At 38.9% G+C, this 144,179-nt stretch overlaps 5 protein-coding genes across 6 annotated transcripts in view; 4 read left to right on the top strand and 1 right to left on the bottom strand.

The window, feature by feature from the left end:
- The window catches only part of LOC109036686 (protein obstructor-E), a 26,004-nt gene extending 11,186 nt beyond the window's left edge, over positions 1–14,818 (top strand). Inside the window, exons 3-5 of the mRNA XM_019051046.2 lie at positions 7,621–7,821; positions 12,813–13,008; positions 13,604–14,818. Of these exons, the coding sequence (XP_018906591.2) occupies positions 7,621–7,821; positions 12,813–13,008; positions 13,604–13,805 (599 nt within the window). The 3' untranslated portion in view covers positions 13,806–14,818. The remainder of the gene's footprint in view (positions 1–7,620; positions 7,822–12,812; positions 13,009–13,603) is intronic.
- Positions 14,819–24,791: 9,973 nt separating this feature from the next.
- LOC109036645 (protein obstructor-E) lies at positions 24,792–42,007 on the top strand. The gene is made up of 5 exons (XM_019050993.2): positions 24,792–24,980; positions 32,514–32,711; positions 38,450–38,656; positions 39,984–40,194; positions 41,835–42,007. The coding sequence occupies exons 1-5, from the start codon at positions 24,923–24,925 to the stop codon at positions 41,902–41,904; spliced, it is 744 nt and encodes a 247-aa protein (XP_018906538.2). The 5' UTR covers positions 24,792–24,922; the 3' UTR covers positions 41,905–42,007.
- An 8,981-nt stretch (positions 42,008–50,988) lies between these two features.
- LOC109036644 (protein obstructor-E) lies at positions 50,989–68,502 on the top strand. Its single transcript, XM_019050992.2, has 5 exons — positions 50,989–51,217; positions 56,451–56,669; positions 58,502–58,714; positions 60,077–60,290; positions 66,672–68,502. Exons 1-5 carry the CDS (start codon positions 51,166–51,168, stop codon positions 66,727–66,729), a joined length of 756 nt encoding a protein of 251 aa, XP_018906537.2. The 5' UTR covers positions 50,989–51,165; the 3' UTR covers positions 66,730–68,502.
- Positions 68,503–81,523: 13,021 nt separating this feature from the next.
- Positions 81,524–101,178, top strand: Peritrophin-A (Peritrophin A). The gene is made up of 5 exons (XM_019050994.2): positions 81,524–81,738; positions 92,120–92,326; positions 94,005–94,199; positions 99,381–99,594; positions 100,638–101,178. Exons 1-5 carry the CDS (start codon positions 81,693–81,695, stop codon positions 100,651–100,653), a joined length of 678 nt encoding a protein of 225 aa, XP_018906539.1. The 5' UTR covers positions 81,524–81,692; the 3' UTR covers positions 100,654–101,178.
- A 1,311-nt stretch (positions 101,179–102,489) lies between these two features.
- Positions 102,490–135,520, bottom strand: LOC109036643 (protein obstructor-E). 2 transcript variants are annotated; one of them, XM_019050989.2, is made up of 4 exons: positions 135,384–135,520; positions 108,400–108,630; positions 106,127–106,315; positions 102,490–104,851 (listed from the first exon to the last, which is right to left on the bottom strand). In XM_019050989.2, exons 1-4 carry the CDS (start codon positions 135,430–135,432, stop codon positions 104,331–104,333), a joined length of 990 nt encoding a protein of 329 aa, XP_018906534.1. In that variant the 5' UTR covers positions 135,433–135,520; the 3' UTR covers positions 102,490–104,330. The 2 variants fall into 2 exon arrangements, with proteins under 2 accessions (XP_018906534.1, XP_018906536.1); XM_019050991.2 differs by lacking the exon at positions 135,384–135,520 and adding an exon at positions 115,008–115,160.
- Between the last annotated feature and the right edge of the window lie 8,659 nt (positions 135,521–144,179).

Below are 144,179 nucleotides of genomic sequence, written 5' to 3'. Positions count from 1 at the left end.
TTGCTGTGTTTTTAATTTTACAGTCCCCAAATAAAGTGGCAGCCCTGTCAATGTATTTGCTCCCTTTGATGTAGACGTGGACTCTCAGGATAGCGTGGGATATCCCCTCCATTTTGGCCTCAACTTGAGAGCTTTTTTTGAGCTTGGAGTTGATTTCAGAGAAAACCAGTGGCACCATCGTGTTTCTCGCAAACTTTTACGTAAGAATCAACGGTCAAATCGCAAATTCCTCACACATGCAACATCTCCATTGTCGTTTTCAAATTCTGTAGGGGATTAATTAAATTAATGAACAATAAGAATGCTAGTATCTTAGCTAGAAGTTGATTTCAGAAGTTTTCGTCGGCAAATCGTGTTCTGCGTGAAATTCTGGTGAAGAATCATGTATCGGGGTGATTAAGAGCGTACCTTGTCTATTGGTCCATTCAATCTAAAAAAGCGAACACAGAACTTGCCTAACTTTTTTCAGAAAACATATTTTATTGGGAGAAACGAGGCAACGCTGGAATGCTCATACGGCGTCGAAACACAACATGGGCCTTTTAAACCCCAATGTTCGATGCCGCGATTATCCTAACGCGAGTTCGAATAATCGCGCTAATTTTAACACGGTGCGGTCGGCAACAAACTCATATCAGCGCCTGCAAGACTGCTGGAATACTTCATGCATTGCGCCAAATAGTACGATCGGCGCCAGGCGCATGTTAGCGCCTACAAGACTGCATGGATACTTCTCGCATTGCACCAAACGCAATTATTTGCGATCGACTATGGGTATAGGCACATTGCCGCTTATTGGATTGAGGACGCATCACACTATGAAGATGGTCATTAATTCATGAGCCCTGTCCACAACGCTCTCGTGCCATGCCCGCGGCTCCTACATCCTGCATTCAGTTGACACATAGTTCTGTTTGCTGACTTTAAAATCCCGCTTTTCCAATTCTTCAAAAGGAATCACGCCCACTTTTACATTGTTTCTTATTCAGCTTTCCAGAGCACACCCCATATTTTTCACCTGGACATAGTTCTGTTTGATAGAAATACATCCAATTAACCGAGATATCGATCGCTCTTTGAAAGATTCAATTGCTGTATTCATCCACCGCGGTAGTGACAAACTTGGTTCCTTCCACCTTGCTTTCATCAATAAATGATACACACATTTGCACTGGTTACGCAATACGCAACGTGAATCTCGGATGAAAGGTTGGTGGAAGAAGCCAAGGGTGTCACCACCGCGGTGGATGTCGTCAAACCCCCAACTTTTCAAAGGGCGATATCTCGGTTATTACAGTTGAAATCTTATCATTACAGTTATATTTAAAATTTCATTACGGTCGGTAGAGGATCCATATAATTCCTGAACTCAAAAGCCTCATTTCTTCGAAGTAGGTCATCGTGGGTTGGTTCCAGTCAGTTGAATTCAATCCAATTAAGAATTCAATCCTACATCCTCGGAGCTTTTGAAACACTTCTGAGGAAGAAAATATTTTCTATGAAAAGGTGGATGGAAGTGAAGTGAGGAAGGAAAGAAAAGAGGAAAGTCGGTGAAAAGGGAAGAGGAAAACGTCTAAAAAGTATATGGGGAGTGAAAAAAGCATTCAAGTTTTAAGAGTTACAGTGAACTGACGTCGTAATTTTAGACTTGGAATTCTAACCAGTTCGCTACATTTTATTACTTCCCATGGCTCAGTGAGTGGGTGGGGGAGGGCAGTCTCTAATGCTGTGCCTCTTATTATGGAATGATTGATGAGCTGTGCATAAAGCAAAAAAGAGGCTGGCGGCATGCTGTCTGTGCAGGAGGCCTTTCTGGTCAATCATATCAAGAAGCTCGTTTTTATTATCTCGATACTTATTTCCCTAATTGTACCATTCAAAATTCGTTATTGAGGTCATACTTGAGAAGATTACCTATACAGAGGAAAATGTATTTGTACCGAATTTAGTTTTGCGGAAACAAGTCTGCCATGCTGGGGAAGAACGTCGTATGAGTCTTCAGACGTTGCAAAATCTCCTTTCAAAAATCACGAATTTTCGGGAAAATGTGTGGATAGTTTTCTTCCAATTTTTCAGAAAATTTTGTTCCCAATTTGATCTACAGTGTCTGAAAATTTCAAAGAAAAATTTCATAACTATCTTCAAAAATGAATTTTCTGAGAGAAAATTTGGCAACATTAGAATGTTTACACGGCTGTTTTCCTTAGCACAGCAGAAGTCACATCAAGATCGAACCGAGCGAAAAAGTTAAAGTTTTAGTTCATTACAAGACTCAACGTTGAGATAAAGTTCAACGCCCATTTTAAGATTCAAAACATTTTTATACACACATTGACAGAAGGAAATTGCAATAAATTTCGCTGAAAAATATTTCCAGCTCATTTTCCCTTCAAAATATAACTTGGCTCTTCGTGTGTTTTTTTTGTCTGCTTGTGGTTCTTTTTGCATAGATAATGAAACGATCAAGCTGTACATGAAAACTGTAATTACGGCCATACGTAGTTAAATAAAGGCCACGTAGGGAGCGTTTGTTCTTGCCACTACATATTTTTCAAACGTGGTGTCAGGTTTTGGACTTCAATTTTACTTTTTCGTGCAGAAATTGGAAAATTTACTGAAAAATCTATTCAGGTACTATCTACATTCATTGACGTGGGTAACTTTTCATTTCAAAAAAATGCATCCCATTGGATTGACGAAAGCCTGCGGGTTGTTGATATAACCGATAATGCATCTCACATAAAATTCCAGTGCGTCTGATGGTGGGAATATTCCATTCGAAATTTTCACCGTCAGACGGCCACGTAAGAGGCTCAACTTTGAGGTCATTAATTCCATGGTAGAAGTCCGGAGGTCATTTTCGGAGGAAGTCTGTTTCTCTGCGCGCCATTCTTGTTTGTATTTTTACCGGGTTTTGTTTGACCGTAAGCGTGAGGCGATGAATGATGTATTTGCGTGCTCATCCCTCGTTGAAGTGGGGTCGGAGCGAGATTGACCACCGCTGAAACAGACGGCCCCCGGCCCGCGCTAGGACGCTCGAATTCGTGGCATGACCTTAGCTAGGTGAAAAATGTGCTCGAAACTAGTAACCCGACATGCCACGTTTACTCGCAAAGTTGCCAAGCTTTAAATTCCCGAGTTTCAACCTTTGGCCTCACCACAAAGCTGATCGAATGGGCCTGTTGCAAACTTTTGCTAGAGCAAAAATAAGAGTTGTTTCTTATAGATAATGCCTCAAAAATCACGATGAGCGCATCGGCAAAGTCTGAAATGCACTCATAACTTCACAATCTGCGTAAGAAATTTGCGTTTTTTTAAGCTTCCCGCTTCAAAAACGATACTACGGCATAGGTGAACATTTTGTTAGAGGAGTCGCTCCATCGTCGGCGATATTCATCATGGCCGACGCTTGCACGCAGTTCCGCGCGTAATTCAAGGAGAGTTCAAGGTCAATCAATTCGGGCGTGGAAAATATGAACGTTAACACACCGATTGTTATCTGGTCTAATCCAGTTCAGGTGTTATCTCGTCCCATCAAACGTGTTTTGGCGGATTGGCGTCGGCTATGATGATTATTGCCGACAATGGAACGACTCCTCTTACAAAATGTTCACCTGTGCCGTAGTATCGTTTTTGAAGCGGGAAGCTCAAAATACCGCAAATTTCTTACGCAGTTTGTGAAGTTATGAGTGCATTTCAGAGTTTGCCGATGCGCTCATCGTGATTTTTGAGGCATTATCTATAAGAAACAACTCTTAGTTTTGCTCTAGCAAAAGTTTGCAACAGGCCCATTCAAAAGAAATGAACCGTACATATAGACTGATTTGGTAGTTGCGTCATTCTTGCGATATTCGACTCATCGATCTGTGATGGCTCCGATTTATGATTTATTGATTTGCGATGGTTCAAATCAGAATAATGAAGCATCAGGTGGGGTAGAACATGCATTCATATTAATACCCACCAGACTAGACTTGAACCCTATAGCGCATTCCCATCACAGGACCTCATAAGGCAAGCTCAGGCCCCCTCCCCCTCTTAAAAGATATTCGTAATACTTAAAAGGCCTCCAAATTGACGCTATATCAATGGTAAAACTATCAAATTACGTTTCTCGATTTGAGATGTTGCATAGGTTTCCTGATATACTTTCTTTTTATTACAATTATTGAAAAAACCGTGTTAGTTTTCTATGTGCGAAGAAAATTCGGTGCAATCTTAAATGAATGATATCGGTTCGTTCTCCTCCAAAAAATAAAATGGGAGCGGAGGTTTTTACGCAAACGTCGAGGTACGAGGTCTGGTAGCTTCACCGTCGAAATATCGTAAAGGTCTGAGCCCCGACCCCCAACCCTCGACTGACATGGCAACGGTGCACAGTGGATCGGATCAATAGAAGAGGTCGGACAAAATTTGGAAACTTTAAACGCTTAAACTCCGTTTACACAAAACTTTGAGGTTTTAAAGTGAATTAATTGGTTTCCTGGTGAAATTTTCCGCTGGAAGCACCCATCAAAATTTAAAATGTGACGAAATAAACATCAGAATGCAGAATTTGCATGCAATTTTTTTATTGCTTCATCTGAGAGAGCTTAAAGAGCTGATTTCACAGTATTTTTTATACTTTTTTTCTGATATGGGAAATAGTATAAAAATAGATTTAAAAGTGAGAAAGTGAGAAAGTTTAAAAGTGACGTCATCTGGCGGCATTTCCCAGTTAAGCACACGCACTTTAGCAGATTAGATCATTTTGTCATATCTTCTCCAATAATTGTTCATTTTATGAACCAAGGGTATCCTCGTGCTCAGTTCACTCAGTAGTTTCCACATAAAACACGAAATTCATCAAAATTCAGACACCTGCAAATTCTTTCTTTGCAGTTTTAGTCAAAATTTCATGTCCGACCTCTCTGATTGACTCGGTCCACTGTGCGGCGAGAGAAGTAAAATGAGGGCGAGACAGACTGGGGATAGAGTACAGGCCGTTCGTGTGTGAAGTACGTCAACCGGCGTACAAGACCGCTTGCCAAACCGAAGTAGACTCTGTCTTTTAATCGGGACGAAATGGGCGAAATTGGGGAAGTGCGGCAACCGTGGGCCTGCACTTGGTGTGGGCGGACGTTCTGTCGCCATTTCATTAGAGCGCGACGTCCAACGTCGATGCGATGCGACGTCACCGAGGCTGACGTCTCGCGCACCAATTTAGCAAACGTGTGGCGATGACGTTGTCCGATTGTCATGACCCGCGCCCCGGCGCACAGCGCTTCGAGTCAATCAGAGAGGTCGGACCAGTGTTCGAAACTCACCTTTGAGTTTCAGGAGCCCATCCAACTCGATTTTTAGGGGCCATTGAATATTTTTTAGGGGCCAAATTGACTTTTTGTCTATTTGTCACGGCGCATTTAGTGGAAAGTTAAAATCCGGTGCCGTGCGTTGGAATTTCAAAAACTTACTAAACAGAAAAATTAGGATTCTTATACAAGGGGGTGGGACGATTTCTAGGGGCCACGTTGGCGCAGAGCCTTCATTTTTTAGGCGCCATGACCGATTTCTTAGGCGCATTTGGCGCGTTGGCGCCTGTGAGTTTCGAACACTGGGTCGGACATAAAATTTCTAACTGAGACTCCAAATTTTGTAGTTTATTTCGTCACACTGACTAGAAAAAACACAAAATAATAGGAAAATAAGGCTGAAAACAGGGACATGAAAAAACCTGGGACGTTTCGGGATGGTCCCAACCCCCTCCTGGACCAGGAAAAAAAAAAAAATTAAAAAATATAAATTATAAAAATCAATTTTTTTTTCTTGTTTATACAGCAAATGAAGGTTTAGGGGCCTCTTTATTTATATAATTTATTTTTAATTTTTTTTTCCTGGTCGAGGAGGGGGTTGAGACCACCCCGAAACGTCCCGGGTTTTTTCAAGTCTCTCTTTTGAGCCTGTTTACCCATTGTTTTGTGTTTTTTCTGGTTAAATTATCCGGGCTATTTTTGTGCACTATCTTCGTCACATTTTAAACTCTAAGGGGTGTTTCTGGAAGCAAATCTCACGAGGAAACCGATGAAACCACTTTCGGGACCTCAAAGCTTTGTATGAACGGAGTTATAAGCGTTTAAAGTTTCCGAATTTTGTCCGACCTCTCCTATTGACTCGGTCCACTGTGCGGCATGGCCGTTGTCGCACGTCGCCCACTCCTTCACCTTTCACACTAGCTCCCATGTCTGCCGTCTGGATCCGGGCTTGGCACGCCTCCAGGCGAAAAGAATAGGCAAACCGCAACGCAGCCGTGGTTAAACCCCGAAACCACGCTCTCGAGGTGAATCTTTTGTGACTAGGTTCGTGTGCCGACACTATTTCGATGCATGATTAATTATCGCCGGTCCTCTGATGTGAGGGCGTGCCTCTATTTTCTCATCAGCTCCGGAAAGCATGGGGTTATTCGGAGAACAAGGCTCATGTAGGGGTTGAGATACGCCCTTGCGTCGGAGGAGCATCGTTGTGAGTTTCATTCCGGTTGCTTTTAAAAAAATCGGATCGACGGGAAGTAGATCCATGTTTTACAAATATCTGTTGAAGTATATATTGAAGTTAATTAGCTCAAAAATAAAATCAGACTTAAAAATAAGGTCGTAAAGAATCTCATCGATCGATTTCGAGTCAGGAAATCATTTGCCATATTTTTTTCCCTTCTCTTTTTGGTTAGGAAACTTCAAAATTTAATAGTATGTTTTGAGACATGGATTCAGTGTCTATTTTTCCTACACTGGCCAATTGAAAAAGATTCCTATGAAATGAATAATGAACTAATCATAACTTGTAGTGTTCAATCATGAAAGTCGCCGGCAGATGCATCGCCGGCAATTTGCAAGCTCGAGGCGCCTTCGATTCCCGCGATACTCCACGCATTGCCACAAAGTTAGTTTAGTTGCCTATCCGGCCAAACTCAACTAAGGTTAATGATTCCACTACTACACGGGTATGCAAATGCCACTTTCTAGCATGCATGTACAGAGGAAAAAAAAGTTCTATTTCAATTCAAGTCAAAATAACTTTTCGCTCATTCAGTTTTGAATTTTACGGTGTCCTGTTTGTAACTCGAGGCTTGCAGATTTCCGGCGATTGCCAATTGTCTACGAGATATCGATGGTGAAACTCCAAACCATGCAATATTGCAGACTCCTTGTCATACTTTATTTATTCAATGGAAAACCCCTCGACGTTAATTCTGAAAAATTTCCACAAGAAACTTCTCTGAGAAAGAAAATTCCGTGAAAGGTTCAAGGATCTATGTTGATTTGACCTCCTTGAAAAAAATAAAATTAAAGCCGAGATTCTAAAACACCGCAAACGCAATTGGTAGTTTAGAAGTCTCGCCGTTGATACACACAACGGTTATTAGTCATTTCCGCATTTAACTTAACTTCGAAGTTCCTAAGTTACCGCGCAAACTTTAATTTTAGAGGAAAAACAAACTAGCAGTTGGCTCAGCATTTTCAAAAATAAACAGAAACTCACTAATAAAAACTACTCACCGATAATTCGGGTAGACTTCGTAAATACATTATCGCAAGGGCTAAAATTAACGCATGATAATAATTTTCAAGATATTTTTGTTTTCAGAGACCCCGAAACCAAGTCAGCACTGCCCCCGGCAAAACGGATACTTCGCCCATGAAGACGGTCATATCTGTGATAAATTCTATTACTGTGTTGACGGCAAATACAACGCTATCACCTGTCCCGCTGGTCTTGTCTACAACGAAAACACTGGAATTTGTACGTGGCCAGATGAAGCTAAGAAAAAGCATTGCTCATCTCAAGGTATGCCCCGCGTGTTTTTCTCTCTCCTTCACAGTCAACATGTCTGTGATCGCAAATGCCTCACATTCTTCAAGGATGACACAATGACACATACTCGCAGCCTCTTTATTCCTCCAAAATTGGGGCTGTCGCACAACACTGCCGTGCTAAGGAATAACGCCGCAAGAGCCTTCAGACCTTGCCATACTTCTTTCAATAAGGAACGAATTCACCGGGAAAATTCTTCATATTCTCTCTCCAATTTTTCTGACGATTTTGTTCACAATTTAATCTAAAACGTCTGAACAATTCAAAGAAAAACACCCTGTTCATCGATTTTTTCCATAGGTTCAAATGGCAGATCAATCGATACATCGCAAAGCTTGCCACGCCACTGTCCGTGAGGGAAATAACAGATTGTAGTATTGTGATTCCCGCGAAATTTGTTCTCTAAGGGAACAGTTGAACTGTTGTGCGAGACAGGAGCTTGTGAGTTGCGACTAAACCGACTAATGGGAAACACACAATTTGGCGGCAGTCTTGGAAAGCTATCGATCCTAAACTTGTGCCAAGATTCTCTTGTTCGTTAGTACAGCCACGCTGCATTTCCTCTGCCGTTTACCTAAGGGAGGCAATTAAGCATTACGTAACGCATATTCGGGAGGGGGTGTGAGTCTCCGTCACGGTACGTTAGGAAGAAGTAGGGGGGTGAGAAGCGTGGTGATGGTCCAAATTTAAAGATTGCGCAATTTTTGGAAACGTAATATTCATGCCACGTCGCTTCTGAAATCTAAAAAAACAAAATTAAAAACCTGGTGAGCTCTAGTAGGTGTTACCAAGGTCGCACATGAGGTTCCTGACAGTAAAAAAATCCTGAGTGCTGGAAGTCTTATCTACTTTATTATTGAATAAGTTTCAATGAATTTTATTCATATGCACTTTTCCTAAAAAATGTACGAAATTTTTTTTTCTTTAGTCACTAGATTTCTTGAACAATAGAAACAGTTGCACAATCTAATAACAACACCTGGAAAATGTAACCTTTTTGGGAAAATTTGTACAAAATTTTCCTCCAATGTTTCAGATAATTTTGTTCGCAATTTCACCTGAAGTTTCTGAAACTTTCAAGGAAAAATATTCATAGCTTTCCTCAACAATAAACATTTTTGAGGAGGAATTTTGGCAACTCTCGAATGTTCATACGGCGTTCTTCCTTAGCGCGGCAGTAATAATGCATGTTCCGAGGCTCTTTTTCCGAATGACCCGGATCAATGGCCAGGCGTGAATGATCGATAATCGATATTTTCCCATTTGAAGCGGTGGTAGAGAATCGATTATTAAGGTGTTCGTTGCGAACACCCTGTTAGTCGATCCTTTCCCATAGGTTTACATGACAGATCAATCGATATATCGCAGAGCGCACCACGCCACTGACCTGGATTGAGCCGTTCCAGGCGGATTCTGCGGAAGAAAATCCAGTTCGAGAATGCGCTGCGCCTGGTGAAATTGGCTCGGAGCCAACGACAACGGAATTGGGGAACGACGATCGGAGAGGGGACAAGGGAAAGGGACCTCTTACATAAAAGCAAAGTGCGTCATGTCTGGATATAATCTATTCAGATTAATGTATTCCTCTTTACTTGCACCATCTTCTACGCCTCCCTGTTGCCACGTCCAGGATCCTCTGAAACTATGCTCACGTTACGGCAGAGACACAGGAACGTAACGTAACATAACGATACTGCCGCGCTAAGCTGCCGAGCTAAGGAGAAACGTCGTAAGAACCTTCAGGCGTTGCCAAATTTCCTTTGATAAAACACGAATTTCCAGGTAAACTTATGAATATTTTCCTTCCAATTTTTCAGATAATTTTATTAGCAATTTCACCTAAATTACCTGAAAATTTCAAGGAAAAATATTCATAACGCTCCTCAAAAATAAACATTTTTGAGGGAAATTTGGCAACTCTCGAATGTTTATACGGCTTTCTGCCTTAGCACGGCAGTAAGGAAAAACGTCGTGTCAAAATTCGGATGTTGCCAAATTTCCTTTGATAAAATACTAATTTACAAGGAAAGTTGTGAGTACATTTTTTCCAATTTTTCGGACAATATCGTTCGCACTTTGAACCAAAGTATCTGACAATATGGAGGAAAAATGCTCGTAACTTCCTTCCAAGATAATCATTTTATCTGAAGAAATTTGGCAACTCTCGAATGTTCACACGGCGTCTTTCCGTAGCACGGCAGAATACGTCATAAATTGAAGAGTGTAAATTCCATAGAAAGATCAAGGGGGAGGCGTAGTGGGAGTACACCCCCCCTCTCCTGGCCACCCGAAAAAAGGAGGAGGAAAAAGAGAAGGAAGAAGGGAGGAGAGAACATAAGAAAGAAAAAGGAAAGACGCTTACATCATTGTCTCAAACTGCATATTAGATGCTTCAATAATTCCAAAATTTTTTGGGGAGGCTCCGGGACCCCCCCCCCCCCACCCCATTTGAGGTGTCTGGATCCGCCTTTGGGAAATTCAAAGTCTGGTAAGTGCCATCAGTTGTCGCCAAGCACGGAAAAAAAGGAGGTAGGGATTGTTGGATGAAATGGCCATTTTTAATTATTCGTGATCGTAAAAACCCAATAAATTATAGGAAATGATAGAAAAAAAGGAAGAACGCTTACATCTGGCAATTATTCATGACGATATTGTCTCATACTGCATATTAGATACTTCAATAATTCCAAAATTTTCTGGGGGGTCCACCCCCACTCCTCCCTACCCGTTTACGGTGTCTGCGTGAAGTTACCACTTGGCAAACAGTGGTTGACGGTAATAGTCAATTTTCATACGTTAATGCGCCTTCAATTACATTGGATACTGTGCAATACTTTCGTGGTGGAATAGTTGCATTAGCACCTACAAACCTAACAGGGATACTTCACTCATTGCGCAATGCATGCAGTATCCCTGTTAGGTTTGTAGGCGCCAATGCAACTCCACCACGAAAGTATTGCACGGTATCAAATGTAATTGAAGGCGCACTAACGTGGGAAATTTGACTGTTACCGTTTCAGACAGTATACCGTTTTGGTTTTCATTCTCATGTCAGACCACACGGCTAGGCGAAACAGCGTATGTGCACGGATAAAAAAGTGTCAGGGGTTATCCCCCAAAATTGTTCTACTACCCAAATTTTTTGGATAATATGGACATTTCCAATTATTTTGGTAGCACCGCAACTCAAGTTGGGGTAGTACCGAAACATTTTGGGTTAGTAACCTAATTTATCGGGATAATACCACAATTAATTGGGATATTACCACAATTAATCAGGGTATCACCACAATTAATTGGGAATGTCTATATCATCCAACAGTTGGGACTTAACCTTTACCTCTTTTTTTTCCGTGCGTGACACTAATGGCTCTTAACAGAGAAAAATGGTCACAGAGATCATTCATCGGCAGAGGTGGATTCATCATGGCACCGCGTTGGCAGACTTTGTAATAGAGAGCCTCAGGCTAATCTTCCTCTACTCTGCATACTAAGTTTGAACAAATTTACCTCTGAAGATCGATGCCTAAAATTGGGACAAGACTGGAAGAGGTGTTCTCGTATCGATCACTTCCGGTGCTGTAACAACAGCACGATGCACGTGTAGCATTTATCTTAGCGCAATGAATATAGACAAATAATGGGAAGTGGTCTATTTTGTGTTCAGCCAACTTTTTAAATCATTCAACATTCTATTGGTAGTACCCGCAATTACTAGACTTACTAGAATTTACCCGAGCAATAGACCGGGACTGTTCCGATCGACATAATTCGATCGAAAAATTAAAGTGAACCTGCATTTCTATTATTTCTCTCGGTTCACGTTTATCTGCTTTGATTCTTGTTGATCCCTTTCTCTATTCATTTTCTCTTTCGTCGTCTATTTATTCTTCACTTCCTCTTTCACTTCTTTCCTTTATCATTACTTTTATTATTATTCTTCTAATCTTCTTCCTTTTTATTCTTCCAACTTCTATTTTCTTTCTCTCATCTCTAATCACGTCCACAACAAATTCACCAACACAAACAGTCTGATGTTTTTGGGGGGTATGATTTCACTATTCGATCACGCAGGAATACGTATTGCCTGCACTATAAATTGAAGGCTAACCGACATGAAGTTAAGGCATCATTCCGTTTGGTATAGAAAATTCTCATTTGTGTGTGTCCCTATCTGACTTGCAATTTCACGAAGATACCACTTCGACAACGTAGGGGCTCGTGGTGCCTACGCTGAAATTGAAGGCAAACTGATAGACCGTTCATCAGGTCTTCTCCCGCACTGGAAAAAAAAACACATTGGATCTAGAGTCCAGACTCTTAAAAACATTGACAAGAAAAAATACTCTTGATTCAATCAGATTTAAGCTTCAATCAAAAGGAAATCCGCTCAAACTAAGAGGCTTGGTTCTCGATTTAAGCAAAAATCCGATTGAATCAAGAGTATTTTTTCTTGTCGATGTTTTTAAGAGTCTGGACTCTAGATCCAATGTGTTTTTTTTTCCAGTGCGTGTAGTAAAGCAATTTTTTTTAATAAATTCTGATTAGACATGGAACTGCACGATGATGCCACAATTTCACTTCCATCTCATTTCTCCGTTCTCTTTTCTTCTTTCTCTTTCTCTTCCTCTCATCTTCTTTTTCCTGATTTCTGCTTTCTTTTTCTACTTTTACTTTCTACTCTCTTCATTTTCTCTATATTTCCTTCCTCTCTTATATTTTTTCTAAATCTCCTTCCTCTTCCTTTTTTCCCCTTCTGATTTTACTCTCTTCTACATCTTTTTCTTCCTTCCTTTTTTTTCTCCTTCTTCTTTCTCTTTTTCTTTTTTCTTTCCTCGTTTTCCCTTTCCTCCACATCTTCTCATTTGTTCTCTTTCTTTTTTCTTATTGTTATCAGTCTAGATAAGTTATCTCTTTCAATAAAAAAATATTTAAATCATTTTTCCTTATTCTTCCCTACACAGAGGTGTTCCAGTTTTCTTGCCCGAATGTGAGCACAACGGAAGCGCAGCAGCACCCTCGATACGCTGATCCTCAAGACTGTCAATACTTCTACGTCTGCATCAATGGTGAAATCCCCAGGAGAAACGGCTGCAAGATGGGTCAGGTTTTCAACGATGCCTCCAAAGCTTGCGACTGGCCAAGAAATGTACCCGAATGGTGAGCTCCAACCTTTTCTCCACCTTTAAAATGGTTTTTTATATGAATGAAATTTAAAATGTTGCGCCTACTCACTTGCATCAATTTATATTGTAACGAGACACATCTCGGAGCCGTTACCGCTCCATCCTCAGTCGTTCGCCAACACAATGATGTTAAACTCGCAAGATTGACTCACATTATATTTTAAAATTAATTATTTTAAAACGTTAGCGGGAAGTATATATTAACGTGGAAAAATCATGAGTTTAAAAATGTCAATGTATTAATTAATTTCTAACTAAAATGTAAAAAGGTCTCATGAATGTCCATTAATTATAAATTTACTAAAAACTGAATGTAAAAATTGAATTACGATTTGTTTGATCAGTTCATCAAAGTCTATTTATTTAATCGATATCAAAGTAAAAGATTTGTTTGAACATTTTTAATTAAATTTTATTTTAGTTTGAAAAGTGCATTACGGCGCATGAACGTTTAAATTGCGTTACGTAAAATTTCGACTGGAAAAAATATTTTGAGATTCTGAATTTCGTGACCTACCTATGTTCTATTTTTAAATGGCGATTGAGTAAAATACTATGTCTTTTTTCAGTGTGGATTGGTACAAAGGGGTACTAACCGACGAAGAATTAGAGGCTCTTGAGCATCCAAAGCCGAAACCAAGGCCAGCCGGTGGTACTCCAACCCGAGGAAAAACCAAGGGAAAGAGCAGCAGACCAGCCGCAGTAGAAGATCTCCCCGTTGAACCAGATGTACTGATATTCGCAAGAAATTCTAGACCATCAGAAAACTGATTTGACATTGCATAGATCACGCTCTGTACTTTATTACTCGTTGTTCCTGTTTCAACTAGATACAATAGTGTTAAGTGTAGCCATTTCAAAGGGGAAAATAAGTTACACCTTTGTTACTCATGAATAATTTGCTCAAGAATTAATATTATTCCACGGCTCAGATTTACAGCTCTAGGCTCTTAAATCGCCGCTCCTCTAACGTAAGGGCGTATCTTGATTACCGCATGAGCCCTAGAAAGCATCGAGTTGTATGTCAAGCAGGGCTCACGCGGAAATCCAGCATTGGCGGATCCAACGAATCGGCAACACTGTTTTATCTCCATTTAAACCTATGGAAATGTATCGATTCTTGAAGGGACCAGGTGCTCCGACAAAAATCGATGATTTAACATGGGTTTAAATGGAGAAAATCCTGTGTTGCCAAATTGTTAGATTCGCCCCTGAAATCCAGATACGCCCTTACGTTAGAGGAGCGACGAAATGTCCCAGAATTCTCAAATTCTTTTTTTTTTTTTGAACTATGCACTGATTTGCATGATGTCGGCTGTAAAAAAAATTTGCATCCAATAATTTTTGTACGTCACAAGAGGATTCAACTTAAATTGCATTTTAGAACTGCTGAAGTTTCGATGATTTGTTTCTTTGATACTTTCTGTGTGTAACAGCATACAAGCGCTGCTTTTACAATAAAAAAGACTGTGATACCATGTCCTCTTTCTGCAATTCCCCTGGAAATTCATCATTTGCCCTGCATTTGTGGAGTACCATGGCAATGAAATATCCTCATATTTTGAAAGAAACATTGTATGGGCTCAAATACATTGAATAGGCTTGTGGCAGGAACCAATAAGAAATGAGCGAGATACGTACAGCTCCCACACTGGATGGTGATTGGCTTGCGTCTTGCACTCAGCCCTAATTGGCTGCCCCCGCACTCTCAAGAGTTCTGTCTTACATTGGCTGTGTTTTAACTGCTAAGCTCCTTTCTGTAAATTACATGTGTTTAAAAATGATCTGAGACTCATCATTTCACAGTGCAAATAACCGAAAGTTCCTAAATAAAAATCGCCATTAAAAACTTTCCTTCACTGCTTCAGTGTGACACTGCAAGATGTAGATTTATAGTGACTGAAGCTCATGTTTTAAGTGTTCGAACAGTCCATTGATAATTGCTGGTGACACCAACCATCAAACTTCATTTGTTATACGCAGGTCGCTGAAAAGGCCAGCTTGTCCATTATCAGATTATCTGACTGCATTTATTCCTTATTTTTCCCTCTCTTTTTCCTCGTTTTATTCCGAATTCAGAATCACACAGGAGCCAAACTTGCCTTATGACAGTGAAACAAGAAAAATACAATCGCTCAAGCAACTGTTACTAGATTTATGAAATCATAGAACCGGGAAAACTTGAAACATTAATTAATAATAAATATCACGAGTAAATAACACTGATCAACATAGAATAACTTGCCAAAAAGTTAGGTAGTACACGTGGGATGATTTTTACAGCTGATTCTCTCTGTAAATTACCTCGAATTCGCTTGAATAGTTTGGTTTTCTCGAGAGAATTGAAATTTCCTTAAAAGCGGGTCTTTTCCGAGAACACTTGGACCGCGTTCAGCAGAAAGGGACCAAGCCACATCCACTACTGCCAAATTTAACTGGGCAATTTAATTTTTTACGATAGAACGTTTGTGCGGATATTTTTGAAAATGTCAAGGAATTTGCTTCGCACTATATAGAAAATTCATTGAGATCTGTACCAAAATCCGCACAACCCTTTGCATGTAAAAAATTAAATTTGGCAATAGCTGATGTGGCTTGGTTTCTTTCTGCTTAACGCGGTCCAATTTAGAGTACCTATATTAAGAGAGTATGGCCATTGGTGTTACCACCTCTGATTGGCTCAGTCATCTTAGGCTGAATGGAGCCCTTAGGACCCAAAAATGGCGGACGCCATAAATTAATGTAATGCAAAATAACTCAAAATGTAGTTTTCTTTGCTTATCGTAAAGAGAAATTTACTCAAATGCACTATTGCAACTGCTTTGCATATTTTTAAGGCTAATCGTGTGCAATTTTTGAGAAAAATTATCTTTGATGTAGTAAGGTTGGCAGCAAGTGCGGTTGGTGATAACCGTCAAAAGTTGGCAATGACCCCCCCTCCCTCATCCACAAAAACCAAAACAAAGCACCTCCATTTTTGGGTCCTAAGCCTCTCCATGGGGCCCAGTGGCCATACTCTCTCAATATAGGTACTCTAGTCCAATTCCACTTTACGGAAGACCGATTCATAGCGGGGAGAAAGGGCATCGATTTTGACGATTCACCACCGAAGAGTACGTTGCTATGCACCGGTGGTATGCATAAACAATTTCCAAGCTCTCTTTCATACCGGGGGTCTTTATAAACATAATCCGCGATTTACCGCGGCTATTTTTCATAGAGTACGAGGGGCGTTCAATAAGTAAGTATCCCCCCCTCTCTAAAATCCATAAAAATGGACCAATTTTAAAAAACTTGGGCTCAAAATCTTCCTTAGGATATTTTGAGTTCAACAAAACAAACCGCAACAAAATCGGACTATGTGCGGCCGAACGCGAGCCGTTTGAACGCGCCGAGGTGCTCGACGCTCCCGCCGAATCTGCGAGGATTTGAAGTCCGCTACAGGAGAAGAGCTTCTCTGCCAAAGCCTCAGTCGTTCATCACTGACGAAAAATCAAAGCAATTTTTGTAGAATAAGGGGCTTACCTCACTTCTCCACACAACCAGCTCGATCCAAGCAAGTCTGATACTGAGACTAAGATTAAGAGAACAGCTTTTGGATGCCTCGTGCGTGGAAGTCTTTCAGCTGACCGCGGATGAAGGAGTGGACGGCTTGTTTGACCTCTTCCACAGATTCAAAATTAACTCCTCCAAGTTCAGATTTCAGGAACGGGAATAAATAGTGGTCTGGTTTGCCATTTATTATCGTATCTGAAATCTGAACTCGGAGGAGTTAATTTTGAATCTGTGGAAGAGGTCAAACAAGCCGTCCACTCCTTCATCCGCGGTCAGCTGAAAGACTTCCACGCACGAGGCATCCAAAAGCTGTTCTCTTAATCTTAGTCTCAGTATCAGACTTGCTTGGATCGAGCTGGTTGTGTGGAGAAGTGAGGTAAGCCCCTTATTCTACAAAAATTGCTTTGATTTTTCGTCAGTGATGAACGACTGAGGCTTTGGCAGAGAAGCTCTTCTCCTGTAGCGGACTTCAAATCCTCGCAGATTCGGCGGGAGCGTCGAGCACCTCGGCGCGTTCAAACGGCTCGCGTTCGGCCGCACATAGTCCGATTTTGTTGCGGTTTGTTTTGTTGAACTCAAAATATCCTAAGGAAGATTTTGAGCCCAAGTTTTTTAAAATTGGTCCATTTTTATGGATTTTAGAGAGGGGGGGATACTTACTTATTGAACGCCCCTCGTACATAGAGTCGTAATGTAAGTGGGAGAGCTGGCGCCATGTTCCGCTCGACGAGTTCCGAGCCCGGTGTGCGGGGTCACTTTTTCGATACATATTCGATCCAAAATGGCGGTGTGGAATATGACCGGGTCCCCGTGTATCATAAACAATCGATTATGTATCGAAAGAGGGACCCGGCGCCGCACAGAAATTTCGGAATTCGGGACCTGGAAAATGCTTAAAAGTGGCGCCAACTCTCCCATTTGCATTACGACTCTATGTACTCTATGCTATTTTTATGGTAGTTGCGGTTGTCTTGCATGATATAGGATGTGCATCAGTTTCTATTAGACAGTCGTAAGTCCAAAAACTCATGATCCCTGGCTTTCGTTGATCTCGCGGGACGCTAAGGCTTATGAGTTTTCGGGCTTCGGCCAGTCTGACAGAGACCGATTCGATTATTGTCCTGGGGTAAATGGGGGGAGGGGGGGAGGACACAAATGCCTTTTTTCAACTTCTGCGTTTTGGAACGGAAAAGTAACAGAAATGGAGGAAAAGTTTAAAATTAAAATAATCTCAAAAGCAGCCGGTTGTTTGCTAAGATTTTACAACCATGTTTTTCACTGAACGGATATGATCCAAGGAATGACGGTTGCTCCTAATAAATAAATGAAAATTGACCAATTGTCCTCGAAACAACCCGTCCATGCGCAACATTTTTGCATAGTATTTTCATTAGAACCGCGAGTCCTTGGATGTTTTTCATTTCATTTTGTACGTGCCTGTACAATCATGCCTTGAAGCCAAAAAATATCATCAGTTTTGCATGAAATTTGAATTTTACTTGACTGGAGACACCTCTTCCCCCTCCTTCAATACGTTGGATGCTTTTTATAGGATCTGAAACTTCTACGAAAGTATAAACAGAGACATTTTTAAAAGTGTCTTGACGGAAACTTTTTGAATTGCATAATTGATGGCATTCAATTCAGGGATTCTAAGCAAGCTGATTGTTCTCAAGACGTTGATGAAATCCTCTCTTTTCTAATAACATCATTTGGACTGCATTTTGCAATTTGGACCTATAAATTCTGGCTCATCTGAAAAAACTCTTATTTGCATAGGGAAACTAATGGCACATACGTTGTTTTTAAACCAGGCCAGAATTTATAGTTCCAAATTGCAAAATTCAGTTCATTTTTAAGGCGCTCGATGGACGGGGTGAGGAAGGGGAGTAAGAAGAGGGAGAAGCTACCTGCAAAGGCGGGGAGCACAGCGCCCCGGGGGTTGGACCGCGTAGAGGCCAGATGGCAGAGCCCCCTAGTATGCATCAAGATTAGTAATTTAAAACAAAATTATGGAGAAAGCATATTGGTATTAAAGATCCAAGTTTAACCTAATTTAAAAGTATGGTATCAGCTGTTTCTTGAAAAAATGCCCTTGCTGCTGTGACAGTGTTGTCGATCGTCTTTATTTTTCGATTCTCTTCAAATATGCGGCACGCATAGATCGACACATGATCTTCTTGGGTAAAAATAATATTCTTGAGATTATAACCATTGCTCGAAATATGCTAAATCAATGAACAGAACAAAATTTAAAAAAAAAAAAGAGAAATATGTACTTTGATCTTAAATAAATGCACTGGATTTATTCAGATCGTGTTATTTTGACGTTTATTTATTTAAGTATAGATTCTACTGGAAACTATACCTATTTCAAAGATTACGGGATCCAGCAAGAACCATTTCGGTCTCATAATGAAGCGCGGCCCATCCCTATCTAATACTCTAACCAACCATTTTTAATCCACGACTTTTGACGTTGACATGACAACGCCGTCGGATCCGTCTTCCTCTACCGTTGCAAGGTTAGAAATATTTTTTCAAGGACGATAATAGTGTCTGCAATTGTCTCTCTGCCTCTTTGAAACCTCCAAAAATCCTATTTACATTTTCCCGATTGAAAATTGCGATCTACTAGTGTCGGCGTCCTCGGTATGGAATCCCGCGGCGAATTTTACTCGGTTCTCCACGTGTGAGACTGAACTTTTTCACTCTCGATTTCGAAATTTACGAGCGGACCTTCCAGTTTCGGCGTCATCATACGCGCACGACCCCACCTCCCTTCCCCACCGCGAATTTTTACAGGTTAGTTCGGACATCCTTTTCGTAACAGAACCCCGGAAGCAGCGCACGAGATAAAATCTCGCGGTTGTGTAACTTGCGACTTCCGAAATCCAATCCTTGGTTTTTTTCCTCCCGCGCCTGCGAGTCCGAGCCCCACTGACCCACTGACACTTTCGGAAGCGGCCCTGGTGTGAAGACCGACTCTTCGAAATGGAGCATTGTAATCACAAGTGTATGGTGGAGACATCATGTTGCGGCCTCTCACTGCGAACCGGCTCTCTCCTCACGGGTGTGTATCTCCTGCTGACGGGGATTGCTGCGATAGCAACCACCTTCGCTGTAAAAACCCTCGATGACCCACACAAGTACTTCCTCTACGTCATCGGTGTGCTCTCGCTCATTGGGGCAGTCACCCTCCTCTTTGGCTCATTCAAGTGCAGTCGACCCTGCATCAAAGTCGGCCGCGCCATATTGTTCATCCTCACTGCAATTGCAGCAATCCTCCTGTTCCTGGCCCTGCTCACTCTTATACTCAACCTTTTTACCAAAGTCCCTTTCTTGATCTCCATTCAGAAATTCCTCAACTGGGACATGGCTGCTGCAGGTAAAGATGCAAGTAAGGATGCAGCGGCCGCGGCACCTATCGGCAAGTCTTTGGGAATCTTAATTGGGTACCTCATTGATTTCCTGCTTAGTATGTACTTGTTTGCTGTCGTTAACAGTTTCTACCATAGTCTTTGTCAAAATTGTGCCTGAATGTTTGCGCATTAGTCCGTTTCGTTTTGGGTCCATTCGTCCAAATTATCATGCTTTCAGTTGACAATCAATGATACTAGAATTTTAAAATTTTCTGCAAGTGAAATTTTGTACGTTAAAAAAAGTGATGTTAATAAAATCGATTTTCACATGGATTTTGATGATTTGATCGTTGAAAAAAATAAGCACTTGAAATTATCTAGTCGGAGAAAATATCTGTTAAATCAAAGATAAGTTAGGTCGAAGGGATCAAATTTGAAAATTCAAGCACCCGTAAAATATTTAAAGAAAATAAGAAAGTTTGCCTCTCGGCGAAACCGCGAGAGGTTTTGAGGAATTAATTTTTTTTAACTTCTTCGTTTAACTTTTAAATGAATTTTGTTCTAGCTATTTTTTTTTTTTTTTTTTTTTTTTTTTTTTTTTTTTTTATTCTACAAAAGAGTTTACAAAGAGTATACAAAATGAAAATTACATGCGAAAATGACAATAAATTGGCAGGGATATTAAGACAAATTTAAGATTCTACAGCAGAAAAACATGAGGACATTAAGACAGCAGATCAGGCCCAAAAGAGTGTGATAAAATAGAAGACTTTAAATGAAGACAGCCAATGATTAGAGAGCATGTAGGAAGACTGGAGGTAGTGTAGGTTAAGGCATTAAACAAAGCGTAGAGAGACATTTAGAGCCAGAAAGTAAAGTCTGAGAGAGCTAAGTAAGGACCTTAATTTGATGTAGAAGACTGCCCGGCTGCACCTTTCGGTATATCAACGGGTGGTGTTCTAGCTATTGAAAAGAGAATCGATCGAGGTATCACGGTCCCCACACGAAATTTTAAATCTGCCTTTTTAATTCTTGCAATCGATTGTTGACACTTGATATCTTCTTAGTTTCTCAACTGGAGCTAAATCTTAAAAATCGAAGTTTTTATTTAAAGGTATATCCAAAAACCATAATCCAGTAAATCCACGCCAAGAAATCTGCTCGTAATTTCACGTCTACATAGTTTTAAAAGAGCTAGAGTTAGTTTCATTGAGAGTACCATTTTTGTTTTTATTTGAAAAAAATTCTATCGAATTTTTGATCGAGTAATCAATGATTCTAGAATGTGTTATCCAAGGTTAGGAATATGTACTGATTTTTTTTTCAAAGAAGATAAATTAATACAATTTGCCAATGCTAATCCAAAAAATCATTGGAGGAGTGGTGCTTCCCTATCATATATCGATGGCTAAACTTCGAGACCGCATATCTCCGTTTGCGACGAGTGGCGCAGACGGGGGGGGGGACCTTAAAGAAGTCCTAGCTACGCCACTGCTTTGCGACGTTGTAGACTTTGTCATATTTAATTTGTTCGATGGAAAACTAGTCGGCGTATTTTTTTTTTAAACTTCCTTAATTTTTCTCTTCTGTTAGTAGAATATTTTGTGCAATTTCCAAACTATAAACTTAACTTCGACGCTGTGAGTCGGCAATTACATAACTCGGTTTCCGACGTCGCAGACCTCCTGCCATACTTTATTTTTTGAACGGAAAACTACTCGACGGCAATTCCTTAAAACTGACATGATTTTTCTTCTCTGTGCGAAGAGAATTCTGCAAAAATTTCAAGGAATGGTATCAATTTGTTCTTTTTTAAAAAAAAATAACATAGAGGATTTTCAGACACCGCACACCAGATATGTGATTGCGGACTTACGCCGTCGACTTGTCTTTTTTTGAAAAAAATAACTAGGAGTGGAGATTTTGAAACACCGCATTGGAGAAACGTGGTGTCGAACTTTAGCCATCGATGTACCAGAAAAATCACCATTTCCGAAGATTCTAGTTTTAATCCAATCATTATTCAGAGAGAATTTTTGGTCCACTACAAATATCTCTCCTAAGCGTTTAAGCCTCTAACTTTTGATCATTGCGTGCTCAAGAGCGTGCAGTAGAGTCTCCTCTCGGATATTTGAAGGGGTCTATTAGACGCCGTGGTTGAAGGCAATGTGCCTCGTCGTCTCTTTCAAGGCGCTATAACCACCCGCTTAACTTTCGTTCTAAGATAATGAATGTTGTGTACACCGCTATTGTCTCTCGCACAATGGAGCTGACACTTAACTCATTTTCAATGACGCGCCCCTCGAACTCATCTCCTGGAGTGTCATGAAATTTTCTCTGCAGTCACTCTCAGAGAGCTTCGTCTGCAACTAGGAGAGAATTAATCGAGGTAAATGCTACAATTTCTCGCCAAAACCGAGAGAAATTAGTTTAGGTGCAAAGGTTCGATTAATTGAATCTCAACAAAGTTTTACAGTGAAAGCTCGCCAAGTCGAATTGTGTTGGAACCGAAAAACAAAATTCGACCTAGGTGGTAATTTGTCTAAACCAATTTTCCACTTAACGTATAGACGTGTCAAGGGACCAAAAAAAAATTTCCACTTTGACGGCATTTCGTCTTAAAACCGTAGTTTGACTTAGCGAGCTTTTACTGTAAATGTTTTATTTTTCTTCTTCATCGACGAGAAAGCTCGCAACTTGAAAGTTTGAAGAAACTTCGAAGCTGACTACAATAATTACTCAGTCAAGTCGAGGAGTGTTTGGCCCAATCCCGATTTTAATCGTTGATAGAGTTCTTTCAGAACTCCCAGGAAGTGAGTGATTAATTTTTTCTCAAATAACCTCTAAAGCCCTCACAAAAATTACCAGTCCTTTGCTAGGCTTTACTACTTTCTCTAAAAGCTTTGATGATAAAAATTTCATCTAAAAGTTCATAAAGTTTCCAAATTTGGTACCTACTTAGCGACCAACTCTTTTAAACACCTTAAATGAGGCATCAATCTATACGGTACTGTATTTGAGCGGAGTTTGGCTGCACTGAAAAAAAAACTCCGGCCGTGGAAGCCGTACTTACGGGCTATATGTACATACCGTACGCATTCCGGGCTCAGAGGTCAAAGGTTCCGGGCGTAGCACCCGGGAGAATCGGAGCTACGGCTCTAGCAGTCGGAATTTTCGGGCTCTCAGCCTGGAACGGACGGTATGTCTTTGTAGCCGGTAATTTTGTTTTCGGTGTGCTAACCTTTAACTTTAGAAACTTTGAAATATCAGGTGGAATTTTGACTTGCAAACGTTTCAAAGATCAAAAAAAGGGATTTTACGCAGACTTTGAATTTTTTGGAAAAACAACTTAAGCTAACTTCTGGGGGGTACAGAATTAAGACTTCATATCTCTTCAGAACTGATAAGTTTCGGTAACCTTGTTGCACAAGGAATCGATGAACTAATGAACTTTCTTAATAGATTGAGCAGGAACACTTAATTTTGGGTATTCAATATCAACTAAATCATCGGTATTTTTCATTTTTTCCTGGCCCTAGCGACACATTGGCCAAATAAATTTCAAAGGAATACTTTTATTCTCAGGTTAATTGCTAATGAATAAAGAGGACTTTCGGTCATGTCATTATTCAACGGAAAGAACCAGGTATATGAAACTTCGTAGTGTAGTAATTGGATTCTCCGGGGATATTTCCTGAAACGAACAGGTCAATTTAATACTGTAGCGACAGTATTTTGTGTTTAAATTGGAATACTGCCATGGTTAGATTGTAACAAAAAATTCAGAAGTTTTCAAGCTTTATATGCTAAAAACTGGTCCATGAAGATCCAAAGGGACTCTGAAAATTCTCTCTATCCTTAGAACTTAATCATGGAAATTTCAATAAATATTTTTACAAAATGATTTGAGTGATTCACGTAGAACATTTTTTACATTATAAACCTAATTATGAAATAGTATATTTTATAAAAATTATTTAGTCAACATTGACTGACAAACTTTAATGTAATACTCCAATCATCATAGGAATAAAAAAATTAATCATCAGTCGCATGATGACTTAAAGGCAAAACGCATCAGTATTTTTTTCTTTTTTTTTAAGCAATTAGTTTTAGCTTTTGCTACATTTATTTTATTTCATTTATAATACACGAATTATAATGCCTATCTTACAAGTGAATGCTCCCACGTGAAATTATCCGCATAATATCCCACGAAAAATAAGAATGGAAAAATGTCTTTGCGAAATCTATCAGGAAAACAAGACGGATTTCCATACTAAATTTTTATGCGAACCATATATGGTTCCCATCCCGACGGACGGATACGCGTCCCAATTTCCATGCAGCTTTGGTAAATGTTTTCAATTCAAATTAGGACCCATAGACCGTATTCGATAACGGTTCGATGTATCGTTTGGTTCAAAACAATAGAACATAACCTTAAACCAAACTTAAAGGATTTAAGTTGGAAAAGCTGAAAATGAGAAATTTCCTGACAATTTCACTTTGCATCGGCGTTTGATACTCAAAAGAATAAAAAAATCTGTTACAAAAGATCCGTTCTCTCAGATTTCTGAATTTACTTTTGAGGCTATGTTTATGTTTTGAACCAATCGATATCGATACAGTCTCACTCGTTTGATGTATCGAATACGATCTATTGAATCACCGCAAGGAAGAGACGGGGATCCAGAAGATTCAGCAAAACAACTCACTAAGTTGAAAATACTTGAGTTGCAGAAATAGAGGCGTTTATTTCTGCAGTTTGGTAACCATGGCAAAAAAATACTGTGGGCGATGGCCTTAGGCCCCCCACGGGGATCGCGGGAGAAGCACGTGAGCTACTCGCTCACCGCGGAGGGCCCAAGACGAAGACCAAGGTGCCGGAGCATCGCCGTATCGAGGTATGTTGACCGGTGAGACAGAAAGTTATTCCGAACGCGGACCAGTAACCCAACAGCCATCAACATGTATACCGTTTTGTGCTATTTAGTGTTTCTCTCCATAGCCGCCCTCGGAGTCCTAGGTGAGTCGCCAGACGAATATTTCAGAGATTTCCCAGACATTTCATAGTTATCCAACGCGAGTTTCACTTTCACTTTCCGCCGGGTGGAAAACCCCCTTACTTTGCACACGAAGAGCCGTAGGACTATAATTAGGTTGCGTTTTCTTTGAATCTCATCTAAGCGGTTGCTTGCTATTTACTGATCGATATTTAACGAAAATGTGGATATTTACTGACGTTTGAAAAATCAGGAGTACATGATAACATGCACGACAGGAAGAAGAGTATGATTTAAATCGAGGAAAGTGCGTATAACACAAACAAAGTAAACAAAATATTCAGCTGCACGCCTATAAATCCAGTTTACAAGCTACACTTGATTTTTCAGAAAAAATAAGCAAAAAATAAGCAAATTTTGACTCATGTGAATCCTCTAATATGAGAGAATAAATGCAGGAGCTTCAAAAACTAAAGCACTTTAATCCGTCTATAACTCTGACAAAGATTTTGGGTGACTTTAAAAAGAAAAAATATTGGCAAAACTGTTAAGTATATGATAATAATTCTATGAAATTACCAAAATTATTGCTATACTAATGTTTGTCTTGTAAAAATGCAAAACATCGTTCATAATAAGAGAATATTAAACCTCTCACAAAACATCTGTTAACAAACATCACTGGGGACAGTATTGGACTTTTTCTTCCCTATTAAGGGTGCGATTGGGACGTCTTAGAAGTGCAAAGTGTAAATTTGCCCCCACAATGATCCGCATCAATTCATTTTCACCTTTAAACGGCTTATCCTTAATGTCACTTTTCAGTGCAGAAACCATGTGTAATTAACTTTAAGTAAACTAATGTAAATAAGTATTCGTGAGTAATTTTGTGGCACATAAGTACTACGAAAGAAAAAAAACCAAATTCACCATGAGCCCTGCACTCAGAAACGTAAACTGCTACGACGTAGGAATTATCTTAGACAGGGAGCATTCTTTTTAATGATTTGCATGTTTCACTTTTAATCTTGTGAATTCATAAAGGCACTAACTTTATTTTTGCTAACAAACAAATGTACTAGTACCGGATTTTCACATCACTATTGTACACAGGTTTTGTCTCTTTTTTCTCCGTGTTTTGTGGAAAATTATTGATTCCAAAATATCTTGAATTAATCACAATTTTGCAACAGGGTGCGTCAGGTGGGGGTGCAAAACAAATCAATGTCAGACAACTTAGTTATTTCCGAATTAACCTACTCAAAATAGAAAACGGTGAAAGTTAGAACTTGACGTACTTTGAAACCCCCTCCTTGAATCAATAATGCTTAGAACGCCGCTCCAGCCCTTCGCTGTAGCCTCCTCAGAATCTTATTTCCCCTACCTTATTATCATTTTACTATACTTCTGAAGCTTATCAACCTTATTATTTGGAAATATTCCCCAGTACAAGTGGTATATTTATAGCAATGTCTTTCCATGAAAATTAACTAAAAATCAGCATGCAATTTCAATATGATACACATAGGGACGGAGGATGACGTCATGCGGGGAGGTGATCGATTTTTCGAACGGAATTGTGCATTTGGAATTTGGCTCTGTGTGCATTTTGGAAGAGACTTGGCGTTTGTACATGTCACGGATAAAAAAAAGCACGAGTTTGTTGCGTGATATGGACATTTTCAATTAATTGTGGTAGTGCACGAATTAATCGTGATCGCACCCCAACAAATTAGGTTACTAACCCAAATGTTGCGGTGTTACCCTAACTTGAATTGCGGTTCTACCACAATTAATTAGAAATGTCCGTTTCATCGAAAAAATTGTGGTAGTGCCGCAATTTTAAGGGATAACCCCTAACACTTTTTTCCGTGATCTTAATGCATGCATGCCTCATTTTAGTGTTTCACTAAAAAATACTTTTGAACGTTACGAATTCTTCACCCACAAATTGTGTGTTCACTCGGAGACTTATGGGCGTTTCTGCTTAAAAAGTTCACCGAAATTTAATCTAATTACACATAAGAATTAAAACAATTTTGAACCGAAAATTGCACTCTCATATGTTTGTAAAAAACTGAATATTTGCGTCAATTGTGCAGCCTTGTAGCGGAGTTATGATCCTTCATCTGGGATATGATGATTTTTTACTCTCAACCGTCGAATATGAGACGCTAAACCTTTTTTTAACCAGAGGCATGATCAACCCATAATTATGATATAAGGTTCAATTCAAGCACCTACGATTGGCTCATTTAAAACTATTTTTTGTTATATAAGTTTCCTTCGTCTGACACTCAAGAAAGTTAAGATGCGAAAAGATGAAGCAAAAGATAAGTTTTAACAGATAGTTTGACGTCCGCACTTTCAGTTTTCAACTTGAAACTTTTCTGAACATCGTGACGTTGAACGCTGGAAGGTAAAAATTAGGACTCGAGCTGCGCCAAGTGAAAAGTTTCTCTACGGCTTTCAAGTTCCTATAGAAAACGTGTCAAGTGTATCGAAAATGAGCTCCAAGCTTAGAGAGATGGCGTTTGACTTGAAGAAGTATTAAAATTGCATCTCCTAGAGGGCTTCATTAGACGAGCAAATAAAGTCAAAGCGCCACTTAAAATTTTCCAATTTTCTCATGACATTCTTTTAAAGGTCACAGTAGGCACTGGAAACGCCCAGTTTTGTGAGATAGGGACGTTATTACAAACTTCAATTTATAGTTTAACGAGAGGTATGAATAAATGTACTTTTTGACTTAAATGCTGTTTTTCCTCTCCAATTGTGAAAAAGAGGCTTCAAGTATATAAATATAAAGATATTTTCCGAACCCATTATTGAATATCAGTATTGAATCTCCTTCGGGTTTTCAATCCCTAATCTTTTGGTGAGAGGATTGCATTTTTTTTTTTATTATTATTTTTTTATTTTTATTTTTTGAAAAAAGAAAGAGAGATAAAGGAAACACAAAGAACAGGAGGACCGAAGGACACAAAAGGAAGAATCATAATTATTTTTTCAACAATACAATTTTCATTCCATTCAGACTCTTCTTAAAAATGTCTCGGCCCAAAATGAAAAACACGTGATAAATTAACACCGATTCGACAAATAGTTGGATCGTAACAAACCCAGATCTTAAAAGAGAGGGAGCTAATTTTGTTCACTGAAAAAAGAAACACATTAGATTTAGAGTCTAGACTCTTGAAAACATTGACAAGAAAAAATAATCTTAATTCAATCAGATTTTTGCTTCAATCAAAAGAAAATCCGCTCAAATTGAGAGGCTTGGTTCTTGATTTAAGCAAAAATCCGATTGAATCAAGAGTATTTTTTCTTGTCGATGTTTTTAAGAGTCTGGACTCTAGATCCAATGTGTTTTTTCCCCAGTGTTTTTTAAAAAAAAATCAATCATTCCTCAGAACTTGGTAATATTGTTAAAACGTTCCTGTGAAAATTTAATCGTGAATTGTATTTTTACTGAAAAGCTGTTATACTCATCCATCTGAAAACTTCACTAACTTTCCTACTCAATCCACGAAGTGATCAGCAAAATTATAGACAAAAACCGCCGTCATCACATTGTGAAAAATTGAATTGTTTGAGTCAATTCTGCAGTCATATAATGGAATTATTTGTTTGCGAGGTTGACAGGGATAAAAGTAACACCATCACCTATCGCATTATATCATTGAGGAAAAAATTAACTTCTGGAAACGGACGTCCGAGCTGAACTTTTTAAGTCGAGCGCCTACGTTTCCTCTCTCTGGTCCTAATAGAGCGTCATAAAGACCACAGAAGAAAGCACAGAATTGAGGAAGGAAATGAAAGGAGGACAGAAACAAGTGCACCTCAGTTAATTAAGGCGACTTGATTTTTTCCCAAGATTTAGAAAGGCAGCAGTGAGCGAGAAAAAAACAGCTGCTGTTAGTTATGCTCGTAATCATCGAAAATTTCATAATCGTCGGTCAATACCCGAGTCGAAGAGTGGCACTGTTGTGCGACTGAGAGAGGAATTCGGGAGGCCAGGCGTCTGGTCCTCTCATGTCTAATCACGTACTTGTTTCGTTGAGAAAACGTTAAAAAATTAGTGAAGATAATTTCGGCCATCCGCTTGATGCATGGCTCGATTTTCAGATTCCAGACGCAAATGCTATACCTTGAAAAAATAGTTATGAAATTAAGGTAAATGCAGTCTTAATCACAAAACAATCGGACAAAGTTTTCGTTTTTCCTCTTAGAACTAATTTTAATATACTAGAGAATGAATTAGCAAAAGGTGGATAGAATTTTGCAAAAGCAACTTATTTTTACTTTTCATAGGCCTCGAAAATGTTATTTTCTGACGCAATAGGGGCAGAAGATGCAAAGTAGCTTCTTTTAAACCATGGCAACTTTAAAAGGATCGACAATCGAACAAAATGAAAGACACTGTACATTGACTTAATAAAATCTAGTGTTTAAGTATTCTCCGCAAAAATATGAAATTCTGAAGTAAATTGACTGTACTTTGAAATGGGTTTACCATAATTTATCTTAGGTATGAAAAATACAAAAAATGACAGCCATTAGAATTATATGAACTGGAAATTAATTGCATCGCAGAACAGTATTCGAGCAGTGACTTTTCCTTCCTTTTATACTTGGCGTAGTCCCTGTATCGGTCAAGACACAGGGCTGTTTGAACTAGTGACACGATGAGTAGACGAGTGATACTAAACTGGTAATACGGGTATGATGATAAAAATGATTTTATACGGCGAAGCTTAAACTCAGAAAAAGTTGTGGTGACAATTGCCGCTCCAGCACTAGGCGTACAAAACTGGTTATGATGAATGTACGTCCATGGTAAGTCCGTTTGATGTTCCACCGACCGATGACGGTCTAAAGTAAATTTTTCAGAATTCGTGATGGTGTAACACTAAAAATAGAGAATCAGTCAGTCGTACAAAATTTCATTTTATTTCGAAAAATCTTAATTGATGAGAGGCAATCACCAAATGACGATCCACAATGCACAATAATTTAAAGTGGTAAATTCTTGATCACGTGATCTACGAGATTTGAGAGAGCAAGAAAAATGGTAAATCTCACCCTCCTGCGCGCCTCATAGCCGATAAACGACTTCCCCATAATTTTCAATCATCAGTAATGCAAACCGCAATTGGTTGAGTTAAAAAATTTACGATATACATATACATACTTATGAGTCGCTTTTATAGCGCTCTCTGGCGCTCTGCGACGCCTGATTGCCACTAAACTCGGTCCTTCCACAATCCATCAGTTAGTTGGCACTCCCTCATCTCATTTAAAACCCCCTGTCACCATCCTTTCACCGGGCGTCCCCTTCGTCTCCTCCCAGGAGGAACCCAATCAAGAATCTATTTGGTAGCCTCTCTTCCGTCATCCTATTAACATGGCCATCCCATACAAGCTGTTTGGTCAAACGACACGTCGAACGCGAAAAAAAACAAGAAGTTTACAATACAACAAATACACAATACGACAAATTTACAATATAACACTTATTTAACTTGGCTCCATTGGCAGGGATGCACGGGTGAAATGAAAAATATGAAATATCGAAATTTTCCGAGAAATATTTCATGAAATTTCATGAAGTTTGAAAAATATGAAAAATATAAAACATATTTTCAGGGGCAGGGTATGCATCACACACTAAAAACACCAAAAAGCAAAAACCAGTAGCCTTTCCTTTAATTTCGCATTTAATTCGAACAGTATGTTTCATATCATTCTGAAATTTCATAACATATTTCACATGAAATTTCAAGATTTTACTTTTCATGAAAAATTGCAACCCTGCCTTGGCCGTGAATTGGAGTCAAAATTATGTATGAATTTAAATGTCAAGATACTTCTCTATAATTTTTAATCATCAGTAATGCAATCCGCAATAGGTTGAGTTAAAAAATTTACAATATAACGCTCATTTAACTTGGCTCCCTTGGCCGTGAATCGGGAGTCAAAAACGTATTATCTGTCCACATCGGCAGCATGGGTGGTTGGACGCGAAGACACGCGACTATTAAGGCCATCAACTTTCTATAAGCGTCTGGAGTAGCGCTTGGCCCATTGGCCATTGGCATGTTCTACCGGAAGGAAATGCGTCGTGCTCTCCGCTTCTCACCGGCAAGATTGCGTCATTTCGTCTCTCCTCCGACGTACGGACGTATCTCAATTTCCACGTGAACCCTGCCATTAATACAACCCCATGCATTCCAGGGCTTATGCGGCAAAATAGATACGTGCTCACGTCAGAGGGACGACGATTTCGTCAGTAGACGTCAGCGGAGGGGGGCCATACCCATACCGGAGATCCCTCTCCGCTATAATCCAAATTTTTTCGCCTTTCCTGGCCTCTGAAATTTGCGTGAATTTTTAGACGTACTACAGCTGACTGAAAAAACATCAACACGTGGAGCAAAACACTCTTCCTAAACGCTGCCGTGCTAAGGAAAAACGCCGTATGAGCCCGTAGACGTTGCCATATTTCTTTCAATAAAAACTTGATGCACAAGGAAAATTGAATTGCATTTTGCAATAAGGAACCATTATTTCTGGCTCCTCCGCATAAAAGCACTTTTCTGCATAGGGAAACTAATGGCACATATGTTGTTTCTAAAACGAGCCAGAAATATAGTGGTTCCTTATTGCAAAATGTGGTCCAACTGTGAATGTTATTTTTTAATTTTTTCAGACGATTCTGTTCGCAATTTGATCTACAACGTCTGATTCTGATCTAAAGTACGCATGATTTTCCCTCAATATACATGTTTTATTCGGGGCGATTTGTCAACTCTCGAATGTTCATACGGCGTTTTTCCTTAACAGGGTAGAGCGGCTCCAGTATTTTTCTGTTACTGTCATCATATTATTTTCTTTAAGAGCACAAAGTATTTTCTTTTCGATTTTGACCTCACGATGGAAGCATTTTGCTATCGTAATCGAACAGATCCAAACGCTTGGAGGCAAAAAATTGCCGATTAATTTGGTGGGCGGTTATAGATGCAAAGAATTGAATTCTCAGTCAAGTGAAGCGACCGCTTAAGTAGAAATGACTGACACTCACACTGAACTGAACTGTAGTTTCAGTTCAATGAACCAAAAAAATTTGGTTAATATCAGTGGCGTGGCGTGCTTTGCTATACATCGATTGATCTGCCATTCAAATCTATGGAGAAGGCTCGATAAGAAGGGTTTCCGCGACGAACCTCCTAATGATCGATTCTTTACCATAGCCTCAAAAGGGGGAATATCGATAATCGATCTTTTATACTCGCCACTGGTCAATATGAAACATGTTCCATGCGAACCATTTTTCGGTGCACAGAATTGAAGCGGTATATTATTTGCGTTCATGGTAAATTTCTATTATCAGTGCCCACTAAAATTGATTTAAAAAAATACGTAAGACTTTAAAAAAGTTGATGAAACCTAGTGATAATCCTGTCCATCCGTGGAACAAGAAAATTCCCGGGCAAAATATTCATAGGCTATAAAGAGACTGTGGTAAACTTATGTTTTGTGCATTTCTGTTACAGGTGCTTCAGATTTCAAATGCCCCAAGAAAAATGGAGTCTTTGAGGATTCTATCATGTGCGATAAATTCTATGACTGTGAAGATGGCGTAGCAACAGAGAAATTCTGTCCAGATGGTCTTGTTTTTGATCCCTTAAACCGAAAAATCAACAAATGCGACCAGCCCTTCAATGTAGACTGTGGTGACAGAGTAGAACTACGTAAGTTGAGAAATATTCAGCGCTTAGAAATTAATATTACTATCATTCGGGCGGTCGGGGTATTTAATATCTGTCCTTTCCTTTCCCCTACTTCCGGTAGCTGACCCTTTGGTCCTTTCAACCCCTCGAAGCGAGGATCAATATACCCGGCATGCCACTGAGGTATCTTCTCTGACCAGTGTAAATTTTCGTTGGTGGCAAAAATTTTAGTAATTCGATTGTCAGAATTCTTTTTTGTGAGCCGATGCCATAATATTACCACAATAATAGTTGTGAAAAACTTGGTATTGCATTTTTGTGTCATTTTAAGAAATGAATTGCCAAACTTTTATTTATAAAATTCATAAATTCGTAAGAGGAAGGTTAGTTTTTGGTGGCATCTCTATACAGAGTTAGATAAATAGATTGCAGCAGATCCTGCACCGATTGCACTTCGTTGCTGTAAAAAGATTCGACTGAGTTTCAGGAGTAAATTCACAAATTATTGCCTTGATAAATCTGAATACATATTTTCGTTTATAAAGATAAGGCACCATTGTAACCTCATTATTATGTATCCAGTGTATGGAATAATATTAATCCGTTTCACATTCGCCACACTTGCTATTCTTATATCTTTATTGGGTTGTATGATCAATAGCCTACCTAACAATATGGATGCAGAATTTTTAAATACGAAAAATAATGAAAAAAATAGGTAACGCTCTCAATGCATATAAAAAATAAAAATAAGGTTAACATGTTCCAGCAATGTCACAATAACCAGAACGTAGCGTAAAGCCCCTGGTAAAAATTGGCAGTAGAATCTGTGTTCCAAAATACCATAGACCTACGGCCGGCTGTAAGATTTCCAATAGCTTCTATAGTTGGCTACACAATTTCTTATAGCTTTTTATAGCCGAATTAAGCAACTCACAGTCAGGCGATAAAGTGTATGCCAAACGTCACTAATTACGGATGTTAGGACTTAGTGAGTTTTTGGACCACTGCTCTCTTCTTGGGCCGTAGTATCTTGATTTATTTTGCGAGGAAAGCTCCGTCCTTTTGATGGATGCCTGCCATTCCTAATATATAAGAGCGCCTTCAGTTTTGTATGATACTGTGGTATACCTCTGGTGTGAAATAGTTGCTTCAAGCGCCGTGGCACGCTGCGGTGCGGCAGGTGGGCAGCCAGCTCAAAACGCGCATTGGCGCCTACAAACCTAACAGGGATACTTCACGCGTTGCGCAATGCGTGAAGTATCCCTGTTAGGTTTGTAGGCGCCAGTGCGTCGCCGGTCAGTCAGTGCTGTTGAAGTCAACAGGAACTGATAACAATAACACCATCCCGGTGGGTGAGTCAAGGTATTATGTTACTAATTCTTTAATCATTAAACTAAACACATCTGAAAGCATTATTGCTGATCTTTAATCTTTCAAGTAAGGCAGTATTCCTTCGTTCAAGAGTGTAGATGTTTAACTAATCTGTTCGTTCGAGCGGCGTGCTGCGTGACAAGAATTCGCGATGAAACCGGAGGACTTTAGTCTGACAGTGATTCTTATCATCAGTTTGTTAAATCAAGAAACATCAGCATTATCCAAATCATCATTTGATCGCTCGATATCGGTGTTATTGTTTTAATACATGGGATAGTAACAGTGTGTACCTATCTATGAGTCGCTCGTAATTAGAATCAGGACCTCATGTATGTATCAAAGCTCAATATTTTGGTTTCTTTCAGCGGCACATAGATTTTAAGGTGACAACTTTTTCTCAGGTAACTCATCTGAAATATTTTTATATCCCTGTTAGGTTTGTAGGCGCCAGTGCGTCGCCGCTCCGCTTTGTGTTAGGCTGTAATATTTAATCTGGCGTAGCCAGCGTTATTCAACTCATGATTTTGAAATGTTTGCACATCCTGTATGGATTATTCTCGTTTTAATTGATGAAAAAAAATATGCATTAAAGGAAAATATAACGTGTGTTTTGTAAATATTAAGGTGGTTCCGTATCAAACTTAATGAGTTCAAAAGCACACGAATTTCTACACAATTTCTTATTGCCTTTTATAATCGATGGCGAAAAGGCAACAGCCACGCGATAAAGTGTAAAGCCCGGCTATTAGGAACTATAGCCCGGCTGCTTAATTTTTATCGCTTCGTTTAGCCCGACTGTAAGATTTTCTCCGCATTCTATAGCAAGCTATATGATTTTCTACAGCCTTCTATAGCCGCCTATAAGAATTCCTATGGTATTTTGAAACGCAGCTCTTATCGCCAATTTTACCAGGGGCGTAATGCAGGCCAAGATGTAGAACTCGGTTAAAAATATATTCTAATTTCAGAGGAGAGAAATTACCAATTTTCTGGAAATCAAGTAATTTCCTAAAAACCAAGGATTTCAAGATTGCCTCCCCCCCCCCCCCATTTTTATAAAATCTCATTGAGCATTTAAAACGATCGGGTAGAAAAACATTGTATTGTGCTGATCATCTAGAGGCCCTTCAAGCCCGTAAGAAGGTATGGAAGAGGTTGCGGAAGGGTATTGGCACTTGGCAGTTTTCCAAGAAGATATCCGTGGTGCGCAAAAAATTACGTTTCTGGTGTCTCTCCACAGACACCTGCGGACAGCGTTGAGAAACGGGACAGATAATGGAGCATTATAAAACAAATCATTGGTCATAGCCACAAACCATGCATCTCACAATATACATTTGCAGCAATGCCAAATTAAATTAAATTAAATGGGTACACATATTTCATCTACGAAATGCAAAGTAAAAGAGATGAACGTAGAAACAAAATCAAGCACGACCCTACAATTTGTGTACTTTTGGAATTGAACCTTTATAAAAAAATAATCACGAGAAAACCAAGATTTAGCAAAATGCAGTCGCTCTCTTACAGCAGACACTGACAGAAATATTTGTGCTTTTGTTTTATTTTTGGTTAATATAGAAAGTGAAACACAGGCTGACCATTTTGTGATGATTTTGATATACCTAGATTGCGACGAATTTAGCGCAGAAAACAATTAAGAGACTGGGAGACCCCAGAGTTACTCGAAGGCTTGGGTTGTTTTGTGTTTTACTTCCCATGTCAACACAAAATGTTGGTTGCTTTTCTTACTGTGTTACAGTGTGCCTTACTTCGAAAAATTCGTGTCTCTGACAACACGTATTTCCATTCTTTTTTTTAAAGAAAAGCGTTCAGTATTTTAACTTGCATTTTTTTTATTATTCTCAATATTTTCACTGATAAAAAAATATCCTTATAAAATTCCAACTTTCCAAACAAATAGAACAATCAGAGATTTTAAAACGTCGGGGTGAAGATACTCATTTTCCGACATGAGTCACCGATAAAATCAATTTTGAATGTCTTAGAGGAAGAGTGAATCGCAGCGACCGAGCGGTGGAGTCATTCGCACCACAGCGAGGTTCAAAGACACCAAGCAAGCGCAGTTTGATGAGACCATAAAAAAATTGAACAATATCCCCGAGTAGTCGCGTCTATGAATAAAACATATCCCGGCGTCATCAATAAGAATTGATGAGCGTGGCGGCACTGATGGATTTTGAACACCTACCCTCGCAAAGCTCCGGCTTCAGTGATGCCCGTGAGACGGAAACTTTATTGCGGGAGCAGGGGCGAGGCGTGAATGATCGATCATCGATATTTCCTCATTTAAAGCTATGGAAAAGAATCGATTATTGAGGAACACCCTGTTTATCGATCCTTTTCCATAGGTTTAAATGGCAGATACATCGCTGTAGAGCCTCCCGTCAAGTACACCATTTCATCGTGATTGGGCCTCACCCTTTCCACCTGAGACTTACGCTTTACATCAAGTGATTTTCATAAATCTCTGCACAGTGGAATAAAGAAGTTCAAATACACGGATGGAGATATGACATTTAAGGACCTATCTTCGACTTATACAGGACGCCAAACTTTTCTGTCTGGTTACCTGAAGTTTTTCGTCGTACAAACCGTACTTCGATACTGATTACTGACATTTTTGGTGAAGAAAACGAACTAACAAAACTTAGGTTACCTAGACTGAAGTTGGGTCCTGAGACCAAAAGCTTTAGTTACCTGGACTGAAAGCTGTTCCATTGAACTGAAGTTTTTTTTTCCTCCATGTAGGGGGACGAGGACAGAAGAAAGTGTGAAGCAATGAGTGAATTGATGAAAGGAACCAGAGCAATGTAAATTTTTAAGTTCTCTATTGCTTAAAGCTTAGACCTTGTGGCCTTAAGCAATAAAAAACTTAAAATTTTACATCGTTTTGGTTCGTTCAATCAATTCACTCATTACAATTTTGGCGATGTTTGACATCAATTCACTAGCAAATGTGCAGATTCTAGCAATAGCTTTACTTCTTACTTCTTGGAAAAATATTAACAATGGGGCGATAGTGATTTGAGTTAATTTTAAATTTACAAGGGTCTGATGTACAACTGAAGTGCAACAGATACATCCGACCACAACACTTTGCAAAAATGTTGTTATTTATTTTATCAATTTTGATAAAATCTATGAAAAACAAAAAAAAATTCCTTCATCAGCATTCAAAGGTCTCACTGAAAACCACCCTTCAAACGAGTTTTCATGCCGTGAGATCGTCCGAACTCGGCGGCATGGGTTTATCCGAATCGAAGTCTAAGAATAGATGCGCATGCGGTGACTTGACCGGTGGAAAACGCCCTTTTACGTCCCTTCGCGATTAATCATCATTACTTAGCCAAGCGAGAATGAGAGAAAGCAAGGCGAGACAATAAATATTAATTTGAAAAGTAAGTCGGAATCTTAATTTTTGATTGTATGGCTTGTTTCTGAGAGTCAAAGGGGTGCATTTTTATTTTATTTCACCTTAATAATGTTAATTAGACTAACTCAACGACGACTTTATCCTCGTGATATTCGACGAATCGATTTGTGATGGTTTCAAGCCACACAATAAGACCTTACCTCACGTCCATATTCTGAGTAATGTTATCTGTATCAATGCATTTACAATTTTGTCATTAAAAATTCATAAGGAAATTAATGACTCATTAAACACGAAAAATATTGATTGCAAAAAATATGTCGACGCATCGTACAACCATGGTGCAAGTACGACAAAGTTATGTACATTGTGCCTGTTTACAATAACACCATTGAACTGCGATATAACCCGTATGACGTAGCCACTAAATCAGTATGTAGCGGTGCAGCCAGGAATTTTGCCAAGATTGGGGGGGGGGGGAGTTGAAACTGCCTATGATGTAAAGAAGATAACCTTTCTTCAAATAATAATTATTATTGAGTCAGGAGGAGGTGTCTAGACCTCTAAACACTCCCTCCTTCTTTGCTGTACCTTTACGGTTAATTGTATTGGTGGCATAATTTGTGCCCTTAGCATCACTTGGAAATATTGCCTTCGAAAAAACCTGTGGCTCCATTAAATTTTTTCATTTTCTCAGTGCACCGTACTTCAAAACCAGGGCTGATTCGGTCATTTAAAATGCTATCTTGACTCATTATGCTTCTCATTGGAGAAAAAAGCAGTGGTCAATCGTAAATACTCTTTAAAGAAACAGTGAAAACATATAATAAAATAAAAAAACATACAAAATAAATAAACATCGTCCTAGGTTATATGATAAAAGAAAATTATTGATCAAACTTTTTTTCAGGGATTGCATATTTTGATGAATATTTTTTGTTTCTTCAATTGCTTTTTCATTCCCTTCCTTTTCGGTTTGTTACAGAGCCACCCAAATCCACCCATCTATGTCCGCGAAGGAATGGTTACTTCGCTCACCCTGATGAAAAAGTGTGCAATATATTTTACAACTGTATCGAAGGTGACGCAACAGAAATCGTATGCCCTACTGGGTTGCACTTCGATGAATACTCCGGCACTTGTGTGTGGCCTGATTCAGCGGGAAGGACAGGTTGCGGAGAACCAGAATCCAGTAAGTTTAGATTAAGCATCCCATTCACACGAGATTCGCAAAAATACGTCTCGTGGTGTGGGTCAGTTAGAGTAGTTTAATCTAACCTCGACGTTGGACGGTCAAACCAAAGTGGATTAACATTTTTGATATAGTCAGGCAAAATGTACCTTGAGGTGATTTGTCCCAGGTGCGTGGCGTGATCAAACTGGCATATGCAATTTGTCACATGGATTCTGTAAAGAAAGCGGCAGTTTTTTACTTTTCAGCCAAAAAAATGACGGTAGCCTTAGCGTGTGAGCTAAAAGAATCATTCTCCCCCTCCCAAAAAAGGAAACAAAAAAAATGCAAAATTAGGATGGACAAAAACAAGACTTGGCTACTACAAAACGTTGCATTCTTTCAAATTATTGATTTTTGTACCGATTGCATGTTTTTTTTTCGTCACCACATCCTGTTTTCATTTCTATATATTTTGCTTCTTGAGCATGATTCTTCAGACTCATGCACTGTTTCGGCCCTATTCGTCCATTTTCTCATAAAGTAAAATTCTGCCAAAATGTTTGACCTAAATGATTCGATCTATAGCTTCTGCCAAAATTTTTGACCTAACCGATTCGATATATCGCGTACCACTTTCATCACGCTAAGAATCCGGGGCGAATCAACTTAGGGTTGGTTCAAATTGTTCAATGCTGGGGACTTAATATTGGAAGAGACTTCAGCAGTGAATAAAAAAGTGTGACTTTACACCTCGTTCAGTTACCACCAGTTGCAATACATGTTGTCTATGACCTCAATAACCACCTAGAGAGTAGTCAATATGTCTGGTAGACTTGTTTTATGAATTACATAAGTTTTACCACTCATTTAATTGGATCGCACGCTCCGCATAAAGTTTAATATCCATGATTTAGACAACTCCTTCCTATTTCCTCAAAATTATGTTGGCCTCTGTTTAAAGAGAAATTGGAACGTACTTTGAACCTCAAAATTTTGACGACAGTTATTTTCGCAACTTGGGAGAACTTGGATTCTTAGAGAGGTATAAAAACGTGGTTTGGGATGATTAGGGGAGGAGGAGATCGTCAGCACTGTAGAAAATAAGAACGATGCCATTCGAAGCTATTATTTTGATTAAAATCGTTCGTAGGCATAAAGTAACTTACGTTCTTTGAGCCTCAAAATGTTGATGATAGTTATTTTTGCAATTAGGGAGTATATGGAATTCTGAGAGGGTTCTTATAACGTGATTTGGATGATTATAATCGTTCTTCTTGTGAGCATAATACAATAACTTAACGACTTTAAAAACCAGTGACGTTTCATGGTGTCAAATCTGTTTCAGTGAAATTGAAAGACGGGTTCTCGTGTCCAAAAGAGGGTAACCAGCACCATGGGCAAGCTGTTGCTCACCCTGTTTACGCTCACCCTGAAGACTGTCAAAAGTTCTACGTCTGTTTGAACGGCGTTACCCCCAGGGAACAAGGCTGCTCCGCTGGTGAAGTGTACAACGAAGAATCTCAAAAATGTGATAGCCCTGATAACGTACCTGGATGGTGAGTACATCTCTCTATCCCTCAATATTCAATCTTACATTATATGTTTAGAGCACTTAAAGACGTTCTATCAACTTTGACTCAAAGTTAACAAATTGATATAATTTTTATTGATACTCTGAGAATTTAACTACTGACCCTAAGTAAAATTCATAATTTTCAGTTCCATTGTGTCCCAAAATTTTGAAAAAACTTTGAAAATCAATGTATAAAATGTTGATTTTACAAAAAGAAGAATATTAAAAACTGGTTAGTATGGAAGTAGGATCTTTCTGTTTACATGGCTAAATTAAGGATATTAAAATTCATTCATTATGAGGTCCGTCCCCCAAGGCTTGTAAATAGCCTTTAAATCCATGTCGGTCCCTGCAAACATAGGTCAAATTTATTTCACTAGTTAATCGCAATTTGTCGTAAAAATGATGGAGATTATTTGCAAAATTTAATTCCTAAAGTCATGCTCCTTAAATTTGGGGAGGGGGGGGGAGTATGATTTGCAAAGCTCTTACTAATAGGTAAATGTAAGATTCAATTCATTCATCAAACCTGCAGCGTGTGCATTTTCAGTATTATTGACTTCTCTTTCCTTGAAACTTATTTTTTATTCTTACGAAATTAGGACATTGCAAGACGCTCCTTGACATTTGTTCGAATTGATATGCCTACAAGGTTTCGATGCGCGTTAGTATCCTGTCGAGGTTTCTATATACGTCCCAAAATGTTGGTCTGAATTGCAAGAAAATCTGCACGGAAAAAAAAATTGCTAATTCAACAATTCAATTGCTAAAAACAGTTAGTGCAATGTTTCAACGCAGATTTTACAACAAAAAATGCTACTTTAACCACCCCCGTGGTTAAATTAGTTTAAAATGTGGTTAAAGTAGCATTTTTTGTTGTAAAATCTGCGTTGAAACATTGCACTCACTGTTTTTAGCAATTGAATTGTTGAATTAGCAATTGAATTGTTGAATTAGCAATTTTTTTTCCGTGTGTTATTTTAGTTCTTTCTATGTGGGAACAAGGGTTGATAATTTACGCGAGACATTACACAACCAAAAAAAATATTATATAGTCACTGCGACGCGGCTACTACAAAAATGTCTCTTTTTTCAAGTGAAGAACGAGGGAAAGCGATAACAAGGGTATGGGTCGGAAAAAAGCTCGCTAACTTTCCTTCTTGACTATTAAGGAACTTTTAGGAGCTCATCATCCACTAACCTTGTTATGTAATTCAAGCATGGCTTTTTGGTTTTCATCATTTTAAGCATTCCTATCCTCTGTCTTCAATTCTCTTCTTCAATTCAGCACTTTCCGCAAATGTACTGATTGCGTTCAATCCGTTTGAAAATTCGTCTGACCAGTCAGAAAGTAAATACATTTTTGGATTTTGTTTGATACTTGTACTTCACACTCAAAAAACTGGTTTTAACTAGCAGTTTCAATTAATATAAAAAAAATATGAATAGGTAGGTATATTCGTTGACATTTGTATTATTGATCTGAATCGTCGTCAAATGGTCCAAAATAAAATCACAATATTTACTACTGACAATTATCAATGACCTTAACGTATAGTTAGAATATATGTCAAACCTTTTTTCGTTCAAATCATATTCATACAAAATGTATTTCTGTTTCAGTGAGGAATGGTACAAAGATGACCCTGCAGCACAAAAAACAGGCTCAAAGAGACAAAGAAGGCGAAAGTGATGTGATTTGAATTTAGCTAAATTTCCAAATTGAACCGTAACTTTAAGACTAATTTAATTTTAATTACTTAAAATTAAGGAAATAAAGTCCAAAACAACATAAAGTAGTAATTTATTTCTCCTTATAGAATTTATAGCAGAGGATAGGCACGAGAAGGAAACCAAATTTAAACCACTCGAAAACTCATACAACTTATGCAATAGACTCATTTTCACCAGATGAAATCCAAGGCAAGAAACAGAAAAGTAATGAGTGTGTAGTTTAACTGATGTAAGACAAATTTCCACTTAGCATACAAAAATATACATATGAATGTGCAGACTGGCCAGAGTTTGAAAATTTGCAGGAGCAAACAGATGCACATTTAGGTAATAAAAAAACATTTGATATTGATATATTTTAATACATAAATGGGTGGAATGTATGCACGTACAAAACGTAGCCTATTGGTTAAACATATGTAGGGTTGGTCTCCAGAATTTTTTACGTTTGAGGTGGGCAGATAAAGGTTTTGAGCAGTTGTTCGGCTGAATTTGATCAAATCATTTGATGGTCCTTTTATCATTCCTTCGACGTTTGAGCTGTTGACCTAAAAAATGTATCATGCACAAACTTAAGAGCAGAAGAAACGGCATGTAGCACTCAAACCCTATCCACGCTCTGTTCATTTTGATTTAATTCATGTTCACATACAGTGGAAATAGAAGTTAACGACCTCGCAGGAGCCGACCTCTTTTGATCGTTATAGCCGATAGTTGTTATAAGAGATAGTTAGATTTTTACGCACTCGCCTCAAATTGAATAACAAAGAGTAAAGCTATGCTGGCGCTAGGGTATGAAGACGATATTTCCCTCTCTGCAGGAGTAGAAACACCCCTATTTTTAAAAGTACATTTTAATTTGTTTATTTTATTCTATTTAATTTGTGTGTACACTAATGTATGTCACACGCGGTGCGCACTGATCAATAATTGTGCACACCGCGGGCGATAGGTCTGACACCGATAAATTACGAATATTTAACTAGAAGCGCGCACCTCAGTGTTTGACGCGATACGTAAAGTACGCACTACGCATACAGTCTTGTTGTAAGCGCTAATGTGCGTTTCAAGCCGACCAAGCTGACCGCACTGCGTTAGGCGCAATGCGTGAGGTATTCCCGCAGTATTGTAGGCGCTAATATGCGCTTCAAGCCGACCGAGCCGACCGCACCGTGTTTGGCGCAATGCGTGAAGTATTCAAACGGTCTTGTAGGCGCTAATATGCATTCTACGCACCTCACTGTGTTTGGCGGTTTTGTTCAAACTGAAGGAGTTGAGCAGATCTAATTTTGCTTGGTTGTTTGTGCCAATGCACTAAAAATAAGGCCAAATCCCCATCACACACAAGGCAATAAATAACAACAACAAAGAACTTGTTACTAAGATGGAGATTTGGCGCACACTAAATGTATCATTGTCATTTAAAATGTGCTACATAAAATCCAGTTAATTTTCTTTTCTTGATGTACATATGCATCGGTTCGGGCTAAAGCGAAATAAAAATCAAATAAAAGTTACTAAAATAATTTACAATGTGGACTGTACAGTTTTTTAATAGAGGACGACCAGGCCGCACGGGGCCGGCTTGAAGCAAAGAGAACAAAAAAGATACTCTCCGAAAAAAAAAGAAATTAATTTAAAGTCTCAAAATTTTGTATAACTTATTTGTAAAAAAATAAAAGGTGTTTGATGAGATGCTGAGAGATCGGTATGCAGACAGTACCTACGTCTACAGAAAAAAGGGCTACCTTTTTTAGTCTACAGTCAAAACGTCTACATTAAAATGACTACTGAAATTATGTCTACAGATAAATATGTCTACGCTATTAAGATGTCTACGGTTTGTTTACCCACTTAGAAAATGTCAAAATATTTATATTGGCCACTTAAAATATATAAAATATATTTATAAAATAAAAAAATAAATAAAATATATATAAAGTAGGTACACATGATATTTAGAGGGTCAATTATTCGCGAAATGTGACCCACAATTTTTACGCATCAGCTTCTGCAGCATCCACAGCCTCGTCCTGTCTTTGGGGATACACTTTCAAATGAGATTCTTATCAGACAACATAAATATGTACTTTGACATTTTTGGAGTGGGCAGTCAAACCAAAGACATTTTAATACCGCAGACATATTTTCCTATAGACACTATTTTAATGGGCATTTTCATGTAGACATTTTGACTGGAGACCAAAAAAGGTAGCCTTTTTTTTTGTAGCCCTTTTTCTTTTAGACCTACTATCCGTAAACCGAGAGATCGACTCCTAAATTAACCTCGACCCTGTAGTTATGTGACATTTTGAATAGACCGCATTCAGGGGATTAGTTTAGCAGAAGCCTCACGATGTAATGGAATCCATATTGAATCCATGTGAAAATCCACCCTCTATTTTCAATTTTACAAATCAAATCTATATGGAAATTCTAGTATGCGGATCTTTTGGCTACTGGCATTTCGGCGCCGGGGTTTTCGTTTTTTTTTTTTTTTTTTTTTTTTTTTTTTTTTTTTTTTTAGTCATCAGAATTTGCTCACCATAGTGTTTTACCGTGTTGTTCAATTTGAACCCTATTCTCTTCCGTGCCGTCGATCACCCAATAGTAAAGCCGGTCCACCTCATTCAAAGTTCAACTTTTCCCTCACCCGTAAACTTTTCTCGAGAAGTCATTTAGGGGCCTCGGAGATAACTAGTCTCCGGAGGCCATAACGTCCTGCGAGCGAGGGTGAGGGGTCGGGTTCAAACGGATGTCAAACGGAGGCAGACGAAGGAACGGAGCTCGGGCGAGTGACAGGATAAAACGGATCATCGCCCGTGGTCTCTAGTCGCGTCTCCAATACTGCCGTGATAAGGAAAAACGCCGTATGGGCATTCGAATGTTGCCAAATTGCCTCTCAAAAAGTTTTCATTTTTGAGGAGCTTCATGAATATTTTTCCTTGAAATTTCCAGACACTTTAGGTCAAATTACGAACAAAGTCTTTAAAAATTGGAAGACAAACTGTCCTTTCCCCCACGAAAGAACGTAACTTCATATCAACGTTGCCAAATTTCCTAGCAAACTGCATTTTTACCAGGAGAACCTCATGCTTTTCTAACTGAAAGAATTACTACGTTTTCTTCTGATCTCATGCAAAAATCAGACATTTGGCTTCATCTGCACAGGTACAGTCTAGAGTCCATTTATAGAGAGAGTTAAGACAACGCGGCCTATGGATGTCACAAACGGGAATAAAGATTACACAAATCGGACGTTTTTTGTATATTCGATCAACCCCTTCCCAAATTCCTGTCTACATTCCCTCTCTTATTCCATGTGTTCCTTGCCGTATCCTCAATTTTCCGGTCCATTTCGGTTTATAATCTTTGCAATTGGTGAAAGTGTAATCTTCATTCCCATTTGTGACACGACTGTAAGGGCCTAAAATATGGGAACCAATCTGATTTTGATTCGCTTTGTCTTTACTTTCATTGAGGTACTCTAGTACAGCCTTGTAAAAAATGACATTGTTTGAATCAATTTTGCAACGTTGGAATAAAGTTTCGTTCCCTCGTCTGGGAAACGACAAAATGCTCGTTTTTACATATTTTCCCGGAATAAATTCGTGATTTGTCGAAGGAAATTCGGCAACGCCTGAAGGCTCATAGGGTGTTTTTCCTTAGCGCGACAGAATAGGTCCCAAGCGGAGTCATGTCCATGTCACCGGGCCAAGTTCATCTGAGACGGATTGTGTAACGATTGTGCTCTCGAAGATTCCACCGATGACTCAATTCGATCCTTGATCACCGTTCACTCCGAGTCATCCTCACTTCCGCCCAATTTCACGGCTCCGTGTAATTTCTCCCGGGATTCACCACGCTGCATCCCGTCGCGATTATGGGAACCGGCGTTTTTGCGTAAAAGCACCCGGAAAGAACCGTTTGACGGGCTGTAACACTCGTCTGCATTATTTGCACATTTCGGTGCAGTGAGGCATATATTTGCGCATGGATGTTGCGCTCTGTTTGATCTAAAACTCATGAAAATTGTTTCTTTATCGCCGGAGAAACGGGAGAGGAGGCAAGTTGGAAGTTTTCAAACGAAAAAAGCCTACACTGGAAAAAAAGTTTTACAATCCCAACTATACTCCTGGCTGATTTTGGCGCCAGATATTAGAGAGTTTGCACTAGCCAGAACCAAGTAACATTTGGACTACATTTTGCAACTTGGAACTATAAATTCTAGCCCGGTTTAAAGATAATGTATGTGCCATTAGTATCCCTATGCACATAAGTGTTTTCTCAGAAGAGCCAGAATTTATAGTTCCAAATTGCAAAATGCAGTCCATTTTTCAACGGAAAAATCAGGATGTATTGCACTTTAATCAGCGATAAAATCGCTAGGATCGTCTACATCTGAGCAATTATCCTCGATCTTATCGGGAAAAAATCGCGATCTTATCGCCCGGCAATTTAACGTGATATTTTCGAAATAAAAATCGCGATAAATGGCGATTTAATGTCGATTTTATTGACGATAATTGATCGCGATTTTATCGAACCAAACATTGCGATGTGTAGCAATTTAATCGCAATTTTTTATGCAATAATATCTCGATATAATGCCACCGATATAATCGCGATAACCAACCGATAAAATCGCTATTTATCGCGAGCACTGCTACTTGGGGAGGTGTGGTTGATCGAACAACACTTTCGGCGGACCCAACCATACCTCTGATTGATGCAACTACTTTTATATCCAGTGCTAAAATCAGCCAGGCATGGTCAGATTTAGGGGGTGGCCACATGGGCCGCAGCCCATGGCGGAAAATTTAGGGGGCGGCAAATTTTGCAATTTTTTTTAAATGCGGTATGAAAAAAAAAAAAAATCGGATTCAGCAAAAAAATTACAAACGAGAAAAGGCGACAAATCTCTCATTTCCTGAGAGTTCATTAATTTCTAATTTTGTCGTATTTCGGTGATACAAAAGACTGCGCACCTTTAATTAGTTAAGTTAAGAGAGAAGCCAATCACGTAATTTGGTCTGGAGCGGCGCGGCGCAAAGAGAAATGATGACGAGGACTTGAAATGAAAAGGAGAAGCCCTCGACACGGCGGTCGGCATGTAACACATTTTAGCACCTACAAGACTGCATGAATACTTCACGCATTGAGTCAAACACAGTACGGTCAGCAGCGGTCGGCGTGAAATGCATAGCGCCTACAAGACTGTAGGAATACTTCACGCATTGCGCCAAACGCAGTGCGGTTAGCGTTGCGTTGCGGAGGAAGTTAAAATTATTCAGCCACATTTATGTGTGTTCTTTCATAATTTTTTCGTTCATTTCTCATAAATGGAAGGCCTTATCCACACAGAGATAGGTTTACGGAACTTAACTTTCGCGCAAAGTTCCCTGAACTTTTACTAGAAGTATTGACCCTCTTTGTGATAGAACCCTCTATGTGATAAAACCATCTGTGTGAAAGAACCCTCATTTGGGACGGACTAAAAACTTGACCAAAAACCCAACAATGACTGAAAAATGCCTATTGCCAAGTTTAACACATTGAACACTGCGTTAAAACTAGGCTCGTTTACTTAACCCTCCTTGGCATGAATTAATTTTGAATCTTTCATCCTAGGGTACTCAAATACATGTATGTTGTGGCTTTCGTAAAAACACTGAGTTACAAATTGTTCCCTGAAATTCCAAATTTTAGGTAATCTGCAGTTCCTCAAAAAAGAAAACACTCCCAAAATTTTGCTAAACTATGCCACGGAGGAAGATTTAATTTTTAAAAAACCAAAAAATGCGTTGTTACGAATAAACAGTGTAGCAAAATTTCATAAAAAATAAAACCTTTTTCACGTGAAATATTTCATGATATTTCAGAAATTTATCAAAGATATCGATAAAATACCGGTTCCTTTTTATGTTTCGCAAAATTTAAAAAGGTGACTTTCTTCTATTTTTGAGTGTTTGAGTGCGGGTTGCCATACTCTAGCCCCTGAAAAATATGAAATATTTCACAGCCTCGTGATATTTCATGAAATATTTTACTGAAATTTCCAATCTTTCATTTCTTTCTTGCGTTTCAAGCCACCCTGCGAATAAATGGCACTATGCCATAGAGGGTTAACGCGGCGTACATCGATTGATAATGGCGCTTTCAGAGGGATGAGAACTTAGGTGCGGTCCGTCAAGCACTCAGTTATCTCATCATTGAAAGCACGTCGCATGAATGACGTGCGAAGTCAGTAACCTTTCTCAAAAGTTGAACAACTTAGGCGACATGCCATCTGTAACTCCTGGTTCAAGGGCGGCCGTCCCGATGACCATTACTATACGGACATTGCCGCCACCAAATGACGTGCGTTCATTGAATGATAATCACCACCGCTCGCATCAGAATTACGCCGTAAGCCAAGGTGGGGTCCGCGTTATATTCACCTCCTGCAACGCGCAACTTTATCAACTTTCGCATGGATGCCGAGATCTGGGCATTAAATTAAATTAGGGATTTATCAAATGAAAAATAGGAAGAATGAGACCAACTCTAAAAGAAATATCATATGGAATTGGTTAAGATTTGTGACGTAACACCTCTGGAATCCCGGTCTTTCGAATTTTCCCTGATTTTCCTATTAGGGTTGTTTCTTGTGTTGCGCCATTTGCAAATGGATTTACCTCATGCAATCAGGAACAATGGATTCTGGCTCAGTTTGAGATCGCCGCACGTGTGCCATACTTTTTCTATATGCTTCGAAGTGTTTTTGCGGATAAGCCAGAAATTGGAATACCTCATTGCAAAATGTACCTAGTCCAAAGGTAACTCCGAAGTTATTATCACGTGGACATACATGACGGAATCGAAACTTAAACATTCTAATCTAGATTTTGAAGAGGTAAATCTGCTCCAAAGTACAAGACTACTTTCGGTTTGGGAATTGTAGTGTGTAGCCTCCTTCACTACCCCTGTTTTTAATAGGAGTCCAATGCTTCTCAAACACTTTAAATATGGCAAAGAAGTTCGTGCGTATTTTTCTTTGCGACTGGTGGGCGTCAGGTTCATGTTCCGCTCTCATTAGTTATGTATTTCAGATCCTTTCAGTGGACAACAGCCAATAGCAAGAGGAAGTGTTTACTTGACCTTCACCGAAAGGCTGCAAGTTTTAAAACTTGCTCTTTCCCCTTGAATTTGGTCTAACAAGAGCAAAGACTGCAATAGTATGCCTCTACGTGAGTTTATAATTGAATCGATTTCCATGAGCTTTAGATGATTTTTCAAGTAGGTATGTTTTAAATTTCCGGGAAAATTTTTCTACTTTAGCGAAAACAAGGGCTACAGATTCTTTCTAAACATAAGTGGGCGGATGGGAACCGTCGTCACCTATGAATCTTAACGTATGTGAGCCATCAGAGTTTGATAATATCTGTCCAGCATTTGAACCAAGGCCGGATTGTGACATTTGAGAGTGATACCACTATTCGACCACGTAAGCGCTCGGGTTGCCTACACTTAAAACTGAAGGCAAACTGACAGTGAGATAAGTCACCGCTCCACGCCACGCTAATGAATTATTACTGCATCAGCAATTGATTTTAGAACCTCTCGTCGTGTTAACTTTTTCTGCGTAAGATTTTGAAGAGAAGGCATGTGAAGTTTATTTTCTAGTTCTAACCTTACCTAGTGATCCATTTACTAAGGAGCAAAATTTGTAGATAAGACAAGTTGCACACATCTTTGAATGGACATATTTTGCTCCGTGCGAGATATTTTTTTTGCTTAGTTGAAAAATTACTGACGAAATAGACAAGTGCGTAGTCTGTATTGCTCCGTCGTGTAAGTTATGTCTTCCCCTGAACTTACAATCAAAAAACGCTCGAGCATTGAGAAGAGTATTTGCAATATAAAATTTATTCCCAGCTCGGTTTACTGTCAAATTATGTTTACCTCCATCAATTCACATCTTTAAATACCCATCAAATGAAAGTATTCAGGTAGCCTCCAGTCGAACTCTGTTTTGAGCTACTCTAAATAGCGCATACCTCGAAAAAAAAAAAAAAAAAATAGCCAGCGCTGATGGCAAACCGATCACGCCTGAGCAACTTTACGCAATTTTTCTCCACGCAGCGCCGCAAGAACATTCGAAAGTTGCCAAATTAATATTGATGAAATCCGAATTCACTGCATCTTGTCTAAATAACTTTTACTGGAAAAAAGTATCTTGGATCCAGAGTCCAGGCCCTTGAAAGCTTTGACAAGAAAAAATGCTTTTGATTCAATCGGATTTTCGTTTGAATCGAGAATTTTTTCTTGTCAAATTTTTTAGAGACTAAGTCTGGACTCTTAATCCAAGAAACTTTTTTCCCAGTGTTCCTTAAAAGTTTCCAAGAATTTTATTTTTTGGTTTAGTTTTATTACCCTGAGAAGGATACAGGAAATGTACATATTCACTCATATAAGTAAATTTTTCGCCTACGGCAGTTTGGCAAAGTCAGAATGCACACAGGGTGTCGTTCTTTAGGACGGCAAACGGCTGCAGGTGCAGACCAGCGGTCGGCATGTATACTGCTGAGGAAAAAAGCCGCATATCATTCAAATGTTGCCAAATTTCTTCTTAGAAAAAATGTATATTGAAAAACGTCATGAGTATTTCTTCGTGCAACTTTCAGTCATTTTAGATCAAATGGACGTATTTCTGCCAAACGGAACTGTGTGCATTATGACGTGAGCCCTGTTATGCACATATTCTTATGGGTCTCAGGGCTCATGTCTTCATGCACATAGTTCTTTTTGGTAGAATTACGTCCAAATCCGAACAAAACTCTATAAATTAATAAGAGAAAAATATTCAAAAAATTTTCAGAAAATATGTGATAAGTCAAAGGAGACTTGGCAATGCCTGAGGGCTCATGCGGTGTTGATCCTTAGCACGGGAGTATAAGCTTTGGACGCCCACACGCCGGGTCGTGCCACGATCTAAGCTCTCCCCTCCAAGATGGGCCCGGGTCGGAGCGGTGCGACGCGGCTGCTGAGGCGGTGAAGAAGAAGGAGGATTTTCTGGTCTAGTCAATGACTGAAACCTCGGAGCCTGTCTGCGTAACCAAGCTCGGAGGACGAACCCGAAGACGCCGCGCCACCGTGGGTCCACCGACCAGTGATCTACCTCCTGCCTTCTTACCCGGTCCGTCTTGTGCCGCGACTTGTGACTCGCTCTACCGGCCAGATGGATTACCACCACATCCTCGCCGTCGGCCTACTCTCCCTCTGCCTCGCCGGTAAGTTTACCCGAAATCCATCAAAAACCGAAGAAAATGATCCTTGGTCTCTTTGATGCGCATCGACTCAAAAATGGACCGCGTAGAAAGAAACCCAGCCTAATCAGCCACTGCCAAATTTAACTGGGCAATTTAAAATTTTACAAGAGAACATTTTTACGGATTCTTTCGACAATTTTAAGGAATTTCCTTCTTTCTTGGTAAACAATGGAGATGTTGCGTGTGTAAGGAATTTGCGATTTGACTACTGATTCTTATGTAAAAGTTCGCGAGAAACACGATGGTGCCACTGATTTTCTCTGAAATCAACTCCCAAGCTAAAAAAAGCTCTCAAGTTGAGGCCAAAATGGAGGGGATATCCCACGCTATCCTGAGAGTCCACCTCTACATCAAGACAAACTCTCCATGCAAAGATAGGGAGTAAATACATTAGCAGGGTTGCCGTGTCTTCAGTTGCGGAGTCCCCAAATAAAGTAGCAGCCCTGTCAATGTATTTGCTCCCTATCTTTGCATAGATAGTTTGTCTTGATGTATAGGTGGACTTTCAGTATAGCGTGGGATATCCCCTCCATTTTGGCCTCAACTTGAGAGCTTTTTTGAGCTTGGGAGTTAATTTCAGAGAAAACCAGTAGCACGCTCGTGTTTCTCGCGAACTTTTACATAAAAATCAGTAGTCAAATCGCAAATTCCTCACATATGCAACATCTCCATTCACTGAACTTTGTACAAAAATCTACACAACCGTAATCATGTAAAAAAAATTACACTGCCCAGTTAAATTTTGCAATAGCTGATGTAGCTTGGTTCCTTTCTGCTTAACGCGGTCCAAATTGTCACAATGGTCTGAGTTTCTTTTTTGAGATGACAGCGTTTTTGGCGCTTTTTCACTTGGCCCCGCTTCACTGAAAAAGAGAGGTCGATGTCGAAAGAGTAATAATATGAGTATGGCAATTCAGAATAGTATAATGTCAAAAATCTGGTAATACTCACCATAACTATATGGTGTATATATGATAGGCGACGGTGGTTAGCTTAGCTCCACTCAAGTGCATCACTGCGTCATAGATCAAGTAGACTTACGGTAGAATTTTCCATCCTTTTTTAAACGTAAATAAAAACCGCAGAGCTCCGATTCAAGCCTCACGAATTTTTCTCAGACAGTATTTTAGTACAATATAGCTTTTACATCCCTCGAGTTTGTTCTTAAGGATAAATATCATTGGAGATGGAGTGCATATCCTGAAAGTGCAATCAATGTAATTTTTTTAAATGAAACTATCCGTCTAAAAAAAGAATCATCAGATCTGAAGTGAAGTTTGACGATTTTTTTTTCTGAGCACGTGCTTACCACGCGTCACTCAAACGTCTTTAAGGGAACTCGCTCATTTTACCGCTATGATTGTTGATGGTCACGGGACAGTAAGATAAAGGAACCAGAGAACCCAGATATCTGTAAGAATCAAAAGCTGATTAGTCTAACGATTCTCAAGATTGGATTATTTCATCTGGAAAACTCTTTCTTATTTATCCTTGGTATTTGCTTATCGGTCAAACATGTTTACCGTAGGAAAGTATAGTAAACCATATTTTCAAAACGATCAAGTTCAGAGTTTCGAGAGTTTGAGCAAGCCTTATTTTTATAATTATTTATCTTATGAGCGGGGAATTTAAAGGGTAATTAAAAGGGTTTCCTAACCTCAAAGGGTTAGATAATTAATAACTATTAATAGAAGTTCACTTAGAACAAATAGTACTTCGACTAGGCAGCATTAATAAGCGAGAATCTGTATTTGTTGTAGCAATTATTTCCTCGATATCTGAAAAGTTTTCTGCCGTGCTACCTAGAAAGGTAAACTCATCGGCAATCATGCGATGGTAATTAAACATGGCGTGATGCCAAACTTTACACGAGAGAAACGTCCTTTCTCCAATTAAAGAAAAAAATTAAAACGTTCATCGTCGGCCCGCCTCCAGTGCATTCGACAGGTAGAACGTCAGCCTCAAGCGATGGGTCATGCTTCGAACGAGATACATTCACTCTAAAGATAAAATCTCAATCTTCCCAAACTTCGAAATTATCTGAGTGTCTCTGTTTTTTTTTCTTTGCAAAATCAGGCATGAAACCGACGAATTCCAGTCAACAATACAAAGGAGTTAAAATTCACCTGCGTAATCTAGGGTTTTTTTTTTTTTTTTTTTTTTTTTTTTTTTTTTTTTTTTTTGAACCACACACTGAGAAAAGCTGTGGCTTATAAACCAATTAATGGTTCATATGGAACACCACTAAATGGACTGCATTTTGCAATTTGGACCTATAAATTCTGGCTCATTTGAAAAAACACTTATGAGCATAGGGAAACTAATGGCACATACGTTGTTTTTAAACCGGCCGGAATTTATAGGTCAAAATTGCAAAATGCAGTCCAAATAGCAGTAAAGGCAACATATAATAATATCACTTATACCTTGGTGATGGCGTATATACCTCAGTATGGTACGAGATAACTTAGTAGGTTCACAGACCGAGAGTCATTAGTTCATTCACGACTATTAGCGGTGTTCTTTATGAACCACTAATTGGTTTATAGGGCCATAGATTTTTGTCCGTGCAATGTACCAATAGTTTTCCGAGATTCCGAGAAAAGTTCCGAAAATGGACGATGGACACTCACGAAAAAAATTTGTCTGTTGTCGGAATCTACATTCCTAGAACTAAAAAGAGACCTCATTCCTTTTTAAGGTCGCAGCTTTTCTCTTGAGTATAAAAACCGCAGTAAACTCAGGAAATAAATCTGCGTGGGAAAATAAAATATTTTTAAAATTCTCATAGTGGAACTCGGGTTCAAATTACCCTTCTAGTCTTCGTTACAATGTAACTTTTCGTCGCTTCTTTGACGTTAGGGCGTATCTTTAATTCCGTATACGCCCCGGAAAGCATGTAGTTATACTGCCTTGCTAAGAAAAAACGCCGCATGAGCCTTCTGGCGTTGCCAAATCTCCATCGACAAATCATGAATTTAAGGGAAAATTTGTCAATATTTTTCTTCCAATTTCTCAGATAATTTTGTTTGTAGTTTGCTCTGATGTGTCTGAAAGTTTCAAAGAAAAATATTTATGAAGTTCTTCAAAATTAAATATTTTCTGAAAGGCAAATTGGCAACATTCGAACGCTCATACGGCGTTTTTTTCTTAGCACGGCCGTATACGGAGAAACGGGTTCGAGTGGAAATTGAGATACGCCCTTACGTCAGAGGAGCTACATTTTATGGTATCAAATAGTTTGGTCTTTGTAACAATACTGTGGTCCCAACAAGAATTCTGCATTATCACCGCAATCAAAATAGCTATTACTATAAAAGTAACATTGTAAATTTAAATAGAAACGTATGCTGGACCTGGAATTCGCTATGGGTACCTTGAGAATGACGATTCTTTTTTCCTCATGTGTGAACAAACTTGAATAAATAACGATTTAAAAAACCGAGCAGGCATAATTTAATGTTGCGAGTGATTTTTGGACACCTAAACGGCAAGTTAAAATTCGTTCATTCATGTCTATATACGCCCACGCCTAATACGAGGTTACATCGGCGTGTTACGGTAGTGCCGGCGGCGCGGCGTCTTCCTCAGGTAGCGTCGCGACGCAACGCCTATCGTCCCACTCGTTCGCTCCAGTCTCATTCAACCGAAGGGTGGAGCAGGAATTTTGCAAATTCATCGACCTTGAGTCTGAGTATCCTGTTATTTCCTCTTTAATCAATAACCGCAGGAGAAAATCGTCTGACATAACACTCAGATGAATCAAACACCTGGAGGCGCCACCAAATCCAGCGGAATTTCAATTAAAAAATATCCATCGAGAAGAAATTACTATTTTAAGCACACCAATACTTAATACTGCTAGACGAAAGGATTTTATCCGATACTTAGTTAGATTGATGAAAATTTGCGCTTATTAAACCAATCTTAAGGATATGGAGGTGTCACATTTTGTTTTTGACACTTTAAGATGACTCATTGGTACTCTATTTTAAATATTTTTTCGATCTGAGCTAATAAACTATTGGAATGAACACAATTGGTTCTTTTTGCTAACTGTTGGACTGAACAATTGGTTCTTTTTTGAAAAATGATTATAATTTGCATAAAATTTTGTTGTCACTTCGCAAGTATTTATTAACATTTTCTTATAGCGGTGCAAAACTTTCTGCAAGAACTTTCAAAAATTAAATCGTAATCTCTGGAGGGCAGAGGGCATAAGACTCACGAAACCTGCTTTTCGTTGCTAATAATATCTTGCCAACGCGCATGAGTACTTAGGCCTCCACCCTCCACCCTCCTCGAATGTCAAAAATGTAATTGATTGTAGCACTCGTCATTCGCAAAATACTTTAAGCTTAAATACCCATGCATCACGTTAGACACTATAATGCATGGAAGCTAAGGGTTGTGATTTTTTCAATTTCCGCCTTTAAAAAAAAAGAACGAAAATAGGGCAAAACAAAGAGGGGAAAAACACAATTCAATTGTATCCCATATTCAAATTTACTTTGAGCGGTGAATCTTCTCTTTCTCTTACGAGCCTACAGCAGTGCCTCATACAGAATATTCGTGTGCATTGTAAAGCTCGTGTGGGAATATAATCGATTATTCATTACAAAATCGGTTTTATGATGTTTGACGGTATATAGTATAATTACCCTAGCTTCCCTGATGGAAAATTAAACACGAAGAAGAGTTAAGAAATTTTGAGGCCCAATAGTTTCGCATTGTCAAATGTTATTTAGTATAAGTATCAATTATAAAACTACTTTAACTCCAAAGAAGCTCAAATTGCATACCACTTGGATGAAGGGGGCCTTTATTTCTTGCAAGTTCCCAATTTTAATTTTTATTTTTTAGACTTGTGAGCGACATGAAACCAAATTTGCCCATTGTAAAAACTTTAAACGTCTGTATGTTACTTGAGTCACAAAAACGAAACTTGGAACTGTCCGTTCACAAGGTACACAACACAGATTCTTTGAGATCAAGCCTCCCTTCAGATTACGGTTTTACGATAATTAATAGTAATGTGCCTCATAAGAAATCCTGGAAAAATGTAGAAAGCCACGCAGCAAATCTCAATAAACTATTCTTTCTTAGGTCACGTCCTATCCTCATCTCCAAATACATTTCTCCGAAAAAAGTAAGAAATTAATTTATCCCTTTGTTTCTGCCTCTCTTTCTCCAGAGGTGATTGGTCAGCAACAAGCAGCGTTCAAATGCCCAGACACTGTGAAAACTGGCTACTATCCAGACCCGGTGCAATGTGACCTGTACTACAGATGTGTGGGAGGTCAGGCTGAGGAAAGGCTCTGCCCGGACGGACTTCTCTTCGACGACTCAAACCCCAGCCACGAACGCTGCGACACACCCGTCAATGTCGACTGTGCTGACCGAACTGAACTCCGTAAGTATCGCTGATTTATTTCATCTTAAACCCACCTTTTTGCGCTGCTGTCCATACAGGGTGCTCCAGCAAAGTGCCAAGTTTGTTTGCCGATAAGCCGGGTCTTATACTGCGCAAAGGCACTTCAAAAGTTGCACAGTGGATTGAGCCAATTAGAGATTTCGGACATTAAATTTTTGACTAAAATTGAAAATTTCGATTTTTATTTTGTCACATTTTAAATTTTAAGGGTTGCTCCTAGCAGAAAATTTCACGGGGAAACCAATAAAACTACTTTTAGAACCTTAAAATTGTGTATAAAAGGAGTAATATGCGTTTAAAGTTTCCAAATTTTGTCCGACCTCTCCTATTGACTCGACCCACTGTGCGTTGGGCTGAAACTATTCAAACATGGTCGTCACGGGGCACAGTGGATCGAGTCAATTAGGGAAGTCGGACATGACATTTTTAACTAAGATTACGAATTTTGATGTTAATTTCATCATATTTTAATTTCGAGGGGTGCTTCTAGAGGTAATTTCACGAAAAAACCAATGGAACCACTTTTAGAGCCTCACATTTTTGTATGAACGGAGTTTTAAACGTTTAAAGTTTCCAAATTTTGTCCGACCTTCCCCATCGACTTGATCCATTGTGCGGGGTTGCACATGTTCCGCACTTTTTTAGTACAAATGTTTACTCGAGGGTAAACAAAAAATTTTTTTTACTTTAAGTAAAAAATCACATTACTTAAAAATATGAACAGAGTAAAATTTCAATTGAAATTGTTCGATGAATTGTGTTAGTGACATGCAGACTGAGTTGCATCAGTAACATGATCGTGTTCTGATTATTTAAGTTTAAAAACTAACCAAAGATACACTATAAGATTTGCTTGAATTTTTGCACGTCCAATACAAAAGGTCCTCATCGTCCCCATGCACCCAATTCCTCATCGAAAAACATGGATTATAACGTCATCCACTGCAGTAGTGAATCCCACGGATTCTTTCACCTTGGTCTCATCAGTGGTACACACATTTGCACTGGTGGCTCGTCGTAAAACACGAAAGAGACCAAAGAAGAAAGAAGGAACAAAGAACAAAGAAGGAAGAAATTACGATATTAACTACTGGGGTTGATATTTGTCATAGACGCCATGTGTCTCGACGGGCGATACATTTTCGTTTTTTGTACTTACATGAGAATTCGCCGTTTGGACACATCTTATAGTTTTTGCTAATCAACATGCTTGGGCCATTAAAATACTGTTCTGCGAGTGGCACAACTGACACATTGCAATGTTACAAGTCTGCTAATGTTATATTTAGCTTAAAATAAAACTAATAGTGTTGCTTGAAATCGTCTTTGAAGTTTCTCAACTTGTTCAAAAATATTCCGAAAAAATATCAAAAATACGAGTATGCGTTGGTTAAAAAAAGAGTTCTACAATATTAAACGTTGCAATGGAGATACGCATTTTTCCAACTTCAGTAATTGATACGTAAAGAAGTTTATTTCGTGGAAGTCGCTGAAGTATTTATGGAAAAAAAAGAGGTAGGGGTTAAGTCCCAACTGTTGGATGATAGGAACATTCCCAATTAATAATTGTGGTAAATACTCCGATTAATTGTGGTAGTATCCCAATTATTTGTGGTAGTATCCCGATGAATTAGGTCACTGACCCAAATGTTGCGGTGCTATCGCAACTTGAGTCGCGGTACTACCAAAATTAATTGGAAATGTCCATATCATCCAACAAATTGGGGTAGTACCACAATTTTAGGGGATAATCCCTGACACTTTTTTTTTTTTCGTGTAACGTTAACATTATGGCTTTTTTTGTCTTTCAGAGGAGCCGAAGCCGTCAAAGGGATGCCCCAGGGCAAACGGTTTCTTCAGGCACCCGGACCCATTGGTTTGCGACAAATTCGTCAACTGTATCGAAGGAGCGATGAACGAGCTTCCTTGTCCTCCAGGTCTCATCTACGACGACACGGCCAGCACCTGCGCGTGGCCCCATGAAAGCACGCGACTAGATTGTACCAACGTTAAAAGCAAGAAACGTAAGTCACTGACCGAATTTTATCAACGATTGAATACTTCAGGATGGTTCTCGTCAAATCGACAATGTTCCAATCTATAAATCGTCAAATTCCTTGTTTTTGCGATCAATGTTGAGGTACAGAATCTTGTCTCTTTTGAAGTGGAATTGGAAACAAGGAACGTTTCAACCAGTGGCAAGCCGTGAATGATCGATTCTCGATATTTCCCTATTTGAAGCTGTGGTAAAGAATCGATTATTAAGGTATTCGTCGCAAAAACTCTGTTTTCGATCCTTTACCAGTGGTTTAAATGGTAGATCAATCGATACGTCGCAAAGCATGCTGCGCCACTGCAACAGTTCAAGTGCTATCATTGACGAGGAATATGAACTTCGAGCAGGGCTATGGGTTTCCTTCTGTGCAGTTAGTGGTATCGAGTACTGTCAGTGGAAAAAACAAAAATAGACGAAAAAGTCGGTGACAAAATCCATCCATACGAGGAAAATCGTATGCAAAGTCTCTTGACTTTTGCCAAAAATCATGCATTCTTGAGCTGAACGCCTTTAAATGCACCTGAGTTTTAGTACATTGACATGCAGGATTGCAAACAAAGAAAATAAACTGAAAAATCTCGAGAAACCACCAATGATCATAAGCACTGGGATGAAAAGAAATTTGTACCATGAGCATGGAAAAACTACCTAAATCCATCCACCTGGTGCAGTTTTTCATATTGTATCAGATATTTAAAATCAATCTACCACGATCGTTTATCAAGTTTGAATGATAAAAGTGTCGTGCCATCATAATTTGTATCGCCATCATATTCACATTATGCACGTCATTATTTCAGTGAAGTGTGACATCATTGAAAATTTCACTTACATGGTGCCTGCTAAATACTACAGATTGATTGAAAGAAAAATAATTAAAATAATCTGAAAAAAAAACTGCATTGTTTTAAATTTTACCGAAAAGTCAACGGTCTGACGTTTAACACGTGATCAAGTTTATATGAGGTATCACGAGATACATAAGAGTTTTTTTTTTTTTTTTTTTTTTTTTTTTTTTTTTTTTTACAAAGAAAAAACAACTATCCATTTGAAATGCATAAGATGAATTACAATAGTTTGTTAATTTGAAAAGTTAAAAAATGCATATTTCGGTTTCTTTGATCCTTATTGAAATTTAAAAAGTATGCTTCATATGGAGACGCTTCTACAGCGATTCGTTAGATTTGAAATAAGGCCAGTATGAGCTCATTTGATGAGAATTTATTATTTACAGCAGTTCAACGAAAATACGTTTATTTAATCCTCCGAGAATTTTCCATTTTCTTGTTTGTACTCAATTTTAAGTCTTTACATGCTCTCATGCTTCTAGAGGTTCTTGAAGATGGTTTCTCTTGCCCTGATGGCGAAATAATGGGTCCGAATGGAAGGACACTGCCTCATCCTACATTCCCTCACCCTGAAAACTGCCAAAAATTCTACATTTGTAGGAATGGAGTCATTCCTCAATACGGAAGCTGTGCAGGAGGTCAGGTTTACAACGAAGAGACATTCAAGTGTGATGAACCTGAAAATGTTCCTGGATGGTAGGTTGCTTTAACTACTACGCTTATCCTTTCCGATAAGAGAGTTCAGCAATGAATATTTACGTTCTAATTGCATATCGACGGCGTAAGTCCGCAATCACATATCTCGTTTTCTGTGTCTGAAAGTCTCCGCCTCTATGTTATTTTTTTAAAGGAGAACAAGTTGACATCATTCCTTGACATTTTTGCAGAATTGTCTTCGTTCAGAGAAGAAAAATCACGGAGGTTTTAAAGAAGTGTCGTTGAGTAGTTTTCTGTTTAAAAAATAAAGTATGATAGGAAGTCTGCGACATTGCAAACCGAGTTATGTGATTGCCGACTCACACCGTCGATATATAACACAATGAATACTAACCTCAGTCGAGAAATTATTACAAAATATGGACTTATTTGCTGAGCTTTGAATCATTAATATCTGCCTAAACTCGAGGCATGTAAAACTAAGGAGACCCCAATTTTCTTACAAGGCCAATTAGCAAATTGTGTAGATTGAGAGCGAATTTCAGGCAGTCCTGACGCTTGCGAATAGCAAGGATGCAAAGAAAATTGGAATTTTAATCATCAATATTCATTTTGTTTGGTGTTCATTTGTATTAACGTGACGAGTGAGTACATTCTGGCAATAATTTACAGGCGATAAGTTTGAATAAAAATGATGAAATAACAGCGAAATGAAGGAATCCTGTAAAATTATCTAAGAGCAAACAGAAACAAGCATTTCTGATGGAAAAAAAAAAAAAAAAAATCTCCGCGAAGTGTAAAAGGGAGCTCAAGTAGAACTTCTCGGAACTGACGCTTTGAAACAAGTTAAGAGGACGGTCTGAGCCAAAGTTTCTTCGAGCAACTAAATTATTTAGAGCCCTATTTATTTTTTGAATCCATAGGATGCGAGGCAGCCGAGAAAGTTCGCAGCTTTTGAGTAAACAAAGCTGAGATTCCGAGCGAGAACCATTTCAGCTTTCGATGACTTTGTCAGCCAGTGGCGTGGCGTGAATTGCGATATATCGATTGTTATGCCATTTAAACCTACGGTAAAGAATCGATTATGAAGGTGTTCGCTATTTATCGATCCTTTTCCATAGGTTTAAATGGCAGATCATTCGATGTATCGAAGCACGCCACTCCACTGTTGTCAGCGCTGAGCGAGAAGAGTCTGTTACACTTCTCGCTGTAAACCCTCGATCGTATAAGAAACTGTGGCCACCGAGGCTCAACCAGCAAATGTAGATGGACCCCTTTCCCTCAACGCGGTCCAATTGATTCGTGACAGAACTGGAGTCAAGTTCGTTACTTTCACAATTCGGGTGGCCAGTTCGGTCACTCCGGTCCGAAGCTCTCGCCGCACAGTGGAACAAATTAGTAGAAGAGGTCGGACATCAAATTTTTAAACTGCAAATTTTGAGGTTTATTCCGTCAGATTTTAAATTTTAAGGGGTGTATCTAAATGTAAATTTTACGAGGAAGCCAATGGAACCACTTTTAGAACCTTAAAATGTTTAATAAACGGAGTTATATGCGTTTGAAGATTCCAAATTTTGTCCGACCTCTCCTATTAACTCGATCCACTGTGCGTCGTTCGCATTACCAGTTCATTCGTCTTCATTTGGAGAGACAAATCTCGGGCAACTGAGCTTTCGTCCCCTCAAGACACGAAACTCTCTTCGGTCGGACCCGAATCCGAGGCAATCCGCTCATCTGACTGCCAGATGCAAGGGCTGTTGTGTCCACTGCCTCGAAAAATACAAATGAAGCCGCAGGGAATGACTAATGACTTGCCACCAATTAATCAAACGGCGCTCCAGAGCAGATTCCGAGAAAATAAGTTTAGGTACCGGAGTTGGATGGTTTCACCTCAAATCTTGTTGCTTTGAGCTGCGACTGATTCTCCGTGTTGTGAATAATCGCGTATTCTAAAAATTCAAATATGTTATGATATTTTAAAAATACCTAAATCTTATTATACGGGTTTTGATCAAATTAGCGAGGTCATATCAAGCCGATAACCTGAGCATACATCTATTCTTTTAAGCCTAAATTCAAAGTAAGAAATATTGCCCTCTTTTATACGAATTTTGTGGTGGGTAGTGGGGTAATTTAAATCTCGTGAATGATTCGTCCTAATGAAGCCATTTTACATATGCGTATATCTATGTTTTTTACCACGTTCAAATAGTTTTGCCTTGCGCCTGAGTATGACTCTGCACGCTCAGTTTTTTTTGTGATACTTCCGTACGAGGAGGAAAAAATCATACTTAATAGGAAAAAACCAAAAGATAGAGAAAATAGTACGACGAAAGTAGATTTTTAATATGAAGTAAAGCCGAGATGAAGGGACTACGCCACAACTTTTAAGACTTGTGAATTTTAAAAAGTCTTAAGAAAACTATCAATATTCTCGTGCTATAAAACAAATTTGGGTATTTTTTAGGTAATTTTAACGAAAACGCAAACAAAAACTCCTATAATAGTGTTTAAAAACTCTAAAAATTTAATATTTATTTTTTCAATGCTTAAAATTTTTGACAACCATGTTCAAAAATTCTTGAAAACGCATAAATGTAGTTATGCAGACTTCTACGTTAATTTTACGAAGAGTTAAATTTTACATAAGGAAACAACCAATGAAGGGCTCCGAAATCAAACATCTCAAAAGTCTCTTCTAATGGTTTTGAAAATTGCTTATTTAAGTTCATTAAGGGCAACTGTGTAGGGTAAAAATAGTTCAGCTCCTCAGCGGTGTGCCACATAAACCGAGATTTGGTCCTTGTAACCGCACACTTGAAAAAAAGTCTCTTTGATCCAAAGTCCAGACTCTTAGGAAATTAGCCCCCCCCCCCTAAAAAAAAAAAAAAAAAAAAAAAAAAAAAAAATACGCTGGGGTCAAACGATTTTTGCTTGAATCGAGAGCCCTTGATCAAAGCGGGTTTCCTTTTGATTTGGACCGCGTTAAACAGAAAGAACTAAGCCACATCACTTTTGCCAAATTAACTGGGCGATTCAATTTTTTAAACGCAAACGGGTGTGACGGATTTTTGGGCAAATTTCAGTGAATTTTCTGCGTAATACAAAGTAAATTCCTTAAACTTTTCAGAGGAACCCGCACAAACGTTCTCTTGTGAAAAATTAATTTGCCCAGTTGAATTTAGCAATAGCTAATGTGGCTTGGTTCCTTTCTGCTTAACGCGGTCCACTTAAGCAAAAAAACCGATTGATTCAAGAGTATTTTTCGCCAAAATTTTCAAGATTCTGGACTCTGCATCCATGAGACCTCCATGTTGCCTACACGGAGAAAACGAGAAAGTAAAAACCTCGTGCTTGGGACCCGAAGTTTAGGTCAAACGGATCTCTGAAGTTTTCAGCTTGAGCATCTGAACACTTAAGGTCTAGCTGTCGAGATTCGGATCACACATCTGAAACTTCAGTTCTTACATCTGAAGTACTTCGGTTTCCACATTCGAAAAACTTCGTTTCTCACATCTGAAGTACTTCAGATGTAAGAACTGAAGTCTTCAGATGTCGAATTCAGATGTCAGACCTGAACTTCGGCAGCTAGACATTAAGTGTTCAGATGCTCAATCCGAAAACTTCAGAGATCCATATGACCTAAACTTCGGGTCCCACGCACGAAGTTTTTTTCTTCGTGTAATATCCACGCAAACTAGAATCTAAGTTGACTTGGTTTTTTATATGAAAAGTTGGGACCCCGTTCTGGGTGTGCGGACTCGACGCTCCCAAAAACACAGCGAGCGGATGGTCCTGCTCTCTCAAAACTACTTCGTGCCCCACACGCGCGGTCACACGCACTCGCCGATCCTTCGCGACCCCGAATACGACGACAGACTCCTCGACGACGACTACTACAACGACGACTTTTTCCGGGCCTTCGACTACCCCAATGCCCGCGTCAAGTCCGACATCATCTCACACGCCTTTTACGATGACGGCGAGGGCAGCCCTGGGAAAAGCGACGAGTACGACGATGTCCCTTCATCCGACCGCAGCAAAGCGAGTAAAACTCACGAGCACGTTGAGAAATCCGGGTCGGGCGACAAGGCTGCCGAGGAGAAAGGTGCCGATGATAAGGACCACGCATCTGAGACGGAAAAAAGCTCCTCTGAAAAAGAGGCGCATGGTGACGAGGCGGTGAGTGGATTCCACTAGCGCGCAAAAATATATGGGCACCGTTCATGCACCGCTTGGAAATCAGTGGATCGTATTCGATAGTGGTTCGATGAATCGTTTAGTTCAAAACGATAGACCATAACCTCAAACCTAAATTTTAGGATATAAGTCGGAAAATCTGAAAATGAGAAATTTCGTAGCAATTTCACTATACAAATAGGCCAAACACTGACCATACACTGGCCAAATAGTACTCATACGAATCAAAAATCTGTCACAAAACCCCGTTCTGTCAGATAACTCAATTGACTATTAAGGCTATGTTTATGTTTTGAACCAATCGATATCGATAGAATCTTACCCGTTGATGTATCGAATACGATCTGCTCACGCGTCTCGCCTTGTAGACAGATAAGAGGTTTTTGAAAGAGGTGAATCGATGAAAAAATGAATGTGTATCATGCTTTCTTTGAAATTATAGCTTAGCAGGGCTTTCGTTAAATGGCAGGCTACGTGTCCATTATTTCTCCTCCACATGGATGGTCATGCAATTTGAGCTAACGAGCTGTTCCAATCCCCCACTATCAATTTCGCAGAAGAATTTTTGTTATTATTCTTAATTCTGCGCAGAATCATAAGGTAGTTTTGTTTAAGACGATTTTATCAGCTTCTAATAGCTCAGCAGAAAACACGTGAAAACACGTTTCATAGGGTTCTAACGATAAGCGTGTTCATATTATATTTGTTGAAAATATTTATCGTATCTGAAATTGATCAATTCTGAAAGTTAGGATTTTTTACAACAATGTTAAATAAAAATCATAAAATTAGGAATTTGGGACGGTAGCAAAACGCAAAACTGAGGAAAAGCAAAGATCTAACGAAAAATTATTGTTAAAACAATATTAAATTTAAAAAATAAAAAAGAATGTTTTCAATACTTGCGGACTTGAACACCCTCACAAATTGCAGCCGTTTAGCTGATGGTGCATCTGATATTTCTTTCACATATAAAACACGCACCCTTGTGTCGCATGCATTAGCTTATCATCGTATCTGTTGAAACTTGAATCCTGAGCTGAATCTCAAACAGCAGGTAGATGACTGACGGAGTTAGCTGGATTTGAATAATACATCGCAGCATTCTCGCAAAGTTTCATCGTCACGCTTCGTGCATCCTCTTAAAATTTGCACTTCACTACACTTTAAATCCAATTCAACAATCGCTTGTAATCCTATAATACCAAGTATAACGCTAAGAGTACACCGGATTATAGCATATGGAGTACCCGAATTTCATACTATTATTCAGACGCATCTTTCTAGTTTACCACTTCAACACACCTTTTTTTTTGCCTTTAGCGTGTAGTAGAGTCAAGCTTTTTTTTTTTTGGGGACCGCATCAGGTGGTTTTAAAATTTTCCAGAAAATACCCAGATCCGTAGAAACATGTTGCCTTACAGCAAAACTCCACAAGAAAAATTTGCTACAAAGGGTGAGCTTAGTGAAAGTAGAAAAATTATTATCGAATGACACGTTTCCTGTGTTCCTGGATCATTTCATTCTTAAGCTACCGCCGTATTGTCAAGATAACCCAAATGTACGTTGTGTAGTGGAAATAGTTGTACAATAATTGTACCTTTCAGTGCATACTATTATTACGATTCCAACTTCGGAGAATTAAATGTATGAGTCTGACTACCTCAAGCCCAAGCCACTGTTTACTCAATATTCTGAGTTAATCTCAGTTAATCATGGAAAAACTATACATACTGACAGTGAAACTACAAAAACGCGTAACTCAATTGTCTACGTTGTAGGTATCCTGTCATTTTTTAATTTTTAACGTGGGAAACTCCTAAACGGAAATTCCAAAAATACTGCCGTGATTTCTCTTCCGTGTGCAGAGAAAATTCAGTAAAAACTTTAAAGAATAATGTTGATTTTTTTCTTTTTTAAAAAAATAAAATAGAAACGAACATTTCAAAACGCCGTAGACGAGATACATGGTTTGGGAATTTCATCGGCGAAATGAAAATGTGGTCCACTTCAAATTTTACTACATTTCTAAATGTCCTCAAATGTAGAAATGTTCTGATTATGTAGAAAATAAACACTGGAGATTTCATATTAAATCACAGACCGTGACCATTTCTTTTTAAATATAAACTTAGGCTTCTCGTATTCGATCTTCTAGTCCCACTTTCAGTTTCTGTTCAAATAACACTTCGTTGATCAAGACGTTTCACTTTTTTTCAGTGAGAACTGGTTCGACGAGGAGGACAAGAGTCAAAATCAAAATCAAAAGAAGCCCTAATTCCTCTTTCATCACACGACACTGCTGCTAAGCGAAAAAGGTAACATGAGGATAAGGACGATACAGAAAGCACGTCATTTAAAATAAAGGGAGCTGTATCCATCCTGGAATGAGCCCTAAGATCCAAAAGAGTGCATGTACGATAGGGCTCATGCTAAAATAGTTATAGTTCCTTTTGATTTTAATAAGTCCAAATCCATATCGACCAAAATTAAGGTGATTAGAAATGCAAGAATGCCAGATCCTGAATTGAATCAGTACTTTTAAAAAGTGCGAAAGTCTAATTTTTCTTACCTCTTTTTTTTGCACGTATGAAGGAATGTTTACTTGACATTTGCCTTTGGAGGCGTCCGTTACTTGCATTCCAAGAAGCGGACTACCATTGCTTTGTCGGGTAAAATGGCGAAGACAACTGGAGAGTTCAAAAATGAAAAAAAAATTAGGAAAAATGGATTTTCACCCTTTATAAGAGTACTGACTCGAGTAGGATCAGGGTGTACTGGAATCTAAAAACATGGTCAAATAGTGCTAAAAACTTTAGAACACCCGTATTTTTGGTTTTGTTATTCCTCCATCTATCAGAATATGATACTTAACTAGGAAGAAAGTATTTAAAATGTTCGACTTGAGACGAATCTGATTACATTATGGTCGTTATGGTATACTATCGCTTCAGAATCATACCTGTTGTAGTTAGCGTGCACAATTTCATATTTGTTTGGAAGCTGGAATACAAATTGTTCGTCTTACCTACTACTCACTAAGACTCATGTTACGTCACCAAACGGGACAAAATAAATAGGCAATGTGTGTCCTAAAATCTAAATATTGTTTTCAGCTGTGATTTGTTTTTTTAGTCAATTTAAGCCTTTTTCAGGTGAAATGAATTCTGGATAAGCATATGCGCCGACTGTTTCTATGTTATAAAAAAAATAATATTCCTTGTGAAACTAATGAACGCTTTAAGGAATAATATTTTGTACAAACTAAGAGCTATAAGTCCGTCAAATGAGAGAATGTTTGTAAATATTATATGTATTTAATGTAGTTATTAAGTTCTTATTTTGAATGTTTCCCCTTAATCTCAGCATCCACAGAGGACAGAAAACAATTTCATAGTCTTTACTTTTTCTCATGAGGGACTTTGCATGTCGATTTATAATTGATGAATTCATTCGACCTGGCAGATTTTCATGTTGAATTTAGTGAATTTAAACTGATTCTGATATCATTTAAAAGTCAAGTTTCAGCTTTCCTGTTGTTCAGATGAGAATCTCGAAGAATTAAAGACGTATCTGTCAATGCATTTGCATCCAAAATAGAGCAAGAGAGACCTGATTTAGGTTGTCAATGAGTATGTCCAAAATGACATCACTCGCCTGTTGTGTTGACATCAAAAATTTAGCATGATCACGTTGAAGTTGTCTTCACACTCTCAAATTGAGTGATCGGGACAAGTGTGGAATAAAAGTAAACGTATTTAGGAAATTATCATAAATGAGTTCAAGGCGCACATTTAGTCATACTAACCGCTGAAAACTTGTTCCTGAAAACATGTCATTGGAAAAGAAGAATCATTTTCAGAAATAACTCATTCGATATATCGAGAAGGAGTCAGTCACCCCATCTTGAAAGCTTCAATTGAACTGTGTGAAGACAGCTTGGGCAATTTTGATCGAACTTCACTTTCAAACCTTCTATTTATAAAAATTAACGAAATTTTTACCTTGTTGTTGAGTTACTTTCAAATAAATTATGTTTCATATATTGTGAGCAATTTGACTTCTCGTATTAAAAATGTCCGTTTTTAATCAATGGAATGACTTTTTTCAACTCACTTTTTATTTTCGTGCATCCATATATATTAAATAAAATTTAATAACATGAGGATAGACTTAATGTATTGTTAGGATTGTAATGGCATAGGTATGCGATGAGGAACGAGAAAGTGCTGGTGCAATTTTTATGAGCTTTAAAACATTAGTGAATGAAAATGGTTTTCTTTGAGATGAGGTATGCGATCAATTGAAGTAAAAACAGCAAGTGCACCCTCTAATTAAAAAGATTTTTTTGCAGTCAGAGAACAGACTCCAGGCAAGGTTAAATACCAAATGTAACAATGCCAGTCTCTTCATAACATAAAAGCTTCATAAAGAACACTGAGAGTGCATTTTGACTTACTGCAATCTCAACTCATAATTCAAACTTTTCGCTCGTCTACGCGCACCAAATTTTCCGTTCAACTGATTTCAGGATTCAATAAAATGAATTCATCGCCAAGCAAAATATTTCAAAATTAATTCATTTTCAATAAATATGTATCAGAAGAGGAGAGAAATTATCGTGAAAAAATCGAGATATCTCTTGACCATTAAGTTCGTTATCTTTTGCTGATTCCGCCCTTGTGTTAATTGGACTGCATTTGCATTTTGGAACTATAAATTCTGGCTCCTCTGGAAAAACACTCATGTGTATAAGGAAACTAATGGCACATACGTTGTTTTTAAACCAGGCTAGAATCTGTAGGTCCAAACTTGCAAATTGTAGTCCAATTGTTTCTCCTCTCCGAGCGTGAGGTTAAATTCATTGATTCTAGTAAGAGAAAAAAATACTCATCCCTCGCTTAAAAGTTCAATTCACGAATTCTGAATTTTCTCAACGTGGTCTGCGTGAAATTTTGAGGAAGAGCCATAAAAAATGACTCAATACTCACTCTATGTATTGCGATATGCGTATGTGTGTATGTAGTTGACGTTTTCGTAGCGCTCTAGGACGATCTGCAACACTTAACCGTCACTGGAATATCTATAAAGGTAGAGATTTTCCAGAAGCTGACATTTCTTCATCTCTTTTTGGATGCCATCCAGCCATCTTTTCGCTAAATGCCCGGATAGGACCCTATCTAAAACATTTTTGGTGACCTGTTATCAGCCTTTTTCTGCATATGCCCTGACTTTACCAACTAATTATTTATGATGTCGTGCACAATTGCCTGCTCAGCGCCAATGATCTCTTGGATACGTTGATTTCTGATACATTCTACCCTAAAGATTCCAGCCAGTCAGCGCAAGAAATCCATTTCTGATGACCTTTAGCTTTCCTTGGGCCTGCTTTTTCAGTTGTCTTATTTTGCTGCCATGTGACATAAAAGTTTTGACTATTGGGAGATAAATCTTGTTTTTTTTCTTAGGAATTCTTTGATGCCAAAGAATGCCTCTGTGCAGTGGTATATTTTTTAACAATAAACTTCCAATTACAACTTTATACATATTCATATAAAATAAAAAATATATGAATACTTAAGAGGGTAATGAAGGTAAGAAAGACAACAATTTCCTCGTTGTTAACTTTCTATAGATCCGTTTCCTACCGGAAAATAAGGCTGATGATTATTTTAGATATAAGTGGAATACCATGAAACCGTCAAAACGCCTTTTCTCGAGAGAGTAGGCAATTTATAAGTCAACGTTGCTTGGGAATTCGCAAATATAGGCAACGTTTTTGTCACTTTTATCAAACTCAAACGTAAATGTATTTACATATCACTGTCCTTCTAAACACATAAATGAAATTCATACCTATACAATTTTCTATAGAGATCGAGCAATCAGAAAAAAAAAAATTATACTAAAAAGAACTGATCTATCCACACGCAAATAGCGAATATAATAATATGGCATTTTTAAATGACCATTCAACAAAAAAATAGTTGAGATTCCTCTCTCACTGAACATTTCTGTCAATACACTCATTTTAAGAAGGTGCGGGATTCCATTATGTGAGTCATTTATATTTTACTCGTGTGGTCCCGGATTTGTTACTTATGAATAGTCGTTACACTGTATTCAATTTTGATTTGGATGACCAATTTGCAAGCTCATCTTTTGGAGTGAACAGATCCTGCAATCTTTGAGGAAGGATTGGGAGGGGAGCACCTGAAAAGGGAATATGTGAGCACAGTCGCGCGTTAGTAAGCCGGTGTATTTGGGTCAATCTGTCCCAATCTCTGGTGCCTTGAACGGGATGGCGAACACTGAATCGCGTTGAGAAGGGTATGGCTCGCGCTATTGATTTCCGCATCGCCCCAAATGCACATTACCTGTTTGGATGTTTATTTCTCAGAAAAATTACGATTTTTCCCGGAAAAAATCTTACGGTTCAGGGCGACGTTGAGGAATATAATGCGTGACTTGAGTTCTGCAGAAAGCACTCGACATGAGTTTTACAATATAAGAGTAAAGTATCTGCTCATTCCAAAAAAGAAAAAAAAAAAAAAAAAAAGAACTGAATATAAATATGTGATTATTTTGTGGCTACTTCAAAGGATGTCCTAATAGGAACAAAATTACAAAACGTACATCAGGATCTGCACGAAGAAACTTTTAGGAAAAACCGTAATCATTGATTTATTTAGTTTCTCATTTAACTCCTGATTTATGTAAGTATAAATGCATGTGAGTATGAGATTTTTAAAAATAAAAAATAATATCTCAATCCAACTCCACCAGGAAAAAACAGAGACCCTCCACAACTATTTCCCCAAAACGACAACTACTCATTTGGTGGCTCAACATTTTTCAGTGGAGCAGCAAACACTCACCTTGTTTTCTTATTGGCTAATTTTCTACGTTTATAGTGATATGTCCAACAAGTTCAAAGAACAAAAGGTTTGTTTATCAAACGAACTGTGCAACACAAGGCTCAACAAACAACGAGGAAATAATCCCACAGGTTGAGCAGTGAAGCCCCGAGGCTAAGTTTCCACTCATCTTCAAGAGGATAGTGAAGGGTTTGTATTGTGTCTGGATGCAATATGGACGGCTAATGTCGGAAATTGTGTACCTCTATGGCAAAGTTGTAAGATCTCTGTATTATTTATTAATTTTTTACAACTGAAAACCAACCAGAATATCTCGGTGAAATTATCTATACTTATTTTTGAACGAGAGCAGAACATCTAAAACAGGAAAATTATTGATTCGGTTTTTTCAAAAATAAGAAAAGAAATAGTGAAAACACGATTGGTGACTTGCGACAGTGTAATAGGAGTTCCGCACTTCCAACTTTGCCCATCTATGAGCTTGATCGATTTCTTATAATTTCATCGATTTTGAAACATGATCACTGATCCAAAGAAATACTGACGTTTTAAAATTATCTACATAATGGCCTACGCACCATATCGACGCTGATAGGATGAAACTGCAAAAATGCGTATCTCGATTGCAGCGTTTCGAAATCTCCGCCCAAATTTTCTTTTTCAAAAAGGGACCGAACCAGCATCAAGGCTAGAAGTTTGCACATAATAATATTCATAAGAAGAAGAAAAATCACTGAAATTTTCAAAAAATGGCGCTCTGTTGTTATTTTCTATGCAGAAAATTAAATATGCCAGGAAGTCTGCAATGCCGCAAATCGCGATACGCATTTCTGCAGTTTCACCATCGATATGATCTGTTGCATTTCGCTCTTACTCCATTGTGATTCTCATGAGAGATTATTTTATTTATTTTATTTTTTATTTTATTTTATTAACATTAGTATACATAAATAACACAAACATAGTGGCCGAGATACTTGTCAGTGAAAATCCCCCAAAAATTACATTTTGAACATCAATATAAAAATCACTTAGAGAATAAAATGCCTTATAAACTAATAAAGTCTTTACCTCCTTGAAAAAAACGTTAACTTCCCAGTCTTTCAACACTTTTCTTTTATTTTCAACTAGATGAGCGATCTCAAGCTACGATCAGATATGTTCCAAAGCCTAAACGTCTTGTTTTAGCTTCAGCTATGAAAAGAGAGTGACGTAATCATGAGGTCCCATATAGACGTCATGAGTAAAATATGTATGGTAGCAAAACCTTATTATGAATACATTTAAATATCGAGGAATCCGAAGCTCCACGATGACCCCTTTTAAGCGGAGAAAGATCCAATTACGTAGGCAGAGGTGTCATAAAATAGGCCGAAAAGAAGGGAGAAAAGGCACGGAAAGAGATTAACGGAGGGATTAAAAACGGACAAATGAATATCCCCGGCCGGCGACGGTATTTACATGATCACAAGTCATCAGAGTGAAAAGGGTTTCGCCTTCTGAGCCCCGCCGCCCTCCTGACCTACTTCTCCGCTCAAACGTGAAAAAAGGGTGTTAAAATCCACGCCTCGCCGGAAGCGTTTGCTCAACCCCCTCTAAACCTCGCACGGTAAGTAAGTGATTCCGAGAGGGCATCGGCCCCTGATGGAAAGGAAAATTAAGATAACTTGATAAACACCTATTGCGGCGTTTCGAATATTTCGTCAAATGCTCGCATTTTTCTTTCTTCATTTTTAGGAATGAAGAATTTGCACACAAAAATGTTATTGCTTCATCTGAGAGTGCCTAATGAGCTGAGTTCGCAGTATTTTTCATAATTTTTTTCTGACATAGGAAATTGGAGAAAAATAGATTTAAAAGTGAGAAAATGTGCCGCCTTAAGACATTATCTAGCGGCAGTTTCCATTTAAACACGCGTATTTTCGCATATTAGGTTATTCTGTCATATTTTCTCCAATAATTCGTCGCTTACTTGGCATACGGGTGTAACTACACTCTGCAATGAACCCTTTCTTCCATACGATTCAATGCTTTTCCGGGCTCATCTCAATGTGTAGTTACGCCCTTCCCTTATGTCAACCGAGCGACGAATTGTCCAATTAGAACCAAGGATATCCTGGCACTCAGTTTTCTTAGTAGTATCATTTTAAAGATGAAATTCACAAAATTTCAGACATCTGCAAAGTCTCTATTATAGGTAACTACTATTTTTGCCTTTTTGCATGCACAGAAAAGCATTTCCCAAAGCATCGATAGAAACGTATTGCTAATATGGACTACATTTTGCAGTAAGGAGCCACTATTTCTGACTCGTTTCAGAAACACCATATGTGTCGTTGGTTTCCCCATGCAGGAAGATGCTTTTGTGGCAGAGCCATATAGACACTTAGACCTCCAGAGTCCCTTATTGCAAAATGTAATCCGTATACCTCCCTCGTCAGATCTATTTTTCAGGCAACCGGAGTTCCAGATGTTCCAACGTGATTCTAGTTACAACAACCGGTTTCTAACTGAGACGACGAGAATTTCGGTAGCGTCTAAAAGAACTCCTATGTGAAAATTCCAATAAATGCTCTAGAAAACAAAATTATCCGATCTATTGAAAAAAAAAAAAAAAAAGTCTCCGATGCTATCCGGGAAAAGAGACCTCACGTTACATTTTTGACATTTTTGAAAGGACTGTGTGTGTAATTTTGGGCCTAAGTTTCAAAATCTTTTCCCCTTCGTTTAGAGGGAAGGAAAGTGAAAATAATACTCATGTTCAAAAGAAAAATTTTAGCCCGGTCGGACACCAAATGTTCAGCTCCAGACCAAAGCAAATCACTGGAAAAATGACCTTGGATCCTTTTCTGAACTTCGGGGTCCAAACTCCTAACAGAGCTATCTCGATGTCTGTTTCCTTGAAAACGCAATACAATTTATTTTCAATACGCTATAAACGCTATATAACATAACCGAATTAATGAGGGTAGTGCATGAAAGCAGCTGGAGCAGTCGCCATCGTAACTGGGGCGTAACAATGGGACTAGAATAAGAAAATTAAAAGGAGAGAAAGAAAAAAAGAGAAAAATAAGGCGATAAAATGAAATGGAAAAAAGAGAGCGGAGCTGAAAATGACACTTTTGCTGTAACTTTCATTGTTCCAGAGCTTACGGGGTGCGGCACAAGAAAAAATACGTACGTGAGAAAGTTATAAAGAGCCTCAAAAGTTTGAAAATTTTATCTTTGCGCGAATACAAGAACCGTAAGAAATAGTGAGGCTGGAAGATTCTAGCGGCTCACTTTCGTTTTTTTCATGTAATAATAAACTAAACGAAGCCACATTTCAGAAGGAGAAGAGCGGAACATAATATAATAATTTTCACCATAACATCATATTCACCAGACTTTATTGTGCTATAATTTCGCCATCGCGTCTAGGAAATTATACCTGTAATATATGTATTAAGGCTTGTGATATTACACATTCTCTGTAGCAGTACAGTGGCGTGGCGTGAATTGCGATGAATCGATTGTTATGTCATTTAAACCTATGGTAAAGAATCGATTATTAAGGTGTTCGCTGCGAACACCCTGTTTATCGATCCTTTTCCATAGGTTTAAATGGCATAACTATCGATATATCGCAAAGCACGCCACGCTACTGATTTCACTTTGTTGGAAGAGGAATGGTCATCGTTTTTGTTCCTCATACAGTGCGATTTATCAGGATTGTTCTTTAAGAATCTCGCATTTTAACGTCAAAATAGGTTTTCTCAAAGGAAAAAGAAAACAAAAAAAATCCAAGCCAAGGACTACATGTGCTTGCATACCTATTTTTTGCGATTTCTAGGGGCGGCAACGTTTTAATACATTTAAATAATGCATTTCTCGGAAAATTGATAATGTCGCGATAAAATTCAGTGATGGTTTACATCCTCGGCACAGATAGCAACGCTGGAATTAAGTTGAGGTGTAAGAAAAACATATCCAAGCTTCAGTTAGTGTCGCAAGCGAAGGATACTAGACGAATTTCGTTGTAACTCCTGAATGCAACTATTCGGGCGCCATGGATGTCCGGGTTGCATACGCTCGGGAGTGAAGGCGTTTTGACTGTCCAGGCACTCACCACTTCGATGGACTGCGATCCGCCGCCGCGCTGCGCGGCGCCAACGGTAGGCTTTACTGCGAAGATCCAAAATGGCAAAGCGCTTTAGATTATTCGTTTACAGGGCCGGATTTAGGGGGTGGCCACATGGGCCGCCGCCCATGACGGCAAATTGAGTGGGCGGCAAATTTTGCAATTTTTTCAAATGTAGATTTAAAAAAAAAACGGATTCAGAAAAAAAAAATTACAAACGAGAAAAGGCGACAAAATCTCTCATTTCCTGAGAGTATAGTAATTTCTAATTTTTTCGTCTCTCAGTGATACACGAGACAGCACCTTTAATCAGTCCAGTTAAAAGAGAAACCAAACCTCCAATTTGGTATGGAGCGGCGCGACGCAGAGAGCAATGATGACGAGGGCTTGAGATGAAAAGGAGAAGCCCTTGGCGCGGCGGTCGGCATTTAACACATAATTATTAGCGCCTACAAGACTGCATGAATACTTCACGCATTGCGTCAAACACAGTGCGGCCAGCGTAGCACGACAGCGGAGGTTAAAATTATTAAACATTTGGATTATATTTTGCAAAAAGGAACCAAGAGCTTTCCAATGTCGCTAAGATTGTGCAAACTTTTTTTTTTGCAATTATAAACTGATCGTGTGAACAAGTTGCATCTTCAATCCCAATAAATAATACATTCAAGACGAAAATTACCTCTGTTAATTTGTTTTTTTGCATGAGTTCCGCAATTTTATTGCAAGGAATGTAAGTTGCACACTCTTAGGAACATTGGAATGCTCTTAGTTCCTTTTTGCAAAATGCAATCCATTTATGTTTGTTCTTGCATAATTTTTTCGTTCATTTCCTATAAATGTAAGGCCTTGTCCACACAGAGACAAGTTTACGGAACTTCACTTTCGCGCAAAGTTCCGTGAACCTTTGATAATAGTGTTGACAGGGCTTTCGCAAAAAAATGTGTCCAACACGAGTAAACCCGTCTTATGCACCCTTTCCGCTCTGGTTCACGTTCACTTGATGGTTTTTATTGATATTTCATAACGAATGAGAGGGGGGCGGCAAAATACAGGCAGCCCATGGATGGCAAGTAGATACATCCGGTCCTGTTCGTTTATACTAAAAAGGTATTTCTTATGCACGAATAGTTGCATACAGTTGCAGGATGTGAATATCCTTTGTGCCTCAGTTGTGATACCGATTTCAGGAAATTAATATTTTCACCAAGTTAAGCAGTTATTTTCACCGTAATGATTTATGCAAACCAAAACGTCGTATCGATATAACCGTGCCGTCTTATAAAAATCTAAGACTTAAATTCTAATCTACAATTCGTAGCCATAGTATCGCTAAAAATTACATTTTGCTCCTCACATTTAAAAAAAAATTTGCTACTTTAGATGAATGTTTGAGAGAATTGGGGATTCTAATACTCATTTTAAAGTCAACAGTAATCGATTAATTATAATTATTTACGGCGCGACCCTATCCACTTTTCAAAAAATCTTTCAAAAGAAGAGGCAGGCACTGCATTGCCAGATTGTGCCTAAGTAAACGATTCGTATTCATCAATTTCTTAACGCCTGCCATCAGGCAGAAAATAATAGTTTTTAGAGGCAATCTGACTAACACGGCGATACCTAGAAGAGAGGCTGGTTCGATCGCCATGTCCTTGACTGGGAGGCGGTTTTTATAAATATCAAGGCAAGCACGTTAGGTCAAATCGAGAGACAGCGACCAGCCACATTTTTTCAAAAAGTTAGATTCATTTTCCTTCCACATGGTGAAAGTCCCATGAATCGTTCACGAACCAAACAAAATCTACAGCGCTCCCTAGTGTCAAGTAGTAATGAAAATTAATGCTGTAGTATGCAGAGTGAAAATTCTTCCGTCCTCGTCCTTTGTAAATGGTCGATAATCAATATTCATGTATTTTACACTTCTACTTGTAAATTCGCGATATAGAAAACTAGTCAGCATCAAGCAGTAGAACAATTGCGCTTTATTAAGATTTTTAATACAAACTGGTTGCGCTTGGACTCACGATTCGTTATTAGTTAGAAAGTTGGTAATTTTGCCAACGTGCGCAGTGTTGTGGCGTGGAATGCGATATATCGATTGTTATGTCATTTAAACCTATGGTAAAGAATCTATTATTAAGGTATTCGCTGCGAACACGCTGTTTATCGATCCTTTTCCACAGGTTGAAAAGGCATAACAATCGATATATCGCAACTCACGCCACGCCACTGAACGTGCGTTAGAGTCCAGTATACAACTGAAAATCTCAATACGGAGGGAAAAAGCTCAACCTAGCACAATTTTTCCTCAGAGAGATATGCTGTTTTAAACTTTTCCCTAAAATGATTTTATGTTACATTATAATTTTTCGTTTTCGTGAAATATCAAGAGGAATGGAAGTGGGGAGAAATAAAACAACTTTTTATAGATGTCATTTATGTAAATTCTATATTAATTGCTTACACATTGATGACTAATGTCAAAAACTGGTTCCGACGTTTCAAATCTCCAATAATGTTTTATTCTGTTTACATCGAACAAACAAACACGCTTCTCTTGAACATTTATATGAATTGGATAGAGGGTTGGTGATTTTACCAAAATTCAGTCCAAAGCCGATGTCTCATCATAGAAAGAAAAGGCTCACTCGACAATTCGAGTAGTCATTACGAAACGCTCACTTGGTTGAATGGTTTGAGTAATAGATTTTTAGGGAAAATTGACAGTGTGTTGGAGTTTTTTAGCCAACGTGCGTTGAAATTCCAGCATAAAGCTGAAAATCTCAATACAGAGGGAAAAGGCTCATATGAGCACAACTTTCCCTTAAAGAGATATGCTGTTTTGCTCATGACAAGTGTTGGACCAAACAGCATATCTCTTTGAGGAAACGCTGAGTCCACACCATTTTGCGGGGAAAGCAAAGCCAAGAAATTCCAAAAATTCATTCATTCAAATTAAAAGAGTCAAAAATCATTTTTCAAATTTGTTGTATATTTATAAAATTTAATTACCTAATTACCAGGGCCGGATTAAGGGGGTGGCCACATGGGCCGCGGCCCATGGCGGCAAAATGTAGGGGCGGCAAATTTTGCAATCTTTTTGAATGTAGGTATCAAAAAAAGAGAGAAAAAATTCGGATTCAGAAAATAGATTACAAACGAGAAAATACGACAAAATCTCTCATTTCCTCCACAGTAAAAGTATAGTAATTTCTAATTTTGTCGTCTCTCGGTGATACAAGAGACAACACCTTCAATTAGTCGAGTTAAGAGAGAAACCAAACACGCAATTTGACCTGGAACGGAGCGGCGCGGCGCGGCGGTCAGCATGAAACGCATAGCGCCTACGAAGACTGCATGAATACTTCACGCATTGCGTCAAATGCACTGTGGTCAGCAGCAGTCGACTGGAAACGCATAGCGCCTGCAAGACTGCATGAATACTTCACGCATTGCGCCAACACAGTGCGGTCGGCGCGACGGTGGAAGTTAAAATTTTTAACCACATTTATGTTTGTTCTTTCATAATTTTTTCGTTCGTTTTTTATAAATGGAAGGCCTTTTCCAAACAGGGATGGGTTTACGGAACTGAACTTTTGTTAGTGTTGACAGGGCTTTCACAAAAAATGTACCCAACACGAGTAAACGCGTCTCATACACCCCTCCTCCACCCGCACGGTCACCTGATGGTTTTTATAGATCGTAATCGACGGATCACACTGGGTGAGATTATATTGAAATCGATTGGTTCGATATGTAACCACAGCCTCAAAAGTCCATTTAGAAATCTGAGGTAACGGGTCTTATGTGATTGAATTTTTACTCTCTGGCAATGAAAAGTGAAATTGTTAGGAAGTGTCTCATTTTCAGCTTTTTCAAATTAAATCCTAAAATTTTTGTTTGAGGTTATATTCTATTGTTTTGAACCAAACGATACATCGAACCACTGTCGAATACGATCTATTGATGTTTCAAAACAAATGAGAAGGGGGCGGAAAAACACGGGCGGCCCATGGGCGGCAAGTAGATAAATCCGGCCCTGCTAATTACCTATTTACCTAATTAATACCTAATTATAATTTTTGGAACTTCTTGGCTTTGTTTTCCCCGCGAAATGGTGTGGACCCAGTACCATTTCTCCACCTTGTTACATACGGTATTCGGGCCACTTCTTAGTGTTTTTTCTCATTTGAGAAAAAGCTGTGCTCATATGAGCTTATTCCCTCTGTATTGAGATTTTCAACTTAAGCTGAAAATTTAGCGCACGTTGCGTTGGCTAAAAAATCCAACATACTGTCTTACGATCCGTGCATCCACCGCAATCAGTTTCTGAAAAATATTAACAGCTGAAATCTGCGTAACGGATCCGATATATAAATCCAAAGTGAAACCAGTATTTAGCAAAAGTTTGATATTTCGATGTTTGTTAACTATCCGTCTAGATTCACCTTAACAAATGAATGGACCAGTGTTCGAAACTCACAGGCGCCAACACACCACATCCGCCTAAGAAATCGGTCATGGCGCCTAAAAAATGATGGCTCTACGCCAACGTGGCCCCTAAAAATTGCCTTCCCCCCCCCCAAAAAAAAAAAAATCCTAATTTTTCTTTTTTGTGAATTTTCAAAATTTCCCCCAAGTTACAGCTTCTTGCTCTGTGACTAGAACATCTTGCGTCTAATTTTTCACTAAATGCGCCTTGATATATAGGCAAAAAGTCAATCTGGCCCCTGAAAATTGAGCTTGATGCGCCACATGGCTCCTAAAACTCAAAGGTGAGTTTCGAACACTGCACTAGACCCTCCAATTAAAATTAGCCTCTTTTCCATGATTTGTGTAGTCATTAGACAGAACGGCTAGGTAAATTCGTTTGCTGACTGAGTGATAATGATGCTTGGTCCCTCATTATGATGAATTCAACGAGGCTCTCTCCGGCAAACTTACCTTCCGGGGCGCGCGGATGCGTCCATGCCGACGCGGGGTTATTTCCGGTCACTCCTCGCGACTCCAGCGAAAATCATCAGACCGTTTGCCGCCGAGCAGGAACGCCCGTGCTTTGGCACAGCCGACAGAGAGCGAAAGTTGAATTTGAATCAGCGCGGATAGTGAAATTGTGCATCATCAAGCAATCGCGAAACATCTTTTTTTTTACGTGAGCCACCAGTTCCGTTAATATCCGCGCTTTCCAAGACTCTTCTGCCTTGCTAGGAAAGAACGCCGTATGAACATTCGAGAGTTGCCAAATTTCCCTGGATAAAATATGTATTTTTGACAATATTCATGCATATTTTTCCTTGAAATTTTCAGATATTTTTGATTAAATTGCGTACAAAATTGTCTGAAAATTTTGGAAAATATAATATTCACTTTATTCTCAGTAAATTTGGTTTTCATCAGAGGAAACTTGGCAACGTCTAAAGGCTCATACGGCGTTCTTCCCGGTTCTTCCTTAGCACGACGGTCTTGCGGCTACGCAGATAGACAACTTCTTCGATTCCCGGACGATGGAACGTAACTCCATTCCATGATTGCAAAATTTACCCAAATAATTCAATTTCTTACAAGTATGTACCTGAGCAATGACTTGTTGTCTAAAATGTTTCTCATTCGTGCGTGCGAGATTGCAAGAGAAATCGGTTAAATTTTCAGTCGGAAATTCCCTGGAATCTCCCGTAAAAAATGCCATTTGCGTTTTTCCTCATTTCTGTCTTCCTCTTTCCCCCTTCTTTTTCGGCAATCAGGGGATCATGCCTGTTACGCCCCCCCCCCCCCCCCCTTAGATCCGCCTATGAGTTACATTCTAGAGGAGTTACATTTCGAGAGGAAAACGACGACTTTTGCCCGGGCGCCCAATTAAACGGCTGCAACCTCGAGTCTTGCCAAATTACTTTCATCTCCGAAACGAGCCCGAGCGAGACGGTAGACGAGAAAAAAAAGGCGTTAAACTTGAAAAAAAGGCAAGGCGGCCCCCGGTGCGGTACAGTAACCTACTGGACGGCGAAAAATGTGTCAAGTAATTTTTAATTGTCGAGCAAAAACACTAGAGTGCTCTGTGAACGGCGGCGCCCCGGAGAGCGTTGGAATCAGTCCTGGGTATCATTTGTTAATCTTCGAGTCCGTCGTTGCCCGCACCCGGCGGTGAAGTGATCGCGGTCTTACGAGTACGATTAGCGGCGCGGCCTTTCTTGTGTTGCTGGTGTTTCCCCGGTGGCAGTGTGAAATTACTGTGAAGTGCTCAGGATGATGCTCTTCGTGGCGCTAGGATTATGTGCCCTCGCACACGCCGGTTCGTATTCCCACGTTTTCTTATTTGCTCGAGGAGCTGCCCATTGTTACTCAAGGATTAGTGAGTTATGCCAGAAGAACGATCGTTAAGGGGCTTGGAGGACAAGGCGCATAAAGTGTACACTGAAAAAAAAAAACTGCTAAAATCAGCACATGAAATAGTGAAAAAAGGTGACAACTCATCAAAATAGATTAAGAACACCGGGTTGATTTTACTAATTTGGTGATTTGTCACCTTATTTTAGCAATTTTTTTTTCAGTGTAGTTTTTGAAAAAAATAAGATATTAATGACTTCAAGTAAAGCTAGTCTTAATGCATATTTTCTGAAAAATTCGCTCCCAAATTCCAATTTTCAAGCGTCAAAGAGTGAGTTTGAACTTCCTTTCCAGCTATGCCAGAGGAACGATCGTTGGGGCTTGGAGGACAAGGCGCATAAAGTGCAGTTTTTGAAAAAAATTGAGATATTGATGATTTCAAGTAAAACTAGTCGAGTACCTTCGCATCAATTCTTTTCTGGAATATCCATAAGAATCCCTCCAATATCCCTTGACAAAAAAGCGTAAACTATATTTCAACTTTGCTGAGGTTCCACTTGCAAATTGTACTTTTATCTGGAAACTTTTGGGCGGTTCCAACTTAAAAATTTAAAGGTTTTTCTTATAATTACAAACGAAAATCAGCAAAATATCAGGCAGGAATTGCACGGCTATATTTTTAATTGATGAATTGAATTATCAATATCGTAACCTTGAAATGAGGGGCCTAGAGGACAAGGCGCACAAGTTCAGTCTTTGAAAAAATTGAGATATTAATGATCTCAAGTAAAACTAGTCTGAATGCATATTTTTTCGTCAAAATTCCAATTTTCAAGCGTCAAAAAGTGAGATTGAACTTCCTTTCCGCCATAAGGATCCTTGTAATTTCGAACCTTAAAACATGTATTAAAAACTGCACTTAGGCGCTTTGTCCTCCAGGCCCCTCAGTTAAATTGAATGAACTTAGAGGTGTCGCGACTTGGTCAAACATTAAGACAAAACGAATGTATTTTTTGTAAAATTTGCCGGCAAAAGCTGAGAATTAGCAAAATGCCTGGAAAAATGGTCAAATTTCAACAGAAGGCTATGTTTGAGTATCAAGATTCTTTGAGCTCTCTATGTTCTTAGAATCAAAAGTGATCAAATTACCTACATGTCTTCAACCTCAAAAGCTCAAATATTTTTTTATGATATGAAATATGGGAATTGTGTCAATTTGCACGTAATACAATTTGAAGTTAATCCTAGTAGGTATGCGTTCTGCTTTTAGCGAGCACAGTTCATTTACTGTTCCGAATTATTTGTTGTGTAATAGAGGCAGAAAAAAGGTAGGCCATTCAACCAAAAAAATGATGATCAAGCTTTTACTGAGCACGCGACCAAATATCAGATTCCATCTATTCTAAAAAAAGATGGCATACAAGCTTTTTAACAGAGAAACAAAAACAAAACAGAGGCAAAATAAAATAGTTTGAGACTATTGGATTGCACTTAATGCACCAAGACCGTCATGACAGAAGGACTAAAAAATCATTTTCCACCTATGTGTAACACAAAATTAGACTTAAAATACTCTCTCAGTCTCATTCATGTATGTCATTTGATTGATTTCTAACCAATTCTATCAATTTCCTTCTCCTCCTTCTTCTTCTTCCTCCTCTGTCTCTTATTCTTTTTCTTCTCCTTCATCTTTTCTCTCCTCTTTTCTTTTCTGAGGATTATTCCTTGTCATCCAACGACAGGGACCACCCTACTGTCACGCCTTGTCACCACGTGACTAAGTCTTTAAAAGGACATTATTAAGTTTTAAAAGTTTTGACAATTTTGAAAAACCTTACCGAATAGTGCATCAGTACGGGAGAGTAAATTGCAACCTAAATAGTTGATTTTTTAACCTTTACAAGCCCGCAGAGTGTATTATTCCGCAGTATTCCTATGAGTTTGCTGATACTGTACTAAAGTGTTTCTTGAAGAGAAATGATATTTCTGAATCTCTCACGATTTAATTCTTCAATTTAACTGTGTGCCTCGTAAAAAATTTGCACCATCAGTTGCATAATAACCTCGACTCTTGTTACTTTTCATCCAAACGTAATCAGCTCCATATGGTGCGAGAAACCAGAACGCTAATTGACCTTGATCTGTGCATAATTTTACAGATCGCGCAGGTATCATATTGACCGTATGAACAGATGCAACCAGATGGATTCTGATTGATATTTTTTAAAACTTCCGGGCACTTCTAAATTTATAATTGCAGATTTGCTCAGGGCTGTAGAAGTCACACATGATTTCACTCATGTATTGCATAGCATTGAATATATCTTTCACCCCTGGGGAAGGATGCAGTTGTCCTTCCCTCATCTGTAATTTCTGGGAAATAAGCCTGAAAGAGAATACTGCGAGTGTATCTGCAGAACCGTTGTGTTGTCTAATAAAAGTAAAATCCGCACAGACGTTTTGCACCCTATTCCTGTTATTCTAATTTTTCATCAACGTTGGATTAAAAATAGAGTACACCTGCTTTGTTCAGCAATGAAATTTATTCAATAATACGATAATGGCGGACACGTAGAGTGAGGGAAAGAGAAAAGCTCAAATTCTAATCCATATAAATTCAATTTTTCATTAAATTAGGTTTGGGAGCTTGCGCGCAGACTGTAATTGAATAACTTTAAACGTGGAGCTAACGCCTCAAAATGCTGTTAAACTACACGCTTTAATTCAATAGCAATACGATTGGTGTTATATTTTTACCATAATGAGCGTAAATCACTTTATGAGGCTTGAAATAGACACAATGCGCTGCTTTAAGTGTCCACCCCTGTTTGCGATTATATCCTCCGACCATTTTTCATAGAACACAGCTCCCGAAAGTGTTTCAAAACTGATGTGTAATCTACTGAATGCCTGCGTGAAAGGAATTTCCGGCATGTGAATGATCTTATATCTGCACAAAATTTGAACCACTCGAATATTTTTTTTACTGCCGGAAAAAGACTTGCATAAATGCATTCACTCATTAGTGGCACGTGGTTAAAGTTGAGAAAACATCTTATTCCCTTCGCAACGTTCGAAAAGTTCTGCTCCTTTCCTTTCATGTCTCGCAAAGAGATTTAACCGGGGTTATGCCCAGAAAATAAAACGAACTTTCGTCCTCGAAACGATGATCCTTGAACTTTTCAGCGGCATTCCATTTTTGAGTAAACTCAAACAAATAAATTAGCATTAATTATGTTAACGTTGCAATGTAGCTGCTCTATTTACAATCTTTGTCACTAACAGTTACTTGAAAATAAATTTAAAAGGCCAACGAATTTCGCTTTGGTTGTCATAAATTAGAGGTACATAGAACTATTTGCCTCACATAATCTGAAGCTAGAACTTCACATATTTTAAGGCGGCCTTCGCATGGCTATCTACATAAGACTGCGCACTTCACTATTTTTTGTGTGTAAAACACACAGTTCAAATTTTCCTATGTCAAAAGCAATACGCTAAGCAGTTTTCCTCAGAGAAAATAACACGTTCAATAGTTTCATTCACAGAAAAGAGCGCTGTATTCACATTTTCCCCCCTTTGAGGTGCCTTCACATTTCAAAAACCCTTTTTTGGCGATCTTTGCATTTGTTCGTGACAGTGGCGTGGCGTGAATTGCGATACATCGATTGTTATGTAATTTACACCCACGGTAAAGAATCGATTATTAACATGTTCGCTGCGAACACCCTGTTTATCGATCCTTTTACATAGGTTTAAATGGCATAACAATCTATATATCGCAATTCACGCCACGCCACTGGTTCGCTACCGACCGTGTCGTTTGGCCGCGGAAGTTTTGCACCCCTGAATAAATAATAATTTAATTCTTGTTCCATCGGTACACACACCTGTGCTGCGGGCTGTTTATTGAAAATTTAAAGCAGCCCAATGAGGCATCGGTAGATGAATATCCAAAAATTTTCCTGAAACTTAGTTATGTGACAGGGGAAATTTGGCAACACCTGGAGACTCATACGGCGTTTTTCTTTAGCACGGCAGTGTACCTTACATGCGAGTTCACGATTATTGTTCTGCTGTCCGTTTCATCGATCACAGAAAAAAGAGAGAGGAGTGAAAAAATTGCTGTGAAATGCTTTGACTTCAAGCGTCAGAGGGTTATTATTTCTCGTAGGTGGAACGGTCACACCCATGCCACAAAACACAGCCGCAAAGCATATGGATTGAATAACACTCAAACAGGTCCACCTTGTCAATACTGTCACACACCTTGTTCGAGAGCCTTTAACTTCGATCTCAAGACAAAGCAAGGCTTTGTGACGTGTAGAACTCCGAGTATTTTTGGGCTAAATTTGGGATTCCAAGTCAATAGCTCCGCGAGATACTTTTACACAATATTATAGCACCCCTATATTTCAGTGAAAACATATATTTTGAGCATACTGAATAATCATACACAAAGGTTTCTATTGTGGGGTAGGGGGTGGAGAAATTGATTGATTTGTTGAGAGAAAAGACGTCTCCTCCTCCTTATAGTGTAATTGTTGAGATTTTAATCTATATTGATGTGCAGTCCTCAAAGTTATCCTTCTGAAATACTTGTTCTATCGTTCATCATTTCTGAAGCTCTCATTAAACTTTATCACCTCCCCTCAAGCTGAAAATACCTCTCCCACCTTGAGAAATAGTACACTGTATACAGCTTGATATTCCCAAAAGAGTTGCTGAAACCTGCATCTGTCATAATCCTCAGAAGTAAGGACTAAAATAAGGTAATGCAGTCTTCTATATTAGATTTGATTGAACGGTGTTTGTCATATTCACGATTCCTAACTCTCAGTCTTGATTTCTAGCTTTCAAAATATAGTCCCAAATACCTGAGTTTTGGAACGAGCTGTACACTAACGTCTAAGAATGAGAATGTTCAAGTAAAATATATATTTCATTGTTTTAATTTTATTTTCCTCAGAATAAGTGAACGAACTGAAGCAAGGCGGTCAAACCTGCATTAATTGTACATCGACAAAAAAACTTATCTGAATTATACCACGCAATCAATAACATCTATAGGGACTTCCAGAGTTCAAAAGTGGACCTCTATCTAAAAAAATTCGGGGAAACTATTTAAAATTCCAGGCCCATTTATTCGCGCAATAAGCATACTTGCGTATACTTAGGAGATTTAAGCTTCAATAAAATCCTCTTAAGCGCTGCTGATCACCACGTGGACCAGTTGCCTTATTGGAGTCAAAGGATTTAAACGCTGCAGTAAATATGAACACACATGCATTCCTTGCTACACAGCGTTAGAAGTCCATAAACCCATGAACATTTAAGAAACAAACCTTTTGTTTTCCAAAATTCGAGTTTCATTCAACTAGAGGTTAGAAAAATTGTTTGTAATATCTGCACTCCGAGAAGCTTTCAACTAGAACCGAGATTCCGGTTCTTGCTACCATAATTTGGCAAAACCGCCGGAAACTATAGTGTACTCGTAAGTTACTGGTACTGTTATTAGCAAATCAACCGAGTTTTGGACGCCGCACAGAGGATCAAAGTTAATCAGAGAGGTCGGACACTTAATTTTTGACTAAAACTGCAAATTTGCATGTTTATTCCGTCAGATTTTAAATTTTAAGGGATGTTTCAGAAAGGTTATTTCACGGGAAAACCAATGAAATCACTTTCAGAACCTATACATTTCGTATAAACGGAGTTATAAGCGTTTAAAGTTTCCAAATATTGTCCGACCTCTCCTATTGACTCGATCCACTCTGCGCCGAGATCGCAAATCTCTGCTCCGCCTGCCAAGCTTTCCAAGTTAGGGATGTTCCAGAGAGGATTTTTCATCTTGCGATTCGTGGTCCCCTAATCAAGGAAAAGTCTGAGGGTGAATTTTCTTCAAACCAAGCTCCAGAGTGCTCTAGAATTGATCAATGGCTGAAGTGCGACACCGCGTATCTCCATTGCGATATCTCAAATCCTCCAATCCTTGTTTCTTCTTCGGATGAGGAACAAATCAAATTTGTAGTTTGGTCTTGATACAGAATTTTCCTTAGACAGAGAAGAAAAGTCAAGGAAGTTTTCACGAAATTACGTCGATCAGTTTTCCAGGGACGAAATAAAGTTTGACGCGGAGTCAGTACGTCGCAAACAGAGATATGCGGTGTTGCACTGTAGCCATCAGTGGATACTATTTGATGCATCAAACTCGAAAAATTGTATCGATATCGATTGGTTCAACATGTAAACGTAGCCTCAAAAGTCAATTTAGTAATCTGAGGGAACGGGATTTTTTGTGATAGATTTTCGATTCTCACGAGTGCAAAATGGCAATGAAAATTGAAATTGTTAGAAATGTTTTCATTTTCAGCTTTTTCAACTCAAATCCTAAAAGTTCAGTTTGCGGTTATGTTCTGTTGCCTTGAACCAAACGATACATCGAGCCACTATCGAATACGATCCATACGATCTATATTGTCTCTGGTTTTGCTCAGGTTAACCGCGTATTAGCAAGAGGAGACAACAAAGCCGTGAAATGCGAATGAATCAGCGCGATGAGCAGCGTTGTCAAGCAGCATCTCGACACGATCCCGTGGAACCTACGCGCGTGGAAAGTTCGACGCGGTTTCCTTGGCAACGGCGCACAGTGGATCGAGCCAATGAGAGAGGTCGGACAAAATTTGAAAACTTTAAAAGCTTACAACTCCGTTCATGCACAACTTTGAGGTCCTAAAAGTGGTTTCATTGGTTTCCTCGTAAAATTTTCTTTCAGAATCACCAATCACAATTTAAAATGTGACGAAATAAACATCGAAATGTGCAGTTTTAGTTAAAGATTCCATGTCCGACCTCTCTGACTGACTCGATTCACTGTGCGGCGGTAATCCGTGGTGCTCGAAGCGCGACATTACCTAATTTGCCACTAAATTCGAATCTGGTTCACTCGCCGCGCAGCGCCGCAGCGCCGCGGGATCGGTGATTGAGCGAATGACAAGAGACCGGTGCCCCGCGCTGCGCCGCGACGCGACCGAGGGTTATTATGCAAACCGGTTCACAATTCACTCGGTTGCCCGTATTAACTTTCACTTGTTCACAAAATGAATGACGCGCCGCGACAGGGGCCGTCCGACAATGCGACACACTGCACGCGGCGCGGCGCACCGCCCTCCGAGATTTCGCTCGTTGCGCAAAATTGCATCGCGAAAAGCTCCGCTCATACCATCAATGATCCCCAAAAACTTGAAGTTTCCAGAAAGCCACATGATTTCGTAACATTTTCACGAAACAGCTTGTCAGCGGGCCGATTATTGAAATTCATAGACAAAGCTGTAGACAAAGAAAATGAAAGGGATATGGAGGAATCCTACACGGAGAAAGGAACTTTGTGCATGGGACCCGAAGTTGAGGTCATATGGATCTCTGAAGTTGTCGGATCTCGCATCCGAAAACTTGAGGTCCAGCTGCCGAAGTTCGGGTCAGACATCTGAAGTACTTAGGTACATACCGAAGGGTTCGGGTCACATATCTGAAGTATCCGGTACATACCTAAGTACTTCAGATGTCTGACCCGAACTTCGGCAGTTGGACCTCAAGTTTTTGGATGCGTGATCCGAAAACTTCAGAGATCCATATGACCTCAACTTCGGGTCCCATGCACAAAGTTTTTTTCTCCGTGTAATGGTGGAAGCGAGTAGTTGCGATGGACAAAGGAGGTAGGTAATTGACTAACTAACAGCAACCCACGAGAGACGCTATAGTTTGTCCATCATTTTCTCCCTCACTCCATAGGAACCATGCATTTAACCAAAAGAATCGCTCCATACTCCCTATGTCTTCTTTGTCTATCAATTTTAATAATCAGCCCGCTGGTATGGGCATGAGCAACGGATGTCAGATGATAGGTTGCCTTAGAAGGTTCTAGAGTGGGTCTCCCCTGGCAGAAAACTTAGAAGACGCCCTGCCAAATCGTGGATTGAGGGAAAAAAATAAGGAAATGAGGAGACGCGATCTGCCGGAGGAACTCTGGCAGGATCGCTATTAGAGGCGGTTGGGTGTCTCAGAGCGCACAGAGGCGCTATAAGAGTGACTTGTTAGTAAAAGTAGTAGGAAATGAACCGAACAGCGCCCAAGCGGGAAATTTTAGATAGAATCGGCTCAGATTGCAAATACTTTTTGCCGCTGCATCAGATTGTTTTATATGTTGCCTATCCACTGATTGAAGGGGCACTGTTTTTTAAAATTCTCCGACTGCGATAAAATTGAAATGTTGCAATTTTCCTGCGGATTGGAAATTGTCTGTCTTCCCTTCACAGATGGCTCCTCGTTATGATATTTTTAATTCGTTATTTATTAACAAAATTACATGATGCTCAAAATTGAACAAACTTGGAAAAAAACCTATGAAGGGAACGCAATTGTGAAAAAAAGGAAGTGAGAGTAAAATTTTCAAGAAATCTGAAAAAGTACGGTTAAAAATTGGAAAAACAGGGTGACATTTTGGACAAGACAGCAGAAGATATTGTTTTAGCAGAAAATAATGCGATTTACCGCTGTTTGGTCTGCGATGACGCCAATTACAGCACATTTACGTCTTATTTCTCTGGAAGCTTCTGTAAACCTCCCTTAATCACACTTTTAATATGAGCCTCCCTATGGAAAGATGCTATTTATGGAGCACCTTTAGGTACAGCTCTGGCCTTTGTCGATGATCCACTGCAAGGAGAGGAGTAGAACAATTGTTACCATAGTCGATTTTTGGGTAAAGGTAATCGAGGTATCGGTAGCATTCACTGGGGGTGGAAGCTATGAATCAAAATCATAGTATTTTTTACCAAGTCTTTGATTTTTTTTATCCAAAGGTTGATTCGAATTCAAAATTAGAACACTAATTCTAGTCGTAGTAAAATTTATTTTACTATTTTTCCCGTAAAAATGTTCATGTAAATATCTGCAGATCAAGGCCAAAGCAGTCGCTTTTCTCGTTTTATGGGTATTTTTACCTTACTAATATGAGCTGATCACTATACTAACTTAGGGTCGAAAATACGTGCAAGGTCAATAAGGCTTTCATATCCCACAGTAAAGGGCGCTTGCCACTTTTTCGTAGGTACTACCCAGCGTCATTATTATTTGTTGATGTTCTATGGCTCCTCATACAAGGTATAGTGTACTATGCACTACCTTAAACACGCTGAGCATGCTCATTTTCAAACCAAATCCACTGAAATCAAAAGGAGGGAGTAATTTAAAAAAAAAACAGCGTCACTCTGACATCGTTGGGTTTCGTATTCCTGATAATTGTTTTCTTAATGAATGGCAAGAGTCCAAAAAGTCCTGTTTATTATGAAAACCCGAGTATTGTGGAATTTTCCGCAGTTTATTCCGCATCATAAAGACTGACAACAAGTATTTCTTTTCGCCCTAGTGATAATACGGGAGCGTTCATAAATCACATCACGCAGCTTTTCAGCATTTTTGACCATGCACCCGCACCCTTCCTCCCTTCATGGAACGCTTTTGTGACGTATGTCCTCATCTTTTCACACTCGAGGTCCCGGATCCCCTCCATTTAAACCTATGCTAAATAATCGATTAATTATGGAGCACCTGGCCCCTCAGAGAATCGATAAATTTCCATAGGTTTAAGTGGAGAAAAGACAATGTTGTCAATGGAGATATTGCATGTGTGAGGAATTTGTGATTTGACTACTGATTCTTATGTAAAAGTTTGCGAAAAACACGATGGTGTCACTGGTTTACTCTGAAATTAACTCTCAAGCTCACAAAAACCCCCACGTTGAGGCCAAAATGGAGGGGATATCCCAATCCCACGCTATGCTGAGAGTCCAGCTCTACATCAAGACAAACTCTCCTGATGCAAAGATAGGGAGCAAATACATTAGCAGGGTTGCCGTGTTTTCAGTTGTGGAGTCCCCAAATAAAGTGGCAGCCCTGTCAATGTATTTGCTCCCTATCTTTGCGTAGAGTTTGTATTGACGTAGAGGGGGGCTCTCAGGATAGCGTGGATATCCCCTCCATTTTGGCCTCAACTTGAGAGCTTTTTTTTTAGCTTGGGAGTTGATTTCAGAGAAAACCGGTGGCACCATCGAGTTTCTCCCGAGCTTTTACATAAAAATCAGTAGTCAAATCGCAAATCCCTCACACATGCAACATCTCCATTTGCTGGATCCGCCAATGTCAAAGCCCATCGCTCCCCACGAAGAAAGAAGCACTCTGAATTTTCGATATTTGGTGGGTTAAATGGGAAATCTTCTGTTGGACTGCTCCACTATCAACATGTTTTCAGCTATTGATTGATGAGGTGTTAATATTTTGTTTTGCAGCGTACGGCCAGGGCTCTGGATGCCCGGAACAACACGGTGTGCAGACTTACCCTCACCCGGAAGCATGTGACCACTATTACCTATGCGTCAACGGCACTCTGTCCCTTGAACAATGTGGCAACGGTCTCCTTTATGACGGAAAGGGCGCCGTCCACGAACACTGCAACTACCACTGGGCGGTTGACTGCGGACACAGGAAAGCTGACTGTGAGTGCATCTTGCTAAAACATTTGTCTATGGTTGAATCCATTCTCAGAGATCATTCTCCATCAATACATCATTGATGACTGTCACGGTTATGGGACATTTCGTCAACGATTTTTTGTCCGCACGCCTGTTTTTCCAGCAGTTTACGTCCCCGCATTTTTTCCTCAGCTATAAAGGCTCTTAGATTTTTCCTGTGTGCGATAACTTCGCGACGGTGACGGCATGCTGCGGCGCATCTAGGTACCACTTCGCCACGTTATTAAATATGGATGCTAGGACTTAGTGAGTTTTCGGACTACTTTTTTGTGCCGTACACTGAAAAAAAAAAATTGCTAAAATACGGTGACAAATCACCAAATTAGTAAAATCAACCCGGTGTTCTTAATCTATTTTGATGAGTTGTCACCTCTTTTCACTATTTCATGTGTTGATTTTAGCAGTTTTTTTTTTTTTCAGTGTAGGGTTTTGATTTATTTTGCGAGGGAAGTTCCGTACTCTTAAAGGATGCCTGTCATTCTTAATAATGTTGGAGTGCCTTCAATTTCGTATGATACTGTGCAATACCTCTGGTGTGAAATAGTTGCTTGCGGCGCCGTGGCACGCTGCGACGCGACGTGGCGGCCGGCCGGCAAGCGCAAAACGCGCATTGGCGCCTACAAACCTAACAGGGATACTTCACGCATTGCGCAATGCGTGAAGTATCCCTGTTAGGTTTGAAGGCGCCAGTGCGCGTTTCGTGCTGGCAGCACGCCGCCCCGCTCTGTGTTAGTTTTTAATATTTAAGCTCCCGGAGTCAGCGTTTTTCTACTCATGATTTTGAAATGTTCGCACACTCTGCATGGATTGTTCTCATTTATATTGATGGGGGAAAAATATGTAATGAAGGAAAATAGAATGAAAGTTTTGTAAATGTTAAGGTGGCTCCATTTCAAATTTAATGATTTCCAAAGCACTTTAATTTTTTATTTTATATTATGTGCTTTTACTTTGCTCCAACGTGGTGTACGCGCAACCAAACGCTCAAAATATTTGACGCATTTCATTCTAAAAGATCGATGTACATTGTACAAATAGGTTAAAACTAAAGATTGCGTGCCTGTTGGTTTTTTTTCTCTTTTATTCATTTTTGTATAGTTTCTTTCAACACAATCTCGGCACATTGAGATTAATATCGATGCTGTCGCTTTGAAAAAGTTTTACAAATATTTATCATGTTTTAACAATGTAAATGTTTTTAAGATGCAGTAATATTTTCATTTTAAAAAAGGTATAGATAAGGTATATTTCATATTAAAACTTTTAAGGTCTGAAATAAAACCAAATATTCACGAATGGCATTTTGAAAAGATGAATCAAAAGAAGAAAGTAACATTTCATTTAAAACATAAGTTACCGTAACAACACCTCCGTCTCTCTCAATTTTCTCATTTCGATATTGTCAATATAATTTTACATACGGACTAAAATATAATGCTTGGACGAAGACTTTTTTGACAAATTTGTATTGTATTTCCGACAAAAAATGACTCAGTTATGAGTCAAAACGTCTCGGGTTTTATTTATTGTGTATTTTAGCCTTGTTTACCGTTTTTCCCTCTTGTTTTTCCACTGTAGATAGTACAACTTTTCGCCAACTATACCATTTAAAAAATTAACATCACCCTTTTTAATTTATCAGTGGTCCCAGTCAGCTCTGACGGATGCGAGTTTCAGTTCGGAATTTACCCAGCCAGCTCATCTTGCAGCACAAATTATGTGAAATGCGCTCACGGAGTCCCTCATTTGGAACCTTGCGACGTTGGATTAGCCTATGACGAGAGGATCCACGGGTGTAATTGGCCAGACCAACTACTGGAGAAGTGCAATCCTGAAGGTAATTACCCAACCAATCCGATGGATTAATTCAAGGTTGTATCTATTTTCTTGCCAAGCGTATATGGAAAACATTAAGAGAGGGGGAGAATCACATCCTCTTGACCAAGTGTCTTATTATTTACACTTACTTTTCAGTTGAAAAAATAAAAAAAAACACAGAAACTTAGACCAAAGTGTGCAGTAAACTGTCGTGCTAAGGAAACATGCCGTATGAACCTTCAGGCGTTGCCAAATTTCCTTTGATAAAACGCGAATTTCCGGGTAAACTTTCCTTCCAATTTTTCAGATAATTTTGTTCAGAATTTCACCAAAAGTTTCTGAAAATTTAAAGGCAAAATATTCGAAGCGTTCCTCAAAACTTAACATTTTATCGGAGGAAATTTGGCAACTCTCAAATATTTATACAGCGTTCTTTCTTAGCACGATAGTAAAAAGCTAATACACGTTTTCCCAAAAACGTAATAATGCAAATTTACCCTATGAAACATGCAATTTTAAGCTTAAAATGTGGCAAAATGCTGTTCAATTTAAACTGTAATTTGCAATTTAGTTTCATGAGAATTGAAACTTTAAACATTTATTCATTTACTCTTCAAAGGGAGCGGTTGCGGGTTTTCTCTCTTGGCTCAGCCTATTCGTAAAATAGAAACACACATTAGCGAATCCGTCAACTTGTGATAGTTAAAGTTACGTCTCGAAGTGAAACTTTGTAAGAATGCGTTCTATACATTAAGCAGACTAATTTTGATGATTAAACGTAACTTCATTATCTCTGAGAGCTTCATACTATAGGATTGATCCGCCGCTTTCAAGAAGATAAAGTAGGACATGGAATTAGCAGATTTGTAAAATGGATTACGTTACTCCTCCTTGTTACCAAACCTTCATTGTTAATGATCATGGAATTTGATTCATCACGCTTTTGCAGTCACATTTCACATTTTTTTCGTGTACAAATCAAATGACTTAGCTAAGGTGGGCTTCAAATGAGGCACAACGATGCTTGACTGAAAAAATACAAAGTCTTTTAAATATCGTGATACAGGGTTATTCAAAAGTTACGCACCACTGGCCATAACTTTAGTTCTAATTATGATATCGATTTGCGGTTTGTGGCGTCCTTCCTCATATCGAGGGGGAAACTTTTTGAGGTACTTTTCAGTTCTTCACCCCCCCCCCCCAGGGGGAGGGTGGGGGGCGGGGGGCAACTCAAAAATTTCAAATGGCAACCCCCATCATGTGATACATCGTTAGAAAGAGCATGAAAAAAGAAAATTTTTGGCGCAAACCGGAAGTCGATCTGACCCCCCTGTCAAAAGTTAGGGGGGTCCAAAGGTTATTTAGGGGGTCCGTACCTTCATTTTTTAGAGTAGCTTCGGCGGCTCTTGGACATACCGTTTCTCTTTTCAAAGAGTCCTCGAATACTCCAAGTCTGATACCGAAGTCTTCATATTGCCCCCGGGCCACCACAGCCCTCCCCGTAGGGGGGGGGGGGGGGGGGGGAATGGGCCTGTTACAATGAAACATTGCATTAAAATGCGAAAAGTCACAGAAGAACTTCAAACTTAGCATCAAATCCGAGTGGAACTTCTTGCCAATGTTAACGCAAACGCAGCCTGCGACTTTAAAGTGAGTTTTCAAAACTCTTAGCCCCCTGCTCCCCCCCTCATTTTTGGTTGCAGAGCGGGTAAAAACCGGGAAATTCACTACAAATAATGCCCGAAACTAATGTCCAACTTGAGGAGGACCCTTGAAACGTTGCGATCAGTCGGAGCATTGAAATAGAAGGACTGCCACCCCCTTAAAGTACGGAAACATCCAAAACAACCCCGCAGCCCCCCTCATTTTTTGTTGCGGAGCGGGTAAAAACCGGGAAAATCGCCAGAAATGATTCCGTCCTTAAAGTGGGCGGCAGTTCTTGTGCTGCAGTTCTCCGACTGATCGCAACGTTTCAAGGGTTCTCGTCAAGTTCTACAGTGGTTTCGGGCATCATTTCTGGCGATTTTCCCGGTTTTTACCCGCTCCGCAACGAAAAATGAGGGGGGCTGCGGGGTTGTTTTGGATGTTTCCGTACTTTAAGGGGGTGGCAGTCCTTCTATTTCAATGCTCCGACTGATCGCAACGTTTCAAGGGTCCTCCTCAAGTTGGACATTAGTTTCGGGCATTATTTGTAGTGAATTTCCCGGTTTTTACCCGCTCTGCAACCAAAAATGAGGGGGGGAGCAGGGGGCTAAGAGTTTTGAAAACTCACTTTAAAGTCGCAGGCTGCGTTTGCGTTAACATTGGCAAGAAGTTCCACTCGGATTTGATGCTAAGTTTGAAGCTCTTCTGTGACTTTTCGCATTTTAATGCAATGTTTCATTGTAACAGGCCCATCCCCCCCCCCCTACGGGGGGCTGTGGTGGCCCGGGGGCAATATGAAGACTTCGGTATCAGACTTGGAGTATTCGAGGACTCTTTGAAAAGAGAAACGGTATGTCCAAGAGCCGCCGAAGCTACTCTAAAAAATGAAGGTACGGACCCCCTAAATAACCTTTGGACCCCCCTAACTTTTGACAGGGGGGTCAGATCGACTTCCGGTTTGCGCCAAAAATTTTCTTTTTTCATGCTCTTTCTAACGATGTATCACATGATGGGGGTTGCCATTTGAAATTTTTGAGTTGCCCCCCGCCCCCCCCTCCCCCTGGGGGGGGGGGTGAAGAACTGAAAAGTACCTCAAAAAGTTTCCCCCTCGATATGAGGAAGGACGCCACAAACCGCAAATCGATATCATAATTAGAACTAAAGTTATGGCCAGTGGTGCGTAACTTTTGAATAACCCTGTATGTGATCCCCCACGTGAGAAGAAATTAAAGACAGTCGTTTATACACCGAGAGTGGGCGGCGAAACCACGCATCTAACTATGTAACGGATATGATATATCGCAGCTGTTTTTAATGGAGACTCATGTTCATGGTGAACTCTTAAAGCTTCAGAGTTTTGATAAATCTTTAGGCAGTGTTAGGTTGTATTACAGTAATTCAGTATTAACCATAATAACAATAAATACACAAATAAATGAGGAAATAGGTATCGCTGATAAAAAATACTTGTGTTCTTGTGTAACTTTTGGTTAATTTAGGAAGTGAAACACAACACGACACAAATTTCGTGTTAATTTTGATACAGCTCGCGGTAAATTTAGCGCAAAATAATGGAAAGACTGGGAAATTGCATTCCTCCAATCGCAACGTTGGTATTTACCACCCGTTTTTTATTGAATTCCTTCAAGAAAACTAACCGGCATTTTCTCTTGAAATTGTCAACCAAAGGCTAGGGTTATTTTGTGTTTTTACTACCTGTATTAAGTACCTGTTTCTGTTGAAATTTCTCTCTAAGTAGATCATACTAGGGATAATATTACATTCCTGATGATATTGCGAGGAGGAACTGCGTTCTGTTGTACAAGTTCATTTTACTCTAAAATCCTTTAAAAGCGTTTATAATTATTGTATTTAGCAAATGGGTGGTTTTTTTTTACAAAGATTAAAAATAAACAAGTGGTACGGAATATAACCAAATAATATGAACTATGCAAAACGATAATCCGGGTATCGGAACTTGGCTGTTTTTGAAAATGCCTTCAAATGCGGCGTGATACCTCACGCATTCCGGAGAGTTCAAATAGTTGTATCATTGCGCCGTAAGAACCTGACGGAAGATTACAATTGAAATAGCCTTCATGCACGCTGACCTTTTTGATTTCCGTTCACATTCTTGCAGTCATGAATGCATAGCTTAAGTGCGCTTCAGCTGGAATAGTATTTAGCAAATGGGTATGGTTTTTTTTTTTTTTTTTTTTTTTTTTTTTTTTTTTTTTTTTTTTTTTTTTTTTTTTTTTTACGAGGATTAAGAATAAACTAGTGGTTAGAAATGAAAGCAAAATAATATGAACTATGCAAAACGATAATCCGTGTATCGGAACTTGGCTGTTTTTGAAAACGCCTTCAAATGCGGCGTGATACCTCACGCATTCCGGAGAGTTCAAATAGTTGTATCATTGCACCGTAAGAACCTGACGGAAGATTACAATGGGCCTGTTGCATGCAAGAGATACAGCCGTGCGAATAGACTTTTCAGAGGTTAAATGACACGAAAATTACGATGGTCACATTATAAAAGTCTGAAATGCACTCCTTACTGCGCATTTTGCGTTGTGAGGAACGCACTTTTTCAAATTTCCCGCGTCTGGGGGCAGTTTTCTAACGGAAACAATTAACGGCAACTCGCGGCTATTTCCGGTCAACTAAAACTGACAACATAACCTAAAAATCGGAGCTCGTGATATCGTGAAATGAAATGTAGAAGGATTGCGTTGGATATTTAAAAGTTGATCGATTTGGTTACCGCATAAAGCGTATATGGACCAATATAAGTGATCACGTTGGGTTTGTAAACAAACTGAAGGAAAAAATAACAACAACAACAACGACTCGGCATCTTCCGGAAATCACCTAGCCCGCCGTTTGCTCGTTTCCGGTGATTAGAAAACTGCCCCCAGACGCGGGAAATTTGAAAAAACGCGTTCCTGACAACGCAAATTGCGCAGTAAGGAGTGTATTTCAGACTTTTCAATGTGACCATCGTAATTTTCGTGTCATTTAACCTCTAATAAGTCGATTCGCGCGGCTGTATCTGTTGCATGCAACAGGCCATTGAAATAGCCTTCATGCACGCTGACCTTTTCGATTTCCGTTCACATTTTTGCAGTCATCAATGCATAGCTGAATTGCGCTCCAGCTAGAATAATTTAGATGAGTGGAATATGCGGTGATTTGCTCATGTGCATTACTTATTAGCAGAAGGTGGAAGAAACTACTTTCTGCGGCAAAAATTCGTGTTGCATGACGTCATATCCTCGTATGTTTTTCTAAATGCCTTTCTCTCATTCATCATATTAGTGAACGTAGAAACTTGGTGTTTGAGATGATCACACTTTTTTATACCAGTGCTACATACCAAAGATCATCAAAACAGCAAACTCGTTATCGTTACGCATATATACACCTAATAACTCTCGCTTTGTTTTCGCTTTGTCATCTAATATTATTTCCAACCATTTGGAATAATCACTACATGCATTTATACGACCGATCCTCTGTTTTGGATGAGTTTCATTTTATCTCATATGATTTGCAGGAGTGATCGGCTTCAAGTGCCCGACCGAAGTGGACCCTCACTCAACCCAGGCTAAATTCTGGCCTTACCCAAGATTCCCCGTGCCCGGCGCTCCGGATCGCCTTATCACCTGCGTTGACGGACACCCAAGGATCAACACATGCGGGGATGGAAAACTTTTTGACGAAAGCTCCTTGACTTGCTTAGATGACGAAGAGTTGCACGAATCGAAATAGTAAGTATCTCACTGAAAAAAAAATCACCGTGTATTTACTAAGGAAAGGGTAAAATTACCAAGAATTCAGGGTTCTATTTGATCCCAGGCCCAGTTTTTGCCACTCTTGAAAGAGGGGCTGAGAAGACAAAGCGCGTAAGTGCAGTTTTTACTATTTCGAGAAATGCGTGCTGGAAGTTTTGAAATTACATGGATCTCCATGGCGGAAAGAAAGTTCAAACTGATTTTTTAATGCTTAAAAACTGGAATTTGGGAGCGAATTTTTTACAAAATATGCATTAACACTAGTTGGATTGCATTTTGCAAAAAGGAACCACTAGCATTGCCATGATGCTAAGATTGTGCAACTTCATCCTATGCAATAAAAGCGCAGAAATTGTGACAAACTATGAAATTTAGATGGTAATTTTTGTCTTAAATTTACAGTTTTTAGCGAGTAAAATAGAAACTATTAAGGGATAATCGGGTTTTTCCTCCAAGACAAAAGAAGTTGCACAATCTTAGCAACATTGCAATGCTAGTGGTTCCTTTTTGCAAAATGCAATCTAGTTGTACTTGAAACCATTAATGTCTCATTTTTTTTCAAAATCTGAAGTTATGCGCCTTGTCCTCCGAGCCCCTCAATTAGGATCATCAAGCGTATTTTCCCTCAATCGAATCCTTAAAAGCCCTCTGGTCAAAATTGACGAAGTAACAGCGATATTTTATAGGGAAAACAAAATTAAAATTATCCCTTCGTGTACCAAAGAAAAGCTTTTCTCGCCAAAATTTCGGAAAGTTAACGCACGCAATCTCTCGACTTCATTAGAGTATCATTTTATAGTTCCTAACAATTTCAATGATTATTTCTTGGCGTCAGTTGGCTTTTTTGCGACTTTGAGATGGTTGATTTTTATTCATTTATTTTTAAAATAATTTTTTCGTTGTAAAATGACAGAATTATTTTCTTTACTCACACAGGAGAGAAACTTATAGTAAGTAGAAGTATCCTCTTCCGAGTTTTTAGATAAAATAATGATCCTTAATTATGTTCTATGTTTCAGCAACAACTTGCAGTGAAAAAAAAACACAGCCTACTCCCTCGTTACAGAAGTAGCTATGAATAATACGAACTTAAAATCCACAAAGTATTCTTTTTCAAAGCACAGAGATATGTTTACAGCGACCGACGGGGAGCACTTACAGGATCATCATCCATGGTATACCTTTGGAAAGCCTTTTTGGGGGTATCACTGCGTAATTTTTTGTAAAAAACGAGTGTATAGTTTCTAGAATAGTTAAATTTTTGTGCCTTTAAATATTCCATCATAGACTGTACAATGTATTTCAAATCAAAATAATTCCAATGGAAAAAGTCTGGATACATTATTAAAAAGTTCAACCTTACAGTATCAATTTGTGGATATCTGAGATACTTTTGTTTTAGAAAGTATTGAAGTCTTCACATGACGTGTTCAAGTAATTAAGGTTCTTTACAAGACAGCAAAATTTCAAATTGTTTAATCTTAACAACTGTTTTCAAATCATTCAAAATTCACAAAAACGCTCAAATTAATGTCGAAAATAAATACATTGTTTTTCGTATTAGTTTTCTAGTTTTTCCTTTTTTCTTACTTCATAAACATGACACATTTCTTATTTCTTTTATTCTTGGATTCTACGCTATCAATTACTTTTAATAAACACCAACATATATTTAAAAAATACCCGACTAATCTGACCACAGATTAAATTGACTTGATGAACTTGAATTTTTATTATCAATACTGTGAAAATAAGTTCAAGAGGATGAAGTTTTGAGAAAGAAGAAACATCATGAAATTTCTGATACAGCCACAAATATATATAAATAATTACATAACCAGAGAATGAAAGCTCAAACTTGCAAAGGTATACTGATCACTAAGTCAAAGTAGAAATCTTGGCTTCGCGCAGCGTCACGGAGGGGCTACAAAACGCCTTCATTTCAGTAGTTATGCTACATCGATCGCATGCTGCGTCTGCACTAATTCATGCGTTTACGTTGATAAAAGTCATCAACTCTCCCGTTCAAACAGTTCCTGCGTCGATTAACGTTTCGTTTTTTCTTCCTGTGCTTTAGAGTATCCGTAGGTTTTAACCATAACTCATTCATTCGTTTGAATGATGCACACTTTTTGCGAAATTGTTGAACTTCATAGCACCGCACCATTGAGAGGTCTGTTATTTTTTGATGTGCCAGCTTTCTATTATTTTTAACTGTAATAAGAGCGAGCAAGGACATTCTAGTTTTTAGTTAATGCCTCGTAAACGCAATCTTGCCAATAATGAGTGAATTCATGCACTGTTTTTGAAAGAGGTGGATGCTCAGAGCAACTTCAAGAATATTTTATTACATCAAAATAATTTAATCTTGTTAGTGAACAATAAATATCAATTTCGCCCGGAAAGATCTTACACATTTTTGGAAATGAGAGAATTTAAAATATGATCTCAAGCTTTGCATCCAGCTTCTGATCTTTTCAGAGAGGCTGTCGTAAAATTAATATGCTCGCAATAAAACTTTGCTAACCGCACCAGCCATAAGCAAGATCTTAGACCAAAAGATGAAATCAAGAGGAATCACACATTTTATCACTATCGCACCGTTCTTGATATGCAAAACCATCCACTCCTTTCAACAAAAAAAAGGCGTTGGTAAACTTTTGGATGTGAAATTAAACCCCATTAAAAAATCATATGTTCGTTAAAACTAAATTAAGCTCCGTGTGTATGATGTGAATATAAATCTGTTAAAATTTCTTTTTCTAGTTACACACGTGGGGTAAAAATAGAAAGCTCCTTTTAAAAGATAATGTTGACATTATCTTTCGGTCAAATATTATGATTTATCAAAATAGAAATAAACTGGAACAACTTTTAAAACTGGTTTATTCTTAACTTTTTATTTAAAATCTACCTACTTCACACGCTGTATAAAATTAAATAGGACTATCTACAGTTACCATTTTAAAAAGTTCTAAAAATTGTAGTAAAAATTGTACAAGTCTTTAATTTCGTTTAAAATTACATAAACATTTTCAAAGGTAAAAATGAAACAATAACTTACATTTCAAATCATAATGAGCTCGACAATTTGCCTTTAAGTTAAGAAAGTAATGAATTCGATGAGGACAATGAAGAAACACAGTAGAAGCTCTAGGAATGAAATATTGTATATAAAGTATAGAAAAGATATGTATATTACGACATTAATGTTTTTTTCATGGCCATATGGGACACTCATCTTAGATTTGCCTGCTATTATATTTGTATTCAGTAGCTTCAGATTACTTCTCAATACTGATAGTGAGTAAAAATCAAATTCTCTTTCATACTGATTACAGAAAGATTTCAATATATTTAGACTATAATGTCACATCTTTTGGAAGGAGGTGATAATCAGAGGCAGTGAGGTAGAATCCAAACATCAATTTAAAGTTTTGAAAGCTTGCAGTTTCCTATTATTAGAACTTTGTAGTTATACTTAATTTTCAATGTAACATACTATCGTTTCAAGTGAAAATGCAACAATTTGCTTGATTATACTAAAGGTTTTTTTAATTTGCGTTGAGCGATGAAACATTTGAGACGTGAAAACGGAGACATCTTCCATTGCAGTGGGCTGATGATTAAATTGGTTAGAAGGAGACAATGGGTAAATTGAGCCATCTTATTGGCTGAAACGTACGATTCCATAGACTAAGAGGTAAAATGATGGACTAACTATAAATGACCGTGTGAGTTGCCGTTAGTTAGTCTTCACCGATTTGTCCATTGCAAGCACCCGCCTCCATCAATAATAGAATCGCTCCATTTTCTCTCTGTCTCTCTTCTGTCTGAAGCTTTTTCTATCAATTTCAATAATCAGCCAACCGATGGCAATTTAAAGGAGTCGGCGTTTCTTTACACTGACAGTACAACATTATATTAACTGCAACGAGAATGTAATGAATTAAAAAATATCAAAAATTAGGTGGTCCAAAACTTCAAGATTTGGCATGGCAAAAACTTTTCAATTGGTATTGCTCAGACCATTGCCTTTAACTAAAGTAACGTCATTTTAAAGACCAATCATAGGAAAAATCAAGAACTGACGATGAGATGCTATGTATTACATTCTGTATGTAGGTACTTTTTGAAAGTCTCGCAAAAGATTTGGTATAACTTTGTGTCTAAGAAATTTTATCTTTTATTGTACCTAAAATTTTTCTCAAAGCATGAGTTTAAAATCAAAAAGTATAATTTAACGACTCCTAAACGAAAATCGATGTATGCCCAGATTAATTTGTCTTTGGCTGAATTTACTTTTTTCTCACAGTTGGCGAGACTGCAGTTGCGGATTGAGCGACACTTTATTAATCAAATGTCACAAATGAATGAGGGATGACCAAAATTAGCCTGTTTTTAGGTAAAGCTAACTCCCTTATGAAGTGTCATCAGCTTATTTTACATCGACTTATAAATACCTACGTCGGGGTGGTAGAGTGGGGTGAAAATCATTGGATGAGATTCATCTGGACGATCGGAGTGATTCTATGCAACACCAAGCTGGCGAGCGATCATTTCCTGTAGCTTGGTTTTACAAAAATAGAACCAATCGTCTCACGTGGTGAAAGACTTTCCGACCCCCGTAAAAATTTGATTCACCGAGTCTCAGTTTGAAACCTTTTGGAAAGGGAGAAATATCACAGGCTCAAAATTGGTAACCAGCCTGTTTAGTTCCTATTCCTGAAGCCTCCTTGGTTCTGTTGGAAGTTTTGAGGTTGCTCGAATTGGCGATCCTCCCGCCGTCCAGCCTGTGGCTGGTACTGCTGCTGTTGGTATTGCGGCGTGGGTGCGAACTGCTGTTGCTGAGGCTGGAACTGCCTGGCTTGCGGCTGGGATTGAGGTTGGGGCTGGGGTTGGTACTGCGGCTGGTTTTGCTGCCGCTGCTGCTGGGGCTGGTTCTGGAACTGCTGTCCCCTGGATGGCTGAGGCCTTGGGGCTTGCTCTTGCTGGCCGCGCTGTTGTTGCGGGGGAAGGTTCTCCTCCTCGTCCAATTCCTCAGGGCTAGGCGCCGGGGTGGTGGGAACTTCGCAGTCTTCAGTTGGAGGCACGACGCACCTCAGAGATCTCTTGTCGAAAACGAGCATGGCCGGGCATCTCTGCAGACGAGGGTAGCCACCTTGGCACTGCCAGTACCTGTTACATGACTTGCCTAAAGGCACGTTCCCATTGGCGTCTTCGTTACACAGGGCTGCAACAAAGAAGAAAGGTAGGTAACCATTTAGTTTTTCGGATTGTTTAATTGGACCGCGTTTAACAAAACGGAACCAAGCCACATCAGCTATTGCCAAATTTAACTGGGCAATTTAATTTTTTACGAGAGAACGTTTGTGTGGATTCATTTGAAAATTTTAAGGAATCTGCTTCGCACTATGGAGAAAATCCACTCAAATTTGCACGATCCTATGTAAAAAATTAAATTCGGCAATAGCTGACTTGGCTTGGTTCCTTTCTGTTTAACGCGGTCCAATTTACAAAAATTCCAAAAACAGCCCGGTTTACGGACTCTTTCCTTGAAATATTTTCAAACATTAAAAAATTAAAATTTGTAAACAAGGCCTTGAAGTCTAATGTTGTTGTGCAGACTAAAAGTTTAAAAATTGCAGATTTACATAGCTTAACTTAAACTTTTATTATAATATAAGTATAGATCGATAAAATATTTTTTTTTTTTATTTTAATACCAAGAGGTCAGGAATAAAGGTTGATGACATTCGTATCTCACCATCTATAAACGAACCTCGCCTCGTTTCTGAAACTTGTCAACGGAATTCCTTACTCTATGGAGTGCCTTCAAAAAATTGAGTATGCAAAAAACCTTCCTTCGAGGCCCGAATAGTTATCTCTTCGCAGGCGCCCGATCAAAGTTTTTCGCTATCTCGCTCAGTATGATATGGATTGTTCAATTTTAAAAGAGTATACTTGCCAAAGCTCTTTCTGTTATGTTATAGATTTTAATATTTAAAACAGGGAGTAAAAATTAATGATTTTTCTAATGATGCAATTGAAACTAGAGGCTTTTATTTTATTTTATGAGTTCCACATCAATTTGTAGTAGAAATGGCACCATTTTAGACGTCCCGAATGTTCATTCTCCGCCACATTTTTATGTAGGAATATATATCACGCCAATTCCTGTTTTTTTGTCATCAATTCTTTAACTTTCAATAAAATCTTCCAAATTCCATCTTGTGCAATTCTGTTGGTTTGCAAAATGTTTCTACGAATCTGGGTGTTTTCTTGACAATTTTAAAATATCTCTTGCGGCAAAAAAAGTGAATAAATAAATAAAGAATAAATGAAAATGAAGTAAGACCCCAAATCTGTAATAATTAGTAGTATTATGAGGACTTAATGGTAGCCGAATATGGCATCTGTTTTTTCCAGCGTATCTAAGTTATGTGGTAAGGTAATGACCATCTTCAGGTATTCAATTTTACATCATAAAATTCCTAATTGTACTTACGATGTTTTTGGCATCCGTCTACATTTTCGGGCCAGTCACACGAGTGGGTGTTTTCGTTATAGAGGAGCCCTCCAATGCAAAGCTGCTCAGTTGCCGTTCCATTCCAGCAAGTCCAATAGCGAGTGCATGAAGTCTCGTGACCAAAGATTCCGTACAGCCAGTCACAGTGCTCCTTGCCAATTGGACCATCTAAGACAAGGATACAAATTTTAGTTGCGACTGTAAAAAAATATTGTTACTAGCCTCCCCTATTTTTCATTGCGGTTTTTGCTAAGTCTCTTTCAGAGGCTACACCAGCTCTGGCTGGTTAGCTGTATATCGACGGTGAAACTACCAAACCACGTATCTCGTTTGCGGTGTTTAAAAATCTACGCTCACATTTTATTTTCTTGAAGTAGACCAAATCAATATCATTCCTTGAAATTTTCACGGAATTTTCTCCGCACAAAGAGGAAAAATCACAGAAATTTTCAAGACTGGGTGTTAAGTAGTTTTTCATTTGAAAAATAAAGTATGACAGGAAGTCTGCGACGTCGCAAACCGAGATACGTGGTTTGGTAGTTTCACCGTCGATATGTAAGCATAGTAATTCTGCAGGAAAACAATAAATTCATGATCGTCATTGGTCAAGTGCGATTAATGACGTCATTCGCGCGCAATAATTAATTAATTTTTGTCAAGAATATACGTCATTTTGAATACATATGTCCACTTGCATCAAATTGTCCACCGTGAGTAATATTCATTCAAATTTTTAATTGATCCAAACGAAAAATATTCCCGGTAAGCGGATCTCATTAAAATATAGTTTCCAAATCGTCATTCACATCTGCTAACTTCAAGACATTATTTACGAGCCAAAGAAGCCCCTGATACTCGATTGACAGAAGAGGACACAATGGTCAATGAAAGTGGAAAATTTTTTTTTTTTACATCATACAAGCTGTCATGTGCTTGCTTACAAATCTTAAGGAATGATTCTCATTCTTTTATTATGTAACACCTTTTACGAGGTGACCACAGTACTGTCTTCACCTCCACACTTTACCATTACCAACTTTCTAACATTCCCAAGTACTTGCTCCCGATATTTCATTTCTTCCCATCGCTTGTGCGTATGATTACCTATATAATGACGAATATTTTTATTTTACCAGTACAAAAAGTAAATTTAACTAGACTGACATAATCTCAAAATAACTCACAATTTCTCTTTTAGTTAATTACCAGCATGAGATTTCCTGTGATTTTACATGATTTATTTTTTAATGGACGATAAAAGTAGCTGAATTCACTATGCACTAACATTTTACTGCAAACCCTCATTGCTGAGACACATCTACAGCTAAAAATTAATTATAAAAGAAATTGAACTTCTAGTTTTTTTCCAGTTAGTGAACCTTTTAACCCCCCATATCGTCACATAACGCTAGCGTTCAGCATCTTCATCTCCTCACCTCTTACCACACTGTAACACATTTCAACCACTCACCTCATACATATTTTATGCCTGTAGGCAATATATTTTGAATACTTAACTTCAACACTGAAATTAAAAAAAGTTGGGGCGTGTCATTTATTTTCAGTATCGAAGTGAGCTATACCATGCATTTATCTATTTTCAGATATAGATTCTTAAGCACTGACAGTTATCACGCTATTCATGTGAATTGATACCTGCATAGACAGATTCAGAAACTTTAAAAGCGGGGGACGAGGGGAGGGGGGGGGTCCGGAGGTCTCCCCCGAGGAAATATTCGAAATTTTAAAGCATCATTTGTGCAGTTTAAGTCAAATATGTTATGAATTATTCCAAAAGAGAAGCGTCCATCCTTCCTCTCCTCTCTACGCCTCCCCTCCCCCTAATCTTCCCTCCTCCTTTCCGGCAAACGGGGGGGGGGGGGGAGAATACGCCCCCTACGGCCTACGTTCCCCTTGGATCCACCTATGGATACCTGAAATGTCCCTGAAAAAATTAATCATGGCAAACGCAGGAAAGGGGGTGCACACACAGTGGATGGAGTCGATGGGACAGGTCGGACAAAATTTGGAAACTTTAAAAGCTTATAACTCCGTTTACACAAAACTGTAAGATTTTAAAAATAGTTCCATTGGTTTCTTCGTGAAATTCTCTTTTAGGGACACCCCTTAAAATTTAAAATGTGACGAATTAATTGATAAAAGTAGTTTTAGCCAAAAATTTCATGTCCGACCTCCCTGGTTGCCTTGATCCAGTGTGGGGCGTTTGGATGGATGTGAGAATGTGAACTTACTAGCTTGCTGCTTATCCTCGCAGTAGTTGGCCCTCCACGGGTAGTCGCACCCTTCGGTGACACCGCGGTGTTTGCCCGCGTAGACGAGACCATTGGGGCAGTCATAGAGCTCCGGCTGCCCGTTCACGCACTCCCAGTATCTGTCGCAGTAAGTGGCGTCCCCGACCACTCGTGACTTGGTTTTGCAAGGGTCCTCTTGCTGGTGACCTGATTTCAACTGCTGCCCATAACCTGCGCAAACCAGATAACGCTCCGTCAACGCTCACCGTCCAGACAAAACCATCGTATGATACTCAGAGGGAATCCATCGAGTTTAACAGAAAGGAATCAATTTTTTGGCTTACACGCAGGGGAAAAATCGTCGATCTTGCAATGTTCATAGTGGATTTTATGTTCAACTTACTTTTCTAGTCGTAATTACACTTTGAATTTTGGGATAACATATAGTTTGTAAGCTTTGGTTCCGACAGCAATGCTGACGTGCTGAGTAAGAACGCTATGAGAGCCATCAAACCTTGCCAAATTTTCTTCGAAAAATCACGAAATTCTAGGGAAATTTGTGAATATTTCTTTTCCACTTTTTCACAGGCGTTCGTCCGTAATTTGAACTAAAAAGTCTGAGCAATTCAAGGAAAAATATCCATAATTTCTTCAATAATGAATATTTTTAAAGAAGAAATTTTGCAACATTCGAATGCTCTTAAGGCGTTTTTATTAAGCATGCTGCGTCGTTACCGATATCGAAAGAGTGGTTACCTCAAAAGTAACATTGTAATCAAAGCCAAAAAAGTAAGTTGGGCCTGGAATCCACTATGAGTATTAGGGAGCAACGATTTTCATTCCCACCAGTGCGCACGGGAAGAAAAGGTTACTAGGTTTAAGTATCTTCCCGGCTGCCATTGGTGCCTCGCATAAGTATGTATTTTTATGAACAAGTCCATTAAATTGGTTCTTTTTTGCTATACTCGGTAAAGAGATCTTTAAAAACAAAATCAAATTAAAAATAAGAAACAAAACCTGTTATGGGAGGAGGTACAATGTTTAAACGGTAGTACCACGATTCACCAAATGTTGTGATTGCACTCAATATCACCAAATTATGTTTTAAAGGTTTTGCTGCTTCCAGATCAACAGCATAAAATTAGACCGCACTTCAAGCACATAGTTTTTAAGCTCAACATTACCAGAATTACAGAGGATAACCGAGTATGATTTGGACGTATCTCTGCCAAACGGAACTATGTGCATTATGACGTAAGCCCTGTTATGCATATATTCTTATGGGTATCAGGGCTCACGTCTTAATGCACATAGCTCCGTTCGGCAGAAATACGTCGTAATGCACATAGTTTCGTTCGGCAGGAATACGTCCAAATAATCCACTACGAGTTGGCAACATGATGCAGTCGTGAGTTTTAGGCGACCAGATTTGATGCCGGCGCAATTGACCTTGGAAGGACCCAAGGGGTGAGAGGGAACATATAGCTTGGTCATCCTCTATAGAAACTGTAACACATATTGTGTAAGCTTATTCCGTCCGACGAATTTGATAACAGCTACCGTAATGATTTTCAGCCCTTTTTGTCTTGGGAGCAGCTGTTGTAATCGATTGGATCTGCTGTCCAGCCACCGATCAGCCGGAGATTGAATTCTAATCAGGTATTTCAACTCGGGACCGTTTCCTTTGACTCATCCCAACCATTGTTCGGACTCCTGGCAAGAACCGTCCAACATTCACAGGGCGTTCAACTCCGTCTCCACGGCTTTAACTGCTATTTACAAAGCCTTCGCCAAGTCCCTGTCTGTAGTATGCGGTTCCTGAATCATGAATGCGATGCACGAGAAAAGTTTCCTCGATTTATAGCTTTATGAATTATCATCACCGCGAGTGCAGTTATTGGCATTCCTATTTATGGCTTGTAAACCGTTCAAGTCTCAGTTTTGAGCGCTTCTTTGTTTGAGAGGTGCTCTTGCCAGACGTCTACAGTGTGCAACGTCCAAGCTTTGGTTGTAAGAGATGAGAGAGGGTAGAGCACCTTTAGAGGGAGAGTATGAACAACTAGAAAATTCGGAGGTTAGATTTAATCTGGTCATGTAGCTCTTGGAGCCCAAAAGGGGAGCAAACCTATAAACTCAAATTATCCAGTGGTTCTAATTTTCACAACTCTTATACTCGTCGTTTCATAAATTATAAAGCACGCATAAAACTTTGATTTCGCTTACATTTTCTCAAAGGTGATTCGATGGACGCCATATTTTGTGTCAGAACGGCATGCGATGTATCGCATCAATTGGTTCCATTTTTTCAGTTACTCGTAATTTTTCTCCAAATTTGAGATCGCAATTCTGTTGCTAAGAGACCAAAGCACTCACTTGCCAATTTTAACAAAGAAATTCAACGTAATAAAGGCGTGGTTTTTTTAGAGAGAAAATATCGCATTCGAGTGCAGTTTCCATATCAGTATCGAATGCTATGTTTTCTCTCTAAAAAAACCACGCCTTTATTACGTTGAATTTCTTCGTTAAAATTGGTAAGTGAGTGCTTTAGCCTCCTGACAACAGAATTGCGATCGCAAAATTGGAGAAAAATGCGATATATCGCATTCCATTCTGACACGAAATATGGCGTCCATCGAATCACCTTAAAGACGTTTGTTGGTAATGCGCTGTCGACATTGAGTAATCTTCCAAATTCATAGGTTGGCAGCGGCACTTTTCTAGTGATTTTCGTTTTTCACATTGTCGTCTTTTTGGGCCCTTAGAGCTACATAAATCAAAGTGTCCATACTCTCCCCACAAAGGTACTCTAAGATAGAGTTAGTTAGTTAGTTGTAACACTAACTATGACTCTTAATATATGCCTCTTATATATCTTATATATGATCATTTGCCACTTTTCATGAAGATCCTAACATTATTCTTTGGGGTAATAATCCTTGGAGGTGTTGGTAAATATTAGATTTTTTTACATTTTCGCGTTCAATTTTCCGTGAAAGATCTTGACAACATCAGTGTTCGATAAATTCCTGTCCTTCCAGCTACTTTTAAGGCAAGGTCAGCGGTCAACACGGACTTTCTGAACTTTCCCGTGTAGGGCAAACGTCCATATTTCTTGACTTTACCACACTATGTCAGAGCCCAATATGCAAGTTACTTTCAGGGGCCAGATTAAGGGGATGGCCATATGGGCCGCGGCCCATGGCGGCAAATTTAGGGGGCGGCAAATATTGCAATTTTTCTGAATGCACCTATGAAGAAAAATCGGATTCAGAAAAAAAATTACAAAAGAGAAAAGGTGACAAAATCTCTCATTTCCTGAGAGTATATCACTAATTTTGTCGTATTTCTGTGATATAATAGACAGCACCTTTAATTAATCGAGTTAAGACTAAGAGAGAAACGAACACGGAATTTGGCCCGGAACGGCGCAGCGCAGGGAGCAATGATGACGAGAACTTGAGATGAAAAGACGAAACCCTCGGCGCGGCGCGGCGGTTGGCATGTAACACATATTAGCGCCTACAAGACTGCATGCATACTTCACTCATTGCGTCAAAGACAGTGCGGTCGCTGCGGTTAGCAGCGGGCGGCGTGAAAGAAACGCATAGCGCCTGCAAGACTGCGTGAATACTTCACGCATTGCGTCAAACACAGTGCGGTCAGCGCGGCGCGGCGGCGAAAGTTAAAATTACTAAACCACATTTATGTTTGTTCTTTCATAATTTTTTGGTTCATTTCTTATAAATGGAGGGCCTTGTCCATACAGGGATAGGTTTACGGAACTTAACTTTTGCGCCGAGTTCCGTGAATTTTTGCCGGTAGTTTTGACAGGGCTTTCGCAAAAAATGTGTCCAACACGAGTAAACGCGTCTTATACACCCCTCCCCCTCCGGCACGTTCACCTGATGGTTTTTATTGATGTTTCAAAACGAATGAGAAGGGGGTGGCAAAATACAGGCGGCACATGGGCGGCAAGTAAGTAAATCCGGCCCTGGATTTACTCGAAATCATTAATATTCTAATTTTTTCAAAAACTGCACGTATGCGCGTTGTCCTCAAAACTCCTCGACTTCATTTTCATTTTCTGCATCCGCATGAAACCTATTTCCAGGCGTCTGCTCCAGACGCTTGCGCAGTCAAGACATAAATCACGGGGAAACGTCGCACAGTGGATGGAGCCAATAGGAGAGGTCGGACATTTTGAAACTTAAAACGCTTACAGCTCCGTCTATACCGATATTTGAGGTTCTAAAAGTGCTCGGAAAATTTGCTTTGGTTTCCTCGTAAAATTTTCCTACAATAGCACCCCTTGCATTTTAAAGTGTGACGAGGTAAACATCAAAATTTGCAATTTTAGTCAAAAATTTCAAGTCCGCCCTCTCGAATCGACTCTATCCACCGTGCGTCGGGCAATGCGTTACAATCTAACGATGAAGAGGTTGGCTTTAATGATAAAATCGGTTTTTGACATTGCAATGCAGCAACTCGGAGTCGACCGAAGTAATAAGAGGGAAAACAGAAATGCTGGCAACAGTATGGGAGGTAAACGGCTTGCGGGCGAGATTTAAGTATCATCCTAAATGCACATTCGCATTGCGTAACCGGCCAAGATGCCTTGGTAACGAGCACATGCGTTGACGGAGGGACTTCAAAGAGAAAACACTTCTTCCTCGTTTCTCGCAACAAAACGGTACGCATGGCCTCTGTTCGCGGACCCATTTCACGAAATGATCTCCATCGGAATTTATGGTTCACTTTCTGCGCGACTCTGTTCCGGAACAGAAGAGAGCGCCCTCTGTTACCAATCATCGCTGCGAACTCCAGCAAGTCCCTTCTGGGATCCACCGCAATCGAAGCGGTCTGGCAACACCGTCGTCTTCCCATTTGGGTCTTATTTTTTGGCAATTTAAGGCTAAGTACCACGCTACTCCTGTCACATTTCGTTCAGGTCTCACAATTGGACCGCGTTTAACAGAAAGGAACCAAGCCACATTAGCTATTGCCAAATTTAACTGGGCAAGTAAATTTTTCACAAGAGAACGTTTGTGCGGATTCCTTTGAAAATTTCCAGGAATTTGCGTCGAACTGTGGAGAAAATTAAACTAACAATTAAGTTAAAAATTATAATATTAAGTTAAATACAATTAATTAAGTTAAATACAATTAATTAAGGAAAAAATTAAGTTTGGCAATATCTGATGTGGCTTGGTTCCTTTCTGTTTAACGCGGTCCAATTGAAAAGCTCGTTATCGCTGTGAGGCCGCCCCTAAATTGGACGTATTTATGCTAAAAGGAGCTATCTCTCACGCAAACCCTATGCACATAGTTCCTTTTAGCATATATACATCCAATTACATAACGCTCTAGGGGGAGAGGGTTGAGGAAAGCGTTGCACCATTTCGTTTTCACGTGTTAAATGATAGGGACCTACGCCACAAAATTGTTACCAGGGGAAGGGGGGTCAAAATACGGGAAAAGTGCGTTACGTAATTTAGGAACTGCCCCTAAATGAATTTGATCTATATAGAATAATATTCACTTTACGACTGAACTTTTAAGAGCTGTGCATACTGCCGTGCTAAGGAAGAACGCCGTATGAGCCTTCAGACGTTGCCAAATTTTCTTCCGATAAAAACCGAAATTACTGGGGAACTTGTGAATATTATTTTCTACAATTTTTAGACATTTTGTAAGCAATTTAATCTAAAATATCTGCACATTTCAATTACAGAAAAATATGCATAAATGTTGTCAAAAGTACATCTTTTATCAAGAGAAATTTGGCAACTGTCGAATGCTGATACGGCTTTCTTCCTTAGCACAGCAGTATAAGGAAGCAGTTGAGGGATACTTTAGGAGGACAAAGTCTTGGTAAGCAAAATGAGACTTTTACAAGCTCTCTTCAGATCCATGTTTCCGCGCACAGATAAAATTCTGCATACAAAGTGTATGGTTTGGTCTGGTTATGACGGCTCACTGCTTAAGTTAAAGTGCATCTCTAGATTTAAAAAAAAAAAAAAAAAAAAAAAAAAAAAAAAAAAAATAGTGCAAATGAGCACCGATTGATAAAAAATGGATCAGTGCATCATTGAATATACTCCAATTTTGGATGAGGAAATTGCTTTCGTCACTTCTGCTTGTATGAGAATTGTTTGTGTTATATGAGCTTGATTTCCATTTCAAGAATAAAGCACCAGCTCATTCATTCAGGTCTGCACATAGAATATGCTGCATTTATTTAGTGCATAAAAAATTTCACTCAACTGAGCCAAACGCAATATTGATCCAGAAAAAATACGTCGCAAATGCTGAGGACCTGTAGCTTAATGTTTACCAGCTAATTTTTACCTGTAGCTTAATGTTTACTGTTTGCTTAATGTTTAATGAACTTTCAATTATCAAAGCCCAGAAATTTCAATATCAAAAGTGAAAACAATTTCAATTTCTAAATAGCGAATTGCAGCCAAGTGCGAATGTCTCCCTTGATATCATTTCATCTGATAGCTTATCTTTTCTCTTTTAATGGATGAAAGCCATTTCCAGGATTTACTGCGGCCTCTAGCGAAACAACTCTAATTAAGTAAAAGTAATTGTTCGTATACACTCACCACTCATAAGTCAGGACTCTCTACGTTTTCCAAACTCATAAAAACACAAGGCCTCAGCTAATGCTGAATTCTGAGCCCTTAATGCAAAACTGTGTTTTAAAACATTTCTATCAAGTTTTCAATGTTTTTCTTCCGAAAAGTAAGAGCATTTGTTTATGAGATCGGAAAAGGGTTGGTAAAACGGTTCGTTACCTTGGGTAAGTACTCCGTCAGTTGAAAATTAGATCATGTATTCGAGTTAACTTTAGATAAAATAATTGCACATTATAAAATCACTTAAGATAAAATAGCACATCAATCAAAGAGCCACTCGAAAAATTTGTCAAATGAGATTTTTGACAGAATCTCACTTCGTGAAAGTTTTTTTGCCTATGATAACCAAGCTCGCCGACAGTCCATATGAATTACCTTTATTTAAAACAGAGACTGAATAACAATTTTTCCGAACAATCACTCCGTTATCTCCGATTGAAAAAAAGAATAAAGAGGTAAATAAAAATACAGATGGAAATGAACGAAATATTCAACTCACTACTCACTTAGCACTGACCACTGCGTCACTGTTGAACTGAACGACCGGTCAGATTACAAATATTAACTGTCCGGCGCGATATGTGATGCAAACAAACCCAATCATATCAAACATTTCTCGACCACCAGGTCACCCTACGAGAGAGAAAAATTGTTTCGATGCCTCCTAATATCAGCTGTAAGTCACACTAATGTTGGGCACCTTCCAACTAAATAAAAGATGGTAAAACATCTCAGCATTTGCGCAGAATATTCTCTCTTCAAATTATGCAAGGCAGTTTTTTACTCCCCCCCTCCTGCCCTGCCAAATCGTGGATTGAGGGAATAAGGTAGGAACTGAGGAGATGCGACCTGCCGAAGGAGCTCTGGCAGGATCGCTATCAGTTGGCGGTTGGGTGTCACAGAGCGCACAGAAGCGCTATAAGAGTGACTTGTTAGTAGTTATTTTGTGAATGCAATGCACCTGCCACCGCTTTGGTATAAATTATAAACTAATAGATTACAAGTATTTGTAGTTTCAGAAGAGCCACAGTTTCTAAAATTTTTCACATAAATTCAGGTTGCTTTGAAAATATGCCCAAATTATTATTTTAAACGAAAGATAAGGGAGTAAAATTGATCTATGGACAAAGAATTACTTCTCTTCGTATTCAAACCTTAGCCAATACTATTAAATCATGAGATTAACACGTAACGCATAACGCATTAGGCGCGAAGCGCTTCGGGGTTTGGACCGCGAAGCGTCCAGGGAGCGCACCCCTTAGTTTTAATGAAAATGGAAATCAGAAGTAATGTCGGCGAGTAAAGTGCGCTGATCCTTTGATCACGCAAGGAGGGGAGTGACGTTGGCGCTCTAATAACACCTGAATACAACTATTCGTACTCAGTGGTTGTCCGTATTGCATACGCAAAAAGTGCAGGCGTTTTAACTTTTCTTACTCTTTCAATGACGCGACGCGCGACGCAATTTTTTGTCGCGGAAAAAAATAGGGTAGTCGACACAACCAGCGGCTGGTTGTGTCGACTGCCCTATTTTTTCCGTGTTCATTTCAGCCGATGCAAGCATTAGGCGCAGAGGAAAGTAGCCCTCTTTTTAAGCCCACCGGACCACGAAAGGAAGCTGATGGTTGCTATACACCAGTAGCGTGGCGTGCTTTGCGATTGATATCTGCCATTTAAACATATGGAAAGAATCGATTAACAGGGTGTTCGCAGCGAACACCTTGATAATCGATTCTTTACCATAGCTCCAAAGTGGGAAATATCGATAATCAGGAGCGTCGACCGTGATAGATGCTACCTTACAGAAGGAGCAGGAAATTATTATTTGAAAAATAAATAATCCGTGAGGCAACGGTGGGAATAACACCAAAAGCCCGAGTATCGGGCAAATACTCACATTTATCTAGATACGTACTAGTGACACAGATGACAGGGAGTGAAAGTGATCGTGGGTCGGTGGGATGTGGATGTGGATGTGGGAAGGGCGTGCCATAGCCGAGACGGCCACGATCGTGGAGCCAGCGATGCCAACTTTCAAACTTAACTCGTGTTTTTCTCGAATTCTTCTTCCTCTTCTTTTTTTAACGAGGGCAATATGTAAAGAGATGGGCACTCGAGTAGCCAATTTTAAGCACGTTTTGTGGAACTTGTAGTTCAAATTGCTGTGCACTTTAACAAACATTCTTGGTAGTCTTACACTGGAAAAAATTAGCTTGGATCTAGAGTCCAAACTCTTGAATACAATGCCAAGAAAAAATACTCTTAATTCAATCAGATTATTGCTTGAATAAAAAAGAAATCCGCTTAAATTAAGAGGCTTCGTTCTCGATCCAAGCAAAAATCCAATTGAATCAAGAGTATTTTTTCTTGTCAATGTTTTCAAGAGTCTGGACTCTAGATCCAAGCGACTTTTTTTCCAGTGTAAGGATCCTACTAAAGTATTTCACCATGGAGAAAAACCAAGATGTATAGAAGATTTTGACCGAGTAAAATCCAAAAATGTTCAATGACTTCTAGCAGCAGCAGCATTCAAACGGAATAGAATAAAACAAGCTGAAGGAAAGTTATGCATCAAGGTCCACGCACCCTTGATGAAAATAAAAATATTGTTTTCTCATGGAATTCTGATCCTAACGATCTTGACCTATTTCTTTGTAAAAAGCGTTTATGATTACTACACAGGGGTAACATATCTATATTCCTAATGAGACAATTTATTAGTAATCATTCTCAGTTACTTATATGATGAGTGTAGCTCATAAGCGCACTAAAACTGCAAGAGCGGATCTCAAGATTCTCAGAGGTTCAATTTTCAGGAAATTGCGAACTAGGTCAATCGGTCAAGGTCAAGAAAATGTTAATATACTTGGACTTTAGTGGGTAATGAGCCAAGTGGCATCTTGGTTCTGCATACCGCAGTACATTTTTAAGTCAACTATTTGTTCCTACTGTCCGCACCGTTTTTCTGCTACTTTTCATTGTGAAATAAAGAACTTATATCATCACCCAAAATTGACGTTAGATTTTGTTTACCACGTTTAAGTCTTGATACAAGCTCAAAGGAATATCTGAGAAGCTAGTGTGGTGGCAAATTGAAAATTCAACGGCTGAGTGACATCTATTTTATTTCCTTCCAGCGTTAAAAAAATTTAAACAAGTCTATGTTTAAACAATAGGTTGGATAGTCTTTAAAAAATATTTCAGAATATTTAAGAGGTTTTAAATTCCATCGCTCGCTTTCTAGTTTCGCAGTCAGTGCGAAAAAGTAAATGTGGGGTGAAAAATTAAGCAGCTACTACCAGCAATGGTTTTTACAGCCAACAGTTTGAAAAAAAGAAAAGGAAAAGAAGGATTAAAGGAAAAGAGAAATCATCAGTAAGAGTTCAGTTTGAAAAAAAGAAAAGGAAAAGAAGGATTAAAGGAAAAGAGAAATCATCAGTAAGAGTTTAACTCATTTTTAAAGAATAGCTGAATCTTTAATTCGGTGCATTGAGTATAGTATTTCAAGTGAAGACACGAAGTATTGAACGATCACTTACTTAAGTTAGTCAGTTAGTTAATTTATTTTGTCGGAATGAAAGTTAGGAAGTATGTGATCATAACTTTTGTAATATTATTAACACCACGGACATGGCATTTCTGTCTAGAATATGTACCGGTAAATCAGAATAGGTAGGAAAATGTCAATTCTATGAAAAGAAGATGACATACAACTTGACTCATGCACATGCAGATATGATATTGAAATATCATGTGTCACAGCCCGATACCAAATTGATAAAGTAACTAGCACGTCCTTCTCAAAATTAAAGCAAATTCCGAGAGGGACATCAAATTATACAATAAATATGTATGTATTACATATATATTCTATATATTTCATGGATATTTGGTACGTCGCATTAAAGGGCCAATAAATCATGTTTTCAGCATTCATGTAGTACGTATACAAGTTACGATTATGTTGGAGGTCATGTTATAAGTTGAACACTTGCTTCGTTTTTTAGTGATAGACGCACTGTGGGTAATCGACTTGACAACTCTGATGAATAATCGCATTATTTACCGTCTGCACCGGTGTTTGAAGACAAAAATGTGTATAATATAGTTATTTTATAACTTTAAATTCTGAGCTTACTGAGTGATTACTATAAAACTCTTATTTTATTTGCAAAACGCGCTTTAATGACAATTTTTACCTGATATATCCATGACTGTATAACTTAACTGTTAATTTTCGTTTCAGACACCATATCGACGGTGAAACTACCAAACCACGTATCTCGTTTGCGGTGTTTAAAAATCTACGCTCACATTTTATTTTTTTGAAGTAGACCAAATCAATATCATTCCTTGAAATTTTCACAGAATTTTCTCCGCACAAAGAGGAAAAATCACAGAAATTTTCAAGACTGGATGTTAAGTAGTTTTTCATTTAAAAAATAAAGTATGACAGGAAGTCTGCGACGTCGCAAACCGAGATACGTGGTTTGGTAGTTTCACCGTCGATATACGCTTATTATGGTACAAAAAATTCAATATCGATCCCTAAATTATACGTAACGCACTTTTCTGGCATTTTAAACCCCCCCCCCCTTCCATCGCAACGCTTTCATGACGTAAGTCCCTATCTTTTAACACGTAAAAACAAGGTGGCGTAACGCTATCCTCGATCCTCCCATCGCCCCTGGAGTGTAACGTAATTTAGGGGCGGCCCCTCGGCATAATCGAATATGAGTGTGTGAAAGAGTCTTCAAATTGATACCCACAGTAATCTGGACCTCTCGCTCTGTTTTTCTCGAACAAAGTACAAAACAAGCAACTTGAAAAAAGCACTTTTACTACTTGCAGGAGGATAAATATCTACAACGTATAATGTCTTTTCAGACGAAGCTCGCCCATCAGTTTGTGGTGGAGCTTAGACCCAGAATAACGAAAAGAATGTAGACCAAAGAAGGGGTGAAAAAAATCCATTCAGGAGCTAGTGACCACGGCAACGTCTAGCGTGAAAGAGAGAGCGAACGATCTAGCGCAGCCATGACTCAGGAAGGAAGTCTAAATCTTCCAGACGGCCTAAAATATGATGTAATATCGAAATCTCCGCTTAATTAACTCCCGTATTGGATTCTGAGTCTCTGAGTACGTAGCTGTACCCTCTCTGTAATCCCTGCGTATCGGGCCTAAACGCAATTGGATCATCAGCCGCGTTTTGAGTCAAATAATGTGTTTCGTGACCGGCTATTATGCTGCGTTATGTTGTCAGTTCGTTATCGAGTATGATCTTCACGAAAAACGTTCTCTTTTTTGTCCCGATCCTCCGGTTTGATCATTTCAACGGAAAGTGAACTTGCTTTTACCATTGACTACAGTATACGCCATGTGGTCATCCGTGGCTGCCACGATTTTCAGCCCTCGGTGGATTCGCGGGACCCTTGAAAGGCTAATTGAAGACAAGATAATCGTAAAAAATGTGAACGGGTTCGTGTAAGATGCTGTAGCGGCTCCCATTCTCAGTTGGATATTTTTACAGGTTTGACGGAGTTGCTACCGCTCCTGGTAAAAAATGTAGATCCTAGCTCGAAAATTTGAAAACAGCAAGCGCATCCTCATACTATCATCCTACGATGTCCAAAGAATCACGGGAGATGGACAGTTAAGGGCAAAAATGGGAAGTCAATGAACTTCCTTCTAACATGAGTTATGATTCAACATTGGATTAATTTTAAGTACATCAAATTGAGGGCAAGCACTTTTCAATGTTGCCAAAATCTCGATGGTTATTTTCTGTACCAATATTATGCAAGTACTTTATGGAGGGGGGTATGGGGGGCTCCTTAAGTATGGGGTATGATTTGAAAGGATTCCTTTCAAATCATACCCCAAATCGGGTATTCAAATCGGGTATTTGTGGGAAACATTGAGGGATTTAGCAAGTTGGCGACATTGTCCTCTCTCCGTTTAAACCTATGGAAATGTATCGATTCTTGGAGGGGCCAGGTGCTCTAACAAGAATCGATTATTTAACACAGATTTAAATGGAGGAAATCCGGCAATGCCAAATTGCTGGATCTGCCGCTGGTAGGAGAGTGAGTACTCTCACCCTTGCCTTTTGTATTTATAACCCCCTAGATAGCTTCATACGTTTGACCTCAAAAATGTTTGTAAATATTTCAAAACTAATATTCTACCTGGCGATGACTTTCAATGTTTTACGACAGTAATAAGCAGAATCGTCTGAAAGTAATATCAATTCCCTCTTTAGATTTCATTCTATTCGGCGGGAAGAAATTATAGTATAAAATGGGTGTGTCTGACAAGAACCGTAAACTTAAAAAGAATAACCACTGCGTAAATACAGGGACTTTGCTACGTGGAGGAAACAATAATCATTAAAGAATTATTGACAAATTTTTCTGCGATGTAGACATTACCTGGTATCAAATAATATGTAGAGGGAAACAATCATTTTCATTCCCATTATCGTCTTTCCCTCGTGATTTTACGTGGGTATTTATTGTTTATTTGTTTACTTAGTGTAGCATCAGATCCATTGTTGTATTCTCTCTGAAAATCCACATTGAAATCATGCGAACTTTGACCAATAAATTTGAAGGAGATACGGTTGCAGAATTAAAACCCAGTCCGATCAGTGGCGTGGCGTGAATTGCGATATATCGATTGTTATGCCATTTAAACCTATGATAAAGAATTGATTATTAAGGTGTTCGCTGCGACCACCCTGTTAATCGATCCTTTTCCATAGGTTTAAATGGCATAACAATCGATACATCGCAAAGCACGCCACGCCACTAAGTCCGATGGTTAGGTCGTGCGAGCGGAGACAATGCAGGTTGCACTTATTTTTCCCAACCTTATGCATTCTAATTGTATGCATTGAGCACGGAAACAATGGCAAGTGCTCAGCTTAGAAAGACGACAAGTTTAATTGAGAAAAAGTGTGTCTAATGTCGCGAGAAGTGAAGGTACGAATCCCGGTGTGACTGAAGGTCGTACGAAGAGAGTCTGATGAGTCCCTGCTGTGCACTGTCCGAATGCAATTCAACTGGATTTATGGCTTTGAAACATGCACTCAAGTTTTCAACCATCCATACCCATGACTCACATCAAACTTTTGCTCTTTTTCCACAAATCATAGGATGATTATTGGAAGGGAACAACGCGAAATCCATATTTTTACAGAAACATAGGCTACAGGATCCATAGATCTCGAAAGGTTGAACTTCCGTTGATTTGATCTCAAGATTGATACAACTCTCAAATTTTCGACGTATCTCAGTTTGCTACGGTGCAGACTACCCGGCATGCCTTATTTCTTGAATGGAAAACTACTCAACACCAATTCTTCAAAACTTCCGAGATTTTTCTTTCGCTGTGTAGAAAAAATTCTGTGAAAACTTCAAAGAGTGATATTGATTTGTTCTCCTTAAAAAAAGTAAAATTGGTGCGGGGAGTTTTAAACACCGTAAACGAGATACTTAGTTTGAGAGTTTCCCGTCGATGTATATTATTATTATTTGGATTACATTTTGCAATAAGGAACCACTATTTCTAGCCCATTTTAGAAACAACATACGTGCCATTGGTTTCCCTGTGCAGATATGTGCTTTCATGGGAGAGCCAGAGATGGTAAATCCTTATTGCAAAATGTAATCCATTTAATTATAATATTTTATTATGATTTTGAAATAGATCGAGTCCCACATTTATAAGTCTATGGATAGTTCGAGACTAGACTCTTTCTCTCCCTCAGTCCCCCTCCTCCTCAAAAAAACCAGAGAGGGACAAATATTTGTTACTTTTGATGCAATTCAATCATCAGAAGCCAAAAATTTGTAGTTGCTTCGATGCAACGCCAAGCTACAAAAGGACTTCAGCCATCGATATACGATGAGGAGGAACATATGGCAACATGATTGACTTAGCGCAGGAAGACTTTTGAGGAGAGTTCATTTATCGGTCAGTTGGTGGCCGAGTTGTCATGAATTACGGATAAGCCGTGAACTTTAACGTGTAACGATGGGATCTGAATAATCAGCCGGCAACTCCGAGGAGCGCATACCGTTGCACAACCGCCGCCACATGTAACCTTACCGGCAAAATTCGTCCGGTTCTTGCGCAAAAGAAGCGGCCCGCCACCACGGACCATCACAAAAACCTAAGGGCCGTCCTTAAAATGTCATCGATAAAAAATCGTGACGAAAGTCCGATTTTTAGTTAACTTTTCTCATCGAGTAGCCGTCGATACCGGCTAGGGCAGTGATGACATTTTAATTCAAATTAAACTTGAATTTTTGAAGGAATCTTTATTCACCAACGCATCTTGATGTGACACGAATGAAGAAACAAAAGCTTTTGTAGCTTGGCGTTGCATCAAAACAACTGCAAGTTCTTGGCTTCTGTGGTATTGAGTTGTATCAAAAGTAACAAATATTTGTCCCTTTCTGGTTTTTTTTTGAGGAGGAGGGGGAGTGAGGGAAAGAAAGAATCTAGTCCCGAACTATCCATAGACTTAAAAAATTGGGACTCCATCTATTTCAAAATCATGATAAATCATAATAATCAAATGGATTACATTTTGCAATAAGGATCCACTATCTCTGGCTCTCCCATATGAGCACATATCTGCATAGGGAAACAAATGACACGATGACGAAACAAATGAGAAACACGTAAAGAGGAGATCAATGAACGTGTGACAGGTCAACAGTAGGGTAGGGACCAAGCTACTGCACGCAACTATTCGCGCTCCGAAGCCACTCACATTGCCGTCACAGTTATTGAAGGCGCTTTATCCCGTCAAGAAACACACGTTCCTCTCCTCACTGCGTGTCTTCAATTCTTTCGACCCCCTGTCCCATCCTTTCACTGGGCAATCAGTGGCGTGGCGCGAATTGCGATGTATCGATTGTTATGCCATTTAAACCTGGGGTAAAGAATCGATTATTAAGGTGTTCTCTGCGAACACCCTGTTTATCGATCCTTTTCCATAGGTTTAAATTGCATAACAATCGATACATCGCAAAGCACGCCACGCCACTGTGGGCAATGAGCATCCCCTTTGCCTCCTCCTGTGAGAAACCCCATCAAGGGTCTTCTTTGGCAGCTTCTCTTTCGCCATCCTGTTAACATGACTACACAATACTGGCTGTTTTGTCATGACGCGATGTTGAATACGACGTCATTTTCGACTTCCTTATGACGGGAATAAACCGAAAAAGCAAGCAAGCTATGAGTCGTTAGCGTACTGCCGTACTAAGGAAGAACGCCGTACGATCCTTCAGACGTTGCCAAATTTCCAAGGATAAAATAAAGATTTATAGTGACATTTTTGAAGATTTTGCCTTCAAATTTGTCAGAGAATTTCACTCGCAGCCAGCTCTTAATTATCTGAAAATCTGAAGAGAAAGTGTCAGACCTATCCTCAAACCCCCCAAACTCCCTGAAGGTCACAACTATCCTCAAAAATAAACATTTCATCGGAGAAAATTTGGCAACTCTCGAATGTTCATACGGCGTTCTTCCTTAGAACGGCAGCATAGATGATGAATCTAGTGAACTAAAAGATAATCGAGGGAATCAGCAAGGAGATTACAAAAATACTATAAGTGGGCCGACAGTATGAAAGATTTGGTCCAGATCAATTAGGTGGATCTATTTTCTTCGTGGGTAATTGGAGGGTGGTTAAAGAAACTTCTAGATCTCTAATGATTGAATTTGCTGTAACAACAAGTGCCTTAATTGTTCCTACCCATTAATCAATACGCTGACAAGAGCGCATAGTTAGAGACGGAGGAGGCTCGTCCTAATAATTACAACGTCTGGCAACTTTGGTCGTAACTCAGCTTCAAGAATAGAGCAAAACAATAACAAAATGGGTTTGCGCGGTACATTTCTTGCTCGCAGTCAAATTAATTATTTTTTGCGGCGCGGCAGGCCCCCAAGATAGCCTCGTGGAAGGGGTTGGTGTGCAATAAATATACGTTTCGCGAGGCAGCCAGGAAGGCGGCTTTACCTCAGCGTTGCATTTTTGACGATTCCTCTCAACAATCGTTGCACTGGCGGCATTAAATTTTAAATTTCTTATTTCTTCAGGCTGAACACAGAAATGCACCACCTTGTTTACGAGGCTCACTTCACGTTCTCTCTAATACGGTGTTGAGAACTCAAACTTATTCTTGAAATTTAACCTCAAATCGGCTTAAAGCTTTTTTTTTTTAGTCAAAATTGAGATAGCCTATAGTGCAAATGGTCATAATGTAAAACAAACGGTTCCCAGTTGATAGGATGTAACAAGAGTAAAGTACAAATGGCCGAAGCCAAAAGAGACCTATTCTGTCGTGCGAAGTAAGAGCGGCATAAATGTCCTCAGACGTTGTCATATTGCCTTCAATATAATAAAAACGAATTTACTAGAAAAATTTTAAATCTTTTTTTTTTTTCGAATTTTTCAGACAATTTATTTCGCAATTTAATCTGAAATATTTAAATTTCGAGGGAAAACATTCATTACTTTCCTTAAATATACATTTTTTATTGAGGAAATTTGGCAACTCTCGAATGTTCATACGAAGTTCTTCCTTAGCACAGCAGTATTAGCATTCTCATTTGTCTGAAGTGCATGACACAGTTTGAATAATGATAGCCAGAACCTCGCTCTTTTAAATGTACCAGTGGGAAGAAACGTTAAAGTCGTACTACATTGCCTGGATAACAAACTAAAGGGTAGATTACTTTGAAAGAATCGGATATTTGTCTGAATTGTGTGTCAAGCCTTTTTGGGACCCTTCCTTAAAGCCATTTTTCCGTTAATAGAACTTCCCTTGTCATAAACTAGGACACCAAAATTTCGGGCCCAATTTAAAATTTCTACTCCTCTGAAAAATATCTTTCTAAATTACCTTTAAGTATAGGGAGAGTATGGACAACTCAAAAATTTGGCGGTTAGGTTTGATCAGGTCATGTAGCTCTTGGGGCCCAAAAAGGGAGCCAACCTATGAACTCGAATTATCCAGTGGTACTAATTTTCACATTTCAACTATTTACACTGATTACAAATTTAAAAGCACGTATAAAAATTTGATTTCGCTTACATTTTCTCAGTTTCAAAATTTTAATCCTTAAAGACGCTGTCGGCCTTGTTGAGTAATCTTTCAAATGCATAGGTTCGCAGCGGTTTTTTCTAGTGATTTTCGTTTTTCACGTTGTCGCCTTTTAGGGCCCTTAGAGCTACATAGATCGAGTTGTCCATACTCTCCCTATAACGGTACTCTATATCTTGCTAGGAAGCACAAGATCCCATCTCCCGCAAATTATGCCGTTTACTTTCGCAGACCCAGATTTCGGACGATGACTCTCGTTGAGCTGATGGAGCTATGACGTCATTCGTGATGCGTGGAACCCGCGGGGCGGCAACTGTGAGGTATGGGCATTGTCTCTCCTGCTCGGCGGCGCATGCGCATCAGCTACTCGGACCTTGAGCCGGGATTCGCGGGCGATTTTCATGATCATCCGCAGTTGAGGGAAACGGCCGAGCCGCACCAGGGGAGAAGAGCAAGACACCCAAGCTGGAGGTTCCGCGGCTCTGCCTCCACCTCCGCACAGTGGTATGCACTGGTAGAAAAGGTCGGACATGAAATTTGTGGCTTCGATTTCAATTTTTCAAGTTTATTTCGTCACAAATTCAATATCAAAGGGTGTTTACGAGAGGGAATTTCACGAAAAAACCATTGAAAACACCTCTAAACTGTTCAGTTTTATATTTTCGAAACTATAAGCTGTCAAAGTTTCCAGAGTTTGTCCGACTTCTATATAGATTCGGCCCAGTGTGCTCCGCCTCCGCCGACGACGAGATTGAGTAACGAGACCGGAGCATGTCCCGGTGCCGGTCAACGAAATTGCCTCGGCTTCAATTGAACGCATTTCGGCTACAGAGACATGAGCCCTGAGACCCACAAGAATATATCCATGACAGGGCTCACGCCATAATGCACATAGTTCCGTTGGGCATAAATACGTCCAATTGAAAGTGAATGTGAGTGTGAGTATAGGGATCGGTGAAAGTATTCGATCGGGTTCCCATCCTCGGTGCCCGATCGGGCGAGAAAACATGTTCGAACGATGCGTTTTTTAGACAATTTTCGTCGCAGAGGTCACCCAGGAAGGCTGGAAGGAACTACATTAAATCGACCCGAATTTATTCACTTTCCGGCTACTCATAATGGAATCAAATCAAATACTGAGCAATCACCTGATTTTCTTTACAATGAGGGTCTGAGTTCGCTTATCATTGTTGTGAAAAGTGACTGATAGCCAGTAATTGATTTGACTGAATTGACCCTTGTGATAGGTCATTTGGACGCACTTAAATCAAAAGGAACTATATCCATTCTGACATGAGCCTTAAGATCCACGAGAACAAATTCACGGCAGGGCTTATGTCTCGATGCATATAATTCCTTTCTACATAAATACGCCCATTCATGATTATATCGATTACAATTTTGAGATAAATGGACCGCGTTTAGCAGAAAGGAACCAAGCCACATCAGCTATTGCCAGATTTAACTAGGCAATTTAATTACTTACAAGAGAACATTTGTGCGGATTTCTTTGAAAATTTCAAGAAATTTGCTTTTTATGACTATACAGGAAATTTACTGAAATTCGTACGAAAACCCGCCCAACCGTTTTCATGTAAAAAATTGAACTGCCCAGTTATATTTTGCCATAGCTGACGTGGCTTGGTTCCTTCCTGCGGTTTAGAAATGAATTTGATGGGGTCCACCTAAAAAAATCTTTGGGAGGAATTTGGAATGTCCCACGAAAAGCCGAGGGACATGGCTCCAGAGCAGAATCTCCTCTTTTTGTGTAGAGAACTGCATTTGCACAAAACGGAACAAATTTATCCACCAAGATGAAGTGTATTTCATGTCAACATTGGTGTATTTTATGTCACCATTGGTGTATGTGTGTCACCACCAGAGCATCTCTCCAATAATTTATATGCAAATATTCCTACTCCGGTGTCTTTGATCTGAGGCACTGCCGAAGTGCTCCGACAATATGTCGCAACGCGGGTTGGGTCCGAACAATCACGGCTCGTGCCTTCGATACGAACTTGGGAGCAATTTATGCTGGAAGATTCTACGGGAAACCGGAAAGAAACTACTGACTACATCTGAAGCAGGAGGCTTGCCAAACGAGCTCCGATCTGGACACAGTTTCGTTCGGGACGTTTACAGTGCCTCGTTATCCATCGCCATGTCTTGCTTTCCTGTAGAAATCGCACAGTTTTGAAATCGTATCAGGAGTGACTTCCACTCTGCCATGCGAAGGAAAAACGCCGTATCAACAGTCGAGAGTTGCCAAATATCCTTCACTAAAATGTTTATTTTGGGGGAAATTTATGAATATTTTTCCCTGAAATTTTCAGGAACTATGGACGAAATTGAGAACAAATTTATCCGAAAAATTTGAGGAAAAATATTCACAATTTTACCGGGAAAGTCGTGTTTTATCAAAGAAAATTTGGCAACGCCTGAAGGTTCATACAGCGTTCTTCCTTAGCACGGCAGCACTTAGGTTTTCACATTTGAAGAGTCGAATAAATCTTTCAAGCGAGCCTTAACCGAATGAAACAAAACAAGACATAGTTAACTTGATCTCGTCGCTTGATTTTTTTTTTTTTTTTTTTTTTTTTTTTTTTTTTTTTTTTTTTTTTTTTTTTTTTTTTGGCCATCAATACCCCGTTCAAAAACTACGGGGGCATTTTTCAAGGATTCCCAAAAGACCCCTCCCTTTTTCAAAGCGTGGTAATTTTAAATTTCCTGTAAAGGGTGAATACTTAGAGGGAACTTTTCAATAATGAATGAGGCAAGGATTACTTCCTTGTATTTCGCCCTTTGTCAAGGGGCACCAAAAAACAAGGAACAACTTCAATTGATATAAACCTGAATTCATTTCTAAGTAAAACAGGTAAAAGAAATTGTCATTCCTCGCTCAAAAGTAGATTTAAAGATTAGTCGGTCAGAGCCTCTACTGTACTGTAGGTTAATTTTGATGAGAAAACTACACTGGCAAAAAAAGTAGCTTGGATCTAGACTTTTAAAAACATTGACAAGAAAAAATACTCATAATTCAAATGGAAATCCGCTTAGATCAAGAGGCCTGGCTATTCGATTCAAGGAAAAATCCGATTGAATCAAGAGTATTTTTTCTTGTCAGTGTTTTTAAGAGTCTGGACTCTAGATCCAAGCTACTTTTTTACCAGTGTAACATAGTCGTTCTTAAAATCTACTCTTAACAAGGGGTCTGGTCTATCGGCTTGTAAAGTCGCCGCGTCATGTCCGTATAGGTGATCGGTCGCTTAGTGTCTAAGTGCCAAAAGCGCCTCTCTATAATTGTTTTAGGATAGCATTGTGAACCGTAAAGCAATTAGGAAATAGAGGAAGCTATTGGCAGCGTAGTAAAAGCACTAGACATCAGCTCTATTTGGCAACGTATCCATGCACGAAATCCCGTAACTGCCCGCGCAACTTAGAGATTTGCGATTTATACCTCGAGGCAGGACATGCAAGAACCGCACTCCTCTCAGATGCGCGGAAACCAGTGATATTCCTATCGACATTGGACCGTTTGCCTCTAAAAACATATTTTTCAACAAAATTCGGCAGTCTTGCGAGGACAACAATCGGACTGCATTTTGCAATAAGGAACTATAAATTGTGCTTCAGTTTAAAACCATCGTATGTACCATTAATTTCTCTATCCAGATAAGTGCTTTTAAACATGGGTCGGAAGTTATAGTTCCGAATTGCAAAATGAAGTCCAATCAGTGTGGATATCCGTCCACGTATTACTAAAGTTTGAAACTCGGCAAAATACGGCCGTTACTCTCAGTGGCGTGGCGTGATTTGCGATATATTGATTGATCTGTCATTTAAATATGTAGATAAAGATCGATATATAGGGTGTTAGTAGCGAACACCTTAATAATCGATTCCTTAGCACAGTTTCAAATGTGGAAATATCGATAATCGATTACTCGCGCCTCGCCATTGGATACTCTATTGTCTGAAAAATATGTAAGCAAATCAGAGTGTAAATGTCAATTTACAGGTTTCATCAAACTACGAAGGTATACAAATGTGATTGATTGAACATTATTTCGTAGACTCATATTTTCTGCATTGCACAAATCAAATCAAAAGCAACCGTTAAAACGTAAATTAAAATTTGTTTCTTTCCTCTTTTTTTGAAGTGCGTCAATGTATTTACCCTCGCTGATCTTCTCGTAAAAGATCTGCTAGGTCGTAATATCGTAACTCTGTAGAACTCACGGACAGAACACAGAAAGAAAGCAAGTCATGCCATAAACTTTTCTGTGAAACTTTGCTTCAAAGGCCTGTTATCAAAAGACAAATGATTCGCGATCCTGCTCGTGGCTAAAGGACGGCTTAAACTTTTGGGATCACAAGTAAGCAAGCAGAAACACCCTCGCAGTTCGCGAGGACAGTGATTCACTTCGGTCCTAAATATCAGTTAGAGGAGGATTAGATGGCGCGTTACGGTGTAAGATCACGTAATAAGCAAAAATGCCATCGCATGACTTAACACTTCCAACTGCTGTAACTTTCTTCTTTGGCAGCCCACTATTCAGTGGTCTTCAATTAAATTGGGATCTTCATGTTGCCGTCTGACTGCTACAACAGGAAAATTTAGATTTATTGACAAAAAGTAGAAAAAAAGTGCTTTATCATAGTTGTGTATCTTGTGCCCTAATGTAAACTTCGACGATTTTCGCACAAAAAAATGTTTCTTCCGCACGAGGCTATTAAACACTGAGATAAATTTTCTTGCCAGGTAAACCACGACAGGAATTTTTATAGAATAAACCAAAAATCTCATTTAATAGACAGAAAGTTTCTTCGAAGTAGGAGAAATACTGTTTAAAATAAGGAGATTTCCTGTTATGTTGCTTCAAAGCGAAATTCCTGTCGCAGCATATTTAACGGGAATTCCTTTTGATTCAAAAGGGAATTTTTCTAGACGAGTATTCATTGTAATACATGACTAATTTATCATTATGCGAAATAATGCAATTAGAAAACAAGAATCAGTTATATTATTCTACCTAACTATGGAGGAACGATGAGGCACATTAAAACATATCCCGAAAATACGAATAGAGAAGGAGATAATTAAAACATGGGTAAACAAGACTGAAACATTAAAAACACTAAAAGGCAGGACGTTTCGAGCTTAGAACGCGAAGTTTGCAGCTGAAAATGAGCTGGTAATAGCTCGAAACGTCCTGCCTTTTAGTGTTTTTAATGTTTTAGCCTTGTTTACCTACCCATGTTTTAACTATCTCCTTCTCTATAAAGGAACTTTACCTTTAATTGTAGGTCAGTACTTTATATTTAAGTTTTGGCAGAGTCAAAGGTCAATTCATGGTTCAAAACTCGTCTTTTTAACATTCAAAAGGAACATATAATCAACCCCAATTATTCCGATTAATTTCAACTTCTGAGTTCCTCTTCAAGAGTAGGGAGTTTGAATTTAAGAAAAAAAAATCAGCATTCCTTGCAAATTGAATTAAATTTCGGAGTGAGTGAAATTTTTTTTTATTTTTTGTCTTGGACACGCAACATGCACCGATGCTCTCAGCTCACTTAACGAATAAAACGATAAAAAAGCTTTTTAGAGAGAAATGTTTGCGACGACTTTCACTGGTTTTATAGCGCCCGTGAATCTTTTCTCGACGTGCGCTGAGCCGCTGACCACAAAATTCCCGCTGTTTTCTTTTCCCTCTTTTCTTTCGCTTTCATCGGTAGAAATTGTCATTTCGGCGTGGTAATATACTTAATTCATTAGAACCAGGATCAACACGTTTTAACACCAGAGAGAGAAACAAGAAGATGCCAATCAAGTTTTGTCGATTTTAAAAATCAATGTGCATGCCTGAAATTGAGCAAAATTCACCTATTGTATCTTAATTTGTTGAAAAAAGGGAGATGCAACCTTTGTGAGTGAAAATCACCGTGAAGCTCACCTAGAAACGATAATGTCCAACGGTGTTTGAAGCCTTCCCAACACCGGAATCGCGTGACTGAAATCATCTATGCCGTAGTTACTGAATGTGGGGGTCTTCATTTCGCATTTTGTGTCAAAATATTTGGCACTTGAAATTCATTATTGCTACATCTGATCAGTCATTTGTAGTTAGCGTTGCTGAAATAAATGTATAATGCCTAGTGTTCCATTAATTTATGGGGAAAAATTGCTGAGTCTTAACATTTGCCGTTTAAGTACGTAGCCAGGCTTTTTATTCGGGGGGGGGGGGGGGCTGGCCTTGGCCGAAAAATGTTTGTAAACGACCTCCTGAAAACTGTTGTTTTACAATCTTTTACACGATTAAGTTGTAAAGCTACCCCTTCGTAATTATTTTAGACTCTCTAGAGCAAAACCACTCGCCGCTGTGATCAGTACGATACATGCATTGATTGAAACAGTTACTGCTTGAATAGTGGAAATGTGTTAACTTTCACTCTAAGTTTTCTTTTCTTTTTTACACGAAAAAAGAATATTTATTGCTCTCCAAAAAAGGTATCCTATCATCTTGGATGTTCTTATTTTGTAATAAATAACGGGTTCACACTTCCTTCTTTCTTGCCTGCTCTTATTTTATGTCGACTTTTCTTCCATCCTTGCCCTTTTTTTTCGCGTTTGGGGTCTCGGGGAGCGCCCTCTACGTGCCTGCTTCCTGCGATGTAATAGACTGGAATTTTTCAGACTTGAGTTAAAAGTAGCTTGTTCTCATTCTTTTCGACTCGGTAGCTATTTTTTTATCTGCTGCATTATACTTTTTACTCCAAAACTTCATTTTCCGTAAAATTTCAAAACACTAACTCAAAAAGATCCGCAAACGAAGGGTCTCAATCTTTTGGTTGAAGAGGACTTTAATAGCTTGAACTTTTAAGACCTTTCGAAATTTTAGGTTTGATTGATTTTTGGTCCCACTTACAGTGATTCCAATACTCGTGTACTATGGAAGAAAATACGACTCCGAACAAAGGATATAAGGCACCTAGAGGGTTAGGTGCCCAGATTTCTCAATCTTCGAGTACTTATATCATCGCAAGGGAACAACCGATTCAGCCCGAGGGAGTTCGAGGAAAAAACAACAGCTGTTTTGATGATGCAACTAGAAATGTCTCGTTAATTTTACGGCACCGCACCGGCGGCAGAGGCAGCGGGAGTGAGAATCAGACATGCAAAGTGGTTGCGAAAAGTCGGCCCAAAAGTTTCATCACTTTTTACCGAGGAGTATTTAGTACCCGCAGCCGCACAACAATCAGCATCGCATGCAGAGCATCAAGTCGCTGGCACCCAAACACGAATTATGCGCCGACGCCGACGGATTAGTCTAAATGGGCTTCTTCAAATGAACAGGAACGAGGTGCATTGTGACTTGAGCCGTGTCATACAGGTATTGTTATGGGTCTGAGGGCTCATGCCTCAATGCACATAGTTCCTTTTGATTTACATACGTCCAAATGTCCTCGCGCGCTCCACAGAATGGATTCATACCGAAGATGGACCAAATCTATGGTGAACTCTGCTTTGTTCAGGTTTAATTTATGAGTTTTAAAAATGTGAAGATTACAGTATCCAGGCGAAAGTGTCCCATGAATGCTGGCAAAGTTTACCGCAAGTTTTAGTCGTATATCATAGTTGCAATAAGTAGACTGCATTTTGCAACAAAGGCTATATCCTAGGCAAACACCTATATGCACACCCTAACTAATGACACATAAGTTGTTCCTGAAATCAGCAAGAAACAATGCTTCCTCGTTGCGAAATGTAGTCCATTGGAGCGTCTATCGACAAAAAGGACGAAGTAGTAGAGACTCTTTGCTATTGAAGTTATCAGAGATGAGAGAGACCAAGACTTAAAATTTTTTGGTGCTTGGGCCCTTTTGCAAATGAGCAAGTTCATCACAATAACTATGAGACGGTGAGCATGACTTAAAAAATAAAATTTAAACTTTTTCTTAAAGGAATGGAAATAATGAATTGAAATTGACCTATAACCATATAGGGTAGATTAACTGAAGAAGTTTGTAAGTTCAACAGGAAATGTAAAATTATTCAACTTTTCCAATCAAATAATCTTTTTCCAAAGTTTTTTCTCGTCTTGGATTTGTTGCAAAAATATATCCTCGGACTCATGAGCAGACATTATGCTCATACGCTATCATGGTAGGAACTGGAATGGGGTAGGTCTTAGCATTGCTACACACCATGTCGATAATGCATTCCCCTCCTCAATCAAACGCGAGTCAAAAGCAAGGAATAAGGTGTCCCAAATCCTCTAACATGAAAATTGATTATGAAAATATTTAATTTCAGACATACTTCAGAATCGTCTACTGATTTGTAGAGGAGAACCTTTCGTCCTTTCGACTGTATTTTAAGGGTGATCATGTGGGAAAAGCTCCCATTAATAAGTTTAAACCCAGAGTGTTACGTCTAACAAACATGGGTAGGCGAGCTTACAATCGTGGTTACTCCAAACTAAAGTCCATATGATAGGTCCGATTCATTTCCTGGTCGCTCTCCCTTACCAGCGTTCATCCCTTCTCTACTGGCAACTTGAGAATTCGCTGGAGAGGGGGAACTCGATCTACTCCACACACCCACACCGACATACCACGTGACAATTACTACAGGTTCAGTGTGACATGCTTTACTTTTCTCATTACCTTCATTCATCAAATTGGATCTCGGGATTTTAGAAGCTATGGTGCAAAAATCCTAATCATAACTCGTGAAATTTGTAGGTGCATAGACACAGAAGACCCAATCATGTGAGTCATCTTCGGGGTAGATTATTTTAGGGATGGTTTTTAAAGAAATTATTGAATACATTTTGCCTTCCTAGTGAAAGTTAAAACGATTAGTTTGACCCAAAACTAGCACTCCGAGGTTCATCGTTTTTTAAACAATTCATTTTGGTATTGGAAATAGATAATGAGAGTTCTGCCGTTAATTCATTCATTTGCAGAGATGTAAGGGAACAATTTGACTTGAACAGTAAAGAAGACTTAATAATCTCTAACGATGAAAAGAAACACAACTTTTAACAGCCAAAAATCTTTGAAAAATAATTAAAAAGATTACGGTTTGAGGAATTCCGGACGGTTTACTAGCTAATGGCCGGACCAGATCGTCGGAAGCCAGGATCGGACCAATGCCAGAAAAGACAGGAAAAACGTCAAAAGAACGTGAGGAGTGGATAATATCAAAGCGTGGACTTACAAGAGAGGGCGACAGATGAAAGGATGCAAAGATGAAACCAGTAATTCATTCTCACTATACTGTGCTGCGATCAGCTTCACTGTTAAATCACATCTACCGGGCGCTTCACTTTTTCTGTCTGCGAGAACTTGCCTCCCCACCCTCCTCCCTGCCTTCGCTCGGGTAATCCTCACCTGGCTATTATAGTTTGACTATTTTACTCCCTTCTTAGCAACCCATCGGTTTCGCCCGTCGAGCCTCGCCGCAAACCGATTACCTTAAGTTAGAGCCGCATCAATAACATTTACTCCAAGTGGTTATGCTCGTCCTGCGGTTGAGGATATTCTGAATCAAGAGAAAGAGTGAAGAAGTTCAAGAGTCAGAAAGAAAGGGAGACGAATCTTGAATTATTTTACTTTTTATCCGGGGTTTTTAGATATACTCCGATAAATTTTTAGTTTTTTTTTCCGCCTAACTTCTGACGATATAAATATTAAAGTTCTCGATTTTATTCCCAGATTACTATTCTCATTTTTGGGACTTTTGAAATTTCAAGAGTTTGACTCACTTTCAATCAAGATTTAGCTTCATCAAGTATTACTTAATTTTAAATAATTAAATACTCCCGATTTTTTTTTATTTTTTTTTTTTTTTTTTTTTTTTTTTTTTTTTATAGAAAAAACTCAAGTTAATAGGTAGCGTTCTATTCCCTCTTTTTTAAAAGAAAAAACCGAATGCAACTCGTACTGCCATAGAATTTGAGTAATTCTTAAACTCTCGATCGAAGGGTATTTTTCTTTCTTCTTGTAAATTCTAAATAAATGTCATAAATCATCCTTTAAGGACGTATTTATTTTATATTAAAAGAAACAATACAAAAATGATTTAAATGAAAAGAAAAAATATGCAAAGGATTTGCGTGCTATATAGCTCATTTTACTTTTATTAATTTTCACGTATTTCATTTTGGCAAAAATACCTCAACATATCCTTGTTTCTCGCATTTTTTGAAGTCAATAGTCGTATTCCTTTTCTGGGACGAGCTGAATTTGTGTTAAATGTGATCTTTTCTAATGAGATCTTCCCAATCAAAATTTCGAGGATGTTCCATCAGAGGGCTAGCATCAAAGCTAGCAAATTTATATAGGAATATCTCATCCGAGTGGCAGTTTGCACAGACCCTCAAACAAATTTAGTAAATTTTCTTCCTATCTTCATCTCTGTTGACTACCAAAACATTCAGGAGGACACTATGGGACGATGATTAAACAAATGGACCGCGTTAAGCAGAGAGGAGCCAAGCCACATCAGCTATTGCCAAATTTAAGTACGTAATTTAATTGTTCACAAAAGAACATTTGGATTCTTTTGAAAATTGTGAGGAATTCGCTATGCACTATGCAGAAAATTCACTGAAATTTGCACAGAAACCCGCGTAACCGTTTTCATGCAAAAAATTAAATTGCCGAATTTAATTTGGCAACAGCTGATGTGGCTTGGTTCCTTTCTGCTTAAGGCGGTCCAAATGACATCCATGCACTAATATCTTTCTTTTTATGAGATAAAATCGTTGATTCTTAAATTTTGTAAGTGCACCAAGTTTATAAAATCAGTAAAGAAAAAGAAAAAATGCATGTTTTAGCGAGTAAAACGTGTTGGTGTCAAATAATCGTACGAACATCTATAGCTCAATCTTTAATCCTAATAGAACACGTTTTCTGTACTCTTAGGAAGAGCTTGGCTCGCCTTCTTTAAATCTATTACTTAAAAATACTTACTAAATTTTAAGGTGTTGTCCAACTGCCTGAACCTATCACTTTCTTGCATATCCCGAAATGTGCAATTTTGAACTAACCTTAATTCGAACCTTAATTTCGACCCTTAGTTTGTGTTAACAAATGTATTATTCGTTTTGCCGCTTGTTTTTCTCTCTCTCTCTCTCTCCCCTCTCTCTCTCATTTAAGCGCCTTTGTTAATTTATTATGTCTCCATGCGTCAAGTAACTCGCGTTCGTCGGCACGCTTACTTTTCTGACGCTGCGTTAAAGTCTCTGAAGTGATCCCTCTATTTTTCTGTCATAACAATCTCTGTTCGCAAATGCTTAAGGAATAATCTCAGTATGCGTCATTGCTTCAAGAAACAACTCACGTTTGTTGGCGCGTCTACTCCTCTGACGCTGCTTTAGAGTCTCTATAGTGATTCCTGCATTTTGTCGCCTTGACGGGTGTGGCTCAGAACTAAAAATTCATTATTGTCCTCCATTTTACCTCTATTTCTGACTAATTAATATAGACTTCTATTTGATCATGAAAACTTTTGGCACACAGGTTGTTTCTAAAATGAGCAGTAAACAGTGCAGCCGTGCTAAGGAAAAACGCCGTTTGAGCCTTCAGGCGTTGCCAAATTTCCCCTGGCAAATCATTATTTTTCAGGAACATTTTTTAATATTTTTCTGTCAATATCTCAGATAATTTTGTCTGTAATTTGATCTAAAGTGTCTGAAGATTTCAAGGAAAAATATTCAAAATTTTTCTCAAAAATAAACATATTATCGAAGGGAATTTGGCAACCCGCGAATGTTCATACGGCGTTCTTCCTTAGCACGGCAGAGTCCATTATCGCAAAATGTAGTGTAACTGTGATGGCACCTGGTGCAGTCGTTCCTCAAACGTCAGTATTCATCCGGAACCATATAGCACACTTTCTGTTCGTGTGGTAGAACATATATAACCTCTAGCAACTATTTTAACTTCCAGGAGATCAAATTGCACACCCATTGCAGTGAAGGAGCTTTAAAAGGACCTCCATTTTTGGGTCGAATTGAAAGTGTGATCTGACGGGTGTTATGCTTAAAATTCGTAGGACTTCTCTTTGCCCAACCCATAAAGTCCTCTAAATAGGCATATCGCTCAGCACTCGAGGTGATATTTTATCATTCAAACCAACAAAATTTCAATAATGAAAGTACCCACTCATGTGAATTGCAAATTTTCAAAATCGAGTTGGTATTTCTTACCTTGCTTTTACTTGTTGCATTAGACGGATGAATTCTGATGAACTAGTTGGTTCAATTTCATGCATGAACATGAAAGTATAATTATTTTTATGTTTATCAAATACAGCCATGTTTTAGAGTGTCCCTCAAGCCTCCCTTACGCGCTGTCGTAGGTATGAATCAATCTTGCATGCACCAAGTAAAATAACTCATAGATCCAGTATTGACAACGGCATGTATTTAAATGCAATTTTGAATGGAATGGGGTCATTTAATATGTAGTTTATTGCCACAGCTGCCAGGAATCGCTGGTTGAATCGCACAGAAAAAAATCACGTCAAATATGTAAGTGAAGTAAAAGTTATGAGTAATTTTGAGCTTGACCGACCGAAATTTTCTTTCGTCAAAAACTCAAAGTTGATTTTGAAAAAACATATGTAATTTCAAAATAAGCATTAAACCTTCATGTTGACAATGAGTTCCACGGGGAACAAAACCTCAAAACTCTTATTTTCGTTTCTATTTTAATATGACTTGGTATCCTTCTGTTAGTCTCGGTCAAAATAATGCTCAAATTACTGCATACTGAGTGTGCAACATGAGATTTTACCCCAAAGGTATTATTTTGCCATTTGACCAGAACAAATAGAAAAGATCTTCAAAGAGAGTTAAAAAAATACAGCGGATGTTCTTTTACAAATCTCTATAGAGGGTACGCTTTTTTTTTTCTTTTCCCTCTTTATTTCCTTTTCTCCAAACTGTTTTTATAAATTATTCTGTTCTCCTTTAACTCCGGCTAACATTTTGTTTCCAGTATTTGTGCAATCACTATAATTCAAAATTCTTCAGCATCAGGGACGGATTTAGGGGGCGGCAAATTTTGCACTTTTTTCAAATGAAGGTATAGAAAAAATCGGATTCCGAAAAAAATTACAAACGAGAAAAGGTGACAAAATCTCTTATTTCCTGAGAGTATAGTAATTTATAATTTTGTCGTCTTTTCGTGATAAGAGACAGCTTCTGTAATAAATCGAGTTAAGAGAGAAACCAAACCCACAATTTGGCCTGGAGCAGCGCAGCGCAGAGAGCAATAATGACGAGGACTTGAGATGAAAAGGAGAAGCCCTCGGCGCGGCGGTCGCATGTAAAACATATTAGCGCCTACAGGACTGCATGAATACTTCACGCATTGTGTCAAACACAGTGCGGTCAGGAGCGGTCATATCGTGACATGCATAGCGCCTACAAGACTACATGAATACTTCACGCATTGCGTCTCGCACAGTGCAGTCAGCGTGAAACGCTTAGCGCCTACAAGACTGCGTGAATACTTCACGCATTGCGTCAAACACAGTGCGGCCAGCTTGGCGCGGCGCGGTGGCGGAAGTTAAAATTACAAATCAAACCACAATCAAACCATTTATGTTTGTTCTTTCATGATTTATTTGTTAATTCTTATGTATGGAAGGCCTTGTCCGCACAGAGATAGGTTTACGGAACTTAACTTTTGCTAGTAGTGTTGACAGGGCTTTCGCAAAAAATGTGTCCAACACGAGTAAACGCGGCATATGCACCCCTCCGGCACGTTCACTTGATGGTTTTCAATAATGTTTCAAAAATGAAAAGGGGACGGCAAAATACAGGCGGCCCATGAGCGGAAAGAAGGTAAATACGGCCCTGTTCAGCATTATATCTTGACACAGATTATAATTTATTTTCATTGAAAAATTTAAGTGACTCCTGTCACTCTTCGCAAAAAGTTTACAAAAATCTATCAGGCAATGCGAATTGTTATCCAACGGAAAGCTTTACAGCCTGCAAAAACTCTGAATTACTGCAATAAAATTTGCCTCAACGACTCCGTAACCTTCAAAACATTCATTACAATAATGGTGCAGTTCTACGAAACATTTTGATCAAATAATCGGCTTTTTATCGGGAGAAAATCACCACAATGACCGTGAGTTGCTTGTGGCGCCTTGATGCAACTATTCGTGTTCCACAGATGCGCGTGTTGCATGTTCAAAATTGAAGGCACTTTTGCTTTTCTCGCCTCCACAGGAATGCATGGGAGCTGCCGTTCGTTGTTACACCCAAATAACATAGTATTGAGCAAGTAATAGGTATTGCATCTCAATCCTTTTACTACAAAGAAAGCTTCGCTCTTTGATTGGTCAATGAATTTCAATTTTCATGGATTTTCTACTTTCAAAAGTTTGAAATAATTTCTTAACGAAATTATGGATATTTTTGCCGAGAAGTGTTCTATTTCTTTTAATTTCACCAGTCCGCGGACTGAGCAAAGTTTTTGTCGACGAGGCGTAACAGCCATAGCAAGTTTGATGCTAACTTGATTCCCGTCATTAATGATTTCATAAATATCTAGATAAAAAAGGATGACAAACTTGTTGTTGTTTCTACATATACTTTAAATGTACATTGGCGGATCCAGCAAATTGGCAAAATTGTTTTTTCCTATTCAAGCCTATGTAAATGTATCGATTCTTGTAGGGGTAAGGTGTTCCGACAAGAATCGATTACTTGACAGATGTTTAAATGGAGGAAATCCGGTGTTGTCAAATTGCTGGATCCGCCTCTGTAGATGTAATTTATTTAAATGAATGGAATAAAAAGATAAATTCTCTGAAGGTAGGCGACTTTTGAGGGGAAATATATAGCTATTGCTTTGTAGTTTGGCAAAATGTCTTAACGATTTCGGGTGAGTCTTCGCAAATTTGAAAAAATGTCAGGTAAGTATATATAAAACAAATAATCGGCTGTGATTCATCCCTTATAACATTTTGCATGTCCCTACAATACCAGCTCTTTTTGGCTGATACCGTATCAACTGATAATTCTAGCCCGGGCGACTCTTCCTCTTGTTTGCGAGTGCGGCGCTTACATACTGTGATGTTACTGTGTCTATTAAATTAACTTTTTCTCTTTTTATTTTCTTTTAGTGTGCATCCTAGGCCTTCCTGACTAGATGACTGTCACCCTCCTAGTACTAACTTGTAATATTAAACTAATAAACTCATTTGAAAAAAAGGGGGAAAAACTAGTTTCTGGTAAGATTTTTTTAATTATAGATATTCCATAGATATGCATTGTCTAAAAAATGTCTCTTTTTAAATAGGGTTAAGTCTTTTTCACTTGATTTGTCACAGAATGATATGAAACCCGCGTCCACTGAATTCAGAGGTTGTATAGAAAAGTCGGAAAATCCTATTGTTTTATAGTGTCTTAAATATCACTGGTTTGGACGGATAGAAGCAGAAATAATTAATTTTTCTTTCAATTTTCGATTTATTTAAAAATCATGTTTTTAAAAACAGTTTTTAACAAGCGAGAAAACATAATTTGAAATTAAAATTTTAGTTTTCGCCGGCCTCTTACAACTTTGTGGAAATGGTATTACTATTTCAGTTTTAATGAATACTCCAATACTATTAAAACAAAAGACAGCTTACACCAAAAATTTTTGACCTGCAATACGTATAACTTTGAGAAATCAGTTCACAGAATTTCCGCTACATTTTTAAAATTCGGAATACATTGATAATATTGACCGACATCGTAGTCAGTTTAACTAATTTAATACGAATAAACATTTTTTTTTTTTGTTTCTGGTTGAATTATTTGGGTTGTTTGTGTATTTGTTCTTGTTTAACTGTCTCTCCGAAGCGTGTACAAAAAATCATCGATGTTTCGAACTGTACAATGTTTACAGTAAAATTAACAAAAATATAAATCGTGGATAGAAATTGATTATGAAACGGTATATAAATATTCTGTATGGAATTGACAGAAAGTTGTAAATTATATGAAAAAATGCGACACTTTGAGTTTTAGGGTCTGAATTTAAATTATATTATACAAAACATCGCCAATTTTTTTAAAGAAAAAAATTAGTGAATTTCAGCACACTTACAGTATTTCACATTACAAACCATTTTTCAATGTGACACAGGGGAGGAAAATGTGTGAATTTTACTATTCTACCTCAAGTATGAAAATAAATAAGCTCTGAAATACTGCCGTGTTAAGGAAGAACGCCGTATGAGCCTTTAGACGTTGCCATATTTCCTTCGATAGAGACCTAATTTACTAGGAAAATTGTGAATATTTTTCTTCACTTTTTCCGGACAATTTTGTTCACAATTTTATCTAAAACGTTTGAAAATTTTAAAGAAAAATACGCATAATTTTCTTCAAAAATACATATTTTATCCGGGGCGATTTGGCAACTCGCGAAAGTTCATAAGACGTTTTTCATTAGCACGGCAGAATAGAGTTTGGTATTTTATCCTAAAAACTATTATGTTCCAAAATTAATTTAACGACACCGTCGATAAGTTTGGCAAGTTGCGTTCTATGAGATTGAAGGCAAAACTGTTCGCTCGTTCCTGCTCGACGGATTCCATCACTGGATCAGGCATCGGATTTGTGTTGTATCAGTCTTATTAAAATGGTCTGCCATCTCCAGCGTGGATTGGGCGATCTACCAGTTCTCCTTTGGCTCACACGAGCTGGTTTCTGATTGTTCCCAAGAAGATTTTACCTCCTTCTGTATCCGATCTTCTTCAGTGCTTTCAGGTCAACATCTTTGTAATAGTCCTCACTGGAAAAAATGTTAAATATCAGCAATGTTACAAAAGGGAATCCGTATTTTTCCATACTGAATTGGATCGCATTTATCAAGAAGGAACCATTGCGATTACAGTGTTGTTATAATGTTACTTTTTCATATTTCCCAAAAATTGTCTCAGAATAGCAAACAGATGTTGTTTCCTACCATAAACTTATTGATTTTAAATGAAAATAATTTTAATACTGTACATGTATGAAGCATTTTCAAAAGAAAAGAAGAAGTTGCATAATTTTGAAAACACTGTAATCGCGCTGTTTCCTTATTGCTAAATGTAGTCAACTTTTACAACCCCCGTCATGTCACGCCGTCACCTTCCACTGACCATCCCTCAGGGATCCGTTCAGTAAGAACCAGATCAAACATCTTTCTTGGTATAGTTTTCCTAATTGTAGAATCATACTTTCAGTATGGTCATATCATACCACCTGTTTGGACATGGCCATGGCCTCGAATATTATGTCATTTTCCCCTCCCGTTCATTCACTCACATATCGATGACTAAACCGTGAAACATGTTATCTCTGTTTACGACAAAGGATAATCCGGACACTTTGAACGCCGGGGGGCGGAAGGAGGGTATGGGGGCGTCCTTAAGGACATTTTTGAAAACTATAAAGCAGCATGTATGAATTTTGTGTCAATTCTGCCATAAATGATTACCAAATTAGCGTCCCTCCTTCTTCTTCCCTCCATCATCTTTCCTTCTTTATTTCTTTTCTTTTCTCCTCCTTTTTCCGATTGGACGGAGGGCATAAGGTCCCTACGCCCCCCTCTCTATGGACCCACCTATGGTTCGCGACGTTGCAGACTCTCGGTCATACTTCATTTTTTCTTCGAAAGACTAGTCAACCAATTTTCTTGAAAATGTCCTTGATATTCCTTCGCTATTGGTAGAATATTCCGTAGAAATTTCAAACTATATAGTTGAATTTTTTCTCTTCAAAAAAATAAAAAGAGAGCAGAGATTTTGAAACACTGTGACGGAAAAAAAATGGTTTTGCACTTTAGCTATTGATATCATTAAAGTTCCGATCCCTCTTAGAAATCCTCTCTTTCTATAGGTATGCTCTCAGCGTATCCTATGTCCGTTTATTTTGCTGAGCATCCTCTCCCCTTGCAGATCAAAATCTGCTTGCAGTGTTTATTTTCAACTTACCGTCGAACGATGAAC

The sequence above is a fragment of the Bemisia tabaci genome, chromosome 5 (assembly GCF_918797505.1).
Source record: "Bemisia tabaci chromosome 5, PGI_BMITA_v3".
Classification (NCBI taxonomy): Eukaryota; Metazoa; Arthropoda; class Insecta; order Hemiptera; family Aleyrodidae; genus Bemisia; species Bemisia tabaci.
This window is presented reverse-complemented; position numbering and strand designations above follow the sequence as displayed.

What these genes read in the sequence shown, in the direction of transcription:
- LOC109036643 (XM_019050989.2), bottom strand. Translation starts at nt 135,432, where the DNA reads ATGAATTACTGGTTTCATCTTTGCATCCTTTCATCTGTCGCCCTCTCT. An exon ending in TTCATCTGTCGCCCTCTCTT is followed by an intron (nt 108,631 to 135,383) that starts GTAAGTCCACGC and finishes TGGTTTGCGCAG; the next exon opens with GTTATGGGCAGCAGTTGAAA. An exon ending in AGACGGATGCCAAAAACATC is followed by an intron (nt 104,852 to 106,126) that starts GTAAGTACAATT and finishes TCTTTGTTGCAG; the next exon opens with CCCTGTGTAACGAAGACGCC.
- LOC109036645 (XM_019050993.2), top strand. Translation starts at nt 24,923, where the DNA reads ATGTATACCGTTTTGTGCTATTTAGTGTTTCTCTCCATAGCCGCCCTC. An exon ending in AGCCGCCCTCGGAGTCCTAG is followed by an intron (nt 24,981 to 32,513) that starts GTGAGTCGCCAG and finishes TTTCTGTTACAG; the next exon opens with GTGCTTCAGATTTCAAATGC. An exon ending in TGGTGACAGAGTAGAACTAC is followed by an intron (nt 32,712 to 38,449) that starts GTAAGTTGAGAA and finishes GGTTTGTTACAG; the next exon opens with AGCCACCCAAATCCACCCAT.
- LOC109036644 (XM_019050992.2), top strand. Translation starts at nt 51,166, where the DNA reads ATGGATTACCACCACATCCTCGCCGTCGGCCTACTCTCCCTCTGCCTC. An exon ending in ACTCTCCCTCTGCCTCGCCG is followed by an intron (nt 51,218 to 56,450) that starts GTAAGTTTACCC and finishes CTCTTTCTCCAG; the next exon opens with AGGTGATTGGTCAGCAACAA. An exon ending in CAACGTTAAAAGCAAGAAAC is followed by an intron (nt 58,715 to 60,076) that starts GTAAGTCACTGA and finishes TCATGCTTCTAG; the next exon opens with AGGTTCTTGAAGATGGTTTC.
- Peritrophin-A (XM_019050994.2), top strand. Translation starts at nt 81,693, where the DNA reads ATGATGCTCTTCGTGGCGCTAGGATTATGTGCCCTCGCACACGCCG. An exon ending in ATGTGCCCTCGCACACGCCG is followed by an intron (nt 81,739 to 92,119) that starts GTTCGTATTCCC and finishes TTTGTTTTGCAG; the next exon opens with CGTACGGCCAGGGCTCTGGA. An exon ending in GGAGAAGTGCAATCCTGAAG is followed by an intron (nt 94,200 to 99,380) that starts GTAATTACCCAA and finishes TATGATTTGCAG; the next exon opens with GAGTGATCGGCTTCAAGTGC.